The sequence below is a fragment of the Uranotaenia lowii genome, chromosome 3, assembly GCF_029784155.1.
Source record: "Uranotaenia lowii strain MFRU-FL chromosome 3, ASM2978415v1, whole genome shotgun sequence".
NCBI classification, from domain to species: Eukaryota; Metazoa; Arthropoda; class Insecta; order Diptera; family Culicidae; genus Uranotaenia; species Uranotaenia lowii.
Window position 1 is genome coordinate 11,229,310 of NC_073693.1, and position 110,482 is coordinate 11,339,791.

The 110,482-nt window shown below is 34.8% G+C and overlaps 2 protein-coding genes across 9 annotated transcripts; both read left to right on the forward strand.

Annotated features, from left to right (window-relative positions):
- Positions 1-3,630: 3,630 nt before the first annotated feature.
- Positions 3,631-76,928, forward strand: LOC129757447 (hornerin). 8 transcript variants are annotated; one of them, XM_055754675.1, is made up of 8 exons: positions 3,631-3,650; positions 4,552-4,816; positions 46,135-46,679; positions 57,199-57,276; positions 57,654-57,895; positions 57,971-58,073; positions 65,591-66,322; positions 76,209-76,928. In XM_055754675.1, exons 2-8 carry the CDS (start codon positions 4,787-4,789, stop codon positions 76,438-76,440), a joined length of 1,962 nt encoding a protein of 653 aa, XP_055610650.1. In that variant the 5' UTR covers positions 3,631-3,650; positions 4,552-4,786; the 3' UTR covers positions 76,441-76,928. The 8 variants fall into 8 exon arrangements, with proteins under 8 accessions (XP_055610650.1, XP_055610649.1, XP_055610647.1 ...); XM_055754674.1 differs by lacking the exon at positions 3,631-3,650 and adding an exon at positions 3,657-3,793; XM_055754672.1 differs by lacking the exon at positions 3,631-3,650 and adding an exon at positions 3,791-3,805 and having other exon boundaries at positions 4,471-4,816.
- A 4,938-nt stretch (positions 76,929-81,866) lies between these two features.
- On the forward strand, positions 81,867-89,345 carry LOC129757376 (uncharacterized). Its single transcript, XM_055754581.1, has 7 exons — positions 81,867-82,099; positions 82,166-82,331; positions 82,394-82,496; positions 82,569-82,775; positions 82,864-83,120; positions 88,608-89,006; positions 89,065-89,345. The coding sequence occupies exons 1-7, from the start codon at positions 81,941-81,943 to the stop codon at positions 89,265-89,267; spliced, it is 1,494 nt and encodes a 497-aa protein (XP_055610556.1). The 5' UTR covers positions 81,867-81,940; the 3' UTR covers positions 89,268-89,345.
- Positions 89,346-110,482: the final 21,137 nt, after the last annotated feature.

Sequence of the window (110,482 nt, forward strand, 5' to 3'; positions counted from 1 at the left end):
TGTCATTTTTGTCATTTTTGTCATTTTTGTCATTTTTGTCATTTTTGTCATTTTTGTCATTTTTGTCATTTTTGTCATTTTTGTCATTTTTGTCATTTTTGTCATTTTTGTCATTTTTGTCATTTTTGTCATTTTTGTCATTTTTGTCATTTTTGTCATTTTTGTCATTTTTGTCATTTTTGTCATTTTTGTCATTTTTGTCATTTTTGTCATTTTTGTCATTTTTGTCATTTTTGTCATTTTTGTCATTTTTGTCATTTTTGTCATTTTTGTCATTTTTTTTTTGTCATTTTTGTCATTTTGTCATTTTTGTCATTTCTGTCATTTTTTTCATTTTTGTCATTTTTGTCATTTTTGTCATTTTTGTCATTTTTGTCATTTTTGTCATTTTTGTCATTTTTGTCATTTTTGTCATTTTTGTCATTTTTGTCATTTTTGTCATTTTTGTCATTTTTGTCATTTTTGTCATTTTTGTCATTTTTGTCATTTTTGTCATTTTTGTCATTTTTGTCATTTTTTCATTTTTTCATTTTTGTCCATTTGTCTTTTGTCATTTTTGTCATTTTTGTCATTTTTGTCATTTTTGTCATTTTTGTCATTTTTGTCATTTTTGTCATTTTTGTCATTTTTGTCATTTTTGTCATTTTTGTCATTTTGTCATTTTTGTCATTTTTGTCATTTTTGTCATTTTTGTCATTTTTGTCATTTTTGTCATTTTTGTCATTTTTGTCATTTTTGTCATTTTTGTCATTTTTGTCATTTTTGTCATTTTTGTCATTTTTGTCATTTTTGTCATTTTTGTCATTTTTGTCATTTTTGTCATTTTTGTCATTTTTGTCATTTTTGTCATTTTTGTCATTTTTGTCATTTTTGTCATTTTTGTCATTTTTGTCATTTTTGTCATTTTTGTCATTTTTGTCATTTTTGTCATTTTTGTCATTTTTGTCATTTTTATCATTTTTGTCATTTTTGACATTTTTGTCATTTTTGTCATTTTTGTCATTTTTGTCATTTTTGTCATTTTTGTCATTTTTGTCATTTTTGTCATTTTTGTCATTTTTGTCATTTTTGTCATTTTTGTCATTTTTGTCATTTTTGTCATTTTTGTCATTTTTGTCATTTTTGTCATTTTTGTCATTTTTGTCATTTTTGTCATTTTTGTCATTTTTGTCATTTTTGTCATTTTTGTCATTTTTGTCATTTTTGTCATTTTTGTCATTTTTGTCATTTTTGTCATTTTTGTCATTTTTGTCATTTTTGTCATTTTTGTCATTTTTGTCATTTTTGTCATTTTTGTCATTTTTGTCATTTTTGTCATTTTTGTCATTTTTGTCATTTTTGTCATTTTTGTCATTTTTGTCATTTTTGTCATTTCTGACAATTTTGACAATTTTGACAATTTTGACGATTTTGACAATTTTGACAATTTTGACAATTTTGACAATTTTGACAATTTTGACAATTTTGACAATTTTGACAATTTTGACAATTTTGACAATTTTGACAATTTTGACAATTTTGACAATTTTGACAATTTTGACAATTTTGACAATTTTGACAATTTTGACAATTTTGACAATTTTGACAATTTTGACAATTTTGACAATTTTGACAATTTTGACAATTTTGACAATTTTGACAATTTTGACAATTTTGACAATTTTGACAATTTTGACAATTTTGACAATTTTGACAATTTTGACAATTTTGACAATTTTGACAATTTTGACAATTTTGACAATTTTGACAATTTTGACAATTTTGACAATTTTGACAATTTTGACAATTTTGACAATTTTGACAATTTTGACAATTTTGACAATTTTGACAATTTTGACAATTTTGACAATTTTGACAATTTTGACAATTTTGACAATTTTGACAATTTTGACAATTTTGACAATTTGAGAATTTGGACAATTTTGACAATTTTGACAATTTTGACAATTTTGACAATTTTGACAATTTTGACAGTTTTGACAATTTTGACAATTTTGACAATTTTGACAATTTTGACAATTTTGACAATTTTGACAATTTTGACAATTTTGACAATTTTGACAATTTTAACAATTTTGACAATTTTGACAATTTTGACAATTTTGACAATTTTGACAATTTTGACAATTTGACAATTTGGACAGTTTTGACAATTTTGACAATTTTGACAATTTTGACAATTTTGACAATTTTGACAATTTTGACAATTTTGACAATTTTGACAATTTTGACAATTTTGACAATTTTGACAATTTTGACAATTTTGACAATTTTGACAATTTTGACAATTTTGACAATTTTGACAATTTTGACAATTTTGACAATTTTGACAATTTTGACAATTTTGACAATTTTGACAATTTTGACAATTTTGACAATTCTGACTATTTTGACAATTTTGACAATTTTGACGATTTTGACAATTTGGACAATTTGGACAATTTGGACAATTTTGACAATTTTGACAATTTTGACAATTTTGACAATTTTGACAATTTTGACAATTTTGACAATTTTGACAATTTTGACAATTTTGACAATTTTGACAATTTTGACAATTTTGACAATTTTGACAATTTTAACAATTTTGACAATTTTGACAATTTTGACAATTTTGACAATTTTGACAATTTTGACAATTTTGACAATTTTGACAATTTTGACAATTTTGACAATTTTGACAATTTGACAATTTGGACAATTTTGACAATTTTGACAATTTTGACAATTTTGACAATTTTGACAATTTTGACAATTTTGACAATTTTGACAATTTTGACAATTTTGACAATTTTGACAATTTTGACAATTTTGACAATTTTGACAATTTTGACAATTTTGACAATTTGGACAATTTTGACAATATTGACAATTTTGACAATTTTGACAATTTTGAAAATTTTGACAATTTTGAAAATTTTGACAATTTTGACAATTTTGATAATTTTGTCAATCTTAATAGTTGTGACAATTTTGACAATTTTGACAATTTTGAAAATTTTTAAAATTTTGACAATTTTGACAATTTGAATATAAGGGTTATCACTTGTTTTTCGTCACGGCTTTATTCACTGAAGTATTTGAAGAGTTATATTTACAACAACACCTCATTTCAACATCCTGGATATCCAAGCTTCTTTAGTAATAACTTTTCTAGGTTAAATAATCTATCACGGGTTTGATGAAGGAATTAGCTTCTGTCTAGAAGTCTAGAATAAGAAAAAAAACTTTTATGTAAATAAATTGAAAAAAAAACACTTTGAATTTTTAGTTTTCAACAATAAGAAAAAAAATAGGATAAATCAAACTGCTAGTCAATTCAAATGTCCATCAGTAGCCCTCAACTGAAAACCGAAAGTTTAAAATTGCGCCTCTCGCCGTTGTTGTCATTGCTGCGGAATGCTAATGATGACCAAGTACCAAGTCGGTACCTTCAGAGAGCATCGCGCTGACTGATTACCATAGAACCGGAGCCCAACTCGAATCAAAAACTGGCTGGACTGTTGGATCGGATGATGGCACAAAGCACTCTAACTACTTTAATATGTTTTAAATACTATTAAGTATATACATATAAAATAGAACCCGTGGATAAGTTCTGGTTTCATTCCATCTCAAACCGCCAACAGGTGCAGTCTGCTTCTGCTGCTGTTAGTTTACCTTTCTCTATTGTTGTTGTTTGTTAATTCATAGGGAAAAAACTAAATCGCGAGAGAACCAACATTTTGGACCCGGGTGCCCCCGTCTAAATCTGAAGCTGATGGACTAACTATTGATCATCTCTAGCTCGCTAGTTAGTTAGTTAGTTAGTTTGTTAGCTGGATTGTTCTTTGGTGCCACCGCTTTTATTTTTCACTTCGGTTTTCACGGAAAGAGACTCGCGTTTTGGGAACATCATCGCCGCATGCTGTGATGATGAATTGGTTTGGCGGTCGGTTTCGGTGTTTGATCGTGTGATTTGGTTTGACAGATAAGTGAAGCGGCCTACTGTTACACGGTACTTCGGTAGTGGACTGTTTAGATGAAATATATTTTGTGGCTCTTTGCTTGAATCAAATCAATTTTGTTTTTTTTTGTGATTGTGTCTGTGCGGGTGGCCTTTAGATGGCCGGAAAATAATAGAATATCGCGTGGTTCAGAACAAAAGCACGAGCCCAAGTCACCTTGAGTGGTTTCCCGAATATAAAAATGTTGTGTTTTCATTCAAAACCGAAACACGGCCGAACAAAAGAGGCCAAATTCCATGCGGACACGAATAATTAACCGATAAATAATCCACGATCATCAACACGAGTGACAAAACCGAAGAAGGGGTCGCCCGATGTTTTATGTAACTCTTTATGGAAAATGACGCGATCGGGTAAAAAGTAATGGAAAAAAGTTAGCGAATACAACAGCAGCCCGCCAAGGGCAAAGCAGGCTGTTATTTGAGTGTAAAATTTGTGTATTATTGTTTTTCTCGCTTTTCAGCACCAGTGGCGGATAATTGACAGTTTATGGAAATTTTTCGCGTGTTTTTCTTCTACCACGTTCAGTTTTGTTCTACTGTAGGTTTCGCAGAACGAACGACTTCAAACCAAAGATACCAAAGTGAGGTTAAACGGTTTTCCTAAGAAGAGTGTGATCTCATTCTCATAAAAGGGAGAAGAAAAAAAAAGGTGTTAAAACGCGCAGTTCATTTTCATCGTTTTTGCAAAGGCCGGAGGCCCCAAAAACGACGAAGAAGAAGATCATCATCGGATATAGTATCATCGGCTTTTAAGCTTTTCGTCGCAGCTTAACAACAATGGCCGTTCGTGATGCAGTTTTCCGAAAGGTAAGTGTCGTGTGTTGTTATTTAAACTTGTTTTATTTTTTTTTGAACAATCCAATCGGGATGGCAAACGGCAAGGCAAATACAAGAGAGGGTGTCTTCTGTTAGGTTGGCCATTAATTTGAGGGTAGAGGTCAGCGAAATAATTAACGTTGTCTTCGTCTACTGTTTAAAGAGATGAAGAGATTTGACTTCCGTTCAGAGTGCTTGTTAGCCGAAATGGTGAGCACCGGAATCGGTGGAATAATCAGGTGCAAATTTGGCTAAAGTATAATGGTTTCATTCAACAAAATTAGAAAGGTTTCATGTTTTGAACCAGTTAAAATGAACTGTGAGAACAAAATTGCAATGACAGGAAGTATTAAAATTTTTACAAGCCCAGATCTTCTAATTGATCTTGATGGGCTTGATAAAAATGAGATAAATCAACGTCATCTGGCAGGTCAGGCTTTTGAATGTGGAATGCTGACTTCTGTTTCTGAATTCTTAGCTAGGAATTTTTTGTTTGAGACTATTTTGTTTCATTGGTTTTCACCTTCAATTTGTATTTTGAACCTTACTGACTTTGAAGCTTGATAAGTTTGATTATTGAGTGTTCTTGAAGGATTTGAAATTTTATCTGTTTTTTTCATGGTCCTCTGAGAAGGAGGGGGAGGGGGGTGATCGGTGTGAACACCGCCCCCACCCTAAGCGTTACACCGTTACAAAATGCCCAAAACTGCTAAAAATTCTTTACAAACTTAGAACTTATCCTAGTTGGTGTACCTTTGAATTCTCAAAATTTATCACTCCGCGGGTGTAGAGTGGATATCAAACAAAAACTGCCATCGGTTAAAAAAATAATCGGTCCTGCAAACTCAAACTATAACTTCCTGTTGCCTTGGCCTAATTCCACAAAATAACTTTTGTTTTGTTACTTAAAGATTGAGTTTGAATTTGTTGATCATTTATCTACTTTACATTGAAATAATTTGAGCAACGTAGTGAAATAAAGATGCATTATTTTTGAAATATTATCACTCATTTGTACCTTTATTTACACAGGCAAATTATCATGTACTTCTTTCAACTTCTGAGCTTCTAATTTTTTCATTTTCTTTGAATTTTATTGGAATGACAAATTTGGATAAAAACATATATGTGAATATAGTTATAAGACTGAAATGATTTGAATATTTTTTCAGCGAATGGAACAGTTTTATTCGTTTTGATAGCAAAAAAACCGAATACATATTACCGTAAACTATATACAGTGTCGGACAAAACGTTTAGACCACTGCTCAAACAAAAAATGAAAGTGACAAAACTTAGGGAAAATATAATGAAATCCAGAGTTTCAATCCATTTCTAAAATTTATTTGCATTGTTCGAAGAAATTTATAGAATCTGTAGTTAAAAATAGTCATTCACTTAAAAAAAATGCTTTTTAAGCATACTTAACCACTTTTAAGATGCGACAAAAATTAAGACCGGTTTTAAAAATCATGGCAAAAATCCATAAAAAGAAAAGAATATTCGCTGATGAATACGCTGAAAAGCTTCTAGAGTTAGTACTTGGTCGTGTAACCTTTGTTTTTTTTTGGACTTCTTCGTGTACACCGATCTCAGGGTGGCCACAACTTTTTCATTATGAAATTCCCGGTTTTTTCCCGGTTTTCCCGGACAAAAATTGAAGGTTTTCCAGACTTTGATTTTCCATTTTCGTCGGCATATAGCAAAATGTTCATCTTATTTCATTGATTTGGTTGTTTGATATCTCTCAAATAATTGAATACTTAGAAGAATTCGATTCTATTTTAAGATTTTTACCACATTTATATGAATGATAGAAAAAACATCCTACACAAAATCATTATGGGGTTTTGAATCTTGTTTACAAAAAAAAATATAAATGGTTTGTTAAACAGGACTTTTCAGTCAATCATTCGTCATGTGACATTCTATAATTTTCATGTTACAGATATCAATTGTGTTAATACAGCTCACAAAATCCAAGTCTATTGAATTTAAGATTGTTCTGAGGGCGTTCAATCATGTAACTTCCTTGTCACAGTAAATTCAGTGAAAATTTTGTTTTCAGACGTTTAACAACCAGTAAGAAATGCATCTTCAAGTGTAATATAAATTTTTGCTAAACATTTATCATACTGATTCACAGAGGATTGTTTATAATTGCCCATGTTTTTTTTTTCAAAACAAGGGGCAATTATAAACCCTTGTTTCTAGACATTGTTTGATTATCTAAACTTGTCATTAATGTTTAAAATATCAATAACCGTCAAGATCATGAAAATAAACCGTTATGCATATCTTTATCAGTTTCTAAAAGACAAAATTCCTTATTCCTTTGTAAATAAAAAAATTACCCATTTTTACGTGACAAGAATCTGAACAGTGTTCATTTTTACCCCATAATTACCCCATATTAACCCCATATTGACAGATGAAAGAACAAAAAAGATTGATCTTTATTCATGATAATTTTAGTTGACCCTACCATTTTCCGAAGAACTTGTCTTCTGTTTAAGCTAAGTTTTAAAAATATATTCTATATATAAAACATCCTTAAATTCTCATATTTCACTAGATTGTGAAATATAAACTTAAATGCAGCCTCAGTTTTCTCAAAAGTTTCAACTATTCGCGGTCTTCGTAAAAGTTAATCATTGATTCGAAACTTACAGTTTGAGTATCTTAGAAAAGTTTTAAAATGTGGCTAACAAATTTCTTAAGTTAACCCTTGAATCTCGAAAACTAGAGCTTTGGATATGTTGCCCTCAAATTAGTCAAATTAGCTCTCAACCCCCTGAGCAAACGGAAAAACGTAAATTTAGTTGACTTGTGCTATCGAAAAGAAATAAACTAAAAATAATCAATATTATTACAATAATTTTGATATTTTGACATGGATCTTTTTCAACATTCAAATTCAAGGATATTTTTTCTCAAATGCGTCACAAAAAACACAAAAATGTATATTTTGAGGAAGGTGCCATGCAATGAAGAGTAATTTCAACCTTTTTGAAGAATTTACTTAGTGTCTTCCATCGACATGAACACCCTTATGAAAAATGGAAACATTTTCACTGGGTTTTTGTAAAGTTATTTAAATTTCATCACGCATCAGGTTAAAAATCAGTCCATTCAAAATTTTCGCAAATTTTCAAAGGAATCTTAACATATTCAAGCTTTAAAAAGTGTAACTTGAAATTTTCTGGATAAATTATGATTAACAATCGCAATAAATTAATTTTACAAACAGTGAGTTTGATTAGAGATTTACATTTACATTTACATTTACATTTATTATCACATTTCATCTGACTGAATAGTCTGGAATAGAGATGGTTTCCTTTTAAACTCAGCGATGCCAAATTTATAATTATTAAGCTAACAAAAAAAAAAACACCGAGTCGTGCAAAAAGATGATTGTCTTGTGATTAACTTTTAAGTTAAACACTATCACTGGAAATTTATAATACCAGCATCATTTTACATTTCCATTCGAAATTTAACTTTAATTTGCTTGGTTTTATATGATTGATTTTTTTTAATAATTGTAATTATTTGCGAAACTTAATCAAATTTTAAGAGACTTTTCGAATTTCTCATCTCATTCTTCGAAGCAGTTGAAGAACTCTAGGTTCCGGTCAAATTAGTCAGATTTTTCAATTTAGAGATGGTTGAAGAGAAATCAAAGAGAAGTTGAAAATTTCTGAACTTTTTCTTCTTACCCATTTTTAAACTGTTGAATTCTTACTTGGAAAGTGAATTTTGGGTTGAATCCCTGATCTTAGAACCAAAACTGAATTTCGGCTTCCTTTTGTTAATTTTTCCGGTTTTGGGTCTGAGTTCCCGGTTTTTTTCCCGGTTTGCCCGGTTCGATTTTCAATTCCCGGTTTTTTCCCGGTTTTCCCGGTTCTGTGGCCACCCTGCGATCTTTTCACGATCTCCCATAGATTTTCTATATGATTATAATCCGGTGACTGCGCTGGCCACTCCGTGACGTCGAATTTGTTATCCTGGAGCCAATTTTTGACAGTCTTGGCAGTATGTTTCGGATCGTTATCCTGCATAAACTGCCATTCCAGGGGCATCTCCCACTCGGCGTGTTGCGTTATGCTGCCAGGATTTGAGCGTAGAGGTACTGATCCATGTAAGCGCTGCTATTAGACGATAAACCCAAGTTTTTCAGTCCGAACCGATGAGGTTTACCTTCGTCTTTTCGGCGTCAACATTGGAACCTTTCGGAGGCTTTTACCACCTAGCCCTAGCCTCATGGACAAGTTCATTTCGTCCCGGATCGTTTTCCTTGAAGGGATCTTTCTTGGAGGATGATTGTTATGATTGATTGTTTTTTTCAAAATCGACCAATTTTTAAATTTCCATATAATCAAAACTAGAGGTGATAGACAAAATCCGACGAATGATCAAAATTCAGAACGCTGAAATCTACCAAAATCGTTTATATGAATATATTCACGAAAAACTGAATGAACTAAAATGAAGTTATCTATTCAAATAGTTCGGAGAAGCATTATTACTAACTTCAACACAGTAAGTTTTGAAACAATAGCTTGATTTTGTAGAAAAACATAAGTGGTACTATTCTTATTTCGCATTTTTTTTTGTTTTATATGTTTGGTCCTCAACGCCAATTGCTTCATCCAAAACTGGAACTGGAACGTAAACTTATGCGGGATCTATTATCTGTTGAATAATTTAAAACAAATTATACAAGAACATTTTAATTAGATTCAATCATTCACATTTCAACAAGCTAGGCACATACTGGTACTATTCTTGTTTCGCTCACTTTAGACGATCATGAATGTATTAGAAGGACAATCTGAAGAAATACCAGGATCACATGTTTATTGCATCGTTTCATGCTTTCATATGTATGTGTGTATGTATGTATGTATGATTCCCCCATCGGTAGCAAGGTCCTGCCTATGGCTGTGTGGCTTGGCCTTCGAATTTCTTATAGGGCTTCCACGGTCCGATGGTTCGTCGAAGGAAGGCATCCAACCCTCAGAAACCTACAATGGCCGGCTACCCGTGCCGCTTGCAATTATTTCTTCAGGTTATCCCCAGATGCATTCCTTCTAAAAATATATAACGTTATAAAATAATACATGGCAGTAAAGAAAATTACTAAAATATTGGATATATATTTATAGTCATATAAAATAAAGAAAAAAATATTGTTTATTGATAAAAGGATACGAACCTGAAAATTAAAATTATTAGAACATATAATCATAATAAACGTTTGCTTATATCACAAAGGTGTCCTAAATTAAAAAAAAAATTAAATCTTATCTATTTTGAAATATCAAAATATTTTTAAAATTTTCATTGTTTTACTTTTTTGTGTAATAAATTTTCAGTATTTTGCAAAACAAAAACTTATTTGGTGAGTTTAAAAAGATTAGTTTTGAAATTCGATGTTTCCAGAAAATATTCAATAAATCCTGAAAATATGAAACTTTTGAAGGAAATTTTCAGTTTTCGTTATCCAACTTGACAAATTTCACTAGTTTCAATAACATGAAGTTTTCAGTTTTTTTTTATTTCAAAGCATTTCAGAATTTATAATTCTTAAATATCAATATTTTCAAGTGTTAAGGTATTTATGTATCCAAACTTACAAATTTTCATTTCATTCCCAACGTTCATCTTTTTTTTCTAACTTTCAATTTTTAGTGATTTTTTCCAATATTTTATATTTCTGATCCCCCCCATCCTTTCCAAAGATTCCATTTATTCAATTCTCATTTTTTTTCAAATTGAAGAGTTTTTTTAAATTTCAAATTCTAGAAATTCTAAAACAAAAATTTTAATTTCCAATTAGACTCAATATTTTCTAACCACTTAAACAAATTTTCTAACAATATCAATCAAATAATTTCATAATTTGATCAAAATATTGGAACACGTTAAAAAGAAGAAAAACAACTTCCTCAGTTTAGAATAGAGTGTTAATAGCTAAAAAAAATAACTTAATTCAGTTTGATATTTTTCTGAGTGTTCAAAGCTTCCTATACTTGAATCCCGACTTGTACACAAAATTCAAGTAAGACGATAAAATTTTTCACAAATAGATTCCGCGTGTTTTTCCTCGAAGATTGAATTGCGTTAAAAATTTTAGTTATAATTTTAATTACTGTTCGAAAACATTTAAATAGATGAATAATTAACTTAACTTCTTAAGGGATAAAATTATGTTTATTAGAAGGAAATATACTTAGCTTAGTGTTAACAGAGACATCTTGGTGTCAGTTGTTGATAACCAACTTCGGAATCCGATCGAGAGAGGTCACTGTCATCAAATACCATATTGCACACAAGCCTCCCAATGTTGTATTCAATCACTTGATGCGCTTTCTTCCTCTTATTGAAATAATGCGTTCGTAGCGTCACCATCTTGGAGAATTTTACGCACTAAAAATTAACAATTTGCACGAAAAAAAAACCCCTTTGGCACTAACTTTGCAAAGAACTTCACTTCACCCAAATAGAACCAAACATTGCGCGAATAAATCACTAGATTATGCAACGGAACACTTGTTTTTTCACTCGAATTTTGACAATTTTACAGCACCGATCATAGAAAATAAACTTCACTCGGCAGTGCAGGGTTGCCATCGTTGGCATCGTTTCATGCTTTCATATAGTCAGTTTTCCATTGACAGTTTTCAGGATCTGAAAAGTTTAAAACGTTAAATAGTTACTTTTCACAATGGGTAACCACAAACCCAACAATGTCATTATGAAATAATTACCTGCTTCAACAATCACAAAAGTTTATAGCATCTTCTCTCACGACACAAGTATCCTTGTTCACAATTACATGGAGCAACCTACAATTAAAACGTAGTGAATATCGTTCAAAATTGCTAAGTTTTTGAGAAACTTACTCTAAAATAATGAGTTCTAATATTTGAATTAGGTACTATAGAGAATCACTAATTCACCAGTATAAATCCGGTTACGGGTGCAGCTTTTGCACTGTATCAGCTATAATTGTTTTATCCACTTTTGTTCGGCGAGTTGGAGGTCCAGCTGTAACTGCTACTGCCAGCAAGAATATGAACCAACAAAATTTTTTTAAAATGAAGTATTTGTCTTCATTTAAAAAAAAATACGTTTTTCCTGCCTTACACTTAGTATCGGTCAAAACAACTACTGAAAGTTTTTAAACGAGTGTTCAGTTATTAAAGCACAGAAATTCTCGGCTTCATATCACTTATCTATGGTAATTTTTGTCCTTTTGAGTAATAGGAGTTATCGGAATTAACTGTTTTTTTTTTTATTTTTAACTAATAGGGTAAATATAAAAAGGTAATCTTATCTGGTTAAGGGGGGGGGGGGGGGGGGGATAGGGTCTAACACTTTCAAAAAATCATTTTTTTATTTTTTTATTTTCTTATTGTAAAACATTTCAAGAATGTTGTGTCAAATTTTCAATTCAATTGAAGCAAAACTGTAGAAATTATAGGCCTTTATTTCCTTCTATCTAATACTGCAAGAAAGCAAGAGCAGAAACTTCAAACGCGTTTTTCTCGAAAGCACATTTTTAAAGTCCGTGGACATCGTCATTTGAAAACTACTTATCCGATTATTTTCAAATTTGGAACATATTTTCTACATATAAAATACCAGACCCCAACGTTTTTCTATTCTTTTTTTTTACTTTGGGGAGATTTTACAGATAAAAAATGGCGGATTTTTTCGTAAAAAATCATAGTTTTTATTTCAAACAGCCACAAAAATTTCATAATTTTTTTTTAAGTTAAATAAAAACGTTGGGGTCCAGAAAAACATCTATTAAAAATATTTTTCTCTGATTTATTGACTTCAGATGATTCTGTGCTGAGATACAGTGTCCACCGCAAATCCTGTTTTATAAAAGGCATTCTCGAAAGTGCTCCGTCATTGGCTTATTTTCCAATATTTTTCTACAAAAAAATAACTAAATGTTCTTTTAACAATGCTTTGTATAATGCAAAAAATTTGAATGCATTTGTTTGAACGATAGCTCTAGAAAAAAATCGTGAAAATGGTGTTGTTTATACCCGTTAGACCCTACCTCCCCCCACCCCCCTTAATTGAATTGCCTTTAACTCATTCAGAATATTTCAAAACCAAAGTCTAAAAAACTGTTTGTTTATTTTAGATTTCATCAAATAAATTGTACATATTACTTCCTTTCCGTGGAAAAGTGCAATAAAACAAAACACTTAACAACACAGTTTCTTTACTTTTATGGTTAACATCATTCATGTTTTGTACATATTTTTAACATCGAACAAATGTTCAAATTTTTAACTTCTTTTTTTTTATTATTATTAAGATGGTTTACTTGTGAACCAGTGCTGTCGACATGAAAGAATGACTTTCTGAAATCATTTAAAGCACTGCATAGCACCTTCTCTCGACGCATCTGAAGCCTGCTTTACAATTGCATGGCGAAATCTAAAATAGTCGATAGTGTTATTAGTTACATTATTTAAAAAGCATAATTTCATTTTCAACATTTTACACGTAACATTTTTAACATATATTCAACAGACTAAAGAAATTGAAAATATATCTTTAGCATAATGCAACTCACCAGAATAAAATTTGCTACCGGGGCCGATTTCTCACTGATATCAGCTATAGCTGCTTCATCAATTTTTCCTGCTGGATTTGGTCTTGCCAAAACGGCTGCTAGCAGAAAAATGAACCAAAATAAACTGAACGATAACTTCATTATTGGAGAATGGTAAACCAACTCTCAACCAGCTAATCGGGACAAGAAACTACTGTGGATTTGGTTTCATTAATCGACTGTTTATTTATTCAAACTTTGAGGGTTGCGAATTCTTATCAGTTTTGGTAATTTGTTGAGCAAAGTGATTTGGGACATGTCAGTGAGGGGCCGTTCACATACCACGTGGACAACTTAGGGGGGGGGGGGGGGAGGGGGGTATGGAAATGTCCACGCTTGTCCACGGAGAGGGGGGTAGGGGTTTGGGTCATGTCCACGTGGACATAATTACTTTCAAAATATTTTCTAAAGGTGAATAAATATTAAGATGTTTAAATCAACATTTAAAAATGGCATACCTTTCCAGTTTAAGTTTAAACAATAAGTAGCTACTTGAAAGCAAGTGAAAAATATGATAATTAAGAAATTTAAAATTTTTAATTTTTTTATATCAGGAAACTCTTATTCGATTTTTCAAAATCAGCCCTTCTATAACAAAAAGGCAAAAAGTGGTGTTTTCTAACTGTCAAATTATAGGTATTTAAAATAGAAACTTTTTCAAATCTATCCACGTGGACATCCGGGGAGTGAGTAGGGGTTTGCCAAATGTCCACGCTTGTCCACGGAGGGGGAGGAGGGGGTCAAAAATTTCATTTTTCTGTCCACGTGGTATCTGAACGGCCCCTGAAGACAACGTTTTTCTACTTAATAACTACTCTTAAACATTCGTTATCAATTTATTTTTGGTTCAATATGACGTTTCAAATGATCACTGTAATAAGAACTAACTAATCATTAAAAATTTCATATCCCATTTTTCACCGAATTGTTTGAACTTTTTTAACCTGTTTCTACCATTAAAAAACTCATGACTCTTTTCTTTTTTCCCTTATATTGACATAGATACAGTGGCTTGTACCTTGAATGCATTGTATAATGACATGATAATGGTTGAAAATTGTTTAGAAAAACACTTAAGAATATTTGTATTTTTTTTCCCTGCATGCATATTAGTTTGGCTCTTGAAAGTTATATTATAATTTTATTATGGCATTTAATTTGCGGCTAGTTTTATAACTGCTTCATTATATACTTGAATAATGCAAAGATTCTTGATTTCCTTTTTGTTTTCAGGCAGTTATGAAAACGCTAATAAAGCTATCACTAAATAATCTACTATTACTAAATATACTGTAAGAGTTCTGAATGCTCTATTAAAACTCCCATAAAACAAAAATTAAGAAGTTCGTTTCAAGCTTTGTTTGCATGTTTTAATTGGAGCTCCCATTTTTAAACATTTTTGATAAGTTTTTGAAGTGTGTGTTATTTTTGAGGTAAATAAAAATATATTGAAATCTTTGAAGTTCTTCAATTCACCGTAAGTGGTATGAATATTTCCGCAAAATGAATAGATATTGAGTGGAAGGGCCCAACTAGTAGAAGAAAAAAATTGTTGCTTGACGTCATCATTAATTCAAAATGGCGGCTTCTCCTTTTCTTGTCGAAGCTTTAAATGACTAACAATTTCATGAGACATCCACATTATAGGTATTCGATGAAAAGGCTAAACGAGTAGAAATCGAATTTCGTTTAATGCGATTTTCAGTGATAAACAGCGTTTCGAACTCAAGCGAAATCCGCCGTCTTGAATTTCATGATGGCGTCAGATAGCGAAATTCGACTTCTTCTAGTTTAGCCCTTTCACTTATTACCAACTAGCTGATTTTACCCGGCCTTGCTCGGGTTCGCAAAAATATAAATCAAAATGAGTCATTTGACTTTTCAAAATTTTGGAAGCTTTATATTCATCATAATTAAAAAAAATTGGCGCATGTTTAGCCATGTGAAGTTTGTTAGTCTTTTTAAAGTTTTTATTGAGATTATTCACTGTGTTTATCGTTTTCATATTTAAGAAAAACTTATAGGTGTGAGGTTTAAAATTAAAGACATTCAAAATAATTTCCCTTGAATGCTTATTCATCCTATCACGAACAACATTTTTTTCACCCACCATTTTCAAGGAAGCTTGAATGGATTTGGCCTTATTTTTTTATCTTCAAATGATAATTTTTCTTATATCTTTCCTTTCCCTCATCTAATAAAAATTTCTTTTGGAGTTCATCCCCCTTTTCAAAATGGACGATCTCCCTGTACAATGGTATATTCAAGTTTCTGTGCTTAGAAATTTCTAAAAAGACTTCCGAATCTGAGTTTATGAGTACTTTTCCTTAAATGCTGAAAGTTCCACAAAGAGTTGTTTGAAGTTATCAAAAACAAATCATCTCTAAACCTGAAGTTACCATTATAATGTTAAGATTAAGGTTTTATTTTAATTAAATATCAATGTTTCTATTCTTGGGCACAAACAACCCATTAATTTGGGTGAAGGTGATCACTGTTAAAATTCTTAGATATCATGTGTTTGAATTCGCAGTACTTTACGGTTCTACCATAAGTTTTCTCAAAATTGGATGATAGAAATGAACACATTGATGACCAAAAATGATTCAAAAGTGACCATTGAATTGAATAATTCTAAAAATCTCAGATTTATTATATTTATTATCTTATCTATTTTCATCAAGATATTTTTAAATCTCATCTATTTTCTAATTCCCCGTTTAAATTCCCCGACGGCTTCCGAGGGATTCCAAAAATATGTTGATTCTTAGATGCTAGAATTTATTTAAAAAATGTTCATTCGTTTTTCAGCATTGATTCCTAAAAGTTATTCAGCTGAAGAAGACAATTCATTGTTCACTGATCAGTTCACTGTACATTCTTGTAGTCTCTCAAATCCCCTTGGCGGCGGTAGAGAGCGCTTTGAAAACCACTACAATTCAAGTTAATATATTTCTAACAGGCTTGTTGCAGACTCATTATTTCATCCAAATATATCCACGTGCTTTGAACAGTAGAAGGACAAAAAAAACCGCCAAAGTTTCTCCTTTCAAATACTTAATGCTCAGCAAGCTTTGAATTGCTGTCCAGTACACTTGAACTCTGAATGGTCGTTTCTAATGCCTGGCCCATGGAGATGGTGAAAAAAAACCCCGCCAAAGGAAACGAAAATCTGTTAGCAAAATGTGTGCCATGACTTTTGGTTTGTGTGAATAAAACCGAAAGTTGTATGGGAGGGTCCCTTTTCTTAGGTGGGAGGGGCTCATAACTATTACTAAAACCTTACCATGGTTCAACTACATCTCTGTACCAAATTTCAGGCTAATCGGTTCAGCGGTGTGGATTTGTATAAGGTGCATACAAACAAACATATATAGTCCAACTCATCTTTATATATTAGATGTTGTAAAGGTTTCATGTGATTTTCAGTCATTTACAGCTGGCATTCAACAGCGGAAGCCGCCATGTTGGATAAGTTCAGCGGAAGCTACCCTCTTGGATTTCAAGATGGCGTCAAATAGCAAAATTTGACCTCTACTCGTTTAGCCCTTTCACTCAATACCCAATCCCTTATTCATTTCCTTTAAAAAGTCTGTCCTCAGTTTGTACTGATGACTCAGAAATGAAGATCTCATCCTCATCCTCATCAGAGAGAAACGTCAAATTTAAGCTATTTATTGGCTTTTAAAACTTATAAGCTATTCATTTGACCATAATAAAGCTATTTAGCATTTAATTTAATAACGTCATGTTTATAAAAGCTTTGGTGATCAAAATTTAACAGCATCATAATTTTTTCGAAGATTAAAATAAAGCCTTGATGACGTTTTTTGAACAGGGCCAAATAGCCAGATTTTAGCTTAACTAAACTTTCCTTTAACATTTTTAACAATGCATACATCAATAATAGTATAAATATTAAAAAATTCTATATAATTATACAGGTTAGAGTTATTTTTCATTAATAGTTCGGTATTTCTTTAAAATCCTATATCTCGAACGAAGGTCCTGGAAGTCGTCACATTTTTTCATGAAGTTTAAAAAATAAATGGATTTTGATGGTTTCATTCTGAAGAAAAACTTTTTGATTTTGCTTAAATTATCTAGTTATTCTTTTTAACCACAAGCATAAGCATTGGTGAAAATTTATTAAATAGTAAGATATAAAATTAGAAGATGAAGTTTCCAGTACAAATCTGATTTATTTTCTACTCTTGTAACTCGACACAAGATCTTAAGGTTGAAACTTTGTTTTGAATCTGATATTAATGATGTTAAACAACAAACCAATCAAATGTAGTTACAACTGAATTTTCATTTGAAGATAAAGTACAAGTTCATGTCCAACAAAAATTTATCATTTATAATCTATTTCACCATTTTATTCAAGATTTCAATTTAACACAAATTAACAGAGTATTTTATTTTAAATTGAAATCTTGATTTTACAAACAATAAAATCTTTGAAACGATTCCAATTTTTTTATATTTCTGGTTTCTTGTAGTTGTGTTTCCAAACTGACTCTGATTGAATAAAATATAAAAATTCTGAACCCAGAATCAAAATTATGAAACTGCGATCTCCTGCAACTAGAATCTTTAATAAAATTCTCACATTGATTTTCAAGCTGAATCGTAATCTGAATTTACAATTTTATTTCCGACTCTGTACCCTGCCTTTTGAACCTGAGTTCAATAGAATTCAGATTCAGAATTTGAGAACGATTTTTGAAAATTATTTCCAGATTTCTTCTTTTGCCATCTCCTCCTTCTATATTTCCGAAAATTTCGAAGGGAGAAATGATTAAAGTTTGAGACTTTTGATAGAAAAATTTAAAAAAATTTCGTTGAAAGAGCGAAAGTCAAACAGTAGAAGTTGGGAATTGTATATTTTTTTGTATTCTAGAGTTTTGTATATTTTCGATCATAAATAACTAGTATTTTCGATTTTGTGCAATATAGAGTTTGTTGCGTGCTAGCTTTTGTGCAATTTATTGAAAATTTTGATTATATTTTTGATCTGCAACACACCCTCTGCCATCACCCGTGATTTTTCAGCACCAAGTGACAAAAGAAGGATATCAATTTTGTTCCTGCTTTATTATGCACAAAATATTAGAATTTCTATCAGAGCCCTCAAAAAAAAAAAAAAAAATCTTTCAGTTATTTATTTGAAGTTCAACTTGTGAATCTAAATGGAAACTGTGAATGATGGAATATGAAACTGTTTCATATTTTTCAATTCTGGATCTCATGGATTATGAAACTTCCGATTCTGCATAGGAAGTAAAAATATCAGTTCCATTTCTTAAAAATGGTTTGTAATTTTAATATTTTCTTTTCATATTCCCAAATGGTGTGTTTCGATTTTATAATATGGAAAGTGATACTAGTTTAACTTGAAAATTAAAAAACCAAAATTTGAATCAGGGTTTTCTTCCAATGGAGGTCCAAACTGAAATTCAAGAACAATAAATTAAGTACAGAACCCGAAATCTGATCACATACATCAAATTTTAAGGTTTATAAGCAAATTTGGATTCACAAAATCGGAAATGATTCTAACTTAGACTTTCCAGATATTTTTTCGTAATATACGGGCCGTACAAATAAAGACTGTTTTCCCAAATATCCGCCAATATCAAAATTATTCATAAAGATCACGAAAAAAAACCATTCAAACATTGTTTTTTTTTTTATCGAAACACATCAGTCAAAATCACATTTAAAGTTTCCAAAAACCGTTCATGTTAAAGTTAATTTCTAAAAAAATTTATCAACAAATTTTCATGCAAAATACAAAATTCAAATGACTTTATTTAGATGTTTGTTTGATTTAGCAAATAAGGTAAAAAAAATCGGGCAAAATCTGAATAATCTGGATCAGTGCTGGTGCTTAGTCATCTTATTATTTGATACTCGGTACTAAATTCCCATTTACAAGTGAGAAATTGGTTGCCGTAAAAAATTCTATGTTTTTGCGACAAAAAATTCTGCCTTTCTGTGATTTTACCCAAAAATTCTGTGATGGTTTTCTATGATGGAAATAGCATCAATTCCTATGGAAAGTCATGAAAAATAGAGTATTTTTTTTTTTTGGTAAGTCATGAAAATAGAGTCATGAAAAATAGAGTCTTAATAAACATTACCAATCTTATCATGTTTTTCCAAAACAAAGCTGAAATTCCAAAATTTATGTTGACATAAAAATACAAAATTTAAAAAATCTGTGAAATCTGTTAATAATTTTAAAATTCTTTGTTCTGTGACACAGAATCTGTGATGAAAATTTGCGAAAAATTCTGTGAAATTCTAGATTTTTCTGTGATTTCGGCAACATTGGTTCTGAGTCGAGATTTTTTTTTGAATCATTTTGATCGTTCCTCAAAACTTGATTAAGGGTTTGAAAATTTGAGTAAAGAGAAGAACGTTTCGCTTGACATTTTTTAACCCTCAGGGGGGGTTTAACCCTCAAATACCCCTCCGTTCCTACTGCCATAACTCTTTACTTTAATCTGATTTTGCTTAAATAAACAATTTTAAATCAACCGTCGGCTGATTTGAGCCACAAGAGAAGCATTTTTTATATTGCTTTGGCGACCGTCAAAACTTGAATGAGAGTTTTTCATTTTTCTTTTTAGCCAATTTATTTATGCAAATTCATATGTGTGGTGAAAAAAATTCAGTTGAGATGAGTATGGGAAAACGATTTAAAAAATTGCAAATTTCATACAATTTACAGTCTTAAAATGTAACTCTTGTTTGCCCTTAAATTGAGGTGTTAATTAGCCGCAATCCGAAGATCAATATGAGCCTGTAGTGCATTGTAATTTTCGGCTTTCGGAAAATGTTATACCCTCAGGATGACATCTTCATTCCATTGGCGACCGTCACAATTTGAATCAATAAGTTTCAACTTGCTCGCTGGCATTGAGTTTATGAAAAGTCACGTTCAGCTAATCCTTAAAAAGGTTCGTAAGCTGAGACCTATAGACCTATACAGTTAAGAGAGAGGTGTAAGCTGGTAACATGTCGCTTTTGTCAATTTGGTCAGCAAGTCAGCAATCCCTAACGAACGAATCTGCGAAAAAAACTTGTTGATTAAGATGAAGAAAGGGATTATCAACCCGATTGAAATAATATACTTAAGGTTTCCAGAATTTTTTCAGCACATATCTGGGACGTAAAAATCTGGGAAATTTTATCTAAAACCCTGGTAAAATCCAGGCATTTGTTATCGAAATTATCGACCAAAACCAAATTTGCCCGGAATAGTAATTAAGACAAAATAAAATTGAAAATTTTTTTTTTCTCATCGAAACTTATCACCAGATTTTAAATCGTATTTTAGGCTTCTAAGAAAACCCCCTTCAATACAATTTGTTTTCTTTTTTGTTAGGTTTCGCAACTGGTCTGGCAACCTGAAGTATACTAGATCGAAGATGTAACATGTGTTTCACAGGAAATTTTCATCTTTTTGAAACAAGTTTTGTCCAATTTGGGCTACTCTATTGTACATTTTATTAATACTTACAACGTTCTCGCTTTCGAAATAGGCGATGCGATTCGATTTGTCATGGACTTCGTTTCGTTCGTACAATACCATCTGTGACCGACAAATGCCTTTTTCCTGAAGCTTTTTTTTAAACCTGAAACATAAGAGCAGTACATTGGTAACTAAAATCCAAAACTTGTTCTATCACTCTACATTTTTCATGCATGTTCTACCATAGAAATTCGTTCAAATAGTTTCCTGACAATTGGCAATTGTTCATGTCTCGAAATGGGCCAGAAGTTGAAAATAAATACTACAGAACTTTCATGGATTGGAAATCATAGTCGATTGGAAATCATTGTCGATTACAACATTTCAATTTTCACTCACGTGTCGTTAACAATCGAAAGGGGAAAAAAACTATTCGAATCTGACACACATCCGACTAATTTCGAAACTATTTCACCGGAAAAGAATGCAGCCACTTGATTTTGATCGGACCAAATGGAGTGGAAAATTGATGTTTTTGTATTGGCTTATCCAAAGGGGAGTCAAGCACTTACTTTCCACTGCTATTTTGTTTCCCCAGCAGCCTTTTATCAATTGTTGTTTCAAAAATCGGGTCATTGAGTGCTTGTGTGCTTGGAAAAATAGCAAAAGAAAAGACCAACTGCAGCTTAACAGAAAAAACAACGATCACACTTCCGGAAAAAGTGCTTAAACTTTGTAAAAAAAGAACGAAAATCAACACCGGGTTCCGGTTCTGTTTGGTGTTCAATAAAATGAAAATTGAAATGCGGTTTTTTTGTGCTTCGATCTATTCATTGGGTAGCAGCATGTATGCAAAATCGATTGAAGCACACGAGAAAGAGGAAAAATCACACAAAAGTACATGCTTGGGAGTTTCGCTTTTTTTTTATCGTATTGGACTATCGGGAACAGCCATCGATGGTTATTTCGCAATGTCACCACAAAAGTAATTGTTTTTCGACAGTTTTAAAATTCCATTGCTCTAATTTGTTGGAAAGGGTGATGCCATGCATGAACACATGAAATGAAAATCATTTAATGGATCATGATATAAAAATAAACATGGAAACTATAGATATTTCAGATTCTGCTTTAGTTGGTCCTTCCTGTTTTTTTCTGGTTGTATCTTTATTTCTTGTAGACAAACCGTTGATAAAAATTGACCCAGCAATTAATCTTTGTGATATTCTATTAATTTTATGATTCCATATTATAATTCAAAATGCAGCTTCTGGGTTCAAAAATTGAAAATTTTCGTGAAGAATAAAATCACAATCACATATCATAATCTCAAGGTTAAAAATACAGCTCTCGTAAACAGTGTTGTAGATTTCCATAAAATTCAAATTAAACACTTTGACACTCTTTGAAAGAATACGATTTCGTTTAGAAATGCCCAATTTCATGCAAAGATTTGATTTCGATAATCGGACTTGTGTAAAAACGAATTTTTGTTTGGTTTTGGAATTAAGAAATCATTTACCACCTCAGACTCATATTTCAAAATATTTTTTTTTATTTTTTTTATTATCATAAGGCTCAAACCTCATAAAGCATGGATCATCTTAAATCTGGACTCAATTGGAACATTGTGATTTTCTTTGACGATTTATTTCTTCTACTTCTTCTGAAAATAAACACCATCCTCTGGAACTGTTCTACCATCACTCGCTCGCAACACGTGTCCCACTGCATTGGTGAGGAGGCGCCGCCCCGCGTAAATTTTCATTCAACAGTGCCAAGCGGAACGTAGCGTTTAATCACGAGAATATGTCGCCCGCGTATGCCTTCAGGGCAGCAAGTAGCAGTCAATAGTAGCAGCAAACTTGTTGGTGCGGGCCACTCAAACGCCCTCCAACAAACGGTAGAACCCAAGTGCCGACCTTCCCGCCAAGTCCACCCGCCACGTGGTCCACCCGGACGACGACGATGGCCGCACGGAAGGCGCTTCTGAACTGCGAGGCCATGTTTTCCGAACCGTGACAAGAGCTTTGTCGCGCCGTTCAGCAACTAATTCAACACTTCTCTTAGAGTGATTGTATGTGTGGGTTGTGTTCATGTTCATAATTCTGGTCGGATTGTTGGAATACCTAGCGACCGACTGCTTGTGGATGGATACACATATTCGTTTCGGAGTAGATGCGTGTACGATGAGAGTATCAGACAGAATACGACTTCATTTAGGCCTCAACGAGGTTATGTTCTTTGGGGTCTGGTAGAACTTTACCGGAACGTTCGATGGACAGTCAAACAGACATGTTGAAGTCCTCAGGGACTTAAAAATTCGTGTTTTGAAAACCAGAATATGTTATTCTTAGGTTATGATTATTTCTCTGTTTAGTCTTTAAGTCTAAAAAGAAAAATAATCATAACCCAACACCAATTTTCGAAGAAATTTTTTCAAATTTTTCTGGGGTTGTCAACAATGGAGGTTCACAATTTTTTTTCGTTTTGTGGTCTAGTGTAATCAATCGATTGACAAGAAGATGCACCCGTATAAAGGAACAATTTTGTAAAAATTACAGAAAAGCGATTTAAATTTTCATATATATTTCGGGCAAGAACACCTTGTGAAAGGAATAAGCTTATATTTTTCATCAATACCAAAATTGCTCTCGATTTTTGTGCATTTAAATTTTAATTTATCGAATGTTTTAAAATGAAGTATACATTCTCGCTCTCGAGAAAATTTCTCTCTATATTGCATGCATATATTGCGCATATTGGGCTCAAAAAGTCAGAATGGTAGCTAATAACCAGAACTGAGAAGAATGTATCACATTCTCATATTCATCCCAAATTGTTAAACTAGTACTAAACCAGTTATCATTACCAGTAGTGCCTATCATACAAATTTGGTGTTTGAGAAGACTAAATAGAGATATTTATTCAATAATGAAATGAGTCAATGTTTAGAAGCACCACTCTTAGTTTGAAGTCGGTGCTTCAATGCAAAATAAATACAATCTGCGACCAAAAATAGAGCCATATTCAAATGATTTTAGCAAAATTTGTTTAGTTTCCAGAGAACATCTTTTTTTTTGGCACCACCCTAATCCACAGTATATAAGTTCCTTTGTTTTTGTAAAGGTTAACTTCATCGGAAGCGTAGGAAATTCCGAAAACTCAATTTGTGAAATATTCAGATAACAGTTAGCGCTCTGATTAAATATTCCGTAGACAATTGGCAAACGGAAATAACTCCTTCGAATATGTGGTATCTAAATATGTTCAGCACGCGTTGAGTTAATGAACTTCTTATTCAATTACATTGTCAGTCCAGCAAGAAAGCATCTAGACAAAGGTAAATATGGAAATTGTATGTATTTCAAACCGGCCATTGATAAAATTGATAAAATTGATAAAATTGATAAAATTTATAAAATTGATAAAATTGATAAAATTTATAAAATTGATAAAATGGATAAAATTGATAAAATTGATAAAATTGATAAAATTGATAAAATTGATAAAATTGATAAAATTGATAAAATTGATAAAATTGAAAATTTGATGTACTGGAAATGATTGGCAAAATTGGCATTTAAAATTTTGATAACTTTGTCTTTCATTTTGTAAATTTTGTTTTAATGTGGCATATTCGTCAATTTTGTAAATATTTATAAATTTGTCAGTCTTACCATTGATGCAAATTTTGTAATATATGTCTTTCTTCTAGTTTTTTTTCTGATTGGTCAATTTTGGCCATTTTTCCAATTGTGTCAATATTGCATTTTTTGTCAATTTCATCAATTTTGTACTTTAAGTCAACAATGTCAATTTCGTTAAATATGAAAACTTTGTCAATTTTCTAATTAACAGTTTTGTCAATAGTGTCAATTGGGTCAATATGATCATTTATGTAACTTTTGTCCATTTCGTGAATTAATCATTTATGTCAATGATTTTTGTTAATTTTTTTTAAGTTTTATATACTTTGTCAAATTTATCAACTTAATCAATTTTGTCAAATTTCATAATTTTATCAATTTTGTAAAAAATCAAGTTTGGCATGAATTCAGCAAATTTGGTCAACTTATTTATTTTTGACATTTTTTGTCGTTTTTGCTTCATTTTCCTTTTTTTCTTCATTTGTATGATTTTTGTCATTTTTGTCGTTTTCGTCTTTTTTGTTATTTTTGTCAGTTTTGTCAATACTTTCTAAATTTTCATTTTTGTTTATTTTTTTATCTGATCTGTTGATTTTTTCAAATTTTTTATTTCTGTCGGTGAATTTTGTCAATTTTGTTATTTCTGTCAGTGAATCTCGTCAATTTTGCTAATTTTGCCCATTTTGTGTATTTTGTCATTTTATCAATTTTGTCAAATTTTGTTAATTTCATCAATTTTTTTTTCAATTTTGAGATTTTTTACAAAAATATCAATCATTGCGTTTGAGATCCAGTCTTAAATGTTGCAATTGAAAAAGTCATTCTTGGGACTTATCAACGAATAGGGGTAGATGGTGAAAAATCATGAAAACTAAGTCGTTTTTCGTAAGGTTACCTTTCGCCATATCAATCACCTGATTAATTGGGTTTTAATACAATCATCCAAGTCATCAGCCTATTTGCTAGACCTACGAATTCGGTTGATTAATCGGCTGATGCCCAGCAAAAACTTCCATAAGTGGCCTATTAGTCAGAACAAAAATCAGCCAACGCACCCTATGCGACTTTACTGAAAAAGTAGTAAAGACGTCGTACACAAATTACGTAACGCAAAAAATCTAGAATTTAGACCCCCTCTCCCCCCTATGTAACAATAAGTAACGTTTGATATGACCCCCTTCTATAGTTACGTGACGCTAAATACCCCCCCCCCATATTCAATTTTGAAATTTAAAGTTAAAGTACACAAAAATTTATTTGATTTTAGTTACACTGCACATAAACACTGAATGAGCTGCAGTCGATGACGTGACAGTAAAAAAAACATAACAGCAAAGCTAACTTCGTTTCATTCGCGCAGTGCGGTTTTTCTGAATCAAACTTAACCACCATTGACGCTTTCGAACAAGGGGTGCGTAGATTTGCTCGCCAAAAAAAAGAAAATTACAATTCTTTTCTTTATGTTTTTTTCCATTAATTTGTTACGTAACTGAACCAAGTACCCCCCCTCCCCCCTTTGTAACAGCAAGTAACGCAGATTCAACTCCCCTCTCCCCCCTACATGCGTTACGTAATTTGTGTACGACGCCAAAGTAGTTTGCATTACCTATCGGGAATGCTCAATTGGCTTCAGCAAATGACAAGTCGGGTTGGCTCCCGTCATCGTCTTTGCCAGACTGTAAGAAAAATAACGATAGCAACAACAACCTAATAATCGTATAGAACAATGTTGGAAGGTTTTGAAGAATTCCGGAAAAGTCCGGATGATGAACTTTATAAATGATGATTTTTTTTGGTCACCAGATCGCGATAGTGCAGATTGTTAGTTGATAAAATAATCAACATTTTTGAACCCTATTAATGCCTGAGACCATTTTGGTAAATAGTATCGGCAGTACTACGTTCTATGTTCTGTTTACATCCACTTTCGTAGCGTTCCGCACTTTTCAACTACTAATTCGAACTGTTTCCTGCCATTTTTTCACGAAAATTTCAAATGTTTTGTAACAAAAGTCATGTCCAATCTCAAAGCTTTGTAAATGTCTGGAAGAAATATCAAAAGTCTGGAAGTCTGGAAACATTAAAAAACTGTCTGAAGAAAATCCAAAAAGTCTGAAAGATCCAGACTAAATGTGGAAGGTTGACATCACTGATTGCACAGATTGTGGATACGAACGAAAGCTGTGCTACTTAACACGTTCGTCGCCACGAACCCATATTCGGGTGACGGGTGTATTTCCTGGGGGTGCCCGTCACATCAAAAAGCGTGTGACGCTCTTTTACTTGAGTTTACTGCTCAGCTTCGCCACACGTTTCAAATATGGGAGTTCTCCCTCCTTGCTTTCTCTCTCTGAAAATTTCTTTGGGCTCGGCTAGTAAAACTATCAAAATGAGCGTGGCGACGAACGTATTAAGGGGTTTTTAGGGGAGAGAAAAAGGAACGAAAAAACGAGCTTCTCATGCCGTTCTTTCTCAAGAAGGAATATGAGACACATTATTTCTATGCACGAACGGGCGTGAGAGAAGTTGAGATGTTGGGCATCGTCCGCGTTCCTTATGTCGTTTTCCCTTTCTCTGAGCAATTTGTGCTTGCGGGTATAGCATTGGGTGAACTTTTGATCTTACAATCGCTATCGTAGCATACAATGTAAGAATGAAATTCCTATGATTGACTAATTTTAATTCGGAATTGTATCTCTTGGTGCAATCTACATTATGAATTTTATGAAATGGAACTTAAGTTCTAATTTTTGAAATTGGTTCGGCCGAAAGTTGAACAATCGTCAAAGTAGTAATGATCAAAATTGTCTAATTTATAACTTTGATTTTGACATTGACGCCAATTTTGTTTGTTTTTCTTTTTGTTATTCTTTCAATTTTGTCGATTCTAATGCGAGCGCGCCCATCGCTTAAACGTCATAAAAAATATGACGTCATAATTTTGATCATCTTGATTAGTGATTGCTGAATGTTGCTAGCAAGCCAAATGGAAAAGTTTTTTGGAGTGAATATTTTTATGATATTTACTGTGAAAAAATAGAAAATTTAAACTATTTTGTAATTTTTTTCATTCTTTCAGAGATTGTAGAGAAAAAAAAAACATTTTTAGAGATAAAAATCATTTTAATTGGGCAGCCCAAGGTGTAGCTCAATCCAAATATTTACTAAACAGTGATTTAGAAATTTTGAAATACGAAAAAACTTTGCGGCCCGTTTTCTCGAAAGCGTATTTACATTACTCTGATTCAAAGCGCCTTAATTTATACTGTTTAAGAATGAGTAGATCATTTTTCGGTGCAGCGATTTTTTTTATGATATTTGTTTTACCTTCATTAAGACTTTCTTCTAAATCGAAATAAATTGTTATCACGGTCAGGGTACTCTTATATTATATAGTTTTCTTAATCAAATGGACCAAAACCAAAGTCAAACATGCTCTCATAAATGCTGGTTTTCAAAAATTATTAGCTTTGTCCTTTTTTGAGAAGCGTTAATTTTTTAAAGCGTCCCTTATTTTCGTGAGCCTCATGTATGACGATTGACGAAGGAGAGCTTTTGTATATCAGAGATCTTAAAAAAATGGACAAATGGTAACGCTTTTAAAAGCCAGTATTTTGGACAGCATGTTTGACATTGGTTTTGATCCATTTGATTAAGATAACAAAATTAAATGATTTCCTATTTTTGTCTTCTAAACATGGGTCTCCTATACATTGTAAACCTACAGTGTGATAGTTTTTCCTCGACACGTCCTTCCAAATGATGGGCACAAACAAGCTGCGACAGAATGTAGTTACCCAGAACGATGACAGTACGTTACGCTTTATTAACCATGCACAAATCCACCGCAACCAAAGCAGATTCTAGCGTGATTCTTCGATTCTGTCGTCGTTGCGTCGTCGTCGTCATCGTATGGAATATGGGTTGTGATTTTTCGTTATCATCCTGTTCGGTATGAACCAACTTTCGCTCGAGATTGATCCGAGAGGAAGTAAACTAAAAATAGCTAACTCATTAAAATTTTGTGAAAATTATTGGTTGTTTTTTTCCTGTCTTCCATGATTAACTGAAAGCAAATGTATGAAACTGAAAGAAAAATTTTACAGTAAAAAACGTTTCAATATACACTTTAGATCGGGTTACGCTAACATGGTACCGTGGAATGGAATGTGAGGACGTTTTGATGTTATTGGAATTCCATGCGTTTGTCCTACAACAACAACGATAAAGTGATGATTTATAGAAATGTGGGTAATGCAATACAATTTCTCTTATTCTCATAAATCAGCTGGAGCTCCCAGCTCAGTTGATAACATTTTGTTCCGAAGATATTCACAAAATTCCACCGGTCTAACTTTGTGCTGCTATGGAATGACTAACAGTTCGTTTGTTGTTAAGCTTGAGTTAGAAAAATTTCTTTTCTGACATTCTCAGAATTAACCTCAATGGAACTGTGTAGGAATCCTCGAAATTTTCAGAGCAGATACACTTTATCACAAGATCACACAAAGTGGTGTGCAAATTTCATTTTGTTCCAATGCCACTCGAAGCTGCTTATCGTAACTGGCCTTTGGCATGCAAGTCGGCCATCAATGATGACCTGCTGCTCTTTTTTTTAAGTAATAAACCCTAAACTGAAACTATTTTAGCACCATGCGAAACATTAAAAACTTATCATAATAGCAGTAATTAACCTGGAAGAAACAGCCCGTCGTCGTTGTTTTTGATGGGTTGCGGCCAACTTGAAGTAGGGAAGGGGTGTCTAGCTGTAGATCAAAAACGAACTCTCGGCCATCATATCAGAGAATGGATCAGATTAAGCGCATGCAATCTCCGGTTAAGGCGTTTAAAGAAACTTAAACGCAAGTTAGAAAATGGCAAACCGTTCTTTTCCTTCCCCAGATCGGTAGCGCACTTGATGCCAACTTTGGAACATAGAGTGTTTCAACTGAAGCAATTTTCGTTGCATTTGTTTGAAACAAATTGTTTCTCGGAAAACAAAATATTTTTGACGCGGAACCTTCAAGTTGATGCCATTAAGTAAAAAATGTCTTTCTGAACTTTAATTCAATTCTTAATCTGCTCAAACCCTGACAAGTCTTATGAAATATTTCGCACAATAGCGCAGCCTTAAAATTGCGTGAAAACCAGCAAATATTAATCAACTTAATGGTTCGAAAGTAGTTTCGGTAATTCTTTCATATGGACCGCCCTAAATTATTCACACCTGACCGAGTCGTGTGTGAACTTTACCGGTGAGCTTTTCCTCACCCATTTGGCGCGCTGCAGATGATGGCGTGACTCTCCAAGAAGCAAGAAGTGGAGTGAGATTTCTTTCGCGTGCTTCGAAGAGTATTTCAAAGTCTTGTTAGGGCTTGCGTCGTCCCTCCGCCATCTGACTGTGGCCAACCGGAACCTCTTCAGTCAGTCTGCCGGCAGAAGAAACTTTCCCGAGGAACCCCTAACCGAGTCTCTAAATTAATGATCATCTTCTTCGCCCTGGCGGGCAGGTGGAATGAAATCTCTCCAAGCCAAATGGTGTGTATGTTTTGAACCTTTACCCATGTGGTGGGTTTTTGGGTGGCTCAAAAATCTTGTTCTAGCAGGGTTTGGGTCGAAGGATATTCAAAATGACTATGAAAATTTAATCACTTTCCAAAATGGGATTCTGTTGTTAGTTCCCCGGGTTTGTGTGGTGGGCCAGAGAGAACACAAAAAAGGGGTTCTCTGTGGGATGACTAACACACGCAATTACGATAAATAAAAGTGACCGCATTGTTTTCCCTCAGCCATTTTCCCTGGCGAAGGAGTGAGGCGTGAGTTTTCCGGTGATTTCTTCTCTAAGAGCCATTCCGGTTCTCGGTTCTCGAGATTCTAAGCAGTTTCTAGTACGTAAATGTTCCGGGCTCTTGAGTATCCCCCTCTCTTATCTTCTGGTGTCATCGTTATTCACCAGATGACACTGCTGGAGATAAACGACTGAACAATTCTACTGGAAGCTAGAGAGCTGCTCTTCGCCCGGAAGCTTATGATGCGTGTAACGACTTTTCCCTAATCTCTTTTACGTTTGATTTATCTTCTCCGCAAAACTATCTACTACAGAACGAAGATCATCGGGGCAAAAGTCATAAATCTATCATGTCACGGTGCAAATGATCCGATTAAACATATCATAAAATATTTATTGTACCGACCCAACGTAAGCTCTACCAAATATCAATCAATGTTTCTTAAACAGCTGAAAACTGTGGAATTGTCAAAATTGTCAAAATTTTCAAAATTGTCAAAATAGTCAAAATTGTCAAAATTTTCAAAATTGTCAAAATAGTCAAAATTGTCAAAATTGTCAAAATTGTCAAAATTGTCAAAATTGTCAAAATTGTCAAAATTGTCAAAATTGTCAAAATTGTCAAAATTGTCAAAATTGTCAAAATTGTCAAAATTGTCAAAAATGACAAAATTGACAAAATTGTCAAAATCGTCAAAATCGTCAAAATTGTCAAAATTGTCAAAATTGTCAAAATTGTCAAAATTGTCAAAATTGTCAAAATTGTCAAAATTGTCAAAATTGTCAAAATTGTCAAAATTGTCAAAATTGTCAAAATTGTCAAAATTGTCAAAATTGTCAAAATTGTCAAAATTGTCAAAATTGTCAAAATTGTCAAAATTGTCAAAATTGTCAAAATTGTCAAAATTGTCAAAATTGTCAAAATTGTCAAAATTGTCAAAATTGTCAAAATTGTCAAAATTGTCAAAATTGTCGAAATTGTCGAAATTGTCAAAATTGTCAAAATTGTCAAAATTGTCAAAATTGTCAAAATTGTCAAAATTGTCAAAATTGCCAAAATTGTCAAAATTGTCAAAATTGTCAAAATTGTCAAAATTGTCAAAATTGTCAAAATTGTCAAAATTGTCAAAATTGTCAAAATTGTCAAAATTGTCAAAATTGTCAAAATTGTCAAAATTGTCAAAATTGTCAAAATTGTCAAAATTGTCAAAATTGTCAAAATTGTCAAAATTGTCAAAATTGTCAAAATTGTCAAAATTGTAAAAATTGTCAAAATTGTCAAAATTGTCAAAATTGTCAAAATTGTCAAAATTGTCAAAATTGTCAAAATTGTCAAAATTGTCAAAATTGTCAAAATTGTCAAAATTGTCAAAATTGTCAAAATTGTCAAAATTGTCAAAATTGTCAAAATTGTCAAAATTGTCAAAATTGTCAAAATTGTCAAAATTGTCAAAATTGTCAAAATTGTCAAAATTGTCAAAATTGTCAAAATTGTCAAAATTGTCAAAATTGTCAAAATTGTCAAAATTGTCAAAATTGTCAAAATTGTCAAAATTGTCAAAATTGTCAAAATTGTCAAAATTGTCAAAATTGTCAAAATTGTCAAAATTGTCAAAATTGTCAAAATTGTCAAAATTGTCAAAATTGTCAAAACTGTCAAAATTGTCAAAATTGTCAAAATTGTCAAAATTGTCAAAATTGTCAAAATTGTCAAAATTGTCGAAATTGTCAAAATTGTCAAAATTGTCAAAATTGTCAAAATTGTCAAAATTGTCAAAATTGTCAAAATTGTCAAAATTGTCAAAATTGTCAAAATTGTCAAAATTGTCAAAATTGTCAAAATTGTCAAAATTGTCAAAATTGTCAAAATTGTCAAAATTGTCAAAATTGTCAAAATTGTCAAAATTGTCAAAATTGTCAAAATTGTCAAAATTGTCAAAATTGTCAAAATTGTCAAAATTGTCAAAATTGTCAAAATTGTCAAAATTGTCAAAATTGTCAAAATTGTCAAAATTGTCAAAATTGTCAAAATTATCAAAATTGTCAAAATTGTCAAAATTGTCAAAATTGTCGAAATTGTCAAAATTGTCAAAATTGTCAAAATTGTCAAAATTGGAAAATTGGCAAAATTGACAAAATTGTCAAAATTGTCGAAATTGTCAAAATTGACAAAATTGTCAAAATTGTCAAAATTGTCAAAATTTGACAAAATTGTCAAAATTGTAAAAATTGTAGAAGTTGTCTTAATTGTTAAAATTGTCAAAATTGTCAAAATTGTCAAAATTGTCAAAATTGTCAAAATTGTCAAATTGTCAAAATTGTCAAAATTGTCAAAACAGTCAAAATTGTCAAAACAGTCAAAATTGTCAAATTTTTCAAAACTGTCAAAATTTTCAAAATTGTCGAAATTGTCAACATTTTTAAAAAATAACATATTCCCAAAATTTACACAAATTTTTGTGCTTCCAAATACACATGAGTTTCAGAAGTATTTGCACTATTATGATCAATCATTATTGCTGTTTCTGTTCAAAATTGAAGTCGTTTATAAATGTGAATGATTGACATTGACAGAAATTTTTGTATTTGGTCCAACAAGTGAAAATTGTCAGCAGAGTCGAGTCAATTTAAGAAATAGCTCAATGAATATAACACCTGTAATTTTGTTTCTTATCCCTCTGTCGTGTTCTGTTTAGTGAATCTTATTTGCCTCGTTTCTTGTTTCATCGGTTGGGCAAGTGTTTAGTTGATTTCATTTTGAAGAATTTTATGTGTTTTGAAAATTAAGTGAATTTTGTAAAATAAATAAAGCTTTTTGGTTGAGTCAAAAATTTGTAGAATTTACTACTGAACTCAAAAACACTTCGACTCAGAATTCTGAAATAAAACTCAATCATAACCACCACTCGTAAGTGGATCTGATCACTTGCTTCAGAATTGAGGATTTGGAAAAATAACTAGTCGATTGAGGCTTGCAGCAGTGGTCATCCACTTGAAGCACTGGGAATTCAATTCCAGGAATGACCGGGTCCAGATAGCTTTGATGAAAAAAATCCTCTTCTTCGGTCAGGAAAAGCAGAAAGATTCGAAACAGAATTGATGCAAAAGTAGTAAGATGGTTCAAAACGGAGAAGAGAAAAGGTTTCACCAGGGGAAAATTCAATTATCTTTGCTCCGAAACTGAGATAACAATTGTTGGGAAACCTGAACAGGGCAAAAAAAAAACTGTTGGAATGAGAAAATTTCGAATCTTTATGGGTTGAATGTTACGGATTCTGTTTGTACTGGTTTGTCAGTTCGTTAGAATCAAGTGATAAAAAATCGTGTTTTTTTACGACATTCATCCCGTGTTTTTGCTTAGGTATGGAGCATAATTTGGGAAGAGAATCAAGAGCTCAGGTACGAGCCATAAATGCCATCGTAAATTTTCATCCAGAAAAAACAGTTTATTCTATCGATTTTTTCTTAGATTGAAAAACCGACTAGAAGAAATTCAAATTTTAGGAAAAAAGCGATTTTGGGATCCACCTTTCAAAAATGGAATTTTGACTTTTGACTTTCAACATTCGATTTTCGACTTTCGATTTTCGACTTTCGATTTTCGACTTTCGACTTTCGACTTTCGACTTTCGACTTTCGACTTTCGACTTTCGACTTTCGACTTTCGGCTTTCGGCTTTCGACTTTCGACTTTCGACTTTCGACTTTCGACTTTCGACTTTCGACTTTCGACTTTCGACTTTCGACTTTCGACTTTCGACTTTCGACTTTCGACTTTCGACTTTCGACTTTCGACTTTCGACTTTCGACTTTCGACTTTCGACTTTCGACTTTCGACTTTCGACTTTCGACTTTCGACTTTCGACTTTCGACTTTCGACTTTCGACTTTCGACTTTCGACTTTCGACTTTCGACTTTCGACTTTCGACTTTCGACTTTCGACTTTCGACTTTCGACTTTCGACTTTCGACTTTCGACTTTCGACTTTCGACTTTCGACTTTCGACTTTCGACTTTCGACTTTCGACTTTTCGACTTTCGACTTTCGACTTTCGACTTTCGACTTTCGACTTTCGACTTTCGACTTTCGACTTTCGACTTTCGATTTTCGACTTCCGACTTTCGACTTTCGACTTTCGACTTTCGACTTTCGACTTTCGACTTTCGACTTTCGACTTTCGACTTTCGACTTTCGACTTTCGACTTTCGACTTTCGACTTTCGACTTTCGACTTTCGACTTTCGACTTTCGACTTTCGACTTTCGACTTTCGACTTTCGACTTTCGACTTTCGACTTTCGACTTTCGACTTTCGACTTTCGACTTTCGACTTTCGACTTTCGACTTTCGACTTTCGACTTTCGACTTTCGACTTTCGACTTTCGACTTTCGACTTTCGACTTTCGACTTTCGACTTTCGACTTTCGACTTTCGACTTTCGACTTTCGACTTTCGACTTTCGACTTTCGACTTTCGACTCTCGACTTTCGACTTTCGATTTTTGACTTTCAACTTTGACTTTCAATATTTTGCTACCAATTTCAACTTTCAATTTTGGCACAGTCTGATAAAGATAGTGATCAAATTTAAGACAGTAACCTTTACCTGGCGAGGGATCAACAAGCTAATCGTCGTCACAGTCGGATAGTTTCCTCCGAAATTCCACCAAAAGTTGCCACTTTCAGGTATCTTGGTGGTTTCACACAACCTAAAAATTGGGACAAATTAATTAATATTCCATAACGACGATGATGTGTTGATTTTCCAGCCATTTCTCGAAACACCTTGTGGCACAAGGTGTCAGAAACAGTGGTTTTTGTTCACCGTTTCGTTTTCCGGAAGCTTTGATGTTGTGAGCGTTTCAGTAACTTTTCGAACCCAGTAAACAAGCAGTGCCCATGTTGATGTGGGTATGTGAGCTGAGCATACTAAATGTAGGTACATGTGTATGTGTAGCCAGGCAATATTGCTTGGATGTGTCATTTTCATTCGGCTGGGGAAAAGGTAAAACTTTGTTGCGGTTTGATCCTTGTCACCTTCCCTTGTTACCTGCCCTGTTCAGGAACCAAGTCAAAGTTGTGGGTGTAAATAACACTAAATTAAGGTTCCAGACTGGATTGAAAAATTCCTCAATCAATTTGATTGACGCTTTTGCCTTTGGTGCTCGGAAAACGTAAGAAAGATTTCAACAAGGCAAATCTTGCACAGCTTTAAACATACATATGTCTGAAGCTATCTAGAAAAAGGTTACTTTCTTCGCTGGAGATGGGTTTTAAGGTACACATCCAATTCTATCAAGATGTTAGGTCAAAATGCCTCAACTTGTTCCCCTGGAGCAGGTCAAATTCTAAGGAAAAAGTTGCATTAAAGCGAAATGTATTCCGAATCTTAAAAGACGAAACTTTTTAAATTTTTCTATGCTTTGAGAAATCTTCAAAATCGCCTTGTAATTAAAAAACGGTGTTAATTTCGTTTTGTTTTTTAGTTTCGTTTTGTTCAAGAATTTGTCGTTATGAAAGAGTACGTAAAGCTTTGCTTACTATTAAAAAATATTTCAAATTTGAATTCAGGGTAGTCGTGAATGATGCGCATGACAAGTCGTGCAAATCGTAATTTAATACAATCCAAATAAAGGATATGTTTGCTAATGTACCTACATATATGGCCTCCAAAATGATACGTATATACTGGTTTTGCTACATTATATACGATATGTTTACACGTATATTTGCACGTATATTTGCACGTATATTTGCGTTGCAAATTCGAAATACCCACCAAATGGTTGTCTGGGTTACCCGTTTCTTCAAAAGTTTGCTTACTCCTGTGATAGACTTATTTAATATTTATGTACGAATTGTACTCTAAATTGAATTTTTAAAAAACTGGAAGTGATGTAGAGGTTTTTAAAATTTTTATTTACAATATCTGTTTGTTCCCAAATTCATTACCTTATACAACATGAAATAAATAAAGCGAGAACAAATGTTCAGAATGGAACCTGCAACCAAAAATTCGAAAAATTGTTAACACAAATCGATTCAACCTTTCGTCGTTTGTTCATGGATCGGCCGTTGGTAATCGGTTCGGTTGCCTCAACCCATCACCAAATTGCATTAGTTAGAGAGTGTCCTCCCGCCCAAAATCACCGCCCCTGTAACGGTCGCCATTATTGCTGGAAATCGTGTGGACAAGCGAGAGTTTAGCACACTGGCCTGGCCTATTCACTTTCCGAATGCAGGTCAGCTGGGACGGATTGAAACGGCCTCAAGCCCCAAAGTTAACTGCTCAACTGCCAAATGGGCTTGTATGCATGTATGTATGAATGAACGTGTATTCCCCCCCCCCTCTCCTCTCTTTGTATGTATGCATATATGAATGTTGCATTCCTCGGTTAACTTCACTTGGTGTAGTACATATTAGCTATTATAATCTGTTCATACTGACATCGATAGATTGCCCGGCTTTCGGAATCAGAATTGGTTGCACCCTTTCTCCTGTCTGAGTGGGTGAGCGTAGGGCGTGAAAGAGTGAGAGGGCGACAAAAAAGGGCGTTCATTTCCGACTTTGTATGGTAATTGGAAATGGCTGTAACGAACCCAAGTACGGTGCTGCGGCACGCTGAACGTTTTGCAGAATTTATAACGGATTAATGGACAGTTACATGAATGGCAGCCTGCCGGCCTGAAAAGTTCGAACAGAGTTGGAGCGTGCTGGGTGGAATGACTCGGAAAAATAATTGGAACAATTTCTACGAATGGTCTAATCAAATGTAGGCTAATGAAAGTTTTTCCCCAACTCAGCACGTTCGTTTTTGGTTGCGTTTTGATGAGGGGGAAAGGAAAATTGTCACCAGAAGGAGAAGCAGAGGGGGAAGTTGATAAGTGCGGTGACTATCAGCCCTTTTGCCTATGCCTATGTATTAATATGATTGCCGGTGATTACTTTTGGATAATGGAGTATCTGTGTTAGAATATTTTGGAACAAAGTTTATTTGCCGGAAACGTGAAAGTAATGGAGAGCAATTACATAGATCTCTCGGCTGTCAGCTCCCTATCTTTATAATAGAAAACACTTCAGGAATCGGTTTAAAATAACAGTTTAGGAGAGTAGTTATTAATTAATTTTTTTTCTTAATGATCCCGCGCCGATCCTCCAGTGCGTAGGGCCGTGGTAAAAGACCTCCTCTGTTGACGATCTGGAGCCAGCGTCTTCACCTGGTCTCAGTCAAGATTCTCTCGACAGCTCGGATTTCAGCGGCTAGGCTTCGCCGCCACGATTTTCTGGGTCTGCCTCTTCTTCGATGGATTCCAATCTAGCGCCTCTCTGCAAATCTCGTTTTCACCTTTTCGCAGCGTGTGCCCAATCCATCTCAACTTACGTTCCCGAATCTCGATTTCTAGCGCCCTTTGATGACACCGGCGATGTAGTTCCTCATTCGAGATCCAGCTGCCAGGCCACCAAGCGCGGATGATATTTCGCAGGCAGCCGTTTACAAAAACTTGCAGTTTTCGCGACGTCACCGCATATGTGCACCAAGTTTCGCACCCGTACAGCAATACGGATTTGACGTTTGAGTTGAAGATTCGGATTTTTGTTCGAAGAGAAATGTTTCGGAGTCTCGCAAACGCTAATCGGGCCTTTCTGATCCGGGTTTCGATGTCTTTTTTGGTACCATCATCAAGCATTATCTGGCTACCAAGATACTGGAAGCACTCCACTTTCTCAACTTGGACTTGGTTTTCCCGCCATTGACTTTGAGACCTGCTGCCTTGGAGCTTTCGGTGAGGTCGTCGAGTTTGCTCTGCATATCCGGTTGTGTTTGGGCGAGCAAAACAATATCGTCAGCCAAGTCAAGGTCGTTCAGTTGCTCCATTGTTGAAGGATTCCACGGGATCCTCGGTTCGGTGCACAGTCGATCGATCCAGTCAGAATCTCCTCCGTTACGATTAAAAAAAGTAGCGGTGATAAGATACGTCCTTGTCTTACTCCAGCAGTTACCGGAATTGGTTCGGACAAGACACCGTCGTGTATGACCTTGCACGAAAATGCCTCGTATTGTGCTTCGATGAGATTGACGAGTTTCTCTGCGACTCCTCGTCACAGTATCGGAATCCTGCTTGTTGCCGTCGGAGTGTAGCGTCAATTTTCTCCTGGATTCTTTTCAGGATCACTTTGCAGAGTACTTTGAGGGTTGTACAGATCAACGTTATGCCTCGACAGTTACCGCATTGCGTCAGGTTTGCTTTCTTCGGGACCTTTACGAGGATTCTCTGCATCCAGTCGGCCGGGAATGTTGCAGTATCCCAGATGTCAGCGAAAAGACGGTGCAACATTTGTGCTGACAGGGCAGGGTCGGCTTTGAGCATTTCAGCAGGGATGCAATCGATCCCAGGTGCTTTGTTGGATTTCATGTCCTTGATTGCCGCTTCTATTTCAGCCAGCGAGGGCGCTTCCGAGTTGACGCCATTTATGCGGCTCACTGTTGGCGCTTCGAGCTGCAGGTTCTGTTGGCCATCGCTATTCGTGACTCGAAAGAGTTGTTCGAAGTGCATCGTTTGAGCTGATCTGTTCGATCGGTCAAAAACTAACTGCTCGGTTTTTCAGCGGCATTCTTGCATTAGTCCTTGAACCACTGAGGCGGCGAGAAATGTCATAAAGTAATCGGATATCTCCATTGGGCGCGGCTCTTTCTCCCTCTTCGGCTAGGGAGTTTGTCCAGGCTCTCTTGTCTCGTCTACAAGCTCGTTTAACTGCCTTTTCCAGCTCCGCCTATCGTAAGCGGGCGGCTGCTTTGGCTGACCCGGTACATGCCTGCTCAATACCGACTTTCGTCTTTCTCCGATCATCGACCATCCTCCCAGTTTCATCCAACACTTCTTCGTCCACAAACTTTACCGATAGTACCATGGCTCGTCGTGATTAAGGTATTCTTGATTCTACACCACTGTTCTTCGACTGTTCCGTCTGTCAGCAGCTTCGAGGCTCGGGATTCAAGCTGTTCTACGTATGCCCTTTTCACCTCTGGATTCTCCAACCGGCGGACGTCGTATCGACATCCGACTTTCTCCTCGCGCCGTTGGACATGCGCAACTCTCAGTCGTATCTCGCCAAGGACGAGGTGATGGTCAGATGCAATGTCTGCGCATCGTTTGTTGCGGACATCAAGGAGGCTCCTTCTCCATTTTCGGCTGATGCAGATGTGGTCAATTTGATTTTCTGTTCGGCCATCTCGGGATACCCAAGTGACCTTATGTGCTGGTCGATGGGGGAATAGCTATTCACCGATCACCATTTTGTTGTTGCCACAAAATTCTACAAACAGCTCTCCGTTTTTGCTCATCTGTCCTAGACCATGGCGCCCCATGATGCGCTCAAGGTCCCGATTGTCGGAGCCAATCTTTGCGTTGAAGTCGCCCAAATGGATTTGAATGTCACCCTTCGGAATTTTCTCTACCACGATGTTCAGTTCACTGTAAAACTGTTCTTTCTCCTGCAAATTGGCAACGTCAGTTGGCGCATAACACTGGACCATTGTAAGGTTTCTAGCCCGTGTTCTGAATCTGGCTACGATTATTCTTTCGTTTATCGGTTCCCATCTAATGAGGGCCGCGTATGCCTGCGGGCTTAACAGGAAACCAACTCCTCGTTCCCGAGTAGCATGTTTTCCTCGTATGCCAGAGTAAAGCTGTACTTGTCCGAATTGTGTCTTGTGTTGTCCAGTATAAGGCCAACGGACTTCGCTCAGCCCCAGAATTTCAAGCTTGAGGCGGCTAGACTCTCTAGCAAGTTGAGCCAGCTTGCCTTGTTGGGCAAGGGTTAAAACGTTCCAATTTACAATTTGTGTCCGTGTTTTCAGAATTCACAGATTTTCTAAATTTTGTACAGATTTCAATAATTGTATATTTTTGTCCTTTTCGACTTTTTATTTCTGACTATAACTCATGAAAGTATGAAAACAAGGTAATGTGAATTGATTTTTTTTTTCAATTAAAACTGTAAGAAATTTCGAATTTGTTGATGTTTGACATGATTTCCCTATGAACTTTTTAGAGAATTTTCGGTTCAAATCACAGAATTCGAGAATTTTTTGATCAAAAACACAGAATTTTTTTCGGCAACCTTGATTACAGCACTCGGAGATATCAATCCTAATCTAGCTAGAAACCGGAAAGTCACTCAAGAAAAGCAATCAGGTTTCTTGAGCGACTTTCCGAACATTGATTTGAGTTATGCTGATAGTGTGTCAACTGTATGATTTATCCAACTGATCAAATAAATTTTTCAAGGAAATTTTTCAATAAGAAACAAAAATGATGTTGATCTTTCAGTACAACACATTCCATTTTCCCATTCAAACCTAATAGTTCAAATTTACGCATATAAAAATTGCTAAAAATTTTTCCAAAAAAGCATGGATAAATTTTGAACCAAACAAAACTTTTTAGAACCCAGGGTTTGAGAAAATCAATAATGACCCCAAATCGACTCAGTCTAGTGTACACTCAATTTCAGGACTGTTCATAAGATTAAATTTTAGTTTCAATTGTTGTGTATTTCTAGATTTGTGTGTAGTATATTTTTTTCTGAAAGAATGACGAATATTTGGGGACCTAGCAAATCCCCAGAAATTTCATATCATTTTTGTTACCATTTGTTAATGATGAACTTTCACATTAAATTCAAATATTTTCAGAGAAAGGCACAAGGTTTTTAACGCAATCTCTTAACAACTCTTTAAGGAGTAAATTGTTAATTTAAATATCTCGGGACGTAAAATGATAAAAAAATAATAATCTGTAAAATGTGTCAATTTTTTACTATATTTCTCCTACTTGGTTATGATGAAAAATGTGACAAAATGAAATTTCACCAGTGAGTGTCGCCGGCGTTGGTGTTGACGAAATCTCTGGTAGGGCTATTCAGCGTCAATACTGCAATGCATGGTCGTAGGAACAGGGGGGGGGGGGGGGGTTTGGGGGGTTAAACCCCCCCATGAGGATCCAAAACAGCAAGCGAGAGATTCTACTCTACACTCAAAATTTTAAATTCAGAACGAACCAAATTATGATAATACAGTAAGGTTAATCAACAGTAACAAACTAGGCTAAAAACTAATGCCAAAACCTCAAAACTCCAACTCAAGTAGAAAAATTCTGCTACACTTTTTCAATTTTTTTTCTCTTTTTCATCGAAATTCAGGTCTAAATATTGAATTTCGAATTAAATCAAACCCATTTCGGAGGTTTTGATTCCATAATTACCATAACCAAAAGTGTATTTCTCGTAAAGTTTTTCGAATTTTGGATTCTGTATCCAATTCAGGATTGTTGATTTTCAATTCGAATAATCATAAGAAATTAGAAATAAAAATCTGCTTCGAAATCCTGGTTCAAATTTGGTTTAACATTTTATATCAAATTTGAATCATGTTTTCGAGATAATATGCATTTTCCATATTTTGATAATAGTTTTCCGAATATGAGAAAAGAAAAATGTTGTTTTATATCCAAATTCGGAATTCTTGAACATAGTTTTTCCTATGTTTACACAAAATTAAAGCTTAAAAATGGCAATCCAAAATTTAAAATAAGATTCCGATCTTAGTAAATTCACATTTTAATTCTGACTCACAATGCTGTTTAAAAATAAATAATTTAAATAGTGAATTTAGATTAAACGGCTCTTTAACTTGGCTCATAAAATGCTAATCTGGAATATGAGTCGGAAATCGTATTTTTTGTACATTTTAGAAATCGTATGAAAATTCGGATACAAATTCAAAGCGCAATTTTTAAATTCAGGATCAGAATGCAGATTCAGAATGCAGATTCAGAATGCAGATTCAGAATGCAGATTCAAAATATAAAAAATGGTTTAGCTTTAAATGAATTTTCCAATCTACATAAATTGTTGAGCAATGCAAAAGATCATGAACATAACATATTGCGGACCAAACGAAAAATATCGTTTTTTCACTTGCCAACAGTGTGCTACACTTCGAAGTACAACTCGAATTGACTGAATTCAAGTGTTAAACTTTGTTTGACAAAATTGAACACAACGTTTGCCGTTACTTAAAAATGCTTAATTTGTTAAACTTAGTTCAGGGGTTTTTGAGATACTGAATGCCTGCAATCCTTAATGTGTTAACCCTTCGTTTCATAAAGTAACAAATTTGCAACAATTAATGTATGGAAAAATGGAAAAATCGTATTTTATTTTAATTTTTTTTATTGATGAACTCATAATTTTCAACTGTTTATAATGATTTTTTTGGAATAATAAAAAATCATGAAAAATTTTTTTTACAAAATTAGTTTGTAAACACAATTCAGCTGAAAATCACAAATAAGAGGTAGAATTTGAGTTTTCTGTTCAATACCCAAATTAAAAAAAAATCATCCACAGGATTTTCATTATGGAATTGTTTCTTTATGAAAAATATTTACTTTAAATGAAAAATCATCATCTTAAAAATCTGCAAAAAAATTCTTTATTTTTCCAGTGTATTGTTCAACATTATAAACACATTAAGGGTACCAACATTTGTCATTTTATGTTTCAGAAACCAATGAACAAAATACTGTGTTGTGTTACATTTTGTTGATTTAGATTAGATTCATAACATTTGAATTATGTTAGCATACTAGCGGCAAGCGAAAAAACGAGAAATCTCGTATTTGGTCCGCAATGTATTGCCCTTTTTTTAAAGCCAAATTTCATACTAAAATCATTCAATTCGTTGAATTTTGCATCAAGAAAATTTGATCCGAAAATCTGATAATTTGTATCGCTTTTTTTTTGTAAAATTTAATTTAATTTCATCAAAGGTTAAAATCTTTGAATTTGAAAAATAGTTTGGAAGATTGGGCTTGTTTGATTTGAGTATAGAATAATTTTTTTAGAAATGAAAAACTTTGCTAAAAAAACTTATTTTGTGCCGAAATCAACTAAATTTGATCTATCACACTCTTTAACTAATTCAAAGATTTTACCATCGATGAAAGCGAATTCAGCCCACCTTTAAAGTTTAGGACCAATTTTTTAAAGTTACAATTTATTACGAAAACTTTTAAGTACTTAGAAATGATTAACAATATAGTTACAAACATATTTTTTTTTAAATTTTGTTTGTTTTCGTGAATTGTTGGGCAAAAAATCATAGATAAAAATCAATCATCAAAACTCTTCCCCATGAGTCGGTTCTTCCTACGGCCCTGCTGCAGTGCATGGTTTATTAAATTACAATGCGGTTAAAATTTCGAAGAGTTATGAATTCACATTTTGTGGTTATACAAGAAAATTCCAAAGATATGGATTCTTTTAAAACTTAGTGTAAAACTAGTCCACAAAATTTCCTGTTTTTAATAAGATATTTTTTTAAGGGAATTGAGATAGAAAAGTAGATCATAGATTTACACACCACAACTCACTCCATAGAATTTAAGAATTTATTCACTAGGATGCCCTAAAACGGAAAATTAAAAAAAAGTCGAAATTAAATATTAATATAAAATCAAGCAGATTTTCAAGTAAAAACGACTCTCAACTAAAGGGACTTAAGGGAGAAATATTGTTATAATGATAACTTCTGTTTTTTTTTTTATAAATTTTGTGAAATATCTGCACTACTTGCAAATTTTGGCATTTTTGTTAAAATTAACATTATCATATTTTTTCATTATAGATGGTTTTGTCCATGTACTTTTCATTTTGTTAATTTGTATTTTGTATTTTTTTTAAGTTTAAGGACCACGCTAGGGGAAAAATGGAGAACCGCTTTTATGAACAAATAAGTTTAAGGATTATAAACATTTAAATGGTTAAAATGATGTTTTATTGTGATTCATAATGAAGAAAATTCTTGAAAATCACGTATAAATTCGCCGAATTTTCCAGAAAGAAGATGTTCGGCCAAATTTATTTGTTTCCAACTAACACCAGATCTCGACTTTTCATGTCTTTCAATTAAAGCCCCTTTCTATCAACCATCAACCGGCCTCGGTGGAGCATATAAAAGAATGATTTACTGTTTTTCCCACACTAAGCTCAAAAACTTCGAAACCCAATCACCCAGTGACATCTATTTGGAAAACATTTTAACATCGACTATAACAGTGATTTTCAAAGTGGTCCCTACCGCCCCCTTGGGGGCGTTGAGATCTTCCAGGGGGGCGGTGAGCTCAATGTTGAATTTGGGGGGCGTTGGAAGGGCTCAAGGGGGCGATGAGGTCGTAATTCACAAACCATAAAACACCGTAGATTTGAAGATTAGACTTAAAATAACAACGAGTAAGTTCGATGCAAAAAATGAAGTTACTTTACAAAACTAGACATCAAGTTGAAGACTAAAACATCTATGATTTCACAAAAAAAAATTTCCAGTATCTCAATGATTATTTTTAAATGTAATTAAAAGGTTTTTCTTTATATTGTCACTGATTTTGTATACGCTCTACATGTTGATCTTGTTTGGTGAGATTTTATTGGGTTATATTAAAACAAGAATAATTTTAAATGGCAATGCTTGATAATCTTTAAAACGTTTTATCTTATAAATTTATAATTATAAAATTATAAATATATAAATTTATAATTTTAATAATTAAAATTATAACATAATTTTAAAATCAGCCAAACAGAAAAAAAACCTTCAAAAAAATCTGTATTCAAAGGCGTCATCTGTGATTTAGTGATAGACATTTTTGGAAGAAAATATGTAAAAATTATTTTAGATAAGAGAATTTTTATTTATAGTTCTTATTTGTTCATCTCTATTTCCATCGATTAAAAAAATCAATTGTGCCATCTGCCATGGATAAACTTTTAATCTTTTCGGTTGTTACAAACACCACCTGGATTTAGTTATAAAAATCTAATTTAAACTTTAAGACCCGTGAATGCTGCATAACTGTGAACAGGACTCAAATTCAGATATCAAGAAAAAATACTATTAGGTTGCGTTATTTTACCGGCATGACAGTATTTAATTTGTATTCAATAATGCAATTTAGTCTTCAACACTAATGCAAATTAATATTTGAAAGAAAATATTGTTTAACAAAATTTTAGATACATGATTTGATATCAAACTAATTAATCAGTATTAGTATGTGTCCAGGAATCTTTACATAGAATTAAGTGTTTACTGGAGGTTTGAAGCAATATGAGGCCTTAGTAGCCAAAAGGGTATAAGTAAAGGTTGCCAAACTACTCGGTTTTATCCGGGTTTGCCCGGATATTTAGTTTTTTTTTTAAGTTTTTTACTCGACAAAAGCCCGGCCTTGTTGCCTGGATTTCATTGAAAAAAGCCCGGATTTTGCCCGGAGTTATTCACTTCATATGGAAATAATCATGAAAAGTTTTTTGAATGCCTAAATAAAATACGGTTGAAAACTGCTGATAAATTATGACGGAAATATTTTTCCTTGATTTTTTTGTACTGAAACTCCTGGGTTTTGACAAAATTTGCCTGGATATTACCCGGGTTTTGGTAGAAAGTTTTGAAAATAAAAATCAATGATCCAAATTTTTATTTGTTTTTAATAGAGTGTTTGAAAATTTACCAAGGGGGGCGTTGAGCTTGAAAATTTTGCAAAAGGGGGCGATGAGTGAAAAAAGTTTGAAAACCACTGGACTATAAGCTACCTTATTTATGACCAAACGGCCATGGCTCCGAAATGTATTAATAGTAGCATATTTACTATCATTTTTCCATCTTCTCCGTTTTACTTCCAGCTGGGCACCGGCAGTGCGATGGTGGCAGCTGTGATGCTGGCTGCGTTTGGGTCGGGCGTTTCCGGAGCAGCCCTTGATCGGGGAAGCGGAGGCAGCGATAGTGGCCAGTCGACGGCCCTGGCTTCGTCCGATTCCAAATCATCGCCCATCATCGACAGTCTGCTACGGATAACCCGGGATGACCACCATCGGCAACAGTCCCAGTATGGAGGATCCGGAAGTGGGGGAGCAGGTCGGGATCAACGGTGCGTCAGCTGTAGCGGCTACGGTGGCCAAGGCGTTGGAAGCGGGGGAGGAGGAGGTGGCGCAAGTCCATCATCGGCCTATTATGCCGATCGGGATTCGATGATGATGAGGACCTATGGGCGGCCCTATGGCGTTCTCGGGTACTACTCCGGCCGAGGGTCCGTCTACGATGACCGCAACTGGTACTATCGACCGGAGTGGTACCAGGATGAGCGGGCCAGCTATCGGGATGGCACCGGGTATGGCGGAGGAGGATACCCGGGCAGTATGCGACCCAGCTATATGGGCGTCATGATGGGGTGAGTGAATGTGTGTGTGTGTCTTGTGGGAGGGTTGAACCACAGACGTTGAGCTAGTCGAATGGGTCCATTGAGTGATTGAATTCATTCTGTCAGCGCATTCGCTTCGAATACCGGACACTCAACTTTTTGTTAATTTTTTATCAGGAAATCTTTGGGAAATTCGAAAAATTCATAGTTTATCATCTTTACAGTTTGATTGAATTTTCTTTGCCCAGGTCAATAAATTCCTATATATGGAAGTTAAGCTTCTAATTACATTTAATGTACATTTAATAGGACTGACTGGTTTTTTTTTTAAATAAATACCAATTTACGGGTATCGACTTATTAATGAATCGCAAAATTTAATTTCAGTAGGGGAGAGTGGGGATACTTGATCCCCTTTTCTTATTTTCACCATATCTTTCTGAAAAAAATTAGCAACTCACCGTCTTTGACATTTTCTGACAGCATGTAACTTCAAGTTTCTATGCTCCAAAAATTAGATCGATACTTGAACCCGTTGATGAACTAGAAGCATTTTCGTGGGAGTAAAAGTATTGCGATTTTTCTGATGTTAGGGGAGACTTGATCCCCTATTGAAGGAGACTTGATCTTTTATTCAGGAAGCCGTAATCCTTGTATAAAAATCAAACAAAACCCAAGATAGAATGTTAATTGACTATTTTGGTCATGTTTGTTCTGGTTTTAAATTCAGTGTAAGGGGCCAGCAAAGGGGTTCGTCCATATTACTCATTCAATATTTTTGCAATATCTTCGATATCATACATCGGATTGGGAAGAAAATTTGCACACGGTAGTTTTCAGGGACGGAGAATCGATTTCAGATGTCAAATGTTTTGCCAGGGGTCGACGAAAAGGGTCGTCCATATTAATTAATTTTCACTGTTTTTAGCAATATTGACGTTATAATGCAATGGATTGCTTTTTAAATTTGCGCACGGGAGTTTTGAGGAAAGGGCACCGAAAGAGATTAAACTTTTTGGCAATAATTGCGTTGTTCGAAATTTAAACACGGGGGTTTCAAATTTAGTACCAGACGACAGAAAAAGCGATTGTCCAATATTTTTACAATTATTACCTAACAATGAATTCGGAAGTACATCTGTAAAATGCCTGGCAATTGACCAAGATAGAATGTTAATTGACTATTTTGGTCATGTTTGTTCTCATTTGACAATTTTTAGCAGACATAAGAAGAAAATTCTGTAACTTTGTCTCAACGCTAACAACATTGCATACTTAAAGGCGCTATTTTTTATAATTAAGAGAAAATTAATTATTTTTGCTCTTTTCTTCAGACAACTGTTTGATAAATATTAGTTTTTGGATAAATATTAGTAATTTTGTAATCAGCAATCATAACGATCAATTCAGAAGAAGAATATGCCGTTTGGAAGGGGGATCAATTGTACCCAACTCTAGGGGATCAATTGTACCCATAATCAACATTTTAGAAAACTTTTTCTGAAAAAAGTTGAGAGTTTTCCATTGCTTTGAAAATATGGCATTATGAAGTTCAATTTACGCTCGAACGATTGATACATTGGAACAAATATTTTTTTCATAATTTTCCCATGTAAGGAACATTATAAAGTGATGAAAAAAGATCTTCAAGTTACATTTTGTGAAATTTTTCAAACAAAGTTCAATTACTCAACTAATTATTTTGTTTAAAAATTTTTAAACTACAAGCATTGTTATTTTGCTTATTTTGGCACATTTTTCTAGAACATTTGATATTTGTAAGACATTCCAGTTTCGAGATATAGCTAAGGAATCAAGTATCCCCAGGGATCAAGTATCCTCATTCTCCCCTATTATAAGATTAACAAACTAAAAGAGGAGTCCTTAAAATCAGAAATCTAAATATAACATTTTATCTTTAAACGCTTTAGATTTCTAATTTGTAATTTGGTGTCATATTTAAATCATATATCATACTTAAATTTTTTTCAGGAATTCAAATCGTCTGCATTCATTCAAAAGCTATTCTTAAGAATGCTGGGAAAAAAACGCCAAATGTTTAAATATTATTCCGAGGTCTTTAATGGAGGTTACTCTTTCGAGAGAGGTGCCACTCAAACCGTAGTCGTAGACAACAGAGGCTCTGGTTCTAAAGAAAACTTATTGTGCAGACCTGTCCAGGGCTCCGAAGCTCGGAAACAGCACTGGAGAGCCTCCGGATCACGAAGTACCGGGGGAAACGCTCTACTTGATACCGTTGTTTGTCGACCGACTGACTGATGTCGGTTGAATCCATTCACACACTTTTACAACTACATTTTTCGACGTTAACTTCCATACCGTGTAATTCGCACCACACTAATGATCGGTCGATGTCCTCCTGAAGCGCAACACAATCCAATATCTAGTCAAGAACCTCTGCGAATAGCAGTTTCGGCGACTGAAGGAATGTTTCAAGGCCGTTAATAAATATCACGAAGACAAGCGGTCCAAGATGACTACCCTGCGGAATACCAGACGGCATATCGAACACGGAGAAGTGAGTTCCACGAATGTTTATAATGCCTTGACGACTCAACAGTCACAAATACAGCCATTTAGTTGCCAACTCGGGAAATCAATATCGATCAAGTTTTGCTCTTACGATTCTGTGAGGTACTTTGTCGAAATCTACGTATCTATATGAAATCCACTTGCAGCTTTTACCTGGTCATTAGGTTTGTCAAGGTTTATTGTTTTTGAATGAACCAGTGCTGGACATCGGTGAGTTTTGAAGTAGCTGCTGAATAGGTTCTCTCGTATATCAGGACTTCTAGCACTTTGGAAAAGCAGCGAAGAATCGATATCGGTCTGTAGTTCTCCACACGATGAGCATTTCCTGGATCGGTGAGATTGATGCGATTTTCCACGGTGTAGAAAAAGTACCTTCCGAGATCGATCACAGGCGGTGTGACCAGCGAAGCAGCTATTTTTAGATCAAACGATGTTGGAAACCCATTATTTAGGCCCAAATCCTTTCAAGGGGTTAAGAGGATTTAGCACTTTTAGAACTTCTTGTTCATTAATCGTCTTGTCATAGACGATGGGATACAGTTAGTAAAGCGGCGACAGTTTATGTTATTCCAAAATGTCGAAGGATCTTGTTTCACGTTGCGTTAGATATTAGAAATGTATTGGTTGAAAACAGCGTTGCCAAGAGTCGGCCATTCAATCTCTAGCTATGAGAGCATTGGCATGTCTCGGTCTCGGAAAGTAGCGTTGACGGGCTTTGCGAACTAAGCTGCGGCTCCTCCGCAATTCTGAATTCTACCAAGAGAGCTTGTAGGGCTGGTGCCGGTGAAGTCGTTTAGGCGGCGCACAGTGGGGCAGACCTGACCAATCGATGGTCAAAACCTCATAACTTTTTTAAATGAAATCCTACTGGTTTGAAGTCTTCTGAAAAGTTGTTCATCTGATCAAAATCTTTAAGTTGATGTAATTTTTTTTCATCTAAATGTTATGAAATTTGATCTAGATAACTTTGTTTATCAGATTTTCCTTATCAACTTGAAGGCTACTCAGTCGATCGGCGTGAAAAAGATCATGTAAGGGGTTTTAGGACCGTTTATAAGCTAAATGATGCTTTAAGATGCCTCCCATCACAAGAATGGGGGGTCTCCATACAAATGTTACCTGAATATCTACAAAACTCTTGAATAAATAATGCAAATGGACCCAAACTTGCAAGAAAGAAATGCATGTTATTTTAGCGCTAATTTGAGACCAATCTCTTCTCTGGAAGAAGGAGATTTCCAAATTTCTACATTTCAAAAAACTAACCAAGCAACCACAAAAGATCTAACAACTGGTAGGAACCTGACAAGGAACAAATCAAGCAAATTGAACCAAATTGAACCAGATTTGACCTCTGAGGGTACGACAAATCGTTTATTATGATGGCCTAAAACTCATTCCATCTATGAAACGAATGCTTCCATACAAATTAAATATGAAAAATATTAATGAAATTTTGTTCTAAGTGTCATATCAGTGTGATCAGTGGTAACAGAACAAATAAGTTCAGATAATGAAGCCATAAACTCATATTGGTACCTTATATAAGTAGCTAATGGATCAAGTATTTAGGCTGTTACTCAATATGACAGCAAAAAACATGGTTGCATTGTTTTTTTTTAAATATCCAAACATTCAGTGTATAAATAATTTCTATTTTATTTTTAAGTAAAACTTTAAGATCTCTACAAAAAATGTTGAATAAAAAATTAAGTTAGTTTACAGATAGGTGCTCAACATCTGACCGAAAAGGATTTGAGAAGGTTATAGAAAGTTCATATTCCAAAGAATCTGATCTGCTTGTCTGTAAATAAATATAACTTTTAAAAACCCAAATAGTATTATCAAACTAAGAGGAAAATAAATTGAAAAAAAAAATACAATTTTCAAATTTGATTCAGTTCAAGTTTTTATAGCAAAAACCACTATCAAAAGCAATTCCACAAGTACGAAAATTGTCAAAAAACATGTTTCACTAAAACGTGAATAACTTTTGAATAGGCAAAAAGTGGCAACTAGTTTTTGTTTTGTTGGATAGCTGAGACTTCCATTTCAATGCTCGATTAGAAATGATAGTGGGGTAACGTGGGGTAAAATGTTTTCCAGATGTCCCAATATGATGGAAATTCGTAATTTTTTAACGTTACACGTTTATGCTCGTTAAAAAAATTACGTTTTTTTTTCAATTCTTCAAACTCGAATAAATAAATTTCATATTATTCTGAACACATCCATGTTAATTTTTTTTTTATTTCTTCAAGAAATAAAATTTTAGTGGAGTATTGAACATATATAACATCAAACCCCAACTTCACCTACGTAGATAATAGTATGAAACAACGAATTTTAAGTTTTGTTTGACAGATTTGTGATCGGTGTAATGTCCAGTTTCTGAAAAGCATAAATTTATGATGAATTTTTGAAATTTACAAAAAAGGGTTTTGGCCAAGCTTTCATAGGGCCTGCCCCACTATGCGGCGTGGGCATGCTTTTGAAGTCCCTCCCAGAGATGTCCCAGAGATCATAGAAGGTTGATAAAGCAACATAGATGTTCAGATCTTCGAAAAGTATTTGCCAGTCTTTGTCCAGTACCATTTCCATTAGACGTTCCTTATAACAGTGCATAAAGTCCAGATTTAGTCTATGTGGGCTAACGGGATTCGTAAGCTTGTCAGCAAAATAGTCGAGCAGTAAGGCAGTAGGATGATGATGTCTGTTGGTATTTAAAGCTGCATTTGGAGGGTGTAAAAGATCAGCTCAATTCGCAAACAGAAGGTCGAGAGTTCTACCATTGGCCTTCGCAAGCGAAAACATCTGAGACAACCCGCAAGCTATTGGCAATTCGATGACAGCAAGCTCCTGCTCGATGGAGGCGTTCACTGGTAAAAATCCATCTGCATTTTCGTCGAAGGTCCAAAGCAAATTCGGTAGGTTGTAATCCTCAGCTATGACGATAATATCATTAGGTACTACTAACCATATTCATCAGGAAGTCGAGAGCAGACATGTGAGACGCCACATTGCAGTTTCGCTCTTTGGCCTAAAATAGACACAGCAAAAATAGACATCGAGACTCCGATCTTTGTTCCTCTCAACAACTTGATCTAGGGGAGTTTGCTTCTAGCCTTCGTCGGTATCGGACGTATTTTACTCTCGAGCATCGTTCAAAAGGCAACGATTTTTTTTCATCGATAAGGTGTTGTAGAGCGCGTGGTGATGAGCCCATCACCGGGTGACCATCCTAACCGGACAATTCCGAAATGGTTATTTTATTTATTTACATAGTATACCGTCTCACGACATATCTTGACGAACATAATTCCTGAAATTCACTCGGTCTATGGCAACCGTTCTCCAATTTCTCGGGCACCCCACGTTCGCCAGATCACGCTCCACTTGGTCTAACCACCTCGCTCGTTGCGCCTCCGCTCGTCTTGTTCCTACTGGATTCGTAGCAAACACCTGTTTCGCAGGACAGTCGTCCGGCATTCTTGCAACATGTCCCGCCCAGCGTATCCGACCAGCTTTCACCACCTTCTGAATACTGGGTTCGCCGTAGAGTCGCGCGAGCTCGTGGATCATCCTTCGCCTCCACACTCCGTTCTCCTGTACGCCGCCAAAGATGGTTCTTAACACTCGTCGCTCGAATACTCCGAGTGTACGCAGGTCCTCCTCGAGCAATATCCATGTCTCGTGCCCGTAGAGAGCAACCGGTCTAATGACCGTCATATACAGGTTACACTCTGTGCGAGGGCTAAGTCTTCTCGACTGCAGTTGCTTGTGGAGTCCATAGTAGGCACGACACCCGCTGATAATTCGCCTCCGGATCTCACGGCTGGTGTCATTGTCTGCGGTCACCAGTGAGCCGAGATAGACAAAGTCTTCGACTATCTCCAGCTCGTCGCCGTCGATCGTGACCTTGTTATTACTGGACAAACGGGTTCGGTCAGTCTCGGATCCGCAGGCCAGCATGTACTTCGTCTTGGACGTATTAATCATCAATTCCGAAATGAATGGATCCCCAAAGTTTACACGGTCGTTTATATTTTGACGTTTCAAGGTGCTAGGAAACCAACTGCCAAAAAAAAACCCGTTCTTGATTGGACGTTCTATCGAAAACTTTGCGGGTAAAGTTGAAGGAACTTTCTACGAAAAATCCCGGAACTGGTACGTGCTTAAGATCAGGAACAAAAACCAAGGAAGATTACTGACAAGCGCTTATCGGCCAACTCCAGTTCGAGACAAAGCTCCAGCATGTATACCCTGCCTTCTGCTACGGTTCAAGACTAAGGACCTCTCTTCTGACGACTCGAGGTCCGGTCTCATTCGCAACTCGAGGCTCGCTTGGTTTCCACGACTATCGTGCGCTCCGCTTCTGTTTGAGACCACTGCAAGAGACCAATGACCTTTCCTCTGACAACTCGAGATCTTGGCTCCGCTTGGTTTGGCTCGAGGCCCTCTCCTCTTTGCCCGTCCGTGTGCCGAAACGAGAGCAGCTTATCCTGGACACGCGCCTGTCACAGCACACGCCAGGGGCTTTACGAAAAACTACTCGGATGATTCCCAGCGAAGAATTCATCCTACACCGACTCAGGTGACTCACCCGCCGACGACATGAAGTCCCCTACCCAAGAGTATTTCGCGGCGTAAATACTCTTCCCCCTACGAGTTCGACTGCGAAGAAGGTAAAGTCTTATCCGCGCAGCTTCCTTCGTAGGGAGCGCGTTAACTCAGATACTCCACGGCGGTGGAGGTATCCTACCCAACGTTCGCAACGTACCTAACAGCTCGGCAAACGAGAAGGTAAAGTCTTATTTTTGTATGCTTTACTGCTAGGATCGGACGCACACTACTCGAAGGCCCCCCGACGAAAGGGCATTCTACTCCGACCGTGGTCCGGTCTTCCTCCTCCCTTTTTGGCTGACAACCCTAGGTTTTTTGCCCGCCGTGTACCGAATCGAGAGCAGCTTATCCTAGACTCGCGTCTGATACAGCACACGTACGGGTCTTAGACGCTTGCGACTCAGATGAATCCCGACGGTGATGTCATCCTATTCGACTCAATCACCTCGCTGAAATTGTAGTCGCGAAAGGTGTCATCTGATTCGATATGAATTTCAAACGGACCGGCTTTGGGTTGGGAAAAAACCGCTCGTAGGAGGTATCATTCTACGATCTTCAAATAGCTAATATGGCATTGTTAGATTCTCTCTAGGACAGTTGCACCCAGAAATCAGACTATATGACTGAAAGAAACCAAATAGAACATATCTCATATTCCATCACAAGACGAAGCAGGATGGAAACAATCAGCCAGCAAGGATATTGTCGAATGGGGACTTCTGTGACTTCCTCTTCAGCATCCTATGGAGCTTTTTGTTCCTCTGGATTGTCGGCCGTCCAGAACCGACCTCATTTCGATGCTCTGATTGTTGTCTCAAAGTGCCAAAAAGCTGCAGGCGCTGAAGAGGACGTCGTTTTCGATGCAGTGAACTACCATTCTTTTAACACGTCCACCTCTTCTTCTTCTACTAATTCTATTTTCCGATGCCTTATCGACTAGCTCCTATAATGGTCTAGTTACAGAGACTATATGACCAACGTTTCTGTTTATACTCCGTACAGTTTACAATCTTTTATATTCCTTAGAGATATTTTGCATTCTTTTATACTCAGTAGAGTTTACTGTTCTATTTTTAAATCTTCGTGTATTACATTTTTCGTTGTGTGTATTCATTTTAACGTTCGTAGACTTAAAAAAATTGCTTAGGGGCCGTTCACTAATTACGTAAGCACGATTTTGGAAATTTTCAACCCTCCCTCCCCCCCTGGTAAGACAAAGTAAGATTTTTCAAAACCCCCCCTCCCCCCCTAGTAAGATCTTACGTTTTTATATTCTTTAAAAAATTGACACGTTTTTTTTAAATAGTTTGAAAATATTAAAAATGTGACATACATGCTTCAAAGCAAAGTACTTTAGTAAGATTTAAAAACTGTATTTTAAAAGCACAATCTATACAAAACAACAGATGAAATTTCATAAACGATTAAAGAAAACGAATAAATTGATTTTCGGCGATTTCAGTCACAGAAAACATTATTCAAGACGTAGCATGTTTGGGGTTACAATAATTTTCAATAAATTTCCACAATCGAATAAACAATATAAAATCTAAATTCCGATTCAAAAAAGAGAGATCAGTTTAGCACAAGGTACCATACAAAATTGTTATGTTTATACCTGAAAATCATAAAAATCTTTAAAAAATATCATTCTATACTACTAGAATTGGGCAAAAAATGTTGAACGACAATCACGTTGTCAACTAACCTCAAAGCTCAGACTCATTCAGCGTTTAGCGATAAAGTTTTAGTATTTTTTTGGTAAAACGTTTGTAAAATTTAGAGACGATCTTTTTTATTAATGTGATTTAGTGTTTTTGATGGCATGTTGGTTTGAATTAGTTCTCTATAAATTTTATAGAACCTGCATTTTTTTATGAATTCAAAGACATTAAAAGATAAATAACATAACATCGAAATTAACCAACAAATAGGTAGTGAGTAAAAAAATCCTGAGTAATATGGTTTCGTATGGTTGTGGCTGCGATGAATTTTAAATGTAACATTTCTTACGTAAGATTTTTGGAAACCCCCCCTACCCCCCTAGTAAGAGATCGTAAGCAAATGTGGAACCCCCCCACCCCCCCTATGTGCTTACGTAATTAGTGAACAGCCCCTTAACCTAGTTGGAAGTGGCGAGATTCGATCCCCTATCATCTGATACAAACGAGACACGCTAGCCATCAGACTAAACAATCGCCCGTCCGCCTCTAAAAGAAGTAAATAGATCGACTGATTGAGTTGTCAATTTTTTTTTCTGTTGACTCATGGGTTACTATGACTAATGCCGCATAAGTAGTTTCGTGAGCACCTAATTAAGTCCAAATGATCAAAACATAAGTTTTGTTGCGTTCTTTCAACTATTTCACATTGAAACACATATTTTATAGAATTTTGACATTTTACTACTTTTATCCATCGGCTTTTGGGATCACCGCACTGTGACTGTTACAGAAATTCTGAAATAAAGTTTTGAAAATAAAATTAAATCAAAGTGATCCACCAAAGCTTCCCGTAGCAAAAACCGACACGCTGCTATGAATTTTTCAGCAACAACAAAAAAAGGGCGGGTAATATCAAAAGGATGTTGAGTGTCCGGTATTTCCTACCGTTAGCGCTCGAATGATACCGAAAGCTCTCCTGGAGCGGTTGATTAACGATTTCACAATGCAGATACAGCGACAAATACATAGTTACTTGAATCACCTACATTCACATTTCGAAAATGTTGTCATTGATGAAGCCTGACTACATACGTGCGACTACGATATACATATTGTAATAATATGTTGTTTGTTATAATGTTGTTTATTTGTTTGTTTTTCGCACTACCTACCAGTCATTGACGGTCGTGACGTGGAGTGCATATTCACTGTGCATGCTACTGCTGATGGCAGTGACGCTTGTAGATGTCATGTTATTTTTCAATAATGTATTCATAAGCCCATGATATGCTACGCCGTTGAGCTGTTCGGCTTTACGAGAATCGTTGGGGGTTTTGTTTGCGTAAAATAAGAAAAAAAAACACTAAAATAATCATGTTCCAACACATGATTGAACTCAGCTTTCGATGAATAATATATTCCTATTAAGCCCGATACAAAATTGGGGAAATGTTTATCGTTGGAATATATGTATATCATGTTGTTTACAGGTATCCACTACTATGTTATTTCAAAACCTATATTATTTGGTTTAAGATATAAAAAAAGCCTTTCAGCATGTTCCAGTCAACAAAAGTGTGTAAGTGCCCTCCTCTCCAATGCCTTGGTCCAGAAAGAAAAATTAACATCGTAAATTTTGTGCTTTAACCACAACTAAGCTAAGTTGGAAGTCCAACAACCAAAAATTATACCTGAATATTACTATTTAGACAGGAAAGCTATCATCGAGGTAGTGCCCAGTCACAGTCGGGACACAACAGTAACGGCCATCATAACAACGACAACTGGTAGGTATCCAGGCATTTCAAACATACCCCGCTCGGATGAAGGGTGGGACCACATGAGATTTTGAATCCTCAACTCAATCCATATTGTCCCAATCCGTCGGGTATGTTATGCTTTGGCATAGTTGTGAGAGCTGCTACGTAGAACAAAATGATTAACCGCTTGCAAAATTGTCTAAACTGGCTATTAACAAAAATATATTCGTTGAACAACCTTTATCTCTGAAAAAAAAAAAATTGTATGCATGAAACCGTAATTGCTTTGGATTGTGCGTCAAAGGTCATTGCTTCGGTTCGGAGCATTGACGATGGGTATATAGCGATCAATGTTTTCCCTTGTCCCGGATTCCGCTAATTGCCGATTGATCGTTCCGTTACAGCTACGATGATCCTCGCTACATGAACCGTTACGATGACCGCTACAATCCGATGTCGATGCGTGGTTATTACGATAACCGGATGGGCTCCGGCCATGGTGGAGGCTATTATCCGCCGATGGACAACCGCGGCTACGGCATGACCATGATGAACGGGTACCGAGGTAATGGCTACGATAATCTCGATCCGCAATTTGAGTACTACATGATGTTGGCCCGCGGGGGAGGTCCCGGGTCCAATCGAGGTTAGATCGAAATTACCTTGATAATACCAAACGATCAGCACTAATTACTCTTGTTTTTTCAACCTCAACTCATAGATCGTTATGGAGCGTCGCCTTCCGGTGGGTACGGAGATGATCGGAATCGGGGCGGATACGGCTATGATCACAAGAACTTCAGACCGTGGGACGAAACTTACAGGTACCATTCTTACTATTACTATTAGCGAAGCTGCCTGATACATACAAATTTCTACGGACACATAAACACGAGAGAGAGCTTGAGGAAGCGAGTTTGATGACCCTGCTAAGGATCGCTTAAGCCCCCTATGCCACCTAACCTAGATGTAACACTAAAGAAAAACAAAAAAAAATCAAACCAAAAAAAAAATTCGAGTGCTTCGCTTGGGATTGCTTTAAGAAAAATTATGCTTAATATTTTTATTTTAAGGTAGTCAATAAATTGGTTCATGTGTGTAACTGCAAAAACGCTTTTGCAAACTTTGCTGCTTCCAGTGCTGCTTCTTGTGCTGCTTGAGAAAAAAAATATCTACTTGAGAAAAAATTACTTCGAGTGCTGAAAAAAGCACTTTTCGATGCTGTTTTTAGTGTCGCAAAGTTCACTTTTTAGCACCGAATTACATAACAATTTTCATTCTATATAATAGCTTTTATTAGAGTCAGTATTATAACGAACGATGAAGTAAACAAGTGTGTTTTCATATATCTGCAACTGTTGTTTAATCTATACTTAAAAATAATGTGAATATTTTTATTGCGCTGTATGAAATTCATCTAATTTCTATCCTATTATTAAAAAAAACATGAATACGAGAAACTTTTCATTGCAGCAAACAAACCAATCAAATTGAGGAGTGTGTTCGAAAAAAAATGCAACACCTTGTATTGTACTCATTTTACTGGTTGTGCTAAACGTAAAAACTTATGCTACACAAATAACACACGACGTATTACAGGACACGACACTTAACGTTTTTACTAACGGAAAAAGGAATTAAATTTACCTTTTTTGTCGACCGGTTTCGGGCTCGATGTTGCCCATCTACAGGACGATGTCCGACATTTGTCGGAGCTGTAATTTGTCGGACATCGTCCTGTAGATGGGCAACATCGAGCCCGAAACCGGTCGACAAAAAAGGTAAATTTAATTCCTTTTTCCGTTAGTAAAAACGTTAAGTGTCGTGTCCTGTAATACGTCGTGTGTTATTTGTGTACCTTGTATTGTGAATAGATTTACATCCATACGTAAATTTATGAAATTTTCAGCAAAGCTGCCTAGTAACGTGATGTTTACATGTGTAAATTTTAATGACATAATGTTAAATGGTTTTCAAGATAGCATCCTATGAAAAAGTTTATCGACTCTTATTTTTTGGCGCCACCTGCGCCGTCTGTAATGTTTACCTTGAACCATCATTTTTCTATATCTGGGATGTTTTCAATCACGTTTTATGCATCCAGAAGCTTGACTTTCAAAAATTTTCCTTCGGCAAAAAAAAACAGAATATTTGACTTTTTGTCACTCCCCCGCAGTTTTCGCGTAATGATACGATACCAAATCTAACCAAATATTTTGTGCACGATTTGACCACTGTATATTGTTTTCATTTAACCGGTGGTTTCAATATTGTAGAAATTAAGTCAGTCATGTTTATTAAATTGTCAGCTAGACGAACCATTTAGAAAAGTTTACCTTTTATATCACTTCCCCTGTTGAATTTTTCGGATTGTGTTTGGTGAAGCCTCTCACATTCCTTAACTTCATGGACTCAATCATCATCACTTTTGTTCAAATTTTAGCTCACTGTTAGATCCTTTACGACTTCTGAAAGGATTGAACATACATAGAGCGAAATGAGAATAGTACCACTATGTGTTTTGCTTGTTAAAATATGAATGATTGAAAATCATCAAAATTTTCTTCTACAACTTGTTTTGAACTGTTGAACGGATAAATCAAGCATAAGTTTACTTTTTTTGGACGTAGTAGTTGACGTTGAGGACCAAAAATATGGAAAAAGGGGAAGAAAAGTACCACAAAAACAAGATTATTTCTAAAAATGTACTGTGTAAAAGTGAATATTAATGCTTCTACGAACTATTTGAAAAGATAACTGCAATTTTAAGAATTTTCTAGAATTCCAAAGGTTTTCAAAGGTTTGAAAGGGGTTTTAAAAGATGATTCTAGAGCTAGTGAATTTGATATTTTAGCTGTAATTATTTTCCAAACTACTTACTTTTTTCATTGAAAAATGTGAAATGAAGTAACAAACATTTTGGGTTTATTTTGAATCAGAAAAAAAACAGGTTGGAATGCTAAAAAATTGATTTTTTTTTTCAGTAAACCACACTTTTTCCTATTTCAAGTCGTAGATGGCAGCACATAAAACCTAATTTAGTCCCAATATTGATTTTCCAGATTTATTTAGGCCCATATTCATTATTTTGAGGTATTTTCGCATCACAGTTTTGTGGAAGTTCACGCTGCAGATAGCTTTTCCGGATTTGCAAAAAATCATCAGCACAAGAATAAACCATCCCCAAATTTTCTGCTCATCTCATATTCCGATTCAATTGCAAATCATACCAATAATACTGCTAGCCGTCTGGTACATAACGCTTCATCGCACAGAACAACATTATTTTGATTATCGGTTCAAGATTTTTACTTTTAGTGACCTTGATGCAATCCTAATTTTATGATTTAGTGATCTTAGAATTTCCAAGGCGGTCACGCGGTACCAAGTACTTATTTCTTGTCCAAAATCATCCAGCACACCTGAATTAGTCCCAGATATTCGAAAATGGACATAAATTTGGTTTAATTGCAAGATAGTTCTGCCATCTATGACTTAAAACTATAGAAGTAGTGTTTTACTATTTAAAAACATTAGTATTTTTGAATTTGAAGCCTGTTTCTTTGGATTCAAATTCAGCCAAAAATCTATATTTCATCATGTTGCATCATACTTATGAATGTTTATGAAGAAATCAAGCAGTTTGATCAAGTATTATAGCTCAAATATCAAATTCCTTAACGCTAGATGAGCATCTCTCAAAACCCCCTTTTAAAACCTTTGAAAACCGGAATTCTAGAAAACTTCTTAATATGCAGTTATCTTTTCAAATAGTTCGTAGAAGAATAATTATTCACTTTTACACAGTAAACTTTTAGAAATAATCATGTTTTTGTTGAAAAACATAAGTGGTACTGTTTTTATTTCGCACCTCTTTTTTCATATTTTTTGTCCTCAACACCAATTGCTACGTTCAAAAACGTAAACTTATGCTTGATTTATCCGTTGAACAATTCAAAACCAATTGTAGAAGAAAATTTTGGTGATTTTCAATCATTCACAATTTAACAAGCAAAACACATAGCGGTACTATTCTTATTTCGCTCACTGTATAACCTTTTGTCGAATAGTTTATTTTCAGCTATTTTGGGGTCTCCCACTGTAATTTTTCTTTTAAATAATTTTGTCAATGAGCATCTGTATTTCACGCTATCTCAAAAACCACTGTGCAGATTGGTACCAAAATTTTGCACAGGTATACATTACATTACTAAGTAACTTCACTGAAAAATTTATCAATTTCCATCCATGCATTCAAAAGTTATCTATAAAATAACGCGTTTTGCATTTTGTTTTCGAATACATTCCTTAAAACTTACAAGTTTCAGAAAAAAATGCGAATGTAAGGAAACTAAGGCAGCTTTTTTTTAATTAAAAATAATCAACTTTATAACTAGTGATGAATATTTCAACTTAAGCTTATTTTCACCGTGCAGTAAAGCTTTAATATCGAGGAATTTATTTTCATACGTTCTAGTCACAAGCAAGGTTGCCGAAATCACAGAAATATATATAACACACTGGGAATTTTCGAGTCAAAAAATGTACCCGATTCAGGCAAGAATGTCTCGCTTGAAAACACCTCCATTATTTATGTAAAAAAATCACGAGGAGTTTAATGGTCTAAACATTTTTTTGATAAAATGACTCTGAAACGCCTCATTTTTCCTAATTTCGTCTATTTTTTTGTGTAAAGGTATAATTTCAATTGTCCCTTTTATGCGCTAAAATGAATAGAAGCGGCTAAATAGCCCCAACTTTACCATATTTTTTATTAGTGCAGAAATTTCTTACCACCTTACAAACAAAACGAAAAAAAAAGTGATTTTTGTAAAATTTGTCGTTAAATCGAGTGCCTAGCTTATCAGAATAGCAGCGTCCAGCCGGATTTACCCTAAAGTCGAGCGATTACAATGACAATTCATCAGAAAATGCACAAACCTGAATTGAACTGATGTAAAAATCATTGCTGAATCGAATGATGTACACCACTTAGTTGACGAGAAGAGCCTCAAGCACCCCGACTTCCCCTTGAATTAGGCAATATGTATCAATAAATCGTAGTAAAGCATGGATCATCAGAAATCTGGACGAACTGTTTATTATACCATAGCGCTCCTAGTTGTCGGATCTGGAATTTTTTGACAGTACTTTGTTCGGAAATGTTTCCTCTATCAGTGCTGAAAATTTCATTACGATTCGTTTTGTTCCAAAAAAAGTTACACGTGATAGAAGCCGCGAGACGAAAATTAATTTTGTACACCCACGTTCAAAAACCCGATGTGGTCTGGTTCAAAAATCGCGAAATCTGATTTGAGGAGGCTTCCTGACCAAAAATTTTACAAAGCCACTGGTCTGAGTGATGTCCCCATCAAGTTCAAATTCGTTTTTGCCAATAACTTTGCAGAAAAGTGTTTGATCTGGCAAGATATTTGGAGCTGCGGCCGAAAAAGTCCAGTTTTTTTAGAAAAACAAGACCATGGACTCCGAAACGTACAAGGAGGAGTGCCTGAAAAATGTTTTTTTCCTTTTGTTAGATCTCACAAAGAACCAGTAAAATTTTTACTAGATTTAGCTAGCTGCCACTACAGCGAAGAGGTACTACAGAGTGGTATCGGGCCAACTGGTGGATTTTGTCGAAAAGGACGTCAACCCGCCCAACTGCCCTCAATTCCGCCCTATCGAAAAAATTTGAGCAATTTTTAATCAGAAGATGAAGAAGAATGGTAGGACGACTCGGGATGCAACAGAGATGAAGAGATTGTGGAACAAAATGGCCGCTGAGGTCAGTGAATAGGCTGTCCAAACTCAGATGAGTGGCTCTCGACGAAAAGTACGAAATTTCATCAAAACAATATCGGAATATTTTTTTTATTAACTCCGAGATAGACCCTTTTTAATGCGTCCAGATTTGTAGTGATCCATGCTTTAAGAGCATGAGAAAGCATCAGTAAAATGTACAAAAATGATTGAATCAGATGTTGAACTTATTGCTTAATTGAATGCTCAACACCGCTTAGCATTTAGTTAACAAGAAAGGTCTAATTTCCTTAAATTTCCCCTAAATTTATTCATAAATTCATGCAACATAATTTATACCACTTTGAAACTGTCTACATGTTCAATATCTATTTATGAAGAAAATTTATTTTAAATTTGGTTGGTAGGCGTTTTTATTGGCGATTTGCAGCAAAACTTTTTGACATGCAGCGCCAACTGATTTTCACTTTTGGTACTAACAAAAGGGTGATGATAGCTGTTTTTTTAACACGGCAGTGAATATAAGTTGTTTTCAAAATAGAAGTTTTTTTGAAAACAGCTGATTTTCATAAAATTAAAATGACATGAACTTGTAAGAAAATCTGCAATTAACTTATTTAAATGCTTTTTGCATGAGAAAAAAAGGATTTTTATGGTTATTCTTACAAAATTCATTTTAAAATTTTTTGGAATGAATTATGTAGATGCTGTTACGATAGCTTACGGTTTTGTAGATTGTGTTAGACTGCGTTAGACCTTATGTTCGATCAATTTGAGATAGATCTACTATTTATAATTTGAGAAAAAAATTCAAAAAATCTTACACTGATGTGATGTTATTAAGTTGAAACTTTTTCTCTAGCTATGTTTAAATTTACTTTTGCTGAATCCAAAGCACTGGAGAGAAAACCGCCAGTTAAAAAAAGTTATTTCCATATCCAGCGTTTCCGCTTAAGCTTAGATAAATGAAGCAACATTTCCGTGAAAGGCTTTTTATTTTCTGTAACTACGATTGACCAACTGATGTTCTTGTATCGGCAAGCTTAATACTTTCAATCATTTTAAATCCAGTGATTTTTTTTTAAATTTATGATTGAAAAAGTTATTATACAGATTTTTTTAATATAATTTCTTCTTAAGGAACACCTGATTTTTGTTATAATTTTCTTTTTCCGATTTGGTGCTAGGGGCTATAGAATTTGTCTAATTTTTGTATGCATTCAGGATTTCTAAATCTATATTATTCATGGCTTAGCAGGAAGTTTCTTCCATAAAAAATCGCATCTCATGTTGACTACATAATTGATTGTCTTGGTTCATGAATCTGCTTTCGATCTGTGGTACATCATGGTATGCAAATGATAATTTTAAACACTTTCTCCATTTGCCTTAAGGTTTTGGGGAAGCAACCTTTTTTTAACTGAATAATCAGTAAATATCTATAAAAAACCAGGACGTGGCCAGCGCCGTTATTGGTATTCAAAAGGAGAGCATCAGTTTTCGGAATTGTGAACGTGCTCTCAATCTCAGACACCATTTTTTTGACCTATGAACAAAATTTATGGTCTCGGTCAATCATGGAGTAGCAAATGTCCAAATTTGAGTCCAACTACCATAAGATGAAATGATGGGAATAGAAATAGACCACGAAAATGATGATGATTACATGAGAGAGCAATTCCCTTCATTCCGATAGACTTCGACACTCGACCAGTATAACTTTCATACGCCAGGTTGTCTCCTGTAGTAGAATGTTAAAACATGGGCCCCGGAGAGGCGCAAGATGTGGGTTTAAGTCCTACCGGGAGAAAAGGCGAAATTGTTTTTCGCATGTTTTTTCAACACCAATTTTCATCTTGCCTAGTCCCTGAAATTTCAACTTACACAGTTGGATCTATTTCTCTACAAAAAAGTTTCGCTGACTGAATGTTTGAGTCAAGACCCATCGCTGGGTCGCAGTTTAAAAATTATAAGTATTATACTACAGATTTCTGTAGCATATTTGGTAATCAGTTGGTCTATAAAGTTTGAGATTGCGGGTTTCAATCCTGCCAAGAGGAAAAATAATTTTCTTCTACAGTACTGTGTATGCCAGGTATTGTTCCAAAATAGATTGGAAAACTCTCTACTTTCTCAGATTTCGTATTTTATATAAAAAATATTTTTCCAGAAATGAACATAATTTTCTTTGATGACCGTACATTGAACAGGATGTAATGCTTTCAAGATGAGTGTTGAAAATAGAAAGGAAGCTTACTTGCGAATTTAACCAAGAGCTTACGGATTGAGGTAGTATGACTTTGAGTAATTAATGTAAATATGAAGTACGTATGGTTTTGATTTCCAGTTTCTTCTCTTTTTAATTTCTGTGAATGACACCTTTAACACATAAAAAAAAAATTCAAACTAACCATTTCTTACATTGTTGCACTGCAATTTTGCATGGCCAGCACGCAATTTTCCACCCAGTTTTTTGATCCTCTATATGACTCTGTAATTACAACCTAAACACCTTCTTCAATTCACTTTCCTGCAAAATCAAAACAAAATCCACATCTGACGCACTCCCCCACCCCCGCAGAGGAACTGCCGGTTTTGATAATTCTGGACGTGGTTATTATTTTGCAAGTCGCCCTCCAAGTGCACCATCCCAGTCATCCTCCCAGGGTCAGTATCCCGGACCTTCGTCCCCGACTTCATCCCACCACCAGCAGCAACAGCAGAGCCACTCTCAGTATCCTCAACAAGCGTCTCAGTCACATTATCAGCAACCTCAAGGGCACCACCAATATCATCAGCAGGCCTCTTCCGGTTACGGGAGTTCCGGTTCCGGAGGTGGTCCTCCTACGGGGCCTGCCGGAATCTACACCAGTCAACCGATAGGAATCCATCAGAGTAGTGGCCCAGATCGGCCGGATGCTGGCCAAAGGCCATCGTGCTGTTCCCAGTGTTGCCAATCGTCGTCCGGTGGTGGCTCTAGCAGTCCGGGAAGGTATCCATCTTCCTCGGGACCAACTGGAACTGGTCCCGGATACCATCAGCCGTCGCACCAAGGGTACGGCGGTCAATACGGACACCATCAGCAATATCAACAGGAACGACCGGGTGATCATGGTCGTCCCGGTGAATGGAACTATTTGAGCGGTGGAGGAGCAAGCTCGTCCAGTGCTGCCAGTGGATCCGGTGCTGGTTCGGATTACCATCAGGCTTCGTCGGCTGCCGGAGCATCGTCGCATTCGCAATCCGGAGGTTATGGCAGTCGACCGGGTGCTAGTTCCGATTATAAGGACAGGCCGGATGCCGGCGGGCAAAAGTGAGTACCCTAGGCGTAGGTTCGCTGGTGTGACTGGTTTTACGCGGCTGAGGGTTAGCAAGAAAGTTTATTATTTTATAAGCTAAAAGGAACTAGCAAATTTAACCAACTGCTTGCAGAGAGTTAACTGTTTTGAAATTGACAAAGGAAAGTAACATAATGATTTGTTTTTAATTTTCAGCTAACAACCACTTAACTCAATTTCAGTTAGATATTAACGATAATTATAATTAGTCAAAGAGTTTATAATTATACAACTAATGAAAGTCTTCATAAGATGGTTTAATGAAGATAGCCTACAGAGGTTGATATTTGAAGAAAGTCCTCTAAAGATCGTCTTCTGAAGATGGTCTATTCAGAAGGACCTCTGAAGACGGTTTTCTGGAAATGATCTTCTGAGGATGATCATTGAAGATAGCCTTTCAAAGATGGCCTTTCGAATAGGTCTCTTGAAGATGGTCTCCTGATAACAGTCCTCTAGGGATGACTTTTTAAAAATAGGCTACGTTAAATGGTTTTCAAGGCCTGATTTTTTGAAGGATCTTCTAAATCGATCTTCTAAACCTGATCTTCTGAATGGACTTCTAAATCCGATCTTCTGAACCTTCTGAAGGGTCTTCTGAAGGGTCTTCTGAAGGGTCTTCTGAAGGGTCTTCTGAAGGGTCTTCTGAAGGGTCTTCTGAAGGGTCTTCTGAAGGGTCTTCTGAAGGGTCTTCTGAAGGGTCTTCTGAAGGGTCTTCTGAAGGGTCTTCTGAAGGGTCTTCTGAAGGGTCTTCTGAAGGGTCTTCTGAAGGGTCTTCTGAAGGGTCTTCTGAAGGGTCTTCTGAAGGGTCTTCTGAAGGGTCTTCTGAAGGGTCTTCTGAAGGGTCTTCTGAAGGGTCTTCTGAAGGGTCTTCTGAAGGGTCTTCTGAAGGGTCTTCTGAAGGGTCTTCTGAAGGGTCTTCTGAAGGGTCTTCTGAAGGGTCTTCTGAAGGGTCTTCTGAAGGGTCTTCTGAAGGGTCTTCTGAAGGGTCTTCTGAAGGGTCTTCTGAAGGGTCTTCTGAAGGGTCTTCTGAAGGGTCTTCTGAAGGGTCTTCTGAAGGGTCTTCTGAAGGGTCTTCTGAAGGGTCTTCTGAAGGGTCTTCTGAAGGGTCTTCTGAAGGGTCTTCTGAAGGGTCTTCTGAAGGGTCTTCTGAAGGGTCTTCTGAAGGGTCTTCTGAAGGGTCTTCTGAAGGGTCTTCTGAAGGGTCTTCTGAAGGGTCTTCTGAAGGGTCTTCTGAAGGGTCTTCTGAAGGGTCTTCTGAAGGGTCTTCTGAAGGGTCTTCTGAAGGGTCTTCTGAAGGGTCTTCTGAAGGGTCTTCTGAAGGGTCTTCTGAAGGGTCTTCTGAAGGGTCTTCTGAAGGGTCTTCTGAAGGGTCTTCTGAAGGGTCTTCTGAAGGGTCTTCTGAAGGGTCTTCTGAAGGGTCTTCTGAAGGGTCTTCTGAAGGGTCTTCTGAAGGGTCTTCTGAAGGGTCTTCTGAAGGGTCTTCTGAAGGGTCTTCTGAAGGGTCTTCTGAAGGGTCTTCTGAAGGGTCTTCTGAAGGGTCTTCTGAAGGGTCTTCTGAAGGGTCTTCTGAAGGGTCTTCTGAAGGGTCTTCTGAAGGGTCTTCTGAAGGGTCTTCTGAAGGGTCTTCTGAAGGGTCTTCTGAAGGGTCTTCTGAAGGGTCTTCTGAAGGGTCTTCTGAAGGGTCTTCTGAAGGGTCTTCTGAAGGGTCTTCTGAAGGGTCTTCTGAAGGGTCTTCTGAAGGGTCTTCTGAAGGGTCTTCTGAAGGGTCTTCTGAAGGGTCTTCTGAAGGGTCTTCTGAAGGGTCTTCTGAAGGGTCTTCTGAAGGGTCTTCTGAAGGGTCTTCTGAAGGGTCTTCTGAAGGGTCTTCTGAAGGGTCTTCTGAAGGGTCTTCTGAAGGGTCTTCTGAAGGGTCTTCTGAAGGGTCTTCTGAAGGGTCTTCTGAAGGGTCTTCTGAAGGGTCTTCTGAAGGGTCTTCTGAAGGGTCTTCTGAAGGGTCTTCTGAAGGGTCTTCTGAAGGGTCTTCTGAAGGGTCTTCTGAAGGGTCTTCTGAAGGGTCTTCTGAAGGGTCTTCTGAAGGGTCTTCTGAAGGGTCTTCTGAAGGGTCTTCTGAAGGGTCTTCTGAAGGGTCTTCTGAAGGGTCTTCTGAAGGGTCTTCTGAAGGGTCTTCTGAAGGGTCTGCTGAAGGGTCTTCTGAAGGGTCTTCTGAAGGGTCTTCTGAAGGGTCTTCTGAAGGGTCTTCTGAAGGGTCTTCTGAAGGGTCTTCTGAAGGGTCTTCTGAAGGGTCTTCTGAAGTGTCTTCTGCAGGGTCTTCTGAAGGGTCTTCTGAAGGGTCTTCTGAAGGGTCTTCTGAAGGGTCTTCTGAAGGGTCTTCTGAAGGGTCTTCTGAAGGGTCTTCTGAAGGGTCTTCTGAAGGGTCTTCTGAAGGGTCTTCTGAAGGGTCTTCTGAAGGGTCTTCTGAAGGGTCTTCTGAAGGGTCTTCTGAAGGGTCTTCTGAAGAGTCTTCTGAAGGGTCTTCTGAAGAGTCTTCTGAAGGGTCTTCTGAAGGGTCTTCTGAAGGGTCTTCTGAAGGGTCTTCTGAAGGGCCTTTTTGAAGAATATTTTTTAGGCTACAAATCCTAATGGAAATTTGGAACATCTCGCACAACACTTTATGCTATCTGAAAATCCAACTTTGCATAAAAATGTGATAGTAAAACCTTAAAATTTGAACATGTAAAATGTCCAAAACGCTACCATGAGAAAAGCTTAAAAAATGGATTTTTAAACATCGAATCTGGAGGATTCTACTTCTGCCGCCTCTGTGTTCCTTCTAAATAGTAGTGACTGTACCGACAATAAAAAAAAAATCCAGAATGTTCCGCTTCTCACATTGCCCCGGGACTAAGCCAAAACATGACTCCGGTTCCAGATATGGTTTACGGCCCCCACATGTACTCTAAATAATTCGAATTACGAAGACAAATCTGTGGACATTGCGAATACCTGCCCTGACTCAAAGCTTTAATCTCAAGGGAGGGAGACATGTTTATGGATGTTTGTATGAAAGTAATGCATGCATGCGAACAACTGAAGGAAGGCGACGAAGTGTGGGGCTGGCGGCGGGTGGATGCTTAGCGATGTGTCCGTGTGCATTTGTACCAAGTGTTTTCCTTCCACCTCCACCAGAATTCATCGAGCTCAAGTTTTGTCAATTTGCATTTCAAATCTGCGTGATAAAAGGCAGCAGCCAGGCAGGAGGTTTGGAACCACACCAGCAAAAGTTCCATTTCGGGCCATTTTTTATTCTCTTTTAGGGCAATGCAAACGAAAAACGCTCTTCGGATGCTGTGTTCGGATGTGTGTATGCAGATGATATCCGTTCTGTGTATTTTTGGTATGCCGGGAACGTTCCGACAAACGGCAAACAACCTGGACTCCGGAGGTACTATTACTTCTTACACATGGCCAGGAAAAACCTGAAAATTCCTCCCACTCGGTTGAGAAGAAAGGGAAAAAAGCCAAAAAGAACATTTGCAGCACATGCAAACACTTTCTTTTGCATCTCGTTCGTATGTTACCTGCAACGTTTTTGGACGAAGATGAAATTTCGATGGACCATCTTTCTCTATGCAGAAGAAGTAGAGCCAATGCATTCACAATTCGACAAACTAGTGTAAACATTGAAGAAGGTGAGTTGAATGATAATTTATTGTTACCCCATCTCTCGAGGGAGTAATGTTGGAAATTAGAATCCCAAATGAGTTACATCCGTTTATGGCAAGAGTTCGAAATGACAAAAAGTTCAAAAATCATCTAAATTTTATAAATATCAAGAAAAACTTTGAATTTCAATTCTTATCCAGAATCCGCTGAAATAATTGCAAGTGAGCTACAAATTCAATTAAGTACGTAAAAGCGGATAAAAAAAACTCTCATTTATAAAAAAATCTTATTGTATAAGTAGTTGTCAGTTCTCATCAAACAAAGTCGTATTCAAATTTTATGTAGTTCATTTAGGTGAAATCCAAATAAAGCCACACGTCATCTTCAATACAAACTTTTAAAATTATTTTTCACTGCCAAGCTTTCAACATAATTAAATGGCAAATCTGGTCCAGCTGCCGTACGTCAGCAGTGAACAAACGACCGAATGCATCCGATTTGACATTCAGCATTCAGCCATTCATCCAGCATCCAGCCAAACCTCGACCGGAAGTTTCTCAACCGCAAATTGGTTTACCCAAAAGTTGTACACACTTTCCTGTGGAGAACTTCCCGAAACACATTATCCTTTCGAAACGGCAGCCAGAAAGTTATTTCTCAGTTGCATGTGTTTTCGGTTAGTCGTTTGGGGTGTGTTTGTGCAGCATCCGAGGACCAGCCACTGATTTCATCCCCCCTTTCCAAATGTTTTTTTTTATCTTCGCCCCAAGCCAACATCGAATGTTAGAAAATAGGAATAGGAAACCCCACCCAGCAATGCATCTTTCCGTTACGAGGTGCAATCTAAAATGGAACGGAAAAAGCAATTTTCCAACACAACTAGAAACAATTCTTTTAAAACCAGTGAATCCATCCAATGCATGCAATGTATCGCTTTGTAGGTGGAGATAGGTTTATACGTACGTTCTTGAAGATTGGAAGCAAAACCACTGCCAGGCTAACTTTCTAGAAAGCTCACGTTTCTATTCTTGCTACAAGAACAAGTGTCGAAACAAAGATTACATTTGGTCGAAAGTACTAAGACGTTGTTGCTTTGAAGATTGAAAACCTAAATCTTCCTTGGCGTTGAGTCTTATTTTTAAACATTCTTGTTTAATCTACGATTTAAGAGTTTCGGTTTTCAACTTTCGATTTGATGAGCTGCAGTGATTCAAGTTTAAATGATGAAATGACGAAGTATTAGTTTACTCAAATGACATTCTTCGGTTATCATATTAATAAAATACTCCTAACAAAACCACATGACCACATAAAACTGACAAGAATTAGTTTCTCGCTATTTTATGTAAGTCTTCTTCGTCATTAACAATAAATTTCCAGCTACTTCTAAGGAAAATGGCAACCATTACTTGCCCTAACTAATTCCTTTTCCCCTTTAACTTATGTGTAGGAACAAAACCATTCAACAAGAAGCAACAAGAGTTTGTGGGCGAAAATGTTCCTTTTTGCAAGTCCTGGGTAGTAGGCGGTTGCTTGTTCGGTTCAGGTTTTGCCAAGCAAGTTGAGTAGCGAACAAAAATAACCATCTCAGCAGGCGGGAAGCCGTAAAAGAAGCCCCAGCTTTACTGCTGCCAAATGACAATGAAAAAATGGGGAAATATTTCAACGCTCGGTGACTGCGTTTGATTGCTGGGGAGCTCAAATGCTACGAAAGTTTGTAAATTTTTTAATTTAAAATTTTTTCAGGCACTTTTCGAGTATTTTTATTGCAATTTCTTACTTAGTCATGGTTCTCCAATCCTGCAGCCGTTTATGCGTTCTAATAATTGAACTAAATAATGTGATGACAAAACAAAAAAAAACTACTTTTAAAATCTGCGCTACCTAAGTCAATTCCATCATTTTCCACCGGTAGGTTAAATCAAAACAAACAATCAGCAGCAGTAGCCTTAAAAATCTGCGCTTCCTAAGTCCATTCTGTCTTTTTTACACTGGGAGGTCAAATCAAATCAAACAATCAGCAGCAGTAGTCTTAAAAATCTGCGCTTCCTGAGTCAATTCCGTCTTTTTACACCTGGAGGTCAAATCAAAACAAACCATCAGCAGAAGCAGCCTTAAAATATGCATCTCCTGAGCCAATTCGTTTTATCTATCAAAACAAACTATCCACAATTGCAGCCTTAAAAATCTGTGCCTACTAAGCACCGGAAGGCCAAATCAAAACAAACAATTAGAGGAATTTGCCTTAAAAATCTGCGCTTCCATTGTCAATTCTGTCTTTTTCCTTCAGAAGGTCAAATCAAACAAACAATCAGCCTAAGTCGATTCCGTCTTTTTTCACTGGGAGGTCAAATCAAAACAAAGCAACAGCAATAGCAGCCTAAAAAATCTGAGCTTCCTGAGAAAATCCGTAATTTAACACCGGAGAAATCTGCTTTAAAAATCTGCGTTTTCTTAGCCAATTTCGTCTTTTTTCATCGGAAGGCCAAATCAAAACATACAATCAGCAGCAGCAGTCATTAAAATCTACGCTTCCTAAGTCGATTCCGTCTTTTTACACCTGTAGATGAAATCAAAACTAACAATCAGCAATAGCGGTCTAAAAAATCTGCGCTTCCTAAGAAAATCCATCAATTTTCAATCCACAGCTGTAGCCTGAACATCTCAGCTTCCTGAATCAATCCGTCATTTTACACCGGGAGGCCTAATCAAAACAAACAATTCTCAACAGCAGCCTAAAAATGCACGCTTCCTAAGCCAATTCGCAATTTTCCACTGGAAGGCCAAACAATTAGAGAAATCTGCGCTTCCTAAGCCAATCCGTCATTTTTCATCGGGAGGCCAAATCAAAACAAATCATCAGAGAAATCTGCCTAAAAAATCTACACTTCCTAAGCCAATTTCGTCTTATTCCACCGGAAGGCCAAGTCAAAACAAACAATCCACAGCTGCAGCCTAAAAATCTGCGCTTCCTGAGCCAATTTGTTTTATTTACCGGAAGACAAAACTAACAATCCATAATTGCAGCCTTAAAAATCTGCGCCTGCTAAGCCGCACCGGAGGGCCATTCTCTTATGAAGTGTGTAAGCGTCAGATAACACTTCCATCGAGGTGGTAGAGATTTATCGCGGTTTAACGTAGTTTTTGCAAAAATCAGTAGAATATCGCAGTGAGTAACTAGTGTGTGTGAAGTTTTTCCCCAAAAATCCGCCTTCGAAGCAACGAACGACTGCGCAACAACGTCAACAGCATGCAGCCAGATTGGTTTGTCATCTCACAACCAGAGGGCCAACTTGGATAGTTGATGCTTCCGGGTATTCACACGATCGACAGCGACGCCCCGACGATACCACGAACGACGAGCGATCGCGAAGCGAGAGCATCGACCGAAACTCGCGGTTCAAGGCCGGTCAAATGCGGCTTCCTGGTGCTGGCTCACTTTGCTAAAAACCACCGCAGTGTACACACAAGCAAATAGAAAATTTAAAAGTGCAAATAACAGTCAGACACCAGGTAAGCCAACCGCCGCTCATCCGCCATTTTGCGCTCGCCAAAAACGACGCGCGCTAACGTCAGTATTTCTTAATACAGGACCCCTTTGTTTGGGATAAAAGACCGGAGTGGAATTACCTGTGTCCTTCAACTACGACGGGAATAACCACCACCAAGTTCGGTTAACCCTCGATCAAGGGCCTCGGTCGATCGTCCATCCTGAACTCTACGAATCGACCGGTGAACCAGAAACCAGTTGAAGGCCTCTGCCAACACGAAGCGTGATCGGAGGTGCCGCCATCAACCGTCAAACACGGGAGCTGATTCCGTTAAATCGTCAGCCTTACCGCCTAGGAGGTGGCAGCATCTACAAGGGCTCGGCCCTCCAGGTATCGTGCTCTTTTTGTACAACGATCTGTGCAGTGCATACGTTAAATAAAATATTCTTGTCGAGAAGTGCAATTTTGGGGTTTTTTTTCTGAGTGCATACTGGAAGCTCCCTGCGATTTTGATTGTAAGCGTGCCGCCCTGAGGCCTAGAAAGGGAATCTCTTACACGCCGGTGGGAGTGGTAGGTTTAGACTTACAAGTGGCGCCATAAGAAAAATCATTGAAGTTCATAAGATTATCTTATGACGCGAAAGAATTCAGCAGATGAACACCTGCCTCAATTCACCATGCCAGAATAATTTAAAACAATTCATGTTAAAAATTTATTTTATTGTTCGGCTAATTTGTTTGGGATTACATACATTATGGTCACCATCAACAGCACATCAATACCCGGTTCAAAAGAATTTGTTTGGCCGCATACGATCTTTTTAGTTTGGGTTTTTTCCCGGTCAACATGCTGAAAATTTAACAAAAAACAAATTAGAGTTTAAAAATATGTTTAACGATTACAAAAAATAAACTTCAATTCAAACTTACCATTTAGAAGAGTAAAATTAATAATTCCACAACTTCGTTTGACGATTAAAAAATGACTGATGGAATGCATGTGTTCATTATTTCTCCACAATGCCTTTTTTTTTAATTTTTCATAAGAACTTCGTATGAAAATTGTAAGAATTTCATAAGACTCCTAAAAAAGTAGCACTCATCGATAGAATTGGCTTAGCAATAGAACAGCACATGTGAGCGCTGCTTGGGTGATTTTTTGCCCGGTCGGACACAATCTCATGTGTTCGACTCGTCCGTTTTTCAACGTGGGTAGGAATGCGATGGGTTTCTTCATCCCTTCCTATCAACATTGAAACGGCGAGCGGCAAAGAATCACGCAAGTAGTTCAAAAGCTGTTCACAAAACAAAAGCTCTGCTCACATTTTCACCAACTTTTCAATTTCTTCTACCCAAAGCGCTCTAGCTTTGATCTTTCCACCTATAATACTTTCATGTTCTTTCTAAATATTCTACCTTGAATTTTCCCAACTCGCCGAAATGCCAAAAATTAAATAAGATAATACTCTTATGAAAAATTAGTTTGGACGCAAAAAAGAGGTTCATAAGACGTATCTTATGAAAATTATAATAAGAATTTGCCTGAGTGCAGCAGTCATTAAAATCTGCGCTTCATGGACTAATCAGTTATTTTCCACAGGAAGGCTAAATCAAATCAATCAGCAGAGCTGCCTTTAAAATATGCGCTAAATAAGCCAATTCCGTCTATTCCACCGGAAGGCCAAATCAAGACAAACAATCAGAGAAATCTGCCTTAAAAATCAGCGCTCCCTAAGTAAACTCCGTCTTTTTTCACTGGTAGGCCAAATGAAGTCAATCAGCAAAGCTGTTTTAAAAATCTGCGCTTCCTAAGCCAATTTCGTCTTGATCTACCGGAAGGCGAAATCACAACGAACAAGAAGAAACTTTAAAAATTTGCGCTCCCTGTGCCTTTTTTTTTTTTCGTAGAAGCAGCCTTTAAAATCCCTGTGCCTCCCTGTGCCAATTTGCATTTCTGCCGGAAGCCGAATCAGAAACAATTTTTTCGTAGCAGTAGCTTTGACAATAAGTGATCTCTGTCTTTATTCTATCAACCACGCCATTATTGTGATTTCGAATCTTACGAATCATAATTCAGAGAATCACAAAGACACGCCTGTCGCTCACAAAAATAGATCAATGACTGACTTTTTTTTGTCTGTTTTGCCTCCGAAACAACAAACGTTGCCATGGAATTTTATTTTATTTTATATATTTTTAGTGTTGTCGAATACAGTTATTATTATAATTTTTTTTTGTACAATTTTATTTATTTTCTGCATATCTTCCATGTCATCGCGGTATGGAAGCATTATATTTACATAAGTGTATTAAAAAAAAGCTTATCCTTAAATATTAATCATAAATTCGAAGCAACTAAAGCATTCTTACCAGTTTGTCTAAATACAATGTTTGAGCATTTTGTTTGCTTTTAAGCACAAGGGAGCATAACAAAATAGAATATATTATATTATAATAGTAACTTCAATTTAAAAATTAACTCCAATCTCAAGTGAAGTGCTTCAAATGGCTGCGAGCGTCCCCTCACTGCCTCAACAAATCGTTTGATTTTTCCTTAAAAACGGGACAAGGAAGGAAAACCGAATCCCCCCGCAGAGAACCCAAATCTAACTTCGCATCCTCGCTTTTTTCTAACCCCTCCCCCCCTTTTTGCCCCAATGAACAGTACAATTCTCACCGATTAAAATCAGAACCCTTCTCTTGTCGCCCCTTCTCGCACTGCCCATAGTGGACGGCCGCGCCCGTCACAAGGCCTAGGACCCACTAGCTATCTGATGGATCGTGACTCAGCTGAAGATGGACAACAGAGCGCCTTACCCGGAATTGCCAGCCACTTGCATGGAGATAGAGAGCCCACCGACCACGAAGACCAGAACGCCACTGCTAATGGAGGAGAAAAGTCCGCCACTTCCGGCCAAAACGAAGCGCCATCAAGTGGCGATGAAAAGAAACAACCCTAAGCCGCTCCCCTCCCTCTTCACTCTTTTGAGAAGGCGTGCTAAGACTAATGGAATCTTAATCCTGGCGAAAACGAACAATGGACCTGACGAGAAATGGAATCGGCTTAACTTAGGAACAGTAGTGGCAGCCAGAAACTGCAATTTAGTTTTTAAGAATGATAGTGCTCTAGGTGCCTGTAGGTAAGAAGCAAAAAGCGAGCCGGAAGAGAAACAACAAAAAAAAAGCATTAAACTCGAATAATATTAAGAAGAGATGACATTCCCTAAGGACACCCCGAAAGGATGGGAAACAGTAATTTAAAGAAAAATCTTACGACAGGAGCGTAACAGAACCAAAAAGTGTATTCTTTAGTTTGTTAGAGTAATACAAAAAATATCAACTATCATCCTAAATGTATGCTAAGGGTCTAGTTTGGTAAGATGTGATTAAGTTAGTGGCAAGATGTAATGCAATCCCAATGAAGGCAATAAAAGATTACCGAAAGGAATGAAGATTTAACATCATTTTTTCCGAACGATTTAAATATGTTTCTTTTACTTCTATCTCAGTTTTGGAGTTTTTTTGTGTCGTTGTAATGTCCTTCTGGAGTCATTTTTTGTCTTTTCTAAGACATTTTTGAGTCATTTTTGGTACGTTTTTGTGTCAGTTATTTTAACTCTCGTGTGTCATTTTTGTGCCCTTTTGGAGTCATTTTTTGTTTCTTCTGTGACATTTTTGAGTCATTCCTGTGTACTTTGTGTCACTTTTGAGTCATTTTTGTGTTATTTTTGTGTCATTTCTGTGTCATTTTTAAGACCATTTGTCACATTTTTGTGTGATTTTTGAGTAATTTTTGTATCATTTCTGTGTATTTTTTTGTCATTTTTGTATCATTTTTGTGTCATTTTTGTGTCATTTTTGTGTCATTTTTGTGTCATTTTTGTGTCATTGTTAAGTAATTTTTGTGTCATTATTTGTGTCATTTTAGTGTCACCTGTGTGTAAATTTTGTCAGTTTTGTAACTTTTGTTATTTCTTGTTTTTTTTTTTGTAATTTTGTGTCCCATTTTTTTTTTTTGAAATTTTTGGTCAAATTTTCATCGTTTTATGTCATTTTTTGTCACTTTTTATCACTTTTTGTCGTTTTCAGTCATTTTTGTCAATTTTTGTATTTTTTTGAAATTTATTGTTTTTGTAATTAATTTTTATTTTTTGTCTTTTCTAGTCATTTTTTGTCATTTTTCCAAAAAAAAGTCATTTCTTTGTTATTTTTTGTCATTTTTGTGTGATATTGTGTCATTTTTGTAACATTTCTGTGTCATATTTGTGTCACTTTTGTGTCATTTTCGTGTAATTTTTGTGTAATTTTTGTGCAATTTTTGTGTCAAGTTTTTGTCATTTTTTGTCATTTTTTTAATATTTTTTTAAAATTTCTCTTTTTTTCTTTTGTTTTTTTTTTGTATCAATTTTTTGTCATTTTTGTATAATTTTGGTGTAAATTTTTGTTTTTTTTTGTGCAATTATTTTGATAATTCTTTAATTTTTTGGCTATTTTTTTTTTATTTTAAAAAATTTTTTGTAATTTTTTTTGTGTCATTCTTGTGTCATTTTGTGTCATTTTTGTGCCATTTTTGTGTAATTTTTGTTTCAATTTTGTGTGATATTGGTGCCATTTTTGTGTCATTCATTTTTGTTTCATTTTTGTGTTATTTTTGTGTCAATTTCGAGTTATTTTTGTGTCATTTTGGTGTCATTTTTGTGTCATTTTTGTGTCATTTTTGTGTCATTTTTGTGTCATTTTTGTGTCATTTTTGTGTCATTTTTGTGTCATTTTTGTGTCATTTTTGTGTCATTTTTGTGTCATTTTCGTGTCATTTTTGTGTCATGTTTGTGTCATTTTTGAATCATTTTTGTGTCATTTTTGAGTCATTTTTGTGTCATTTTTGTGTCATTTTTGTGTCATTTTTGTGTCATTTTTGTGTCACTTTTGTGTCATTTTTGTGTCATTTTTGTGTGATTTTTGTGCCATTTTTGTGTCATTTTTCTGTCATTGTTGTGTCATTTTTGTGTCATTTTTGTGTCATTTTTGTGTCATTTTTGTGTCATTTTTGAATCATTTTTGTGTCAATTTTGTATCATTTTTGTGTCATTTTTGTGTAACTTTTGTGTAATTTTTGTGTCAATTTTGTGTAACTTTTGTGTAATTTTTGTGTCAATTTTCTGTCAATTTTCTGTCATTTTTCTGTCATTTTTCTGTAATTTTTGAGTCATTTTTGTGTCATTTTTGTGTCATTTTTGTGTCATTAATGTGTCATTTTTGTGTAATTTTTGTGTCATTTTTGTGTCACTTTTGTGTCAATTTTGTGTTATTTTTGTGTCGTTTTGTGTCATTTTTGTCATTTTTGTCATTTTTGTCATTTTTGTCATTTTTGTCATTTTTGTCATTTTTGTCATTTTTGTCATTTTTGTCATTTTTGTCATTTTTGTCATTTTTGTCATTTTTGTCATTTTTGTCATTTTTGTCATTTTTGTCATTTTTGTCATTTTTGTCATTTTTGTCATTTTTGTCATTTTTGTCATTTTTGTCATTTTTGTCATTTTTGTCATTTTTGTCATTTTTGTCATTTTTGTCATTTTTGTCATTTTTGTCATTTTTGTCATTTTTGTCATTTTTGTCATTTTTGTCATTTTTGTCATTTTTGTCATTTTTGTCATTTTTGTCATTTTTGTCATTTTTGTCATTTTTGTCATTTTTGTCATTTTTGTCATTTTTGTCATTTTTGTCATTTTTCTCATTTTTGTCATTTTTGTCATTTTGTCATTTTTGTCATTTTTGTCATTTTTGTCATTTTTGTCATTTTTGTCATTTTTGTCATTTTTGTCATTTTTGTCATTTTTGTCATTTTTGTCATTTTTGTCATTTTTGTCATTTTTGTCATTTTTTTCATTTTTGTCATTTTTGTCATTTTTGTCATTTTTGTCATTTTTGTCATTTTTGTCATTTTTGTCATTTTTGTCATTTTTGTCATTTTTGTCATTTTTGTCATTTTTGTCATTTTTGTCATTTTTGTCATTTTTGTCATTTTTGTCATTTTTGTCATTTTTGTCATTTTTGTCATTTTTGTCATTTTTGTCATTTTTGTCATTTTTGTCATTTTTGTCATTTTTGTCATTTTTGTCATTTTTGTCATTTTTGTCATTTTTGTCATTTTTGTCATTTTTGTCATTTTTGTCATTTTTGTCATTTTTGTCATTTTTGTCATTTTTGTCATTTTTGTCATTTTTGTCATTTTTGTCATTTTTGTCATTTTTGTCATTTTTGTCATTTTTGTCATTTTTGTCATTTTTGTCATTTTTGTCATTTTTGTCATTTTTGTCATTTTTGTCATTTTCGTCATTTTTGTCATTTTTGTCATTTTTGTCATTTTTGTCATTTTTGTCATTTTTGTCATTTTTGTCATTTTTGTCATTTTTGTCATTTTTGTCATTTTTGTCATTTTTGTCATTTTTGTCATTTTTGTCATTTTTGTCATTTTTGTCATTTTTGTCATTTTTGTCATTTTTGTCATTTTTGTCATTTTTGTCATTTTTGTCATTTTTGTCATTTTTGTCATTTTTGTCATTTTTGTCATTTTTGTCATTTTTGTCATTTTTGTCATTTTTGTCATTTTTGTCATTTTTGTCATTTTTGTCATTTTTGTCATTTTTGTCATTTTTGTCATTTTTGTCATTTTTGTCATTTTTGTCATTTTTGTCATTTTTGTCATTTTTGTCATTTTTGTCATTTTTGTCATTTTTGTCATTTTTGTCATTTTTGTCATTTTTGTCATTTTTGTCATTTTTGTCATTTTTGTCATTTTTGTCATTTTTGTCATTTTTGTCATTTTTGTCATTTTTGTCATTTTTGTCATTTTTGTCATTTTTGTCATTTTTGTCATTTTTGTCATTTTTGTCATTTTTGTCATTTTTGTCATTTTTGTCATTTTTGTCATTTTTGTCATTTTTGTCATTTTTGTCATTTTTGTCATTTTTGTCATTTTTGTCATTTTTGTCATTTTTGTCATTTTTGTCATTTTTGTCATTTTTTTCATTTTTTTCATTTTTGTCATTTTTGTCATTTTTGTCATTTTTGTCATTTTTGTCATTTTTGTCATTTTTGTCATTTTTGTCATTTTTGTCATTTTTGTCATTTTTGTCATTTTTGTTATTTTTATCATTTTTGTCATTTTTGTCATTTTTGTCATTTTTGTCATTTTTGTCATTTTTGTCATTTTTGTCATTTTTGTCATTTTTGTCATTTTTGTCATTTTTGTCATTTTTGTCATTTTTGTCATTTTTGTCATTTTTGTCATTTTTGTCATTTTTGTCATTTTTGTCATTTTTGTCATTTTTGTCATTTTTGTCATTTTTGTCATTTTTGTCATTTTTGTCATTTTTGTCATTTTTGTCATTTTTGTCATTTTTGTCATTTTTGTCATTTTTGTCATTTTTGTCATTTTTGTCATTTTTGTCATTTTTGTCATTTTTGTCATTTTTGTCATTTTTGTCATTTTTGTCATTTTTGTCATTTTTGTCATTTTTGTCATTTTTGTCATTTTTGTCATTTTTGTCATTTTTGTCATTTTTGTCATTTTTGTCATTTTTGTCATTTTTGTCATTTTTGTCATTTTTGTCATTTTTGTCATTTTTGTCATTTTTGTCATTTTTGTCATTTTTGTCATTTTTGTCATTTTTGTCATTTTTGTCATTTTTGTCATTTTTGTCATTTTTGTCATTTTTGTCATTTTTGTCATTTTTGTCATTATTGTCATTTTTATCATTTTTGTCATTTTTGTCATTTTTAACAATTTTGTTGTTTTTGGCATTTTTGTCATTTTTGACAATTTTTTCAATTTTTTCAATTTTTTCAATTTTGTTAATTTTGTCAATTTTGTCAATTTTGTCAATTTTGTCATTTTTGTCAATTTTGTCAATTTTGTCAATTTTGTCAATTTTGTCAATTTTGTCAATTTTGTCAATTTTGTCAATTTTGTCAATTTTGTCAATTTTGTCAATTTTGTCAATTTTGTCAATTTTGTCAATTTTGTCAATTTTGTCAATTTTGTCAATTTTGTCAATTTTGTCAATTTTGTCAATTTTGTCAATTTTGTCAATTTTGTCAATTTTGTCAATTTTGTCAATTTTGTCAATTTTGTCAATTTTGTCATATTTTTTGTTTTTGTCATTTATTGTCATGTTTGTATTTTTGTCAACGTAGTTCTGATATTGTATAAGAAAAAAAAGTTAATAGTATCCACCCTAGCAGTAAATTTTCTTATCTTTCGAATCGCTCGGCTTTGCGCTTCGAACCGAGATAACGAATTGAGTTCTCCGATTCGAAGCAGGTATGTGACACACCATGCTCTCAACCTGCAGTCGAATTCGGAACCTGGGCAAAGGTAATTTATGTTTTTTTTTCGTTGTTTTTGTTTATGAGAAAAATTAAGAAAAAGTGGATAAAGTTAAGCCAAATGAAGAGGAAATGCGTCATCTCGCAAAGTACTCGCCTCTGAAATCTCGCTCTAAGGCGATGATCTTGGCTTCGTCTATCGTGTCGAATTCTTTCATCCGAAAATATGGCATATTCGCAGTAGTTTTGTGTTTGGGTCTGGGTTATCTCTACTACACTAGAGTGCTGTACGTAAGTAATAATTTGAAGTGCGATCAAAATTCAATTATTTTAACCTGTATTTCTTTATTTTAAAAGCAAACTTACATCTACAACACGCTTCCGATGTACCAGAAAAGCCTAAAATTGAAACTAAGTAGGCACAACCACAGCAACTCTAATGACAGATGGCAACCGATTGGTGATCCCGAGAATCGATTGCAAATTTACTCAGCCTTCTTTGATCCCCGATTGGAAATTGTTGGTAAACTCTAATGAATCAAAAATTACCTTCATAAATTCATATAGATTATTTCGGTATATCAGAAACATTTCCGGCGACGGATTCCAAACTGCCGTTTGGAAGTGTGCGCATCTTTACAATTCTACCACTTAACATAAGACGAAGAGATTTTTATTGCTATTTCCGGTATGTGAACTAAAGTAGATCTTAAAAATAACTGTCTTAAGTGGTTTATGGTTCTTAAAATACCCATTCAAGTTACCACAATGGCGTCATCCGATGGCAGCAAGCCGACCAGGTGGAGGCAATCCACGAGCACTTCGAGATGCCATTCGCCGCCTCCTATGTTGTTTGTGCCCTGACCGGCGAAGTCGGGCAACAGGAAATCGAGCTTCCCAGCGAAGTTGGCGTCAGCTACGATCCGAAGGCTGAACTGAGCGAGGAAGTCAACTTTGTTCAAATTCAGTAAGTTTTCAACTAAAATTGATGTTTGAATTTAAACCAATCCAAATTTTTCAATCACTTTATTGAATCCTAACGAAATTCTCGACAGCTACCCCCGGGAACGTTCCCCACTGGATCTTCTGAGTCGGGGTCCCCCAGAACGGGGTCTGGCCGTGTGCGTCGGTCCAGCTCATCACAACTACAGCAACGCGGCCCGGATTGTGGAATTTGTGGAACTGTGGCGGCTGCTCGGGGCCGAACGGTTTTATTTCTACAATAAATCCATCACCCCGGACGTGGCCCGAGTGATGAGCTACTATCAGAACTTCCGCGGCATTGCCCAAGTGCAGGAATGGAATCTGGAGGGTAAGTATGGGGGTGGATGTTTGGTGCGAGAGTGAATCTTTTTTTTTTTTTTGCTGCTCACATCAGGTTGAGGTTTGATAGGCTTCCAAGAATTATGGCTCATTTCATTAGAGGATTATTGCTACGATGGCGGGTATAAAATGTGGAATTTGTTATATATTTATTGGACTGTTTTTTTTTTATTATGTCTTGTTAATCCATTTTGGTTTATTTGAATCAACGATGTTTAGCAAATATGATTTCTACAAATTGGAGTCGGAGGCAGAATGTACTATGGAATTAATTTTTGATGTGTGAAAATTCCATTAGTTCTACGAATATACTAAGAAATTTTGAAATTATATCCTTCAAAAAGAATATGAAACTATTGACATGCCACATAGTGCTTGTTTTTTTTAAAACAACTTCTGGAATAATGGTATTTCCCAAGGATTTAGATTCTTTAATGTTTTCTTAGTAATGCATAATGGGGAAAAAGTGTATAAACCGCAAAGAAACTCAATTTCTTCCCTCCTACAAGAACCAAATCTATGTAAATATAAATTTCATTAGTAAAAATGTATAGAGAATCGATTGTTCATAGTTTCAAACGCCTTTTCCTCAATATTTTAAAAACAATCCAGAAAAACACTGATTTAGACTAAAATAGTTTTATCATGTGTGACTTTTTGGCTGTTTGAGCTACCGCACGCTTCGGAAACTAGAGTTATGGCTGTTTCCCTTCAATTCTCCAGCATTTTAAATATAGTTCAGAAAAAGCTTGTTCGGACTTCGACGACATCTATATAAGCAATTTCCTTGGGTTTGTTTGTCCTCTATAGGCTCAGCCGTCTTAAGACCTAGAGAGCGGAAATTTGGCATGGATACTCATAAGGACCAGAAAAGATGAACAATGTTTTTAGATTTAAAGATGACTAGAGTATCCGTCCCGAGAATTCTCGGTCGGGAGTTCCCGGGAATCAAACTGTCGTATCCCGATAATTTTATCATTCGGTGTTAACTGATAGGATTGTAAATTCATCTATTCATAAAAGATGAGTTCTCGGTAACTCAACCCAAGAAAAAATTAATGTATCTTGAGCCGTGTTCTTGAACGGAGTCTCTCATAGCGTGTTTAACTTCTACTAAAAAGAAAATCTTTATTATCTATAATTCTTTATTTTATTAGAGCAGATTTCTCTTTAAAGGTAGTGGAGAGTGCGTACAATACACAAACAATTTCGGGAATTCCCAAATCCCGGGAAACAGTGAAAAAAATCCCGGAAATTCGGGCGAAAGTACAAAATATGTCTCAATTTTATCCAATTTTTTGCAGCAAGAAATAGTCGAATATGTTGGTTTAAGTACTAAAGAGCCCATTCGATTTGGCTACATCCGTTTAAACCGCTTTTAAAAAATTTCATAGTTTCAGGCAACGAAATGGGAGATCAGCTTCTTTTGGAATTATAAGTCAGAAATGCACCACATTCCCGAATGAGAAGATGTTACAATTCCGAACGACTGTAATTTCATAAAATGGAGAGTTGATGTGAAGCGCCAACCAAAATTTTAGGCGACTGTTTAATGCGAATGCGAATTCGCTTTTTATCGTTCATTTTTGGCAACATCTAAAAGAATATTTTAGTCACTTTTTGAATTATTTTTTATTTTAAAATAATCAAAATCATTGTAGATTTGGATTTGATTTGGATTAGATATTTGGATAGTTTTATTTGTTTAACAATAAAGAATAAGGCTAAAAAAGTAATCACAGAATACCATATATTTATGATTTCGTACATACATGCATGTATGCAGTGGAAAGGGGTTATAATCTTCTATTCTAATTTTTCCCGAGATATGTTCCGGTCGCGAGATCGGAATGAATTGTTGTTCCCTAGGAAATAAGTGATTTTCGTCATCGATGCATCAATGTTTCAATTCTGTGTAATTTACCTATCTGTCACGAATTGGCTGCTCTCCGCAGAATTATTTTTGAACTCGTCAGTGTGTATTCGGAACAGGTTTGCACAATTTGTATCTTGACGACTCACAACATGTCGTGCGTGCAATTTTTCCATTTCCGTCCATGTATTCAACAATTATTCACAAAACAAAGTGTTGCATTTTTTTTCCAATACACTCCTTAAAATAGGAAACTGTGCACCTGCAGCTAGTTTTGGGTTTTCTGCCACGCAATCCAGCATTCTACACCTAGACCCAAACCGCAGAGAACTAAGACTGACTAACGATATGATTGCCAAATCTTTGGGATAGTTTGTTACTGGTGGCTCCAGAGATTCCCCACTAGTAGCTAGAACTAACCTAAATTGCTCCAGAACCATTGCAACATAACCCATTCTGATATCTGCAACCGAAAGAACAAACTTTTTCGATACTGATAAGAAAAACTTCCTGCAACTGATCTCTGCTTAACTAAAAAAAATAAAAGCAACGACCACCTTGCCTAACGCTCTTATTAAGCAACTAGGGTAAATGTACCCAAACTTGGCCCCTAAGGCATGGTTGACTAGATTTCCCATGATTGTAGTCTTCCTGTAATATGTACCTTCAAAAGTCCTTCGACAAATATGATTGCTTACTAGCCTGAAATGCAGTAAAAATATTTCCTTGCTTTAAAACTGTGGATAATTCGAGATAAATCTGATCAAACTATTGATTGAAATGCTCCTTATTGTAGCCCCCGTTCCAAATTGTGGCCCTTTATGAGTTCCTTAAATTGGCCGTCTCTAGAAGAAATTTGCCTCACTAATACAACAACAGCCCCCACGAATTCGTTGATAATACCCTGCAAGGAAGCACAACAATGTTCTGTATTGTTTCAAAAAGTCGGAAGTACGTAATGTTAATCAACTTTTAGAATTGATGTTTGCGTGCAGAGTTATAATTTTACGTAAAAATGTTTAACTTGTTTATTTCAGTTTTTGGTGTGTTTTAAATATCTATTAAAAGAATGATAATCTAAAACAAATAGGTTCCAAAGTATTGCATTGGTTAACATAAATATGTTTAAAAACCAAGCAAACAAATAGTTCGTTCATTTTTTAAACATAAAACCATGATAGATCTGTTGAAGTCAACACACGATAGTGAATGTTCATAATTTTTTTTTCATTAAACTCCCATAATACGAGGAGAGACATTTTAAAAACCATTATGACCGAGGCAAGAAGCAAGCCGAAGCTAAAACTCATGTAAGCGAACGATTCTTTGAATCATACATATTTGAAATGTCGCCCTTGAGAGTTTTCTAGCAATCGTAGCGTACACTCGGATCAGAGGTGCCAGGTGGTTTTGACAAAAATCAGGACACCACCATGAAAAAAATCAGGACTTTTCAGGACACCATTAAATTGACGAAAATAACATGCAGCTCTACTTAGTTTGCATAACTAAAGGCGAAATACAGGTGCTGAAGACGCCTCAAATTATGCAACTAAAGCGAGAAGAACCTTGGCTGTCCTGAAGTTAATATCGAAAAACACTATTTAAATATCATTTGAACCAAAGATTATCATCGGTAAAACAAGTTAAACTATTTTATTGAAGATTTGTTTGATTTTCTCACCATTTCACGAAAAATATTCTTGAAGTTTAGATATTTTTAAAAAATCAGGACAAATCAGGACGTTTAACAAGTCATGTTTCAAAAATCAGGACAACCCAAGCGTTTTTGAAAAATCAGGACGGCCTCTCGAAAATCAGGACAAATCCTGAAAAATTAGGAGACCTGACTCGGATAGCAAAACAAGACAACTAGCCAGCCTGATAGAAATAGATTGCATCTCACTCGTTCGTTTGGGAACTATAGGCAATGGAGGCGAACAGCAAATTCAAAAGCTGGATGAAATTTAAGCTGCATCTCACTCGCACTCATGCAAAATCATCACCCAAACTCGGCAGCGCTTCCTTCGCACATTCTTCTCCTACGGAAAACAAACGTCGTCACCTCTGCTGATGCACAGTGATCCGTAATCTAAAACGAACTTGGTCAAAATATTATTTTTGATTTCACATGAAATTGAAAACAATAAATGTTGAAGCTCCTAAGAAAAATAGTATTTCAACATTGTAATGCAATTTTTTTTAATAAACCTAATATCTAAAGTGTCATAATTGAATTTTGTAGGTAACCATTCCTTACAAAGCGACACATATGCAGCAAATGTTCGTCTTCAGCATAAATAAAATGAAATCAAAATACGTTGAACCTTATTTCCAAATGTGGAATTTTTGGGTAAAGATATAGTAATTTAAATATAGAAATCCAAGATATCGATTCGGATCCGGATCCGGCTGATTTCAGGCTCATTTTATTGAGTAGAGAAGTTCTCGAAACTTACCAAAAAAAGACAGCTTAAATTGTAGCATTATAATTCCAACTAAGATGCCAAATACGCTTGAGAGATAAATAAATTGATTAAAGTCCAAAACACATTCATGGTTTTTTTTAAGGTATTTCAATCATTCTTTTTACTTTTGACCAACTTTCCAATTTCCAGACCACTGTGCACCAACGGCAGGCTGCCGGCTGCCGACTGGCTGCTGATGTCGTTCTCACGCATACATACAAACTTTAATTAGTGGAATTTCATGCCAAGATAAGGCAAAAAATTTGTTTATATTAGCTTCAATTCTAGATAGAAAATGTACGTTGTTTGGAGTAGCTTATAATTTTATATTTTTTGCCATGTTTTGCTGTAACCAACGGTATTTTTTAGTGATTTTTTCATCAGGAAGTGTGTTTTTAAAATCATTCCGAACATGGCAAATGCACTAGCAAGGTAGGTTCATTTCAGATTTTTTCCGCTATGCTATGCAGAATGTTAACATATGCGATTTTGTTCTATGTTTGATTGTTTTTTTGGCATATGCTCGACATGTAAATCACCAATGCATTTTGGCATGCCAAGATAAGGAGCATGCCAAGTTTAGGCTCACTTACCAAATCATAAAAAAACAAATAAGGGCAATATATTTATTTCCCGGGCTTTAGCTATATTTGTAAAACATTTTAAGATTTGTTGCTTTTTAAAAGAGTTAGGCAAGGTGATTCAAAATAAGTCCAATGGTCCTAAATAAATCCGTTACCTTACTTATTATTACCGTAAAACGTTATTTTACGACCAATAAATAACAATTTTCGAGATTTGAGACATTCGGAAAAAACATACAAGTTTGGTTACGAATAAATTTCGAAAATAAAAAGGGAGGAGATAAACTAAGGTTGGCAGATTTTTTTCAGCACGTATCCAGGTTGGACAAATCCGGGTAATTTTATTTTAAAACCGGGCAAAATCCGGGCATTTGAATTTAAAATTTTTACAACAATTTATTTTGTTTGATTTGGGAAATCGGGCCCGGCCGGACTGTTCCCAAATTTTGTATTAAATATGCGGGCAAACCCGGATAAAACCGGGAAATCTGACAACCTTAAGATAAACTTTATGAACTTTTGAAATTATCTAATAACTTTCTTTTTTCTAGGCTACGAATTCGAGAAGGAAGTCCGCTACGAAGGGATCTTCGCCGCCCTTAACGACTGCTTGTACCGTGCCACCTGGGAGGGAGATTTTCGTTACGCGGCCATGGTCGATTTTGATGAAGTTATTTTCGGTTTTGACCAGAAAACCCTGGTAGAAAGTCTGAACCAGCTGGATCGCTTCAATCTACACTCATTCAACTACGCGGCCGTATTTTTCTATGATTTCTTCGAGGAAGACTTCCCTCCACAATCACGCTCGTCCAAGAACAGTTACTTGTATTCACAGGTACGGAATCTTAGGACCCAAATCCCACTAATGCATCACAATCGCAGCAAGTACGTGGCCAAAGGGCGGAACGTCATCGAGGCTGGAAACCATTTTGTCTGGAAAGCAGTTAGAGGTAAGTTTATAAAGTAACTTCATTGGAATATATACTTCAACAAAATATTTTACCGTAGATTCAAAAGAATATCAAGTACCTGAGGCTGAAGGTCTTTTGTTTCACTATCGGGACAAATGCGTGGGGTATGGCTGTGATTCTTACAAGAAAGACAATCGAGCTCGTCGATTCGATCGGATTTGGCAGCTGGTGGATGGTGCTTGTGGGGAGATTTTCCCTGATAAAGATGGACGCTGTCCCAGGGAAAATGATGAGAATTGACGGAAATCAACTAGTAATGCTAAACTCTATTAGGAAAATGTAACTACTTACTTAAGAACTCTGTTAATTTGATGAGATATGAACAAAAACAATTGAGGTTCAAGTTTATGAGAAAGAAAGAAAATATAAATTGATTCTATGCTATTGACTAATAGTAAAAAATAAAGTTCTCACAAGAAAGAAAAGAAAAAAAATCTTTCAAAACTAGTTGATCATTTAAAAATAACAATTTTGACAATTTCGACAATTTTGACAATTTTGACAATTTTGACAATTTTGACAATTTTGACAATTTTGACAATTTTGACAATTTTGACAATTTTGACAATTTTGACAATTTTGACAATTTTGACAATTTTGACAATTTTGACAATTTTGACAATTTTGACAATTTTGACAATTTTGACAATTTTGACAATTTTGACAATTTTGTCAATTTTGACAATTTTGACAATTTTGACAATTTTGACAATTTTGACAATTTTGACAATTTTGACAATTTTGACAATTTTGACAATTTTGACAATTTTGACAATTTTGACAATTTTGACAATTTTGACAATTTTGACAATTTTGACAATTTTGACAATTTTGACAATTTTGACAATTTTGACAATTTTGACAATTTTGACAATTTTGACAATTTTGACAATTTTGACAATTTTGACAATTTTGACAATTTTGACAATTTTGACAATTTTGACAATTTTGACAATTTTGAAAATTTTGACAATTTTGACAATTTGGACAATTTTGACAATTTTGACAATTTTGACAATTTTGACAATTTTGACAATTTTGACAATTTTGACAATTTTGACAATTTTGACAATGTTGACAATTTTGACAATTTTGACAATTTTGACAATTTTGACAATTTTGACAATTTTGACAATTTTGACAATTTTGACAATTTTGACAATTTTGACAATTTTGACAATTTTGACAATTTTGACAATTTTGACAATTTTGACAATTTTGACAATTTTGACAATTTTGACAATTTTGACAATTTTGACAATTTTGACAATTTTGACAATTTTGACAATTTTGACAATTTTGACAATTTTGACAATTTTGACAATTTTGACAATTTTGACAATTTTGACAATTTTGACAATTTTGACAATTTTGACAATTTTGACAATTTTGACAATTTTGACAATTTTGACAATTTTGACAATTTTGACAATTTTGACAATTTTGACAATTTTGACAATTTTGACAATTTTGACAATTTTGACAATTTTGACAATTTTGACAATTTTGACAATTTTGACAATTTTGACAATTTTGACAATTTTGACAATTTTGACAATTTTGACAATTTTGACAATTTTGACAATTTTGACAATTTTGACAATTTTGACAATTTTGACAATTTTGACAATTTTGACAATTTTGACAATTTTGACAATTTTGAAAATTTTGACAATTTTGACAATTTTGACAATTTGGACAATTTTGACAATTTTGACAATTTTGACAATTTTGACAATTTTGACAATTTTGACAATTTTGACAATTTTGACAATTTTGACAATTTTGACAATTTTGACAATTTTGACAATTTTGACAATTTTGACAATTTTGACAATTTTGACAATTTTGACAATTTTGACAATTTTGACAATTTTGACAATTTTGACAATTTTGACAATTTTGACAATTTTGACAATTTTGACAATTTTGACAATTTTGACAATTTTGACAATTTTGACAATTTTGACAATTTTGACAATTTTGACAATTTTGACAATTTTGACAATTTTGACAATTTTGACAATTTTGACAATTTTGACAATTTTGACAATTTTGACAATTTTGACAATTTTGACAATTTTGACAATTTTGACAATTTTGACAATTTTGACAATTTTGACAATTTTGACAATTTTGACAATTTTGACAATTTTGACAATTTTGACAATTTTGACAATTTTGACAATTTTGACAATTTTGACAATTTTGACAGTTTTGACAATTTTGACAATTTTGACAATTTTGACAATTTTGACAATTTTGACAATTTTGACAATTTTGACAATTTTGACAATTTTGACAATTTTGACAATTTTGACAATTTTGACAATTTTGACAATTTTGACAATTTTGACAATTTTGACAATTTTGACAATTTTGACAATTTTGACAATTTTGACAATTTTGACAATTTTGACAATTTTGACAATTTTGACAATTTTGACAATTTTGACAATTTTGACAGTTTTGACAATTTTGACAATTTTGACAATTTTGACAATTTTGACAATTTTGACAATTTTGACAATTTTGACAATTTTGACAATTTTGACAATTTTGACAATTTTGACAATTTTGACAATTTTGACAATTTTGACAATTTTGACAATTTTGACAATTTTGACAATTTTGACAATTTTGACAATTTTGACAATTTTGACAATTTTGACAATTTTGACAATTTTGACAATTTTGACAATTTTGACAATTTTGACAATTTTGACAATTTTGACAATTTTGACAATTTTGACAATTTTGACAATTTTGACAATTTTGACAATTTTGACAATTTTGACAATTTTGACAGTTTTGACAATTTTGACAATTTTGACAATTTTGACAATTTTGACAATTTTGACAATTTTGACAATTTTGACAATTTTGACAATTTTGACAATTTTGAACTGAATCAAAGCAATCGAAAGATTCCTTTTAATTCAACCACGGTTAATGAAAAGTTCACGCTCACTGAAGAAGGTAGTAAGTTGCTATCGAAATACCGTTATTTGAACTTTTCATTTACCGTGGTTGAATTAAAAGGAATCTTTCGATTGCGTTGATTCAGTTGAATCATTCAACCAAGTAGGCTCACAACCAGGGACGGGATAATGTCATAGTCATGAGCCAAAAACTGCGACTAGTGACCCATTCTTTTCCTCACATGTCGTTGGTTTAAGATTTTTTTTAAATGAAAGCATGCTGTGAATGATTATTTTGGTAAAGAAAGATTTTTCCATTCTGTCATTGATCATTGAAATCTCCAATATATCGGTCATGACATGATAGTTAAAATGGGTCATGAGAAATATCACCAATGTAATTTTTTGAAACTTTGTTTGCCAAGCAGATTTTTAAATGTTATACTACGGCAAATTCTAACTAACCATAGTGTGTGGCCGAAGATTAATTCTCGGTTATACGAAGTGAGACGACGCTCATTCGGCATTCGGCTATACATTCGGCAGGCACAGCATCACCACCAGCCAGTCGAGTTGTACCTTCCCAAGCAACCAAAAGTCACATGTTTATTTGAATGAAGGCATTGAAAGTTACATAATGGCTGACAAAAAGAATTAACTGCCAAATTCCCTTTAGCTAACTTTAGGTACTCATTAATGAGCTTGAAAGTTGCAAAAGTGATTAATATGTACGTTGTATGTGACTTGTTTTGCCCAATTCCCATTAGTGAACTATATGTGCTCATTAACGAACTTGAAAGCTGCAAAAGTGATCTATACGTACGTTATACGGGACTTAAGTCACATAAAGGGCACATAAGTGCTCAATACGGGATTTGGTAAGTCACATAAAGGGCACAAAAGTGCTCAAACGGGATTTGATAAGTCACAAAAAGTGCATTGATGTGCTTTCAAAATCAAATCACCTCTTCGAGTTTTAGTTTCAGTTAGAACAACATCTAGGCGTGGTCTCGTGGTAGCGTGTTCGATTCTCACCACGAAGATCGGGGTTCGATCCCCAAGCCGGGCAAGTTTTTTTTCAATAAGTAATTTTGTACTTGAGTGACCATTCTGATGCGATATATGTAGGAAATATAGAAAAGAAGCAATTAAGCAATTTGTCGAGTTAGAAATCCGGCGCGTGGCATCATGGCGGCACCGGTACAGAACACAGTAAATAATCACGAGAAGGTGATATGAACCGAAGCCAACGGTTCAGTTGAGATAGAGAGAAATTTTTTTGCTCATTTTGCGATTTTTTGGAAGCTGAATTGAGAGGCCGCTGGAAGCTGAATAGAAGATCATTAAGACTTGTTTTGGAACATGAAAGTATCAATAAGAACTTAAATTTTCAGCTGCATAGAACGTTCTTCATTTCGATGATGGGGCTGAGTAAGCGTTTTTGTACCTGTTTTATGGGACTTTTGGTTGCTTGGGTTGTACCGTTGGACAGTGAGGACAAGAAGTGATTTAGGCCCAATACACATGGTCTCCCGATGCCCCATTGGGGCAGACCTGCATAAAAAATATAAAAAATGACCTTCCTAGACGCCTTTTTTTATTTCCATTTGGTTCCCAAATTTCAATCATTGCCCACTCTTCTCATACGTGACATATATTTACATCACCTGAATATGAATGGTATTACATTCACATGATCGGAATATTTCTGTCATGACATGACCCATGACTGATCATATTTTCTTGGATAAAGTGATCCAAAATAAATTTCCCCGTCAACGCGAATGAATGAAAATTTTCATGCCTGCTCACAACACAAAAGAGACAATTTTGAAAATATTGACAATTTTGAAAATTTTGACATAGATTTCAATTTTTCTTTTACTGTTAAAATTTAGGCTTTTCTGATTTAGTATGTACTCATTTTCCGTGTCAAATTTTCCTTCCTTCCAATTTTTTCCCGCACTTGAAGGTTTTCCTTTGGGTTTTGCATTGCGGCCTGTCCTTTTCTAATTAGTTTCGTTTTTCCCGTCGGTGTTTTTCTTCATCAGTAAACACTTAGTTTTCCGCCAAACGACTCCTATCAACTATTAGCGCATATCAGCATTGTTGATATTTTATGGAAAAACTTCATTTGGTAAGTGATATAAATTTCAATCTATTTTGTGATGCGGGGGTGGGGGCAGATGTGGCCGGATGTCAAAGTGCAAATGTTTTTGGGTACACCAAAACAAACTTATGAGCCTTTCCACGAGGGCAGGGAATAAAAATAGCTATCAAAAATTATCTATCGCGTGATTATGTTTTGTGCTTCCTCTTCACTTCTTTGTCACCGAGTTGATCCACCTAAACATACATATGTAGAACATACAAACGCCGAGAGAGCAAGTGTTGAATTTAAGTACGCCAGTGCATGTTCAAATGTTTACGATATGGTGAATTTTATGAACCAAGAGTGCGAGAACGATAAAATGCCATCACAATCGTGGTGATTTTTTATTACATTTTCAGCTGTAACGAGGCTGGTGTGGCTTTAATTTGAAACATTTGTAATTGTGTTGCCTTAATAATATAATGTGTCAAAATAAGACCAAATTTTTGGGATTTGTAGGAACTTTTGTAAAATTTGTACGATAAATTTACTGTCTTGGATCAATTCCTGACAAAATATTTCTTCGTGTAAAATTCCCAATTAAGCCACGCAAATCAAGATGCAACCATTCGATTCGTCCACTTCAGCGAGCTTTGATGTGGGGGGATATGGGTGGAAAAATGCTGCCATCGAGTCCCTGTGACTTTGTGATGGTAATGGTGGCGAGGAAATTCAACCACTGACTGGCCCTTGCCAACTCCACCATTCAGTCGGTCGGGTCGGTCGGTCGGTCGATTTTGGTTCGTGGTCGATGTCGGTGTGGTGGTTGTGAATGATGGTGCAACGAACGTCAAATGAAATGAAATCCGAACGTACTAAATTCCGACAAGTGGCCTGGAAGGCACCTAACCAGTATCGTAAATGTTAATAAATAATTGAATGAAGAGGTTTGACTTGACTTGACCTGACCTGCTGACACACACCCACAGAGGGGCAAAACTTTAACGATTCGAAGGCGTGTTGTTGGTTTTGGCGTTAGCGGAAAAATGAAAATTGGAAAATGAACCTTAACGAATTCAATAAATCTGTAAAGCAGAACAGGAAAGCTAAATTTAACTTTGCACAAGATAAGCACTTTAGGAAAGAGCTACACTTGTTACAGCTGTCGAAATTGAAAGATTACATTAGGGGAGCGGCGGGATAAGTGCGCTTACTAAGCAGTTTACTTATTTTTTCCCATATTCCAATAGATGTTGCAAAGGTTGCAAGGTTGCAAAACGTCATGGGATTGAGATTTTTAATGAGTGAGATCCTCCCGCTCTGAATTTCACTGTGATGTTAATGAATCTAATCGAAGTTTTACAAGCAATATCTGCCTTGAATGTTGACGTTTTCTCATCCTGAGAGTTACAAGCAGAAGAACTTCTTTTTCGCGCAAAGAATATTTAAAGAAGGTAGTGCCAAGCAACCCTGCTTTAGTTTCGGTACAGTCTGTGACGTCACAACCACGAAAAATCTGTTAATTTAACAGCAAACTTGACTTTTTAATTATCAATTTGAAGAATGTGCTGGAAATTTTCCATTTTGAAAACATGTAGGGTGATTCCTACTTTGAACCTTGAGCCAACTTTAGTCCCAAAATGCCGAAAATTGTAAATAATTTATTTTGCTAGCACAGGATAAAGATACTTCCATGCATACAATGAACTCATATTCTTCCTGAATCCTACCATACGGCTTTTCGCCATAAAAAGTCTTTCTGATAAAATTTTCAACATTTTCAAAAATGTATCTCCTCATCAAGCGTAAAACAGACAGCTCAATTAGTGAGACGCTTTTTGGGAAATAAAAGTGAAAAGGAAAAATCACATTTTATTTCTGTCGCAAGTTAAAGTTTAAAGGGAAATTACTTTCACTATGAAGAATATGTTTCATACTACACAATAAACGAAAATTACCGAGTTTGGTAATTTTTTTACCGAAATCCTAACCTGTGTGTAAATCGTTAAACTGTTCGGTAATTTTTTCGGTAAAAAAATAAACGAACATCGGTAAATGAAGAATCGATTTACCGATGCTCGTTCATTTTTTACCGGAAAAATTAACGAACAGTTTAATGATTTACACATGTTAGGATTTCGGTAAAAAAATTGCCGAACTAGGTAATTTTCGTTTACTGTGTACCTATTCTAACTGAAATAATTGCAAATCAATAATGGAAAACCCGGAAAATTCGTAAAGGGTCGTTGATTTTAATTTTCCATTTTTAGACCTGGCACCACCAACACATTTTTTTAATACCAACAAATCAACAAAGGTGCGATTTTTTAACTGGGGCATAATTCAGAGCCAATTTTGAACATCTGAAACATTTTTTTGTCAGCTTTACGCAAATAAACTACAAGTTAGTAAACAAAAAAAGTTTCAGCTATTGTTCTGCTGATAGATCTGACGGAGGTGAAAGAGTTTGAGATATTAATAACAGAAATTCAAGTGTTTTTAATCGTTAAAAAGCTACAAGCAACTATACTTTTTTATGATAGAATTTGGTTGAAGATTACATTTTAAATGAATTTGTTTATTTATTTTCCTTGTTTTTCGGCGAGTCATGAAATTCAAAGTAGAAAAATGTTTAGACAGAAATGAAAGTATTGATAGGTGGAAAGTTCAAAGCTAGAGCGCTTTGGGTAGAAGAAATTGAATAGTTGGTGAATATGTGAGCATAACTTTTGTTTAGTGAACAGCTTTTAAACTACTTGCGTGACTCTTTGCCCCTCGCCGTTCTAATGTTGATAGCAATGAAGAAACCCATCGCATTTTTGAAAAATCTTATTTTTAATAGAAATTTTAGTTCCAGGTCCAATGAAAGGTACAAGTTCAGTACCGAAAAAGAAACAGTAGGTTCAATGATGGAAATTTTGACCATCCATATCTTTGCAAATCTTCCAATAACGGCAAAACCTATGTTGAAAATTCTCATTGAAATATGCAGGTACGATCATGAGCTATGAATAAATTTCCTGAAAGATATAAACTACCCGTCCGTTTATGAGAAAAATATGATTATTTAAAAACCACTGCTTAAATGGTCCAAAGAAGGGCAACTAACCCTAATTCTTTACTAATTCTTGCTCAACTTACTTTCTTACTTACTTAATGATCCCGCGCCGATCCTCCGGTGCATAGGGCCGTGGTAAAAGACCTCCACTGTTGACGATCTGGAGCCAGTTATCATCAAAAATAGAAATTCAAAACGACAATGTAAATTGCAAATGGCTAACGGTTTCATCAAAAGTTGTCGGTACATAATTTTCGAGCTCGAATTTGTCTACTAGATTTACTCGTTCAATTTTCTTGTACATTAAAATGATGTAATATTAGATACCATTTGCGATTCAGGTTATGTGCACGTTTTCGATGTAATATCACAAACTTTTTTTTGCTGTGCACATAGATCTTTTTGTAAATGTTAACTCGACTGGCGTGATGTTTGATATTCCCTGTAGGAAATTTATGAAGAAGAAAACAAGGCCGTTGCCCCAAAAAGTAGGATATGATTGAAATCAACCTATCTATTTAGTGTTTTATAAATTCACTTATTTATTCTATGCAGCGCGTTTTTAAAAGATTTATAGAATTCTTCATGGAAATAGAATACCAGTATTATACGACTGCAACTATTTATTTCTTCATTTTGGAGTAATTGACAAACCGCGTTTTTTTGGTATGCAGCCAAATGCATCAATAATAAATTCCTCTTTAGTAATCATAATGATTGGTGGATTCTTTTTTGAAAACATTGTTGTGTTCATTTCAAGAAATCAAAAAACCATGCGAAAAGTTTTGTTTATTTTTCGAAAATTGATAATTAACCTGTAAATTGATCATTTCCAATCAAGTTAACCGTTCTGAAGTGATAAATATGAAATCAGAAAGCTCAAAGATTAGTTTTGGAGATTTATACCTCTTAGGGTTGTTCCAGATCTTTTGCAAGGACTATTCCAATTAAAAAATCGTTTGAGCTACTTGACCATTCATGAGTAGTCAGGAAGGAGCCGAAATGCCAAGGACTTGCTTCTGCCATGTTCGAAAATCGTCTAATTTCGAGAAAATATTGTTCAAATCAGTGCACAATGGTCCAGAACGGAACTTTATCGTGGCAAAATTAATTACGAAGATACTACAAGAGATAAACAATTGGTGTCTTCAGCAAAAATGCTCATCAACCATGCGCTTTGAAAAACTTTGATCAAATATGAGGGCGTGTGATTTTTGCATGATTTACACATAAAAACTTTTTCCAGTGAACTAATAGAGCCAAACTGTCTTCTGCAAAGTTATAGTTAACGGTTTTTTAGGCAACTTTACCGAAGACATGACATACATATGACGTTTTGTAAGCAAGTTATAATTTTTTGACTATTTAAATGTTAGGGTGTGTCAAAAAAAAACCAATATTTTGGCTCAAACTGTCTTGAATGATTTCATACAATAAAAATGTTAGCATTTCTTTGAAATAAAAATTCGCACATTTTTCTCTCAAAGCGTATTGTATCTGGAGGCGTTTGTTTGTAATAGGGGATTTTTGAGCAAAAACTTGTACTTTTTAAAGTGTCATATCTCGGATTGGTGCAAACCTAAAACTTATGATTTGACGGCTTTATTTAGTTCATATATCAAATATTTGATTATGAAACTATGGGAGATAGGTTTTTTTTTAAACTCGAAAAAAAATCCAAAGTTTGATAATTTTCAATACAAATCAACACATTTCAAAACCCTGTAAAAGAGAACATCACTATTTCTAGTGAAAAAGTCAAATTTTCATCGTTTTGCTATTGTCTAAGTCCATTGCGATGCAAAAATAAGCGATTTAGCGCATTTTTCTCGCTTTTAGTCAAATTTGCAAAAATAAAAAATTTCAAAAATATGAAAACAAAAATTTAGTAGGGTAAATGTACCCAATCTTGGCCCCTAAGGCATGGTTGACTAGATTTCCCATGATTGTAGTCTTCCTGTACTGTGTACCTTCAAAAGTCCTTCGACAAATATGATTGCTTACTAGCCTGAAATGCAGTAAAAATATGTCCTTGCTTGAAAGCGGTTGAAAATTTAAGATAAACCTGATCGAACTGTTGATTGAAATGCTCCTTATTGTAGCCCCCGCGCCGAATTTTGGCCCTTTATGAGTACCTTAAATTGGCCGTCTTTAGGAAAAACTTGCCTCACTAATACAACAACAGCCTCCACGAATTCATTGAAAATATCCCAAAAGGAAGCACATAGATCTTCTGTATTGTTTTCAAAAAGTCGGAAGTACGAAATGTCACTCAATTTTTAGAATTTATATTTGCATGTAGAATTATAATCTTACGTAAAAAAGTTTTACTTGTTTGATTCAGTTTTTGTGTGTTTATAATTTCTATTCTAAATTCCAAACTATTTCATTGGTTAACATAAATATGTTCATTAATCAAGCAAACAAATCGTTTGCTAAATTTTTAACATGCAATCATGATAGATCTGTTTCGATTGAAGTTAGCAGGTTAACATAAGATAGTAAATGTTCACTCCCATAAAAGAAGGACCGACATATAAAAAACCATGATGATCGAGGCAAGAAGCAAGCCAAAGCTAAAACTCAAGTCAGCGAACGATTCTTTGAATCATACATATTTAAAATGTCGCCCTTAGGAATTTTCTAGCAATCGTTTGCGTACACCGGGATAGCAAAACAAGACAAACTTTCGCTCCCTCCGGCCAGTCTGATAGAATTAGATTGCATCTCACTCATTCGTTTGGAAACTATAGGCAATGGAAGCGAACAGCAAATTCAAAAGCTGGGTGAAATTCAAGCTGCATCCCACTCGCACTCATGCAAAATCATCACCCAAACTCGGCAGCGCTTCTTTCGCATATTCCTTTCCTACAGAGAACAAACGTCATCACCTCCTGCTCCTTGCACAGTGATCTATAATAGGAAACAAACTTGGTCAAAACATTATTTTTGATTTCACATGAAATTGCAAACAATAAAAATTCAAGTTTGTTACAACATAGTATTTCAACATTGCAGTGCAATTATTTTTTTAAATAAACATAATATTCAGAGTGTCATGATTTGAGCTTTATAACAATTCCTTTCAAAGCGACACATATGCAGCAAATGTTCATCTTCAATACAAATCAAATTAAATCAAAATACGTTGAACCTCATTTCAAAATGCGGAATTTTTTGGGTATGGATATAGTGACTTCAACACTTAGATCCAAGATATGAATTCGGTTTCGGATCCGGTAAATTAATTTACTGAGAGGTGAATTTTATTGAGAAGAAAAGTTCTCGAAATTTACCATAAAAGAGCAGCTCAAATTGTAGCATTATAATTCCAACTAAGATGCCAAATACGCTTGAGTCGGCTTGAGAGATAAATGAATTGATTATAGTCCAAAATACATTCATGATATTTTTATTTTATTTCAATCATTCATTTTACTTTCGACCGGCTTTTCAATTTTCAGACCACTGTGCACCGTCGGCCGACGAACGGCCGCCGGCTGCCGGCTGCCGACTGCCTGCTGATATCGTTTTCACACATACATGCATACTTCTATTAGTGGAATTGCATGCCAAGATTAGGCAAAAAATATGTTCATATTTTCTTGGATTCTAGATAGAAAATGTACGTCGTTTGGAGTAAGTTATAATTTTATATTTTTTGCCATGTTTCGCTGCAACCAACGGTATTTTTTAGTGATTTTTCCATAAGGAAGTGTGTTTTTAAAATCAATCCGAAGATGGCAGATGCACTAGCAAGGTAGGTTCATTTTAGATTTTTTCCGAAGATCATAATTTTATTTGCAGTTTGTCTTGCGAAAAAAAATTATTACGCAGTCATTTGGATTCAATTGTGGACAAATGCTATGCAGAATGTTGCCATATGCGATTTCCTTTTATGTTCAATTTTTTTCCATTTTTAGGCGTATATTTGACATGAAAATCATCAAAATGCATTTTGGCATGCCAAGATTAGGAGCATGCCAAGTTAAGGCTCACTTACCCTACCTAGTATTTATTTTTTCTTTAAACTTGACTAAAGTATTTGAAAATAAATTTCTCTTCAAATGAAGTGAATTTGAATTTAGCAGCAAAGTGAATTTTAAAGGTATGCTCAGGTCGTTTATATCTTTTAGTAAAGAGAATTTCCAGGAAGAATTTCGGCATTTTAATTATCAATAAACTTTGTGATTCAAACCATGTTATTTTTAATTAATTTGTTAATAAAAATTAGAGTTTTTTTTTTCAATTAACTGATTGGTTCCAAATAAATGTTCTGACTTTAAAAAATCTTCTGTTTTCCACTCAAACAGAACATTTTTGTTGCTGTTTTCAGCAAATAGGGTGAGTGCTCCTACTTTGGACCTAGAGCCTACTTTAGTCCTAAAATGCCGAAAATTGTAAATAATTCATTTTGCTGGCATAGAATAAAGATATTCCTATGCACACAATGAACTCTTATTCTTCCTGATTCCTATCATACCATTTTTTGCCACTAAAAGTATTTCTGATAAATTTTTCAACGATTTTAAAAATGTACCTTCTCATCAGTGGTAAATCAGACAGCTCAATTAGTGGGGCGCGTATTGAGAAATTGGAGTGTTTAAGGAAAAATCACGTTTTTTTTTTGTCCAAGCCAAAGTTTGAAGGAAAATTACTTTCACTGTAAAGAATATTAACCATTCTACCTATTTTTCTTAAAATAAATGAAAATCTATGGAAAACTCGGATAATTTGGAAAGGGTCCAAATATAGGAAACTTTCGATTTAGATGTTCCATGTTTAGACCTGACATCATCAATACTTTGTTTCAATATCAACAAATCAACAAAGGTGCGAATTTATAATTGGGGCATAATTCAGAATCAATATTGAATATTTCTAACATTTCTAGCCAGCTTTAAAAAAAACTACAAGTAGATAAACACAAACAAGTTTCAGCTATTGTTCTGCTGATAGAGCTGACGGGGATCAACAAGTTTGTGATATTCATAACAGAAATTTAAGTTTTTTTTTTCAATGTTAAAAAGCGGTTATACTTTTGTATGATAATAATCGATTGAAGATTATATTTTCAATGAATTTGTTTATTTATTTTCTAAAAATCATACTTTTTATAGGAATTCTTGTTCTAGGTCCAATGAAAGGAACCGATCCAGTACCAAAATAAGAACATTAGGTTCAAAGTTGGAAATGTTGATCATCCACATCTTTGCAAATCTCTCAATAACGGTAAAACCTAAGTTGAAAATTTTCATTGACACTTGCAGATAAGATCATGACTAATAAATGTATTTCCTGAAAGATATAAATTTCCCGTCCATTTATGAGAAAAACATGATTATTTAAAAACCATCGCTTAAAGCAGGCATGTCAAACTGGTTTAGGTGTGCGGGCCGCATTAAAAATTTTCTATGACGTAGAGGGCCGCAGCCAAAATCAGTTAAATCGGTACATTCAGCTTTAGTTTTTTTGCAGTAATATTTTACATAAAAATCAGTGGTGTTTTTTTGTGACAATTTAAGACGGGGCTACGCGGGCCGCATTGACCGTGGCCGCGGGCCGCATGCGGCCTGCGAACCCCCAGTTTGGCATGCCTGGCTTATAGGGTCCAAAGAAGGGCAACTAACCCTAGTAATAATTTTTTTTTGTAGGGAAAGGAATCGAACTGTGTCGGTTGGAATTTCAGGGACTAGACAAGATAAAAATTGATGTTGAAAAACATGCGAAATCTTGCCGTGCTTAAAATGTCCAAATTTGACTCCAACTACCGTAAGATGGAGTGATGGGAATAGAAATAGACATTGGAGAACAATTCCCTTCATTCCGATAGACTCCGACACTCGACCAGTAAAACTTTCATACGCCAAGTTGTCTCCTGCAGTGGAATGTTAATACAGTGAGCATTCTTTATAAGCAACCTTTATACAAGCAACATTCTATTGAAGCAACCTCTGCATTAGCAACTTTTTTTATTCCAAAACTTGTGTACAAGCAACCATGGTTTTATTTTTTGATTTGATATTTATTCTTCCGTAAAAATGGTTAAGAAAGGCAGAGTATCAATTTCTTTGAAAACAAAACAAATAATTTTAAATGAACTCCAAGATGGCAAGACACCGACAGAGATCTGCAGAAGCTACAACATCTATAAGTCGACTTTAACGAGGATAAAAAATAATAAAAAAAAACTTGGAAGAATTCGTCTCAAAAACGTATGTTAATAAAAAAAATCAAGCGAATGAAGCCATTAAAGAATCCCAATCTTGATGATAAACTATACTCATGGTTTTTACTACGAAGAGAAGCAAACGAATTGATTTCAAACGAGATGCTCAAAGTTGAAGCACTAGATTTAAAAAGGTCACTCAATGGACACGAAGAATTTTCAGCCAGTGGTGGTTGGCTTGATAAATTCAAAAAACGCCACGGCATAAGAATTTTGACGGTTTCCGGTGAAAATCTTTCCTGCATTGCTGAGAGTGCTGCTACATTTACAAGCGATTTCAAAAAGATTATTGGCGAAAATGGGTTTTTACCGGAACAGATCTACAATTGTGACGAAACCGGTCTGGTTTACAAGAAAACAAACGCTACCGTTTTCGAAAAAACTGCTGTAGGACGGAAATCCATCAAGTCGATGATGCCACCTGTCAAGGGACAGCAAACACTTTTTCCCATGATGAAAACTTTAAGGTTATTTTTTTTCCACCCAACAATACACCCTTGTTGCAACCAATTGACCAAAATTTCATAAAATCCCTTAAGCAACGTTATCGAAAGCACCTTCTGTCAACACTCTTGGCATTTTTAATAGTTGAAGCCTAGAATGATGTCCCACGATCCGTTGTCACGAGTTCATTTAAATATCTGTTTTCATCGATCGACGCAATAGAATTTAATATACACTGAGGTTTTTTTTACGCGGGGGTTTCGTACCACGTAAAAAAAATTCGCGTAAAAAAACCGCGTTAATTCGAAAATCCGCGTAAAAAAAATCGCGTTAATTCAAAAATCCGCGTAAAAAAAACCACGTTAATTCGAAAATCCGCGTAAAAAACCGCGTTAATTCGAAAATCCGCGTAAAAAAACCCGTAATTCGAAAATCCACGTAAAAAATCCATTTCAATAAAAAAAAATCCGGCAAAAAGGTACTTTACTAAAAAAACGCGTACGAACCATGATTATCTAAAAATTTGCGTACAATGATAGTTTATTTTTAAGATAAAAAACAGAAAAAATATATAGAATAGTAGAATAGAGTGAGGCATATTTGACAGTGTGAAATTCAGATCGTCTCATGTCTCATGTCTCAGGTCTCATGTCTCAGGTCTCATGTCTCATGTCTCATGTCTCAGGTCTCAGGTCTCATGTCTCATGTCTCATGTTTCAGGTCTCAGGTCTCATGTCTCACGTCTCATATCTTACGTCTCATGTCTCATGTCTCAGGTCTCATGTCTCGTGTCTCATATCTCATGTCTGATGTCATGTCAAATGACGAGAGCATCGCGAACGAAGAGGGTCATATGGAAGAAGAGAGCAGAATCAGCATCGATAATGTGATAGATTCCTTCAACACCGCGGTAGAATGGGCAGAGGAAAATAACCTTACAAGCAATGAGATCTTGTTTTTGCGACGAATTCGAGAAAAAGCAGTTCTTAAAAGACTTAATTAATATTATTTTAACTATGTAATAAAATATAAAACTGCTTATTTATCTATAAATCACAAAACGGATTTTTCTTAAAATTTATACTCCTTTTTTCTATATAAGCAACTTTTTCTACATAAGAAACTTTTTTGAAAAAAATGGTTCAGATTAGTTGCTTATATAGAATGCCCACTGTACATAGGCCCCGGAGAGGCGCAAGATGTGGGTTCAAGTCCTACCGGGGGACAAGGCGAATTTTTAATCGCATGTTTTTCAACATCAATTTTCATCTTGTCTAGTCCCTGAAATTTCAACTTACACAGTTGGATGCATTTCCCAACAAAAAAAAAACGCTGACTGAATGTTTGAGTCAAAACCCATCTCTGGGTCGCAGTTAAAAAAAAACAAAAGAAAAGTAATAAATTAAAAGTAAATGTAAAAGTAATTTTCAACATCTTTCATTTCATCTAACTTTCTATCCACCTATAGCTCTTTTACGTAAAGTAGGGTTAGGGTTGTTCATATCATATTTTTATCAGATCAGTATCTAGCTGGTCTACTTTCATTGTAAGATTGAAATTAGAGGGTAGATTTAATGTTTCAATGATAAAAAGTAAAAAATTTTAAATGGTTTTTCTATTTTTTTTTTTATAAGAATTCAACCTGCCTGATATGGACACTCCAAACCTTTCACAGAATGTTATGATTTATTAATTTGTAAAAACCTTCAACTTGTTAAATTTCTGATTTTCAGATGAACTATTAACATTTTTGTTTACAGATTCTGTACGCACGATTATTAAAGTTCAATATATTCGACCAAAACTGATAAAAATTTTGTTTCCAGCTTTTAAATTTTTTTGACTTTGTTTAAGAAAAAAAATTTCATGCCATGTGCCCAAAACGAATTAAACTCAAACTGTTCTGATTAGAGAAGTTAATCTATCAGCCATTTCGTCAATCGGCTGTTTGTGCATTAGACTAAGGTTGCCAGAATTTTTTCAACACGTACCCGGGCCCTACAAACTGGGCAATTTTTATATTAAAACCTGGCAAAATCTGGGCATTCGGTTTCGAATTGACGACCATAAATCCAGGCAATATCCGGGCAAATTTTGTTAATACTCTGAAATTTTACAACAAAAATCGAGAAAAAAAATATTTTTTTTTTCTTTTATCAAAACTCATCGATACATTTTGAACCATATTTTAAGCTTCCAAAAAATCCTTCATGATTGTTTTTAAAACTTGCTCAACAATTTAGTTTTTGAGCTGTTTGTTGTTTTTTTTGTATTTAACTTGCCAAATAAAGTGAATAATAAATCTAGGCAAAATCCGGTCATTTTTCAATGAAATCCGGGCAACCGGGCCGGGCCGGACTATTCTTAAGTTTAGTATTTAATATCCGGGCAAACCCGGATAAAACCGGGCAATCTGGCAACCTTACATTAGACCTCTGCAAAAAATTAAGTTTTGTTCCTATAGGTTTCTTCGATGTCTTTTGGATCATCAAGAATCAGTGTAAAATATGAGAAAATCGAGTTAATTCATGAATTAGTGCAACGCGATATCATTTTGTTTGGAAGAAGAAATTTTCTCGTATTCAACCATCCAAAAAATTCAAATAAGCTTGAATTGAAGTTTGAATAGAAGTTTGTCTAATTATTGGTTTTTCCCATTCTTAAGTTATAATCATTTCGAAATAAAAAATCTGAATTCAATCAAAGTTATTTAAAAATGGCAGGTTTTGCTGGCTTAAGCTTTTAAAAATTTCCAGAAATATTTATTTCAAAGTTAAATAAATCGACCAACTCAATGGTTATGCAAAGCAGTTTTTGCTATATTTTATTTTCATCCTGAGGTAAAGCTTCATAATGAGCAATCAAGAACTCTAAAATAAAAAAAAAAATATTTTTTGTTTTTTTTACAACATCGATGTGGTGGAAAGTAGATTACAGCTTTGTTTACATGAAATGTACTACAAGAATCAAGGAATATTTTAAATCCAAAGATATACACCCCCTGTAAACTGCGAAGAAATTCAATATGAGGCCCTTAGAGCCAAAGGGGTATAAGTGCATAAAACCTGATTTCGAGAAAAAAGCACTTGAACTTCGTTGTGTTCCAGTAAATTCCATAGATATTTTTTATGAATTTTTTTCATGTGAATGATTTTTCTAAATAAAAACAAAGCATTTTACAACATTTTCCCAAAAAACAACGTTTATTTGACGTTTATTGAGGCGATACATATTTTTTAAATTTGGTACTTATACCCCTTTGGCTCCAAACACATGCACTTATACCCCTTTGCCACCAAATAAATTCACTTATACCCCTTTGCCACCAACAAATTTTCACATCCAGGTTTTTTTTATCTTATTGATATAGATAAGAAACCATAAATATTCATAGCTACAAGAGTCAATTAGTTTTTGTTTAAATATATTTTTTGTTGTTTTGATGAGAAATATACTCTGGTACAGTAGGTTAAGAGATTTTATGGCTGAAGATCGACCTGGTCTTGGCAACTTCTACTAAATCTCTCCAAACAACGTTTTTTCATCAAGATTAATTTATAATAATTCGTGAAAGGTATTTTCCACTAAATTCCAATCACCACGTGTTTTGTACGTCTTTGCCTAATCAATTGGGTATTGGAATGGGACTTGCGGTCACTCTGAGTTGGGTTTTTACAGTAAATTAACGATAGGCGCTTCAATACCCAATTATCTCGTACAAATACATTTTTTTGTACTTTATAAGCCTTTAATCCGTGACACACTTCATATATCCAGAAATCAGGAATTTGTGATCCGAAAATTTGTTATTGAAATAGAAAAAATAATTAAATATATTAATTTTTTTTTCTACTAGAATTATCACTAAATGCAATCAGATGAATCATAGTTGATGGTAAATTTTTAAACATCATCAGCTATTCAAAAGAAAAGTGAATAACATTAATTTTAATATTTGTTGTTCCCGATGAAAAAACATTACTTTCATGAAATCAAGTTAGGGTTGGTGGCAAAGGGGTATAAGTACATCAGTTTAATGGACTTTGGAGGCAAAGGGGTATAAGTGCAGCACTTATACCCCTTTGGCTCCAAACAAAAAGGAAATTTCAGTTAGCACGATTTATTCAACGAGATCTAAACATAACAAAATAGTTAAATAAAATTATGATTAAAATAGCATATGATGATTGACAGTCAAGGATTCGTTCTAGATGGTTATCTCGATTTTTTCCATTTTGTCACTTATACCCCTTTGGCTCCAAGGGCCTCATATCTTCCCTCCTACATGCATCAAATCTATGAAAATCTACTCGATTTTAGTGAAATTGTTTGGAAAATCGATTGGACAAAGTTTGAAATGCCGCACACGCTTACAAACAGAGATATAGTTTCTTTTTAATCATTTATTCTCCTTTATTTTGTAAACATTTCAGGAGTACGCTGATTTGGACTAGTAAATTTAGAACAAAATTAGACCTATCTTTCGTGATTTCTTCCGGGAAATCACATGAAGGTTGTTTGAGCCACCACATGCTTCGGAAAATGGAGTTATGTCTGGCTATACCCTCGATTCTCTTATACTTTTCAATTAATTTTGAAAAAGGTAAGTTCGGACTTGAAAATTTAGAATCAAATGAGATCTATCTTGTGTGATTATATTCGAGAAATAGAATGAAGGCTATCCATTTTTCCAATAGTCTTCAACTTAAAAAATTTGAATCAAATGAGACCAATTTGATGACATTTCTTTCGAGAAATCGAATGAAGGTTATTTGAGCCACGCACGCTTCGTAAAATAGAGTTATGGCTGTCTTTACGCTCAACTCTCTTACATTTGTCAAAAAGTGAAGACTTCATTCCATTTCTCGAAGTGTGTGGCGGCTCAAATAGCCTCCATTCGAGTCCTCGAAAAAAAAACAAAGCTGAGGAAATTGAGGGAAAACAGCCATTACATCTGTTTCCGATGGCTCAACCAGCCTTGATCCGATTTCTCGGTAAAAATCTCACAAGATAATCCTCATTTTATTCAAAATTTTTAAGTCCGAACAGGCATTTCTGAACTATTTGAAAAATGTAGGCGAATGGAGGGTAAAACCAGCCATAACTTTATTTAACAGTGCGTGCAGTGCCTCAAATGGCCTTCATATGATTTCTCGGAAATAATCACACAACATAGGTCTCATTTGGTTCAGAATGTTAAAGTCCGAACTGATTTTTTTTCATATTTAAAAGAAAAATTTCAATTTTCTAGTCCAAATCAGTGCTTTCCTGGATTGTTAACAAAATATAAGGGAATAAGGGGTTAAAAAGGCACAAAATTTTCGTGCGTAAGCGCGAGCGGTATCTAAAAATAAGAAAAATAGATATATACAGTTGCGTTCAAAAAAGAATGAAATCGCGTGAAGCTGCGCACCCACTTCCAACTTTGACAAGCTGCCATTTCTCTCTCGGTTGATAATTTTTCATGAAATTTTCACACAATCTAGTTCAACTATCCAACTAACACTTCACAAAATTTGAAGTCTTTACCATGACGGGAAACAAAGATACAGCTATTCCCGTAAAAAAGGGAAAATTTGGAGTTGCTCCACTAAATTTGCTGTATCTTTAAAAATTTTCATTAAAAAATCTTGATATTTGGTCCAAAGATGTAAAAATGTTTCACTCTGTTGTGGTATGAGCCTACTTGGTTGAATGATTCGACTGAATCAAAGCAAATCAATGAACTTTTCATTTACCGTGGTTGAATTAAAAGGAATCTTTCGATTGCTTTGATTCAGTAAAAATGTTTGATCTGTTACCAGGCCAAGTTTTATTAAAATCGATGAACGTGATAAAAAATGGTGCCGGGTAGAAAATGAGGTTCATTATCGCCCAGCAGACGATTTCATTCTTTTTTGGACGGATGTTTATATGGAAAACATCGAAATCCAAGTATTCCTGGTATTTTCTTTCACAAAACCAAACTTTATCACAAAGAATGTTGCAAATTGCCAAAAACTTCATTCGTACTTTGTTTCGAAAGAGAAAATGTTTCAACAGAGTTCAAAGTAAGAAGAACAGAGTTTCAGAAATAACCTGCTAATTATACCGATAAACAAATTTGATCCACAATTAAAGCGAATATTCTATTCGCTTTTGTGTTTCAATACCAGTTCTGTAGGAACAATTTCTGTTTCTAAACAAAGCAAGAATAAAGTTCATATCCATTTACAACATTCTTTGTGATAAATTTTGGTTTTGTGAAAGAAAATACCAGGAATACATGGATTTCGATGTTTTCCATATAAACATCCGTCCAAAAAAGAATGAAATCGTCTACCGGGCGATAATGAACCTCATTTTCTATCCGGCACCATTTTTGATCACGTTCATCGATTTTGACGAAACTTAGCCTGGTATTAGATCAAACATTTTTACATCTTTGGACCAAGTTTCAAGATTTTTCAATGAAAATTGTCAATGATACAGCAAATTTAGTGAAGCAGCTCCAAATTTCCCTTTTTTACGGGAATAGCTGTATCTTTGTTTCCCGTCATGGTAAAGACTTCAAATTTTGTGAAGTGTTTGTTGGATAGTTGATCTAAGTTGTGTGAAAATTTCATGAAAAATTATCAACCGAGAAAGAAATGGCAGCTTGTCAAAGTTAGAAGTGGGTGCGCAGTTTCACGCGATTTCATTCTTTTTTGAACGCAACTGTATTTTGTAAAT

What these genes read in the sequence shown, in the direction of transcription:
- LOC129757447 (XM_055754675.1), top strand. Translation starts at nt 4,787, where the DNA reads ATGGCCGTTCGTGATGCAGTTTTCCGAAAG. An exon ending in TATATGGGCGTCATGATGGG is followed by an intron (nt 46,680 to 57,198) that starts GTGAGTGAATGT and finishes ATTACTATTTAG; the next exon opens with ACAGGAAAGCTATCATCGAG. An exon ending in CATCATAACAACGACAACTG is followed by an intron (nt 57,277 to 57,653) that starts GTAGGTATCCAG and finishes GTTCCGTTACAG; the next exon opens with CTACGATGATCCTCGCTACA.
- LOC129757376 (XM_055754581.1), top strand. Translation starts at nt 81,941, where the DNA reads ATGCGTCATCTCGCAAAGTACTCGCCTCTGAAATCTCGCTCTAAGGCG. An exon ending in ACTACACTAGAGTGCTGTAC is followed by an intron (nt 82,100 to 82,165) that starts GTAAGTAATAAT and finishes TTATTTTAAAAG; the next exon opens with CAAACTTACATCTACAACAC. An exon ending in TGTCTGGAAAGCAGTTAGAG is followed by an intron (nt 89,007 to 89,064) that starts GTAAGTTTATAA and finishes ATTTTACCGTAG; the next exon opens with ATTCAAAAGAATATCAAGTA.